Consider the following 144,179-nt stretch of genomic DNA (forward strand, 5'->3'; position numbering starts at 1 on the left):
AGGGAAAAGCACATATTAAGTGTTTCTTCTTGGGAGTTCCCTGGTGGTCTAGTGGCTAGGATTCTGATCTTTCACTGCCATGACCCAATTTCAATACCTGGTCAGGGAACTGAGATCATGAAAAGCACAAAGTGTAGACCAAAAAAACCCCCAAAACCAACAGTAACAAAAAATCAATTTCTTCTCATCAGTAGAAATAATCATCTGTAACTATGTGGTGATGGACGTTAACTACACTTGTGGTAATCATTTTGTAATGTATGCAAATAACAAATATTATGTTCTACACCTGAAACTAATGTATGTCAGTTATACCTCAATTAAAAAAAAAAAAAAAACAGAAAAGGAGGTTCTTGGGTATTCATGCTGTAGCTTGGAAATAGATGAGAACATTTTCTCATTTCCCTTGTTTCTTGTGGCTCTTTCGCCCTTCAGAAGTCCACTAACAGACCACTATGTAAACCAGGTGAAGCAAGTCACCAAAACGTCAGGTTTTCTTTCCCTGTGAGCTTCCTTTGCCTGTGTGACAGAGCAGAGGCCTGGGCTTCCCAAGCCCTGGCCAGACCTGACTGTGAGCCCAGCCTCCGGCCTTAGGCTCCCAGCCCTGCTTTCTAGACCCTTCACCTCAGCCCCAACCAGGTCTGCAGCCCAGGTCCATCACAACCCTCACACAGAGTTTCTGCAGCAAAGGTAATGAAAAACCTTTCCTGATTTTTCCTCCTATCAATGCTTCTTTGATACAACTTAAGGTTTTCTATGGTCTCAGGTATTCACCTCTTGATCCCATGACCTAGAAATAAGTCATCACTGCTGCTGCTGCTGCTGCTGCTAAGTCGCTTTAGTCGTGGCCGACTCTGTGCGGCCCCGCAGATGGAAGCCCACCAGGCTCCCCCGTCCCTGGGATTCTCCAGGCAAGAACACTGGAGTGGGTTGCCATTTCCTTCTCCAATGCGTGAAAGTGAAAAGTGAAAGTGAGGTCGCTCAGTCATGTCCGACTCTCAGCGACCCCATGGACTGCAGCCTACCAGGCTCCACCGTCCATGGGATTTTCCAGGCAAGAGTACTGGAGTGGGGTGCCATTGCCTTCTCTGAAATCATCACTAGAGGAAATGAAAAAGTACTTCAGATTAACACAGGTCCAAATCTACCCTGAATTGACAGCTACCCCACCATCACCAGACAAATTCCACAAAACCCACTTGTTCCTAAATTGTACGAAATGCAAAAGTACTTCAGATTAACACAGGTCCAAATCTACCCTGCATTGAGAGCTACCCCACCATCACCAAACAAATTCCACAAAACCCACTTGTTCCTAAATTGTACCACAAAAAGTGGTTTAAAAAAATCCTTAGATTAGAAATTCCTCAAGAGAATATTCACTTATGCCTTTGATAGTTTCATAACATTGAATCTGTGTGATATCTTCAAGGCATATTTTGACTATATATTAAAATTCTCATTTTTTACCCTTTTTCGGTCACTGGAGTTTTGTCCGTAATTGTTCATTTTTGGTTTTGTTTTTATTGACAAGTTTAGGGCTGCCGCTCCCTGCCTTGCATTACCACATGCTGAAAAACAACAGCAGGACATGGACTTGAAGCTTTCAACCCCATTCATCTGAGTGCAACTAAGCATGCTAGTTACTCCTATAGTGTGTTCTCTGAACCAATTACTCCCTTGTACCAATGCTCAAATAGTCACAAAATCACGCATTTTACCTCAGAGATTATGCTTGGTTTTGAATATTTGAAATAGTACAATTGAACCCTCTTATAACCCAGCTCCTCAGTGCATTAAGTACTTTAAGGTCATATTGAGTCCCAATATGAACTCAGAAGATAGAAGTATTGCTTTCAGGAGGGCTAACTTCCTCCCTAATGGATATTTGTGTGAGGAGGACCTGAACTTTATTGGAAGAGACTGTATCTATATATATATATATTCAGATAGATAAGTTACCACAGGTGTAGGAAAAGTGGCTCTATTGTTTTTCCTTTGGGAACTATGTTCTCACTGCTAAAGGGCTATTTCCATAAGCTTGAATTTGCTGATCCCATTTACTATCCCTTAGGGGCTTCCCTAGTGGCTCAGCTGGTAAAGAATCCGCCTGCAATGCAGGAGACCTGGGTTCGATCCCTGGGTTGGGAAGATCCCCTAGAGAAGGGAACGGCTACCCAGTCCAGTATTCTGGCCTGGAGAATTCTATGGACTGTATAGGCCACGGGGTGTCAAAGAGTCAGACAGGACTGAGTGACTGTCACTTTCACTTTCAGAGTCCGGAAAGTTCCAGTCTTATTTTCCAATCATGGAAATCGCCATAAGCACAAATCAACATGAGAATGTCCAGGACAAAAGTGTCCATGCCCGGAAGCAGGTTTTAGGATGGCTGATCTGAGAAATTTTTTTCAGGTCTACTCACGTGCACCCTGACTGCAGTCTCATCCATGTGCCTTGCAGGCTCCTTCCTTAGAGAATGAAATCAAAGTGTTCAGTGTTTGGAGATGTGGATGAAATTAAATATATGGATGTTATTTCCTGCTTGATTTTAAAATTTCCAGGAGAGTGCCAGAAAAACATCTACTTCTGCTTCATTGACTTTGCCAAAGCCTTTGACTGTGTGGATCACAATAAACTGTGGAAAATTCTGAAAGAGATAGGAATACCAGACCACCTGACCTGCCTCTTGAGAAACCTGTATGCAGGTCAGGAAGCAACAGTTAGAACTGGACGTGGAACAACAGACTGGTTCTAAATAGGAAAAGGAGTAGGTCAAGGCTGTATATTGTCACCCTGCTTATTTAACTTATATGCAGAGGACATCATGAGAAACGCTGGGCTGGAGGAAGCACCAGCTGGAATCAAGATTGCCGGGAGAAATATCAATAACCTCAGAAATGCAGATGACAGCACCCTTATGGCAGAAAGCGAAGAAGAACTAAAGAGCCTCTTGAAGAAAGTGAAAGAGAAGAGTGAAAAAGTTGGCTTAAAGCTCAGCATTCAGAAAACTAAGATCATCCGGTCCCATCACTTCATGGCAGATAGATGGGGAAACAGTGAAAACAGTGGCTGACTTTATTTTTCTGGGCTCCAAAATCACTGCAGATGGTGACTGCAGCCATGAAATTAAAAGACGCTTACTCCTTGGAAGGAAAGTTATGACCAACCTAAATAGCGTATTAAAAAGCAGAGACATTACTTTGCCAACAAAGGTCCGTCTAGTCAAGGCTATGGTTTTCCAGTGGTCATGGATGGATGTGAGAGCTGGACTATAAAGAAAGCTGAGCGCCGAAGAATTGATGCTTTGGAACTGTGGTGTTGGAGAAGACTCTTGAGAGTCCCTTGGACTGCAAGGAGATCCAACCAGTGCATCCTAAATGAGATCAGTCCTGGGTGTTCATTGGAAGGACTGATGTTGAAGCTGAAACTCCAATACTTTGGCGACCTGATGCGAAGAGCTGACTCATTGGAAAAGACCCTGATGCTGGGAAAGATTGAGGGCAGGAGAAGAAGGGGACGACAGGGGATGAGATGGTTGGATGGCATCATCGACTCGATGGACATGGGTTTGGGTGGATGTAGGGAGTTGGTGATGGAGAGGGAGGCCTGGCGTGCTGCAGTTCATGGGGTCGCAAAGAGTTGGACACAGCTGAGCGACTGAACTGAACTGATCCCCTTCATGCCCCCTACCCTAGTACACATTTCTGCAATACACAGCTCTAGGCTTGCTTTAGGGGGTGGTATTCCCTCCTGTACAAAATGTTATTGTGGCATCAAAAAAAATCAGTAATCAAGACAAAAATATTTTAATGCAGTATTTAACAAATATCAAAATTAGTGCAAAAATAGCACATGATGAAAATATATTAAAATTTAAACATAGGTAATTGTGACCCTGCACTTGCTCCACTGTACCTCATGCCCAGTTCCAACAAAACACTATTAACAAACCAGATCAGTGGCCAAAGTTTCCCTACTTGATGGATTTAAATACGGCAGGATGCCCAGCAGGTACCGCCTCCACCACAGAGTCCTGAGGGAGGTGTCCCTGTTAGCCTTGGGCCATCCAGGTGGATTTTGGCTCTGAAGAGGGACTGCAGAAGAGAACCAGAGGAACCCAGAGCCAACCGAGCCCCCTGGAGAACTAGGAAGCTCCAGGGTTAGCCGTGTACTTGGGAACCAAGTGACGTATCTGGTGCCCTGGAAAAGGCTCTCCATCCATGGGCTCAAAGGGTGAATGTGATGCGGTGGAGGGGCCTCTGCAGGTTCCTGTGTTTCCCCCCCCCCACCCCCTCATCTCTGGGCCCCTAGGCGGTCAGCTCCAGCTGCTGCTGCTGCTTCCGCCTGGGCTCCTGGCCGCCTCCTCGTCCTCCCCCAGCCCCACTTCAGACCGCACTTAGCCCTCTTCTCCTCCTACTACCATCGCTGAGACCACGGGAGGCTTCATATCTGGAAAAGGAGAAAGGCCGAGAGAGAGGCTATAGGGAGACGGAGGGCCGTGACTGTGCAGCAGCTGAGTCCGGCCCACCAGCCTCTCCCAGGGAAAGGGCGTTTCCTGGGCTTCGCCAAAGCACCTGACCCGGCCCGGGCTCTGACCATGCGGTTCTTCGCCATCTTCCAGGCTGCAATAGCATCACCCAGGCTGCGCCCCCCCACCCCACCTGCCCCCAGCGGAGGCTCCAGTCTTGAGTGCTGTGAATGAATCGGCCTCTGTGCCAGGATCTGTGCAGATGTCCCAGTCTGGGATAGATCAGAGGCAAACCGCCGGGTCCGTGCCTCTTTTGGGCACCTGGTCCGGGTTAAAGCTTGTGTTGCTGGTCCAATGTGTACCTGCTCCTGCTTAGGTGTCCTCCCTCCTCGACCCCCCTCCCTCCCTCGACCCTGCTACCTCCCGCCCTGCCCCTTGACCAAGGTAGGTGGGACCCTCTGGGGGCACTTGAGGCCAGGGCATGGCCATAAGCTGGAGGCCTGCCAACTTGGGGTGGGGAGGGGCAGGGAAACGAGCCCTCACTGGCCCCTGGAGCCAGAGCCCTGGAGAAACGTTAGGAGAACATCTCTCCAGGGATGCAGGCTCCTAGCCCACAGTTCCTCCAGAGCGAGAGATGCAAAGATGGGGCTGGAAAAACCCACAGCCCAGTGGTCCGCCTTGTCCTGTGGGCTCTGAGTATGTCTCCACCCTCCACCCCTCTCCACCACGCCAACTCTGTAACTAATGGATGGGGCTCTGGTTCTGTTTCATTCACCCGCAAACTCCATGAATGGGGCTAGTGATTCAAATGCAATGATTAGCTAGGGGGCTGCTTGCTCTGGCCCTCGGGGGCTCTATCTGCAGGGCACACAGTGTGCTCAGAAGCCGGCTGTACGAAACCCAACCCGCCCCAGGCGAAAGCAACAAGTACTACAGATTTGCGCTAACCCACGTCAGAGTGCAGGCGGAGACCCCGGCCAGTGCTTGGTGCTCTCCTGAAAGCTTACGGTGAAAGTGGACCTTCCTTCAGGGCCCTTCCTTCAACTTTGCAGGTAACTGTGGAGCTCTGCATACAGGGCTGGACTCAGCTCCCCACCGCTGGCTGCAGGCACCCTACAACACTTGCGCCTGTGTTCTAGATCAGGAAGACTTTGTTTCCATCTTCCCCATTGCTGCCCTTCTCTCCTGCACTTCTGTTCCTTCCTTCCCCTCCCCCTCCACCCCTCACCAACCCACCCTTTCCCTCCCCTCCCTCTCTGTCTCTCCTCTAACTTCCTGAATTCTGTTTCTGCAGTGAGAAGAGCCAAATGAAAGCCAGGCCAGGCTGAGGGTTTTATGCTTGTTCAAGACATGTTTACAGGTGTCTTGGGGCATGGGAATATCCTGAATATTAAGAATAGCTTCTAACCATGAGTCCCATGCTTGACATCGTACTTGATTTATCCTGTTTCTTCATCATAATCATCATCCCCCTTTTAAAAGAAATCAAACCAGAGTGTAATTGTTCAGTGTCACTCACCGACAGGCTCTGTGCTGCCCTGAACCACTCACTGCATTTTCACACGTGGCCCCTCTTCTGCCACTGGGTTGGAATAGAGAAGGAGGAGCAGGGAGACAGAGGTGGGGCTGCTCTATTAGCCAACCTGCCTTTGAGGGGCACGGGCATTTGAACAGACAGCTACTTAGGTACCTTTATCCTGGAGGACATTAATCATTTTTATCATTAATTAATTGTGTTGATAAATTCTTTAAACCTTTCTTTCTCTCTTTTATTCCCACGCCCCATGGCATGTGGGATTTTGGTTTCCGCCACCAGGGATTGAACCGGTGTCCCCTGCAGTGGAAGCACAGAGTCTTAACAACTGGACTGCCAAGGAAGTCCCTCAAGAATCTCATTCTTAATGACACTTTAATGCAGGTGTGGAAAAGAGGAGGTGACATGTGTGTGCCCATCACTAATGTGCTCTTTGGAAGCTTGTATTTAGGAGGAGTAGTTCCTTACATCGTGGGCAGTAACACTTTGGCATTGAAGATTTCCAATAAAACTTTACAGATGACCACATCACACTGCTTTATATTCACCACTTCAGTCACTTTCTCTTTATTCATTTATTCATGAGGGTCTGTGAGAAGGAAGATGTTTATCCTCTGATGATTCCCAATGAGGACAGGATGGTTTCCTATGAAAATGACATCTGTCCTGCGCGTTTTTGTACCTGTGAGCATCAGTAAGCCTATGTTGGCTCTGGTATACAGGCCCTGTGCTGGGCGGTGTGGGAATGTCACAAGACGCGACCCAGCCATTGTGCTGTGGGTTCTCAGCGTCTCCAGAGTCAGATCAGCGCCCACCAGAGAAAGAAGCCACTGATTACAGAGGCGCGTTGCAGAGCCCCACCATCTCCTCGCTCTGTGACCCTGGGCAAGTTGGCTGACCTCTCTCTGTGCCTCAACTGTCAGGTCTATAGAATGGATCTAATGATGGCACCTGCCTTTCGGTATTGTGAGGTGTAAATGGAGTAAAAAAGATAAGACCCGTGGTGAGCACTCAACCAGCATCAGCTGATGCTGGAGTCAAGGGATGAAGAGTGTGGTCAGTCTGTATCCTCGTCCACACTGACACTGAAGATGTCAGGTGAGGAGTTATTGGCAAGAACAGAAGAATTTATATGTTGAAACCACATAGAACAGTGTCTGGCACAGTAGATAAGGGCTTGATCCATGTGAGTTATTGGTGTTATTTGTATTGCTATTGCTATTATTTATATTGTTACTTTCATGTTATTGATGAAATCTGCTTCTATTTCAGAGACTCTTACCTAAGTCATTAGCTGGGCATGAGAGCTGAACCTGGAAAGAGGGGATGGTTAGGAATCCAATAGAGTACAGAGTTCAAGCAGAAAAGACGTGCGCCAAGGGCCTAGGCTAGGAGCATGCAGGTATGTCCAGGAGACGGAGGAATGTCAGGGATCCATAGACAGTGCATGTTGGAAGGGAATCTGGGGCATCATAGGACATTATTTTGAAAGGGAGGAAATCAAGATGTGGCAAAAACTGTGCAAAACTGTTTTTATTCAGTATGTAAGGGGGAACTAGGCTTCTGAGGTGACTCCATGGTAAAGAATCGGCCTGCCAAGCAGGAGCCATGGGTCCGAACCCTGGGTTGGGAAGATCCCCTAGAGAAGGAAATGGCAACCCATTCTAGTCTTCTTGCCTGGAGAATCCCATGAACAGAGGAGCCTGGCAGGCTATGGTCCACGGGAATGCAAAGAGTCAGACATGACTGAGCAACTGAACAACAGGGTGGAACCAGGAGCTATTTCCAGCAAACAAGTTACATAAGCCCATTAATATTTTGAGAAAGTAACACAGGCTGCAGGAAGTAGGAAAGGAGAGATGGAGAAGCTACAGTTAGGCATCAAGTATGAGTTTGTGGTTAAAGTAAGCCAGATGAGGGCCTGGGGATGGGAATGGGAAAAGGGAAGAATCAGAGAACTCAGGGATTTGGAGATAATTTCGCGGAAGAGTGTTGAATGGCTCTGAAGTTTTGAGCAAGATGACCGGAGGGTGGTGATGTCATTATGCAGTTTGTTGTGAGGCACTGCAACCATCTTGAATCCACATCTTCCAAGGTCCACGCTGTCACTGTCATTTCCATCCAGTGGGAAAGAAGCCAAGGGGCTTAATCATAGCTCAAAGAACTGTTAACCGAAATGTATCACTTCCAATCCACGGCATAGATTAGATACATAGGACATATGAAATAAATAGTATTTAATGAAGTACTATTTATGGAAAACAATGAGATTTTCAGAAAATCAGTTAAGTATAATTGTCCATGAGAAAATCATTAGAGCCTGACTTCGAGCAGAGGCAGTACAAATATGAAAAAAAGGATCCATTAATGAAATATTGCATGTTTGTTTTTTTTTCCCCAGAAGTCACAGGTGTCTCTGAAATTTTGAAACTGAATGATTGATACAGATGGCCAAAAAGCACATGAAGAGATGCTCAACATCACTATCAGAGAAATGCAAATCACAGCTACAATGAGGTATCACCTTAACAACAGTCAGAATGGCCATCATCAAAAAGTCTACAAACAATAAATGGTAGAGAGGGTGTGAAGAAAAGGGACCCCTCCCTCCTTTCTACACTGTTGGTGGGAATGTAAATTGATAAGACCACTATGGAGAACAGTATGGAGATTCCACAAGAAACTACAAATATAACTACCATATGCATATATATACATACATACATATATATATATACATAAACATTATATACATACATATATATATATATATATATATATATATCTCGAATCTAGAAAGATGGTACTGGTACTGATGAACCTATTTGCAGGGCAGCAATGGAGATGCAGAAATAAAGAACAGGCTTGTGGGCACAGAAGGGGAAAGAGGGTGGGACAAATTGAGAGGGTAGCATAGAAATATACATTACGATATGTAAAATAGATAATCAGTGGGAATTTGCTGTGTGACACAGGGAGTTTAAACCCGGTGCTTTGTGACAACCTAGAAGGGTGGTATGGAGTGGGAGGCAAGAGGGAGGTTCAACAGGGAGAGGACATATGTATACCTATGGCTGATACATGTTGATGTATGCCAGAAACCAACACAATACTGTAAAGCAATTATCCTTCAATTAAAAATGAATAACTTTTTTTAAAAAGTTCAATACAAGATGCTTGAAACATGGCAAAAATTCTGATTTGAAAGAGAAAAAAAAGAACTACCATATGATCCAGTAATTCCACCCCTGGGCATATATCCAGAGAAAATGTAATTCAAATATACATGCACCCAAATGTTCACTGATACGTTATTTACAATAGCCAGGACATGGAGACATTGACCAAGGAATGGATGCTCAGCCATAAAAAAGAATGAAATAATGCCATTTGCATCACCATGGATGGACCTAGAGATTGTCATAGTGAGTGAAGTAAGTCAGAGAAAGACAAATATATGATTTCACTCATATGTGGAATCTAATTTTAAAATGATACAAATCAAAGTGAATGACTGAGATACTGTTATCAAAAACAGACAAAAGTCAGAAGTAAGAGTTGATTTATGGAGGATATTAATATAATATGATGTTGAATTGAGTGTTCATAAGGTATCTAAATGAAGTTTACCTCAAGGAGATCTGATTTTTATAAAGTTCACGTTTATTTTCTTTTATCAGTAAAAATGATTCAAAGAGAGGTTTTTTCCTTCTCATCCATCCTAGGTTCTTTATGAATTAATTCATAGCACAAACATAAACTTTATGTCTTATTCTTATAACAATGATAGAGCTATACCATGAACTGCATTTTTGTATAAATGTCTTCATGGAAGAATTTCCTTTTTGCTCTTCCCATTAAATAAGCAAATGGAATTTTTTTACCTGATTCTCTGTAGAAATTCTTGTATCTGAGTCTCCAAATCTTTGTTGCTGAGAAAGACAGGAATCAGGTCAGACCCCTGATTGATTGATTGACTGAATGACTGATTTAGGTGTAATGGGTACTGCAGACCCCAGGATGCTGCCTAACACAGTAACACAGGTTGCACAAAAAAGAACAGGGAGGAAACAGGCTCTGCTGTAACTCTGAGAGTTAATTTGATTCCTCTTTCTAAATTTGTGGACAATTAGAATCCTAAAATTCTGGACCTTGCTAACAAATTTGTTCAGTTCAGTTCAGTCTCTCAGTCGTATCCAACTCTTTGTGACCCCATGGACTACAGCACGCCAGGCCTCCCTGTCCATCACCAACTCCCGGAGTCCACCTAAACCCATGTCCATCGAGTTGGTGATGCCATCCAACCATCTCATCCTCTGTCGTCCCCTTCTCCTCCTGCCTTCAATCTTTCCCAGCATCAGGGTCTTTTCCAATGAGTCAGCTCTTCGCATCAGGTGGCCAAAATATTGGAGTTTCAGCTTCAGCATCAGTCCTTCCAAGGTATAGTCAGGACTGATTTCCTTTAGGATGGACTGGTTGGATCTCCTTGCAGTCCAAGGGATTCTCAAGAGTCTTCTCCAACACCACAGTTCAAAAGCATCAATTCTTTCTTTATAGTCCAACTCTCACATCCATACATGACTACGCTGGAAAAGCCATAGCTTTGACTAGACAGACCTTTGTTGGCAAAGTAATGTCTCTGCTTTTTAATATGCTGTCTAGTTTGGTCATAACTTTTCTTCCAAGGAGCAAGCATCTTTAAATTTCATGGCTGCAATCACCATCTGCAGTGATTTTGGAGCCCAAGAAAATAGTCTCTCACTGTTTCTATCGTTTCCCCATCTATTTCCCATGAAGTGATGGGACCAGATGTTATGATCTTAATTTTCTGAATGTTGAGGTTTAAGCCAACTTTTTCACTCTCCCCTTTCACTTTCATCAAGAGGCTCTTTATTTGTTCTTCACTTTCTGCCACAAGGGTGGTGTCATCTGCATGTCTGAGGTTAACCGCTGATTATTCTGCATTTATCTGCCTGAGTGGCAGTCTCTACATTCAACCTGTTTCTGTTTGTTCCTCTACTATCTGACAGAATTGTTCTCTGACTACTGGATTGAGCTGCTCACATTAAATAAGACATTTATTATAGAAATTTTGAAACATAAACTAAGAATAATTAACATCATATATCCATCAACCAACTTCAACATTTATCAATATTAGACCAATCTTTCTCATTGCTTCATTTACCCTCCTCTTTATTAATTTTTCTGGATGCTCAAGGGAAATCTCAGACATATCATTTCACCCATAAATACTTTAGTATATATTTCTGATTGATACACAAATAAATACATGTGTGTATGTATTATTATTAAGCATTATTACATCTACTACCCTCAGCAATAAGTCCTTAATACTTATTTCATACTGGACTTTTTTTTATTTCTTTGACTGTTTCAAAGATGTCTTTTTATAGTTGGTTTGAATCAGGATCCAAACATAGGCAACATAATACATTTAAGTGTTGAATCTTTATCTAGTCTCTTTTCTTCTGTAACAATTCCCTACCCCCTACTCGGACTTTATACTTTTGTGACTGAGAAAGAAGGACAAATTCCTAAGTATGGTACTGCCAAGCATTTACTTCTCTTTTTGGAACTTTCTGGAATCAGCCTCTTTCTTGCCAAGCCATCTAGTAGCTAAAAAGCTAAACAACACTTCTTGTTTAGTTGGATTCTACACATTGTCTCTCTGTAGTTAGCCCTGTTCAACTATCAACTATTAGTATTGGGAGACAATCTCTCCTCACCCTAGAAGTATTCATTTGCCTTCAGGTATTTTTTTTCCAACCCAAATGATTTCTTATAGATACTCTCTTAGACAAGGATAAATGTTACTTGAATATCCTGTTTATGACCCTATTTTAAGAACTTGAATTAACTACATTGGATATAAAAAATGAAAACATTGTATCACTGAAGAAATACCAATATTAAAAACAAAGAGGATTTTATCAACAGAGACAGGAAAGAAAAGAATTATAATATAAGAGTATCACAAATATTTATCAGATTTGGAACTAGTCCATGAGATCTGATTTATTCTGTGAATGTTTGTTTCTCCTACCAAAACACTTTCTGGTAGACTCAAGCAGGTTACATATTAGTATTCTAAATTATGTCACTGCATATGATGCTGAGTTCTCCAGATTCACATCTGTCTAACACAGCCCTCAACTTTTAAGTTTGGATCCTTACTGGTACCAAGCTATTGCTTTTTTCCCCCTATTTCTGTGAAAGAAAGTATATACCTTCATTTGTTTCTTGTCACCCTTACAAGCTCTGGTGATGATATAAGAGGATATTAGCGAAGTGTTTTAAATGCTTTGAAAGATGGGATCTATGCAATTGTAACAAACTCAAGGGGAAAAAAATGTTATACCTTGTTGGGAGCCGTTCTGGATCTACTGCCGGATGACAAAGTCATGGCACCACTCAAGAAGAAACTGCAAAGCGGTTTCTCTCCAGAATCGGAACCTTCACTCCTTCCTGTTTCTATGCCTTTGTTGTGGCTAGCTGTGTTTCTTTCCTTGTTGGCAGGATTTAAAGGGGCTTCTGTAGTGATTTCACGAGAGTTTACGGAAAAGAAAAATGATCCTCTGTCCCAAAGAAATATTCCCAAAATGATTAAACCTACTGAGGCCCCTGGCTGATGGGTCCCTAACACTCAGCCAGGGAGTAAGGCCACGTTCATTTAAAAAACAAGCCCTAAGCCTATTGTGATTTGGCCTCATGAGGAGATTATTATTGATGACTGAAAACTTGGATCATGTATTAAGAAAAATTACAGAAACTAATCCAATTGCCTTTTCTCATAAAGATTGGGACGCTAGAGATATTTGTGCCCCCCCAGAACCTGAACACAGACAAAAGGAAATATGTGAGTCATATTGCAGGTGGTTTCAGGGTAGACTGTAAAAGATTTGTTTTTGCCACAAATAGTCTTGTGATATGTGGGTAGATTGTAAACAGACCCCCACAGACAATGGCTGTACTGTGAGAGATTCTTGACCTTAGACCCCGCTATAGTGCTAATTCCCTGAAGCAAGACACTGTGTTTGCTGAAGTAGATAGAACAATATGACTTATGACATCATGGATCATGTTTTTAGTAAAATAAGAATAGGTTTTGGGGTAAAAATGTAACCGAAATGTAACAAAAGACCAGGAAAGAACATTTACATCTTAGAATCAAGAGATAAATCATCTGAATAGGAAAATATTGCAAAAGAATCATTACAAAGGTTACTGACCTAAAACATGTGCTATATAAGTAGAAACTTAGAGCAATAAAGAATCTTCATCTCTGAACCTTCAAAAGACTCTGTGTCTTTCTTTCTTTCCTTTCTTTCTTTTCGCCGACGCCGTTCATCCCTTGGGTACCCCTGGACCAGCTGGAGCAGGACTCCGGCAATACCTAATTCCAAGTACAATTAATATAATGATCAAGCAAAATTGTGTAATGTCTACATTCTAGGAAATGTAAGAATCTCTAGTCAGTGATGTTACAGTGAATTTCAAGAGCACCTAGAGGGCAGTGTCCTATTTCTGTGTGTCTAGAAGAACACTGATATTTCTAGGTGAAATATTAACTACTAAATCAAATCATACCTTGAGCAGTGAAGATTGTATATATAAAAGAAAAGAGGACTTCTATTTTTAGATGGAAAGTTTTAAATTAGGGTTCAGAAACTATTTATATCTTTGAAATATAACTCATTTTTATCGGACAAGTTTTCAGTGTCACTTGAATTCATTACCAGGTATAGAATATTAACAAAATAGCAACTTAAATCAGAGAGAAAGGCCTATAAATTCAAGGAAGCCTAATCGAATTAATGGATGAATATGCTATATTTCATAAATACTAACTCAAAAAGAACTACAATGACCAAGAGCAGAAAAAGAAGATCAATTTGGAATTCACATTTTTTAATAAATGATAATCTATCCTTTGAGCCCAGTTATCTTTCCGACAATATCTAGATGTGGAAATAGTAATTTTTCCCTGCAGATATTATAAAAAACATATTAAATACTAAGATAATTAAGATACTCTGAACTTTGTTTCAGATTCAATGGGCTCAGAAGAAGGGTTCCATTACTTACTACTGGAATAGAGGTACTAACAGTATTCACTTTGAGAAACAGAGATTTTTTTTTCTCCTTTTAACTTCACAGGAAGAAAAGCAACCATATGAGTTATGCCACGCCTGAAGTGTTTCCCCATTTACAAGACTCTCCCCTGTGGGAAGTGCACATCCTGGAAGCAGCATGCATGTGGGATGCCTTTACACTTCAACACCGGATTAAAAATGGAGACAAATATTCAGTCAAGTTTCTTTTCTTCTATTTTTTTTTTCCAGTGGAAAACTCTGTGCCTTCTAAGATTCTTTCTAAAATCCTTTAGTAAGAGTGAGTTCGTCCACTCTTGCCACTATTATTCAACATAGTCTTGGAAGTCCTAGGCATGGCAATCAGTGATTTAAAAAAAAAGGAAGAAAGGATCCAAATTGGAAAAGGAGTAAAACTGTCACTGTTTGCATATGACATGATACTATACATGGAAAATCCTAAAGATGCTACCAGAAAAATACAGAGTTCATCAATGAATTTGGTAAAGCTGCAGGACACAAAATTAACACACAGAAATCTCTTGCATTCCTATACACTGACAATGAAAGATCAGAAAGAGAAATTAAGGAAACAGTTCCATTTACTATTGCATCAAAAAGAATAAAATACCTAGGAATTAACCTATCAACGGAGGTGAAAGATCTGTACTCAGGAAACTATAAGATACTGATGACAGAAATCAAGGATGACACAAAAAGATGTGTCAATCCATGTTCTTGGATTGGAAGAATTAATATCAGCAAAATTACTATATTACCCAAAGCAATCTACAGATTCAATGCAATACCTATCAAATTACCAATGGCATTTTTCACATAATCGGAAGAAAAAACTTCACAGTTTATATGAAAATATGAGAGACTCCGAACAGCAAAAGCAACCTTGAGAAAGAAAAATGGAGCTGGAGGAATCAGGCTCCCTGACTTCGGACTGTACTACAAAGTTACAGTAATCAAAGGAGTATGGTACTGACAAAAAACCTCAGAAATATAGATAAATGGAACAGGATAGAAAGCCCAGAGATAAACCTATGCACCTATCACCTAATCTATGACAAAGGAGGCAAAATGTACAATGGAAAAAAGACAGTTTCTGCAAAAATTTGGAAAAGTGGACAGTAGCATGTAAATGAATGAAATTAGAACACCCCCTAACACTATCCACAAAAATAAACTCAAAATGAATTAAAGACCTAAATGTAAAGCCAAATACTACAAAATGCTTAGAGGAACACTCTTTGACACAAATCTCATCAAGATCTTTTCTGACCCATCTTCTAGAGTAATGAAAATAAAAATAAATGAGATCTAATTAAACTTGAAAGCTTTCGCACAACAAAGGAAATCATAGCAGATAACCCACATAATGGGAGAAAATACTTTCAAATGAAGCAATCGACAAGGAATTAATCTCTAAAATACACAAACAGCTCATTCTACTCAATATAAGAAAAAGAAACAACTCAATCAAAAAATGAGTGGCAGACCTAAATAGACATTTCTCCAAAGATGACATCAGTTCAGTTCAGTCGCTTAGTTGTGTCCGACTCTTTGCGACCCCATGAATTGCAGCATGCCAGGCCTCTCTGTCCATCACCAACTCCCGGAGTCTACCCAAACCCACAGATGGCCAAAAAGCCCAGGAAAAGATGCTCAACATCACTAATTATTAGAGAAATACAAAACAAATCTACAATGAGGTATCACCTCACACCAGTCAGAATGGCCATATTACTTATATGTGGGATCTAAAAATAAGGTAGAAATGAATTCATTTACAAAACAAAAGCAGACTCACAGATATAGAAAACAAACTTATGGCTACCAGGGGGCACGCATAAGAGAGATAAATTGGGAGACTGGGATTGACATATACACACTACTAGAAATAAAATAGATAACTAATAAGGGCTTACTGTATAGCACAGGGAACTCTACTCAATACTCTGTAATGGCGTATATGGGAAAATAATCCAAAAATTGAGTAGTATATGTACATGTATAACTGATTCACTTTGTTATATACTTGAAACTAATACAACATTGTAAATCAACTACACTCCAACAAAAATTTTAAAAGTTTTCCTCTTTATAGAGGAAAAGAAAAAGAAGTCATCTACTGAAACACCCCAGCCATGATAATCATCCAGTGAATATCTGTCAAGCTGAATCCACTTGAACAGAGAGCAAAGACTATCTCTGGGACTTTGTCAAAGGGTAACGATTAATAGCTGAATCTCAAGGGAACATTTGAGGCACAGGGAAAAGAAATGAGTATAGAGTATTCATATCTGAGGGAGTTAATTCTTAGGTAGGTTGATAAGAAGTCCCGGAGGAGGAAGAGGAGAAATGGACAACCATTTTTTCCCTACATTCCTTAATATTTTTCCTACATTCTTAGTCACATAAAAAGTTTTTTTCTTTAAGCCCAGAGTTAATGATTACACAACAAAACAACTCATCTTGCTCAAGGATATGTTTTTCCTTCAACTCTGTACCAATGATTATATAACAACAATGTATCTTGCTTGAGGATGATTTCTCCTTCTGACTAATCTTGTTATCTTAAGATATAAGTTGTGGGAGTGGGTTTGGTAATATCTTTCTATTGTTAGTTCTAATGCTGTTATCTTCAAATGTTAATTGTGGAAATGGGTCTTGTAAGACTTTACAACCTTGAAACATTCTTTTGATTTACTGTAATAACCAATTCAAAAAGTATATAGCTCCCTTGCTAAGACTAGTGAGGGGGCTGAAAGGTTGTTGCTGAACCACAAAAGACTCCGGGATTCTTGGCCTCTGGAGGAGAATAATTCAATCTGGGGCCAGAGACAAGGCTTGATTGCTCAGAGCTTTTGTGTAATAGACTTTATTAAAATATAAAAGGGATAGAGAAAGCTCCTGACATTGACATCAGAAAGGGGCAGAAAGAGTACCCCCTCACTAGTGTTAGGAAGGGAGTTATATACTTTTAAATTAGTTATTACACTGAATCAATGAATCAAAAGAATGTCTGGAGGTTGTAAAGATCTTACTAGACACACTCCCATAATTTACATTATAAGATAACAGGATTAGCCAGAAGGTTTTCAGGAAGGAGAAACTGTCCTCAAGCAGGATACATTGTTGTTAGATAATCCTTAGTACAGAGTTTAAACTGAGTTGTTTGTTGTGTAATCATCAGTTCCAGGCTTAAAGATAAAAACTAATGGAAAATAGGGTTCTTAAAAAAAAAATTCATGATCTTGATTTAATTTCTTGCTACAAAATGAGAGAAGTAAAATGATATTGAGAAACTATGGTGGTGGGTCTTCACTAAGGAATCCCTTCTACATGCACAGTGGGAATATTTAACTCATTCTTATTATTTTTGTTCATTATTTTGTCTTATTTAAATGATACAAAAGTTTTATGTGACTAAGACTAAGGAATGTAGAGGAAAAAAAAGTTTGTCCTTTCCTCCTCCTTGAGAATTCCAGACCCCTCTCTCCTTGGGGACCCCTGGACTTCTTATCAACCTGCCTAGGAATTGACTCTCTCAGGGCATGCTCCGTCCCCCTTCTGATGTCTATGTCAGAAACTATCCCTGTCCTTTTTCACTGTAATAAAACTTCTGCCACACAAAAGCTCTGAGTAATCAAGCCTGGTCCCTGATTTCAAAGCTAAATCTTCTTCGGAGATCACGAATCTGACATCATTCACTGTAAGCTATCATATCCATTTCTGGATATTTGCAATAAACTAGACGTGAGGAAACAGGCAATGTTGTGTGAAAACTCCCCAGAGATAGGCCTCTACTTCCACAAGTACAAAATTCCATCTTGTTATGGAGCTGATAATTCATTTTAGAAACCCATGAAGGTTAAATGGACATCTAGAATTCTTTACAAAAATTGTTTTCATGTATCTAGGTAGCTTGTAAATATAATTTTTGTGCTCTCACCTGAAGGAAGAAACTCTTCCAAATTGAGCTCTCTTTCAGGCATTGTTTGCTCTCGTGCTGGCTCTTGAGGATTGTCTTGGAGTATGTTTCTCTCTTCGAGGCAGCATGTTCTGGTGGAAAGAGCATGAATCAACTTGTCATTCATTCTTGTGTCATACACAGCCTTAGTCTTCTGGCCTCAGTCTTCCCATCTCTAAAATGTGAAGAACAATATCTACCCATCAGGACTGTTGTGACAGTTAACAAAAAATAACATCCATGAATATGTAATGCTAGATATATCTGAGGCCCTCAGAAAATGTAACCTGACCTTTAATCAAGACCTAAGTTATTAACCAGATGCTTTATAGACCTTTCAGAGCAGTGCTGTCCAAGACAACTTTCTGTTGTGATGGAAATAAAATGCATTGTCCAGTATGGTAGCCACCAACCACACGTGGATATTCAACACTTGAAATAGGTTCTTCTACAACCAAAGAACTGAATTTTTATGTTTAATTCATCTTAATTAGACACATGTGGCTAGTGCTACTGCAATTGTCTAATACAGGTCTAGAGAATATGTCCTTGCTTTTGTTATCTAAACAATGACTACCTTAATAATGATAGAACTTCTGGATAGATAAAACCAGGGCTATTCCATGAAGATGGATGAACGAAATACTCGAAACTGAGGAGACTATGAAAAATTTCAGTTGTGGCCCTCTAGGCAGATATGTACTCTTTCTCCACAGGAGGCTGAAACTGGCTAAACAGGCCACCTTGATCTTGTTAGAGCCATAATTCATTCCCTACAACCAAGGTGGTTGTTTGGAGGAACTGGAATACCTGAGTAGTTCATTGCAGATTCAAAACTAAATATATTGATGAACCAACTTTGGCCTACTGAATATAAACCCACCATTTCAAAAAATGAAAAATACTTAACAAATTTTAGTAATAATGAGCTAAAACAAGCCATTTGAGTTGGTGCCTTGCTCACTGAGGCGATTTCTTGAAGTTAAATTGATGGGTGACATTTAGTTTATATTGTGAAGAAAATAATAACAGGAGCAATTTTTGAACTTAATTGCTAATAAAGTGAACAAATAATGGCTTATAAATGTTAACATGTGATTCTGCAGTGTTTAATGTATAATACCTAAAAGAAGTTAATTTTCAGAAATTCACATTTAATAATATTACTGATTAATAGTGTTGTACTTATAAATGCTGAAAATTATTCCTCTGTATTTCAGTGGTGTAGTTATTACAGTAATATCAGTTATACTTGTAATTGTCACAAGTATAGGGAAAAGAAGGCACCATATTTTATATAATTAACAGAGAGGAATTATTTACTAGGGTTTGTGGAATTTATCACAAGCCTTTGTTAATACATGTTAAACTTAAAATTTTGTATTGGAGTATACTTCATTGGCAAATACATCTTTAAATTTTGATGTGTTTAAATGGTTAATTCTAAATGTATTAATAGAAGATTAAAAATTAAAATAGATTATCAATGAAAAGAGAAAATGTACCTATTGATAATACTTTTGATGATATTTTCAATGTAGAAATGCATTACAATTTCAGTCTGAATTTGGCAATAAGGAGTTCATGATCTGAGCCACAGTCAGCTCCCGGTCTTGTTTTTGCTGACTGTATAGAGCTTCTCCAACTTTGGCTGCAAAGAATATAATCATCTCACACGCTAGTAAAGTAATGCTTAAAATTCTCCAAGCCAGGCTTCAGCAGTACGTGAACCGTGAACTTCCAGATGTACAAGCTGGTTTGAGAAAAGGCAGAGGAACCAGAGATCAAATTGCCAACATCCGCTGGATCATTGAAAAAGCAAGAGAGTTCCAGAAAATTTCGGCTCTATTGACTATGCCAGAGCCTTTGACTGTGTGGATCACAATAAACTGTGGAAAATTCTGAAAGAGATGGGCATGCCAGACCACCTGACCTGCCTCTTGAGAAACCTGTATGCAGGTCAGGAAGCAACACTTAGAACTGGACGTGGGACAACAGACTGGTTCCAAATAGGAAAAGGAGTACGTCAAGGCTTTATATTGTCACCCTGCTTATTTAACTTATATGCAGAGGACATCATGAGAAACGCTGGGCTGGAAGAAGCACAAGCTGGAATCAAGACTGCCGGGAGAAATATCAATAACCTCAGATATGCAGATGACACCACCCTTACGGCAGAAAGTGAAGAAGAACTAAAGAGCCTCTTGATGAAAGTGAAAGAGGAGAGTGAAAAAGTTGGCTTAAAGCTCAACATTCAGAAAACTAAGATCATGGTATCCGGTTCCATCACTTCGTGGCAGATAGATGGGGCAACAGTGGAAACAGTGGCTGACTTTATTTTTCTGGGCTCCAAGATCACTGCAGATGGTGATTGCAGCCATGAAATTAAAAGACGCTTACTCCTTGGAAGGAAAGTTATGACCAACCTGGACAGCATATTAAAAAGCAGAGACATTACTTTGCCAACAAAAGTCCATCTAGTCAAGGCTATGGTTTTTCCATTGGTCATGTATGGATGTAAGAGTTGGACTATAAAGAAAGCTGAGCGCTGAAGAATTGATGCTTTTGAACTGTGGGGTTGGAGAAGACTCGTGAGAATCCCTTGGACTGCAAGGAGATCCAACCAGTCCATCCTAAAGGAAATCAGTCCTGGGTGTTCATTGGAAGGACTGATGTTGAAGCTGAAGCTCCAATACTTTGGCCACCTGATGCGAAGAGCTGACTCATTGGAAAAGACCCTGATGCTGGGGAAGATTGAGGGAAGGAGGAGAAGGGGACGACGGAGGATGAGATGGCTGGATGGCATCATTGACTCGATGGACATGGGTTTGGGTGGACGTAGGGAGTTGGTGATGGACAGGGAGGCCTGGTGTGCTGCGGTTCATGGGGTCGCAAAGAGTCAGACACGACTGAGCGACTAAACTGAACTGAACTGAACTGAATGCGTTACAAAAACAAAAATAAGAAATCTACTTTCAGAACAAAGAGTTGGTCTTCATTTGAGCACTTGTTTTCCTTATTAGAGCCATTGTCCCAATTTATTAATTTTTCCTATCTGATACTAACCACCACTGGAAGAATCTCACATTCTTACTTCTAATACCCTCTATGATCAGTATATAATTTGGTCTAATTATTCAACGCTAGTCTATGTGTTGCTGTGAAGGTACATTTGGAGATGTCTTATCAGCTACAATCAGCTGACTTTCTATAAAGATTAGCCTCAATAATCTGGGTGGGCCTCATGTAATCAGAATAAAGGCTTTAAATGCAAAATTTAGGTTTCTCAGAGGAAGAGGAAATTCTGCCTGTTAAACGAACTGTCACTTCAACTAGTGCCCATGAGTTCCAGCCTTCCTGACTTGCTCCTGTTGTTGGTGTCGTTTAGTCGCTCAGTCTGACTCTTTGCAACTCCATAGCCTGCAGCATGCCAGGATCCCCTGTCCTCCACTATCTCCTGGAGCTTGCTCAAACTCACGTCCATTGAGTCAGTGATGCCATCCAACCATCTCATCCTCTGTCGTCTCCTTCTCCTCCTGCCTTCAGTCTTTCCCAGCATCAGAGTCTTTCCCAATGAGTCGGCTCTTTGCATCAGGTGGCCAAAGTACTGGGCTATGGATTTTTAAATTTGCCTAGGCATCCCCCGGGGCTTCCCTGGCAGCTCAGTGGTAAAGAACCCCCCTGAAATGCAAGAGACACAGATCTTCCCAACCCCCTGAAATGTGGGTTTGGCGATCCCCTGGAGAAGGGAATGGCTACCCACTCCAGTATTCTTGCCTGGGAAATCCCATGGACAGAGAAACTCAGCAGGCTATGGTCCATGAAGTTACAAAGAGTCGGCCATGACTGAGTGACTAAATAACAACAACGAGGCATCCCTCACAACCGTGTAAACTGATCCTGCTGGTCCTGTTTCTCTGGTTAAAGCCTGACTGATACACCTGCCATGCTCAGTCACTACCAGGGAGCTGCCCAGGGAGACTGTGACCTTGGCATGAACGCCATGCATAATTCCCAAGTGGTAACAACTGGAGGCTGTCAGCCAACTATATTCTTTTTAGCAGCTTCTCCTTTGAAAGATCTGAGCAGCCAGTGCTCGTGGTTGCCACATACTTGTACAATGATCACCTAGAAAGCAAAGTGCTAAATCCAGGGAATTCATTGCAGGACTTATTTGAACTCCTTATAAAGCTCCATTCTCCTTCCTCTTCAGAATCACTACTGTTCCTTGTTCAGACTATTCCTTTCAAATCACTTAATGACAGATCCTGATTTCATCATCTTTATACTATTTATCTTTTAATTTAGGATCCCCTGGAAGCTGACCCAGAGACAAGTAGTTTGTTTGGGAGATGGTAACCAGCAGCAAGGTGAGAACATAAGATTTAGATGGAAGGAAAGTAAAAATTTTAAAAGGTAGTTTTTCAAGCTACTTATCATGATGTGTAAAAGAAGTTTAGTCACCTGGAGAACTCAGGGAGACTGTTCAGGGCAACACCTCAGAGTTATCTTACAAAAGAGGTTATGGAAATGGAGTATTTATCCAGCAGTTCCCAGAAGCTGTGCTCAATGCTGCTTACAGGGTGGGTGGGTGATTATCAGTACTTATTACAGAGCAGGCTTTGGGGCCACAGTGAGCCCTCAAAGTCACAGGTTCCTGGCAGTTGGAAACTTGCCAATATGCACTGAAATGTCACATGTTAAAGGGATACAGGTGGGACACCATGACCATGTGCTACATATCACCCACCCATGGCACAGAGTAGATGCTAAAGTTTGTTTACTGACTGACTGAATGACTATGTAGACCTGGACAAAAACTTTCATATGTGTTTCGAGGTTTGAGGTCCCATACAGAATGGAAATTAACGCCTTCTTTGTCAGTCTGACTTTCAAGCTGAATGATGCCTGCAGACATGGGATTCTTAGCTATGCATCTATGCATCTTCCGAGGAATACTAGTTCGCAGTTTACTCTCAAATTTGCCTTACTTTAAAATTTGCTAACTTAAAGAAAATCTACACTGTTCAGAAAAGTTGTGCCTTTCTGACTCTAAATTTCTGGAATATTTCAAAGAATGTGAAATAAAACTTGCATCATTTTATGACAGTCATAAACTTTTTTAAAAAAAAAGTTGTATTCTACCAAAGATCATAGCAAGTACAAGCTATTTCAGGACATGACTGTGAGAAAATGGCAGACAAAAATACACAGTTTTGGTAATTTCTTCCATAGATTTTTCACAAGAAAGAATAAGTGATACCTAGACCAACTCTTTAATAATTTAAAACTGCAGGGTTCTTTCAGTGCACATTCACACTACCTTGTCATCATGCTGACAGAATCTGCTAAACAAGCACAGCTTAAGAGGATTTCACATTACTGAGAGAAAAGGGCAACCCGTAATATAAAGCATTAAACTGCAAGGAAAGCTGGCCTGTTGGTAATATTTAAAATTGATTTGTGTTGCTTGAGGTCCTAGAGGCAATAGGGAAACTTTACAGCACTCAGCTACAAAATAAACCCTTTATCTTGCTGCCCTGTGTATTTCCTTCCCTATGATCCACAGAAATTTTCTGAATAGGAAAATTCTCCATATTTTCACAGCACATAGAGATCTTAGAAGAGTGCATCAAGTGTTCAAAAATATTTTCTGATATTATTAGTACTGCCAATTGATTGGATGCATTTTCAACCTTACAAAATTAGTAGGAGTGATCCTAGGATTGTGTTCATGGTGGAGGAAGTAACATGGCAGTGAATATCTACTTAGTTCCTGAAAGCAGATTGTGTGTATTAAGACAATTACCATACATGAAGCAACTATGGGTGCCTCTGATTTCTAAACAAATACATATATTTCCTTTAGCAATGACTTTCAACATATGCTAGAAAAGAAACACTTTGATTTTGAATAAACTGTCACATGTGCTATGTTCTGTTTTCATCTTAGTTGCATTTTTAGTTATATAAATGGCCATATCATCTTTCCTTAAATGGGGAGAAGGATACAAGACTATCTCGTCCATTACAACCACACCCACAAAGAGTAAAGAGCATAAACAAAGAACTTCTGACCAATAAGAACTCTCTCCACTGCCCTTTTTCTTCAAGTCTCAGTGGCTGAATCAGACTCACAATGGCCCTATCCAATTTCTTTAAACAAGCTGGTGTATTCACATAACCTGTGCTCTGATGGTTAAGAACGGAGGTTTTAGATGCAAGCGGATTGTAGTTCAAACCCTAGTTCTACCAAGATTATCACCTGAGTGACCATGAACACATAATTCAAGTACTCTTAGTTTCTTAATTTGCAAAATGCAAATAATATCATTACAGAAACATTAGCAGGGTTGCTGTGGGGATAAAGTGAGATAATCACATTAATGTCTGCTTATCTTAAACTTCAAAACTGTTAACTGATTAAAATTTTAAAACCTTACATTTTTTATATTGTCTCCAATGACATGTATATACCATGCTTAGAAAAAATAATCCTTGTATTTTTAAGTATCTAACTTGGAAACTTGGGAATGATGAGATTCCTTTCCAAGGAAAACAGAATTGAGACAACTCTTCAAGAAGAAAAGGGTGAAAGTCATCTTCCTTTACTTAACAACAAACAGTCAAGTTAATTTCCTCTAAGAAAACTTAGATAAAAAAGAATCAAACACCATCTATGATTCCACATACCCTGGCTGGATTTCATATTGAGTTCTTAAATATTTACTATTAATTTTAGAAATTTGTAGGGACAATCTGCCAATAGTCTCAACTATTCATTTAGTGATAGCTTAGCTGTATCACTGTAAAAATATAATTCCCTTACTATGTCAATTGTGGTGAGATATTTAATTTATTATTCACCTGAAAGAAAAAATTACACACCTACTAGACAAAAAGTCTCATGAAACTCTGAAATTAAATCTCAGCTGCAAACAGGTCAGTTTAATCCTATCTCCATAAGATATTATCTTCAAGTGTTTCATAAATAAGTTTCTATCTTAAAAAGGATGTATATATTTAGTATATGATTATTCAGATGAGAAAGAAGAAAATGTCTACCAAATGTGAAAAGACAATCTTGACTTCAAACCAGGGAGTCTCAGACTGTACCACAGTTAACTTCCACCAGTAACCATGACTCACTGCAGCATTTATGTTACTTGGCAGGGACCGAGAGGAGGGGGGGGGTTGCAAGGCTCCCTGGGGAGGGTATAACAGAATGCCTACGGAGGTAGAGATTAAAATATTTCACTAGGGTTTTCTGGCATGATCTCCTGGGAGGTTGGGTTTGGGCATCACTGTCAAACTCTTCAAATTGTTTTAAATAATTTTCAATTCTGTAACACTGATTTAGATGTTCATGTTTTACATTTATACTTTACGTCATGAGATTTGCTCACATCTCTAGTTCTGAGTATTTTTTGTTGTTGCTGTTTCACTATGATCTAAGAGATGGCACATTTCTCTACAATGCTGCAGGAATTAAGCAATACATAATCGACCACTGAGATCAATCTTAGTGTTTAGTGTTTGTGGTGGGTGACCATTTATATACTCCAAATACTCCCCAATCGACTTAGGAAATTAAATAAAGAAAATGGAATTCTTCTAACCAGGGGCTTGTGTAGCTCAATGAGGCTATGAGCCATGCCGTGCAGGACCACCCAAGATGAATGGGTCACGGTGAGGAGTTCCGATAAACATGGTCCACAGGAGGAGGAAATGGCAACACACTCCAGTACTCTTGGCACGAGAATCCATGAACAGTATTAAAAGGCAAAAAGATACGACACCAAAAGTTGAGCCCCCCAGGTCGGAAGGTGTCCAATATGCTACTGGGGAAGAGTAGAGGGCAATTACTGAGAGCTACGGAAAGAATGAAGAGGATGGGTCAAAGCAGAAACTACGTTCAGTTGTGGATGTGTCTGGTGGTGAAAGTAAAATCTGATGCTATAAAGAAAAATACTGCTTAGGAACCTGGAATATGAGGTCCACAAATCAAGGTAAGTTGGACATAGTCAATCAGGAGATGGCAAGAGTGAACATTGACATCTTAGGAATCAGTGAACTAAAATGGACGGGAATGGGCAAATGTAATTCATATAAACATTATATCTACTACTGTGGGCAAGAACCCCTTAGAAGAAACAGAGTGCCCTCATAAGCAACAGAAGAGTCCAAAATGCAGTGCTTGGGTGCAGAATGATCTCTGTTTGTTTCCAAGGCAAACCATTCAACATCACAGTAATCCAAATCTATGTCTCAACCACTAATGCCAAAGAAGCTAAAGTTGAAGGGTTCTATGAAGACCAACAATGCCTTCTAGAAATAACAGCAAAAAAAGATGTCCTTTCATCATAGGGGATTGGAATGCAAAAATAGGAAGTCAAGAGATACATGGAGTAACAGGCAAGTTTGGCCTTGGAGTACAAAATGAAGCAGGGCAAAAGCTAACAGAGTTTTATCAAGAGAACACACTGGTCACAGCAAACACTCTTTTCCAACAATCCAAGAGATGACTCTACACATGGACATCACCAGATGGTCAATGCCAAATCAGATTGACTGCATTCTTTGCAGCTAAAGATGGAGAAGCTCTATACAGTCACCGAAAACAAGATCGGGAGCTGACTGGGGCTCTGATCATCAGCTCCTTTTTGCAAAATTCAGGCTTAAATCGAAGAAAATAGGGAAAATCACTAAGTCATTCAGGTATGACCTAAATCAAATCCATTATGATTACACAGTGGAGGTGACAATTAGATTCAAGGGATGAGATCTGGTAGACAGAGTGCCTGAAGAATGATGGATGGAGGTTCGTGGCATTGTACAAGAGGCAGTGACCGTAACAACCCCAAAGAAAGAGCAAGGCAAGAAGGCAAAGTGGTTGTCTGAGGAGGCTTTACAAATAGCTGAGAAAAGAAGAGAAATGAAAGGCAAAGGTGAAAGGGAAAGATATACCCAACTGAATGCAGAGTTCCAGAGAAAAGCAAGGAGAGATAAGAAGGCCTTTGGAAACAAACAGTGAAAAGAAATAGAGGAAAACAATTGAACGGGAAAGACTAGAGATCTCTTCAAGAAAACTGGAGATATCAAGGGAACATTTCATGCAAGGATGGGCACGATGAAGGACAGAAATGGTAAGGACCTAAGAAAAAGCAGAACATATTAAGAAGAAGTGGCAAGAATACACAGAAGAGCTATACAAGAGAGGTCTTATAGCCAAAGCAATGTTGAGAAAGAAGAATGGAGCTGGAGGAATCAACCTTCGTGACTTCAGACTATACTACAAAGCTACAGTCATCAAGAGAGCATGGTACTGGCACAAAAAACAGAAATATAGACCAATGGAACAAGATAGAAAGCCCAGAGATAAACCCATGCACCTATGGGTACCTCACTTTTGACAAAGGAGGCAAGAATATGCAACGGGGCAAAGATAAGTGCTGCTGGGAAAACTGGACAGTGACATGTAAAAGAATGAAATTAGAACATTTCTTAACACCACACACAAAGATAAACTCAAAATGGATTAAAGACGCAACTGTAAGACCAGGAATTACAAAACTCTTACAGGAATACATACGCAGAACACTCTGACATAAAACACAGCAAGATCCTCTATGACCCACCTCCTAGAGTCATGGAAATAAAAACAAAAATAAACAAGTGGGACCTAATTAAACTTAAAAGGTTTTGCACAACAAAGGAAACAAGGTGGAAAGACACCCTCAGAATGGGAGAAAATAATAGCAAATGAAACGAATGACAAAGGATTAATTTCAAAAATAAACAAGCAGCTCCTACAAATCAACACCAGAAAACCAAACGACCCAATCAAAAAGTGGGAAAAAGACTTAAACAGACATTTCTCCAAAGCCAACATACAGATGGCTAATAAACACATGAAAAGATGTTCAACATCCCTCATTATTAGAGAAATGCAAATTAAGTCACAATGAATTATCACCTCACACCAGTCAGAATGGCCATCATCAAAAAATCTACTAACAATAAATGCTGGAGAGGATGTGGAGAAAAGGGGACCCTCTTGTACTGTTGGTGGGTATGTAAACTGACACAGCCACTATGGAAGACAGTACGGAGATTCCTTAAAAAACTAGGAATAAAACCACCATATGACTCAGCAATCCCACTACCAGGCATGTACCCTGAGGAGACCAAGACTGAAAAAGACATATGTACCCCAATGTTCACTGAAGCACTATTTACAACAGTTAGGACATGGAAGCAACCTAGATGTCCATTGACAGACGAATGGATAAAGAAGCTCTGGTACATATATACAATGGTATATTACTCAGCCATAAAAAGGAACATATTTGAGTCAGTCTTAATGAGGTGGATGAATCTAGAGCCTATTACACAGAGTGAAGTAAGTCAGAAAGAGAAAATATTGAATATTAATGTATACATATGAAATCTAGAAAGACAATACTGATGAACCTATTTTCAGGGCAGTAATGGAGACACAGACATAGAGAACAGACTTATGGACACTGGGGGAAGGGGAGGGGAGGAGAAGGTGGTATGTATGGAGAGAGTAACATGGGAACATACATTACCATATGTCAAACAGATAGCCAATGGGAATTTGCTATATGACTCAGGGGACTCAAACTGGGGCTCTGTAACAACCTAGAGGGTTGGGATGGGGAAGGATGTGGGAGGGAGGTTCGAGAGGGTGGGGACATAGGTAAAACTATGGCTTATTCATGCTGATGTTTGGCAGAAACCAACAGAATACTGTAAAGCAATTATTCTTCAATTAAAAATAAATTTAACTAAAAAACAGATAAGAAGACTTGGGGGAATAAAAAGAGCAGGGTGATTGGTAGCGTAGATATCTGGCTTTCTCTGATTGGTCCTAAATTGGAAGTGGGGCAAAAATTAGGGAAGCTGTTAGGTATTGGACATTTGGGGCCTATTTTTACTGAAGTGATTGTTTGGCTTCTTAGGTTGTTATCAAAGCTAACACTCTGTCTTCCTGCAAGTCTGACTTACAGAAGGCTGCCTTCCTGGGCTGTTTATTGTTGATAAGACAGTTGATTTCTTTGGCAAGTTCTTGCAGATTGTGGGTCAGAGTTCCATTTTTACACAAGGTCTATGGTCCACATATTCAGTCTCTCAGCACCTATAAATGAGAATATCACACTGTAGCAGGTTATACATGAAAATTGTTAAGAGAGAGTAAATCTTAACAGTTCTCATTGAAAGGAAAAATTTTGTATTTATGAGATGATAACTAAAGTTAACTAAGTTGTGTGTAAGCATTTCAAAATATATTTAAGTCAAACCACTATGTTATATACTTTAAAATTATACAGTGCTGTATGTCAGTTATAGCTCACTAAAACTGGGAGAAAAACATAGTCATAATAAAGAAGGTTCTAACAATGGTTAAAAAAAAAAGAAAGAAAAAGTCTGAGTATATACAATGGAATACAATTCATCCATTAAAAACATAAGGAAATCCTGCCATTTGCAAAAATACAGATGAACCTTGAGGGCACTCTGCTGAGTGAAACAAATCAGACAGAGAAAGACAAATATTCTATGATCTCACTTATATGTAGAATCTAAAACAAAAACAAAAATCCCTCATAGAAACAGAAATTTCTGCTGGCTGCCAGGGGTTAGGAGGAGAGAGGGTAGGGGAGACGGTGGGAGAATTGGGTGAAGAAGGTCAAATGGTACAAATTTCCAGTTATAATCTTGAGATGTAATGCACAGCATGGTAAATATAGCTAATAATACTGTATTGTATATTTGAAAGTTTTTAAGGGAGTGGATCTTCAAGTTCTCAACACAGGAAACAACTTTATAACTGTGTGAGGTGATGGATGTTTGCTAAATTTATTGTGATAGTCATCTCATAATTTACATATATATAAAATCATTATGTTGTACACTTGAAACTTATACAATGTTATATGTCAATTACATCTCAACACAACTGAAAAAAGAAAGAAAAAATAAGGAAATTGGAATTTTAGAAAAGTGTGACTACCAATGATTGACTTTTGAGTGGTAAAACACTCTTACATTCCTGGAATAAACCTGAATGTTTGTCATAGATTGTCCTTCTTATAAATTACTGGATCAATTTACTAACTTTTTTTTTTTTTAGAATTTCTGCTTCTATTCATATGGGAGCTTGGCCTGTAATTTTTCTTTCTTGTAATATCCTTGTCATGCTATGATAGCCCTGTGAAGCTGTTCTAATAAAATGAGTTGGAAAGTGTTCTTTTTCTACTGTCTAAAAGATTTTAAGACTGGTGTTATAAATGTTTGGAGGAAACGTCAATAAAACCTTCTGTGCCTTTCTAATATAGGCTTTTAAAGCTACAGAACTTTCTTCTAAGTACAGTTATTCTTGCCATTCAATTCAAAATATGTTGTAATTGCCAAAAAAAGAGAAAGGTCTTAATGACCTGGATAACCACCGTGGTGTGGTCATTCACCTAGAGCCAGACATCCTGGAGTGTGAAGTCAAGTGGGCCTTAGGAAACATTATTACAAACAAAGCTACTAGAGGTGACAGAATTCCAGCTGAGCTATTTAACATCCTAAAAGATGATGCTGTTAAAGTGCTGCATTCAATATGCTAGCAAATTAGGAAAATTCAGCAGTGGCCACAGGAGTGGAAAAAGTCAGTTTTCATTCTAATCCCAAAGAACAGATATGCCAAAGAATGATCAAACTACAGTACAATTGCACTCATTTCACATGCTAGCAAGGTTATGCTCAAATCCTTCAAGCTAGGCTTCAGAAGTATGTCAACCAAGAATTTCCAGATGGATAAGTTGGGTTTAGAAAAGGCAGAGGAACAAGAGATCAACATTTGTTGTATCATAGAAAAAGCAAGGGCAATTCAGAAAAACATCTACTTCTGCTCCATTGACTAGCTAAAGTCTTTGACTGTGTGGATCACAACAAACTGAAAAATTCTTAAACGGATGAGAATACCAGACCACCTGGCCTGCCTCCTGAGAAATTTGTATGCAGGTCAGGAAGCAACGGTTAGAACTGGACATGGAACAACAGACTGGTTCCAAATCGGGAAAGGAGTACGTCAAGGCTGTATAATGTCACCCTGCTTATTTAACTTATATTTAGAGTACATCATGAGAAACGCTGAGCTGGATGAAGCACAAGCTGGAGTCAAGATTATAGAAATATCAATAACCTCATACATGCAGATGACACCATCCTTATGGCAGAAAGTGAAGAACAACTAAAGAGCCTCTTGATGAAACTGAAAGAGGAGAGTGGAAAAGTTGGCTTAAAACTCAACATTCAGAAAACTAAGATCATGGCATCTGTTCCCATCACTTCATGGCAAATTGATGGGGAAACAATGGAAACAGTGAGAGACTTTATTTTGGGGGGGGCTCCAAAATCACTGCAGATGGTGACTGCAGCCATGAAATTAAAAGACGCTTGCTCCTTGGACGAAAAGCTATGACCAACCTAGATAGCATATTAAAAAGCAGAGACATTACTTTGCCAACAAACGTCCGTCGTGTCAAAGCTATGGTTTTCCCAGTAGTCATGTATGGATGGAGAGTTGGGCCATAAAGAAAGCTGAGTGCCGAAGAATTGATGCTTTTGAACTGTGGTGTTGGAGAAGACTCTTGAGAGTCTCTTGGACTGCACGGAGATCCAACCAGTCCATCCTAAAGGAAATCAGTCCTGACTATTCCTTGGAAGGACTGATGCTGAAGCTGAAATTCCAATACTTTGGCCACCTGATGTGAAGAACTGACTCGTTGGAAAAGACCCTGATGCTGGGAAAGATTGAGGGCAGGAGGAGAATGGGACGATACAGGATGAGATGATTGGATGGCATCACCAACTCAATGGACATGAGTTTGAGTAAACTCCAGGAGTTGGTGATGGACAGCATGGTCTGGTGTGCTGCAGTCCATGGGGTTGCAAAGAGTCGGACACGAGTGAGCAACTGAACTGAACTGAACTAGCAACTGAACAACAAGAACAACAAATTCCTCTAACACAAGTAATAATAATGATTAACATTTACATGGCAGTTTTAGCGTGCAAGGTATTCTACTATGTGAGTTACATGTATTAAACCATTACTTTAGCTGAAGAATGCATACGATATCTATCCTCATTTTACGTGTTTGTAGATAGTGGCAATAGAGAACATGTAACTTGCCCAGGGTTGTAATAACTAAAATTAGCAATATATAATAATAATAAAGCTAACTATATCAATAAAACAATATCAATGGCTACCACTTACTGAATTTTTATACAAAAATTCAATGTTCAATTTTACATTTAATTATAATACAGCTCTAAAAAAGATCTTATTACTTTTCCTTTCCAGAAAGTAAACAAGTTCAAAGGAAAAAAATTACATTTTCTTGAGGTCTCACAGCTAATTTACTGTCACAATTGAAATTAAAATATACATCCTTACTCTTGTATTTCTGAAAGTTAAGAGAGTAAACCCTAAGAGTTCTCATTCTAAGGAAAAGATTTTTTTTTCTGTTTCTTTAACTTTGAGCGAATGACTGTTCACTATACTGTGGTAATCGTTTCATGATGTATATGTCAGATCATTATGCTGCACAGAAATGTACAGTGCTGTATGTCAATCATATCTCAATAAAACTGGAAGAAAAATAAATTAAAAAATAAAATGCACATCTTTCTGACTCTAAGGCTTGTGCTCTTTCAATTAGGCAACAGTATTTTAACAGATAATAGCAGGACGGGTAGTAACATATTGGCATAATCTATTCTGCGGCTTGAGTAACCAAAATCAAATCTTTTTCTGGAATCAGATTTCAAAACACTAGTACAGGGAATGCGAGGTCTGTGAATGAAAAGTGGGACATCTCAAGAAATCCTCCTACTCTGCATTCTGTAGCCATCAAAAGAAAAACAAAATCCACATTTTTGCCAGCGATGGTTAGCAGCACTTTATGGCCCACTTCATACATATTTAAGTAGGAAGGGATTTTTAAAATGAAGTACTTCATAAGTTTCGGATTTATTCTCCTGCTTATCTTTTTAGATTTCTCATTTATTTTTTTCTGACATGAATTGGATGCCCTTTACATACTTCTTCAAAATCATTTTTAGTATATATTTTCAATGTAATGCTAACTAACTGCCATTTCTTGTAGCCCTGAACCGGGAGTCAGGAGGCATATATTCTATTCATCGATCACTGTTGACTACATGACACCAAATCCTCCAAATGACAAGTAAATAATTGTTTTTAAAGTGTGCTAATATTTTATCCACACTATAACATTTATCTCGTTATGTGGGAAATGCTCACCAATTGACAGAGGTTTTCTTTTTTATCTCGTTGACAACATGTAAGCTGTCATTTAAGATGGTGAAAGACTAATTTCCATGTATTTAATCAGCAACAAACAGGTATGAAATTCACACTCAGAATACTTTTAAGAGTTCTGGTACTAAGATTCCATATAGGAGAAAAATGGAGAATGGTTTAGTGCAGTAATTCTAAACACAGACCCACATATTATCAAGTAAGAAATGTATGCTTTGAACAGGGTATAACATTTAGTGCTAAAAATAATAAAATATAAGTAAAATTGCCTTAAGTTTTAACTTTCATTCTATGTTGGCATGCACACATTTCCATGGGGTCGCAAAGAGTCAGACACAACTGAGGGACTGAACTGAACTGATTTCAACTGTTAAAATATTCAATAATTATTCAATAACTCAGCATGTTGCTAGAAGAGAGGGACAAAAAATGACTGAGAAATTTTCAATTTATCAATGAGATTTACTTAATAATTTCACTACAAATTGTTTGTAAAATGCCTAACCCCAGTCTTGTTACAAGTAACCCCTTCATGCCCTAACCCACAACTGTGCTCTAAATTCTGATTTTATCTACTTCCCCCAGAAAGTGTGACAAAATATCTCTTTTTTGAAGGAAGTGTGGCTTTGGCCTTTCAATGAATATCTCATTCATAACAAGTAATCCATCTCCTTTCCTACCTCACTCAGTTAAAATAAATCCAGATAAACTATATATGCAGTTTTATTGCTTGTATTAATAACACATTGGCAAAGTTTAAAACTGTAAAATACAGACTTGTCAATATTTATCAATTGTAGTTTCAAATTTTTGTATAGAATTGTATAGGGAAGAAATGTTTCTCAGAGTTCAAAATAAAAACGCTAAGGTGTCTTAAGTAGCTGCTTTTAAGAGGGGCATATATCTTGTTAAAACAAACAACTAAAAACAAAAATAAAAAAACTTACATAGGAAATGTGTCTGAAGACAAAGGAAACAAAGGCAAAAACAAACAAATGGGACCTAATTAAAAGCTTCTGCACAGCAAAAGAAACCATCAACAAAACAAAAAGGCAACCTACTGAATGGGAGAAAGTATTTGCAAATGATATGACTGATAAAGGGTTAATATCCAAAATATATAACAGCTCGTACAACTCAGTATCAAAAACAAAAACAAAAACCCTGATTTTAAAAAATAGGCAGGGCAGGAGACCTGAATAGACATTTTTATAAAGATGCACAGATGGCCAACAGACACAAGAAAAGATTTTCAACACTGCCAATATCCAGAGAAACGCAAATCAAAACTACACTGAGATATATCACTTTACACCTGTCAGAATGACTACCATCAAAAAGAACATATATAACAAATGTTGGTGAGGACATGGAGAAAAGGGAACCCCCTACATTGTTGGAAAACTGTTGCAGCCGCTATGGAAAACAGTACAGAAATTCTCAAGAAACTAAAATTAGATCATAGGATCCAGCAATTCCACTCCTGGGTATTTATCAAGAAAAAGAAAACACTCATGCTAAAAACACTTACATTACTGTTGATGGCAGCATTACTTAGGATGGTCAAGATATGAAAGGAATCTAAGTGTCAAACAGATGAATGGATAAAGAAGATGTGGTTTATATATTTACAATGAAACATGAGCCATAAAATAGAATGAAACTTGCCATTTGTAATGACAAGGATGAACCTGGAGGGTATTGCTGCTGCTGCTGCTGCTAAGTCACATCAGTCGTGTCCGACTCTGTGCGACCCCATAGACGGCAGCCCACCAGGCTCCCCCATCCCTGGGATTCTCCAGGCAAGAACACTGGAGTGGGTTGCCATTTCCTTCTCGAATGCGTGAAAGCGAAAAGTGAAAGGGAAGTTGCTCAGTCCTGTCCGACTCTTCGCGACCCCATGGACTGCAGCCCAGCAGGCTCCTCCGTCCATGGGATTTTCCAGGCAAGAGTACTGGAGTGGGTCGCCAGTGCCTTCTCTGCTGGAGGGTATTATGCTCAGTTAAATAGGTCAGGCAGAGGAAGACAAACACTGTATGTTATTACTTTTATGTGGAATCTAAAAAATGAAACAAATGAATGAATATAACAAAAGAGAAACAGACTTACAGATACAGGGAACAAACTAGTGGCTACCGGAGGGGAGATGAAACGGGGGAGGAGCAAGATAGGCATACGGAATGAAGAGGTACAAACTACTATGTATAAAATAAATAAGCTACAAGGATCTACTGTACAGCAAGACATTGTATAGCCAATATTTTAAAATAACTAAGTGGAGAATAATCTATAAAAATATTAAATCACTACGTTGCATACCTCAAAACTAATACAATATTGTAAATTAACTATACTTCAGTAAAAACAAATTTTCTTAAAAAGGAAATGTGCCTTCAGACAAAGAGCTAGATGATCACTCTTTGTAAGTGACACTGATTAGCTACATTTCCTTATAAACATCTACAAATAAGCTTGAAACAGAATGGGTGATGGAAAAGAGGCCAAAAAGGTCATTTGGCCAAGTTGACAGGAGAGAGTTCAAAGAAGACTAGACAATACCAGATTGGAAAACAATTTGCCTATTTCAGAGGGGAAATTTCTTCCCAATAGGAAATATTCAGACTTAATTTTGTTACATTCTGCCAAGTTCCTCTCCAGAAAGCCTTTACCAATTTAGATTCCTTTACCAGTTTAGATTCATTTCTCCTCATTCTTGGAAAACTTTTTATATGATCAGCTTCTAATTTTATGCATCTGATTATTGTTGAGTAGTATCTCCTTTTTATATTTGCATTTTGGGGGAACTTCCCTGGTGGTCCAGTGGCTAAGACTCCGTGCTCCCAATGTAGGGGGCCCGGGTTCAATGCCTGGTCAGGGAACTAGGTCCCATGTGTTGCAACTGAAAGACCCTGTGTGCCACAACTAAGACCTGGCACAACCAAATAAATAAATAAACAGATTCAGTTCAGTCGCTCAGTCGAGTCCCACTCTTTGGGACCTCAGGGACAGCAGCACACCAGGCTTCCCTGTCCATCACCAACTCCCGGAGCTTCTTCAAACTCATGTCCATAGAGTTGGTGATGCCATTCAACCATCTCATCTCAATAAGTAGATTAAAAATAATAAATTAGCTTTTTTATTGATTGATAGTGATGATGAGCATATTTTCATGTACAAAATATCTATCCTTTCTCCATTTTCCTGTTGATATCCAGGGATTCACTATTTATTTACAATGTGATAAGCATTGTAAATAGCTTCACATTGATACATATCTATATATATGACATTCTTGAGATAACTCTTTAGTTTTTAGATAATTAAAGCAATGTTAACATAATCATGAGTGCTTTATTTTTATCTTATTTAAGAAGTCTTCTGCATTCCCCCAGATAAAAAGAGCTCTCAGTTTCTTCTGTTTGTTCGAGAAGTTAACATTTAGCTCCTATATCCATCTAGAGTGCTTCATATTTGCATTTTTATTTTAAAAATTTCTGGGTATATACTGGTAGACATTTTTGAAACTTTAAAGAAAAAATTCCAATCTTAGGGTTCTGAGTTTACAAATGCTCAGAAAACTTATTTACTTTTTTTTTCAAATACTGTCACATTTGGATTTTTTGTCATTTTATTTAATTCGATTTGCATTACTTTTCTTTTCTCCTTTGCTTTTAATTTCAGCTTTATACAATTATTCACAGGTCCCTTCTTATGTAGTGTCTCTGTCCCATTGTTTCTGTGGCATCTTCTGAGTTGCACTTGAGAGGCACAGACACAAGTTAGTCTGCTATGTTGTCAGAAAAAAGATGTAGCATAACCCCTATCCCCCACCGCTCTTTAGAGCTGAAATACTCCTTTACCTAGTGGCTGGGAGTATAGGCTCTTACAGTACACAACTAGGTTCCTCCCTCCCTGGGAACTGTCAGAGGCCAAAAGGTTGGGACATGACCTCCAGGCCATGTCCCAGTCAAAGACAGCCTAGTAGTACGTGTTAAATATTAACAAACTTCATGTATTAATGTTATCAAAACTTAATTTTCCAGCAAGATATCTTTCCCTTTTAAGGAATTTTTGGACAGAGTAAAAATATTTAATATACCGTACTTTAAAATATTATTTGACACATTCAAAAGAAGATGTGTGTGTGTTTGTAAGCTATAAATCATAATTATATAATGAATACTTACGAACTTAAAACCTAAACCCAAAGTGAAAACATGATGGGGAAGTATAACCTAAAAAAAAAAAAGAAAAAAGAAAAACTCCTGCCAATCTAGCAAACCTCTCCAACAACGATAGAAGACAAAGAAAACAGTTTTATTATTTAATAAACATGAAACCAGAATGTGATGTGCATCACAGGCAATCCACTAAAGACGCTGCACAAATAGAAAGAAACCTCCCACTTCTCTATAGCCAAGTAGATACAACCTGTTACACTTACGTTCTCAAGAGAAAAGAACACCAGTCTGCAGGTAAAACGACTTGACAGCAACATTTCTCACACATGGTTCATCCTAAAATTCACTTGGTAGTTGGGCTGACCATCTGTCTTAGCTAATTGGCTTTATCCAAAAGAAAAATAAATTTCTCCTATCTTTATTACAGAAGTTAATTTTTCAGCAAGGCTTGTGCTGAGGTTAGGCTCCTAGTCTCCCACAGAAAATGCGAGAAAGGGCCGCTCTCTTCTTTGAATGGTTACATTTCAAACATATGGCTCCCACGTCTTAAGAGAAAAAGATTCCTGGGCTGTGAGGCTATGTAGAGGCTTACTTCGGTTTTAAAAAGATTTATGGAGATCTCAAATAAACAGAGAAAGAATTTACAAGTTTTGCTTTTTTAAAAAAATTGTTCTGAAAGGTTTCTTTCCCTTTTTGTACCAGGGAAAATTATTATTTCTTTTCTGATTAGCATTTGTCCAAACGAACATATGATATCTATCAGCACTATGGATGGTGGAGCCTGGTAGGCTACAGTCCATGGGGTCGCTGAGAGTCGGACACGGCTGAGCGACTTCACTTTCACTTTTCACTTTCACGCACTGGAGAAGGAAATGGCAACCCACTCCAGTGTTCTTGCCTGGAGAATCCCAGGGATGGGGGAGCCTGGTGGGCTGCCGTCTATGGGGTCGCACAGAGTCGGCCACGACTAAAGCGACTTAGCAGCAGCAGCAGCAGCAGCATGTACCATCATTGTTTTACATCCTTGCCAACAACTGATGTAGCCAGACTTCTTAATTTCCACAAATACAGCAGGTAGAAAAAGGTGTCTAGCATCTTTATCAGATATTTCTTATGAACCACTTCAAAGTCTCAACTTCACCATCTCCTGTTCCAGTTGCAGCATAACCAGCGAAGCCTTCTAGAATTTTCAAGCAGGCACAGAATAACAGCAATCGGTCTCATGCCTTTGCTAAGCCTGGGGATTCTGAACTGAGGCCAAGATGTGGGATGCTATGAAACTCTGCTCTACAGCCACACATATGTCTCATGGGATGAACTCCGACTAGGGAATATGAGAAATGGAGTACATTTTTCTACTCCCTTCATTCCTCTCCTCTAAGTTAGACTGACGTGAGTCATAATTAAACACCTTCTCAGAAGACAATCCTATAGGATACTCAGTCACACTGAGCTGCAACCAGGTCATTAACACACCCTCATCTTGGCTCTCTCTCCCTCCTTCATTATGCTCATCCCTCACTCCTGCTCCTTGGGGTTGTGTTCTCTTATAAGAAGCTTTCTGGGGAATCCAGTTGAGATACGGTCTGAATTTTCAATTTGCTGATTACATAGTATGTACTGGTCGTAAGTGTAAAATGCCTGTTCCTGTGTTTTATTTTTATTGAGGAAAAGGAAGATGTTTGTTGTTTTCTCGTGCATTTGTAGGATTTGTTTACAGATTCCAAAGACTAATGACTAGTACACTATGCGTTACGGTTTCCTCTTTCTGTTTGCTGTTTGTATTTATGAACACCTTCATCTTTTCATTGAAGTAAACTCAATTTTGATTTGGTTGAGTTGAACAAATTTATTTGCATTTATCTTAGTACATTATTTATTGGTCCAAGGTCAGAAATACATAACTCTATTTTCTTCTGAATATTTTCAAGCTTTGTTTTTTTTTCACATTTACATCTTTAACAAATATTTTATAAGATTTTTCCTATAAATCTCATTATTGTAATTATAAAGAGTATATTTTATTATTTTTGCCTTTTCATACTCTTCATGGGGTTCTTGAGGCAAGAATACTAAAATGGTTTGCCTACTAAGTGAACAATGCAAAAAAATAGAGAAAAATAATAGAATAGGAAAGCCTAGGGATCTCTTCAAGAAAATAGGAGATACCAAGGGAACATTTCATGCAAAGATGAGCACAGAAAAAGACAGAAAAGGCAAGGACCTAACAGAAGCAGAAGATATTAAGAAGAGGTGGCAAGAATACGTAGAAGAACTGTACCAAAGGGGTCTTAATGACCCAGATAACCACGACGGTGTGATCACTCACCTAGAGCCAGACATCCTGGAGTGTGAAGACAAGTGGGCCTTAGGAAGCATCACTATGCACAAAGCTAGTGGAGGTGATGGAATTCCAGCTGAGCTATTTCAAATCCTAAAAGATCATGCTGTGAAAGCACTGCACTTAATACTACAGCAAATTTGGAAAACTCAGCAGTGGCCACAGGACTGGAAAAGGTCAGTTTTCATCCCAATCCCAAAGAAAGACAATGCCAAAGAATGTTCAAACTACTGCACAATTGCACTCATCTCACATGCTAGCAAGGTAATGCTCAAAATCCTTCAAGCTAGGCTTCAATAGTACATGAACCAAGACTTCCAGATGTTCAAGCTGGATTTAGAAAAGACAGAGGAACCAGAGACCAAATTGCCAACATCCACTGGAACACAGAAAAAGCTAGAGAGTTCCAGAAAAACATCTACTTCTGCTTCATTGACTATGCTAAAGCCTTTGACTGTATAGATCACAACAAACTGTGGGAAATTCTTCAAGAGATAGGAATACCAGACCACCTTACCTGTCTCCTGAGAAACCTGTATGCAGGTCAAGAAGCAATAGTTAGAACCAGACATGGAACAACGGACTGGTTTGATGTTGGGAAAGGAGTACATCAAGGCTGTATATTGTCACCCTGCTAATTTAACTTTTCTAAAGAGCACATTATGAGAAATTCCAGGCTGGATGAATCACAAGTTGGAATCAAGATTGCCTGGAGAAATATCAACCACCTCAGATATGCAAATCACATCACTCTAATGGCAGAAAGTGAAGAAGAACTAATGAGCTTCTTGATGAGGATGAAAGGGGAGAGTGTAAAAGCTGGCTTAAAACTCAACATTCTAAAAACTAAGATCATGACATCTGGTCCCATCACTTCATGGTAAATAGATGTGGAAAAAGTGGGAAAAGTACAGATTTTATTTTCTTGCTCTCCAAAAATAACTGTCTGAGTGCTAAATGGCTTTCTTGAATGTTATGAAAAAAGGCTTCTGATTGTTTTCATTACAAGAGAGGTTTGCTCATTTTTTTTTTTTTTTTTTGGTTGTTTCTGTTTGTCAGGTGGAGAAGGTTCATTTATATTCCTAGTTTACTGGGTACCTATCAAAGGGTGCTGAATTTAACTACATTTTTCTACATTATGAAGTAAAAACATTGCTTTTCTCCTTTCACCTCCTATTGTAGAGAATGCTTTTTACATATATTTTAATGTTAAGCTACCACTGCAATCCTGCAATATACTCATTTTGGTTATACTGTATTATAATGAATTTACCTCAACACAATGTGTGCTATGCTAAGACAATTCAGTTCAGTTCAGACACTCAGTTGTGTCCAACTCTTTGCAACCCCATGGACTGTAGCACACCAGGCATCCCTGTCCATCACCAACTCCCCGAGCTTGCTCAAACTCATGTCCATTGAGTTGGTGATGCCATCCAACCATCTCATCCTCTGTCGTCCCCTCTTCCTCCTGCCTTCAATCTTTCCTAGCATCAGGGTCTTTTCTAATGAGTCAGTTCTTCGCATCAGGTGGCCAGAGTATTGATGAGTTTCAGCATCAGTTCTTCCAATGAATATTCAGGACTGATTTCCTTTAGGATGGACTGGTTGGATCGCCTTGCAGTCCAAGAGACTCTCAAGAGTCTTCTCCAACACCACAGTTCAAAAGCATCAATTCTTCGGTGCTCAGCTTTCTTTACAGCCCAACTCTCCCATCTGTACATGACTACTGGAAAAACCATAGCTTTGACAAGACGGACCTTTGTTGGCAAAGTAATGTCTCTGCTTTTTAATATGCTATCTAGGTTGCTGCTGCTGCTAAGTCGCTTCAGTCGCGTCTGACTCTGTGTGACCCCATAGACGGCAGCCCACCAAGCTCCCCCGTCCCTGGGATTCTCCAGGCAAGAACACTGGAATGGGTTGCCGTTTCCTTCTCCAATGCATGAAAGTGAAAAGTGAAAGTGAAGTCGCTCAGTCAAGTCCGACTCTTAGCGACCCCATGGACTGCAGCCTACCAGGCTCCTCCATCCATGGGATTTTCCAGGCAAGAGTACTGGAGTGGGGTGCCATTGCCTTCTCCGGCTATCTAGGTTGGTCATAGCTTTTCTTCCAAGGAGTAAGCATCTTTCAATTTCATGGCTGCAGTCACCATCTGCAGTGATTTTGGAGCCCCCCCAAAATAAAGTCTCTCACTGTTTCCATTGTTTCCCCATCTATTTGCCATGAAGTGATGGCACCGGACAATGATCTTCGTTTTTTGAATGTTGAGTTTTAAGCCCGCTTTTACACTCTCCTCTTTCACTTTTATCCAGAGGTTCCTTAGTTCCTTTTCACTTTCTGCCATAAGGGTGGTGCCATCTGCATTACTTGTTACTGATATTTCTCCTGGAAATCTTGATTACAGCTTGTGCTTCATCCAGCTCGGCATTTCACATGATGTACTCGAAATACAAGTTAAATAAGCAGTGTGACAATATACAGCCTTGACGTACTCCTTTCCCAATTTGGAACCAGTTCATTGTTTCATAGCTGGTACTAACTGTTGCTTCTTGACCTGCATACAGATTTCTCGGGAGGCAGGTCAGGTGGTCTGGTATTCCCATCTCTTGAAGAATTTTCCACAGTCGGTTGTGAGCCACACATTCAAAGGCTTTAGCGTAGTCAATGAAGCAGAAGTTGTTTTTTCTGGAATTCTCTCGCTTTTATTATGATCCAAAGGATGTTGGCAATTTGATCTCTGGTTCCTCTGCCTTTTCTATATCCAGCTTGCACATCTGGAAGTTCTCAGTTCCCGTACTGTTGAAGCCTTGCTTGGAGAATTGTGAGCATTACTCTGCTAGAGTGTGAGATGAGTGCAACTGTGCAGTAGTTTGAACATTGTTTGGTATTGCCTTTCTTTGGGACTGCAATGAAAACTGACCTTTTCCAGTCCTGTGGCCACTGCTGAGTTCTCCAAATTTGCTGGCTTATTGATTGCAACACTTTCACAGCATCATCTTTTAGGATTTGAAGTACATCAACTGGAATTCCAACACCTCCAGTAGCTTTATTCATAGTGATGCTTCCTAAGGCCCACTTGTCTTCACACTCCAGGAGGTCTGGTTCTAGGTGAGTGATCACAGCATCGTGGTTATCTGGGTCATGAAGATCTTTTTTGTATAGTTCTTCTGTGTATTCTTGCCACGTCTTCTTAATAACTTCTGCTTCTGTTAGATCCATACCGTTTCTGTCCTTTATTGTGCTCATTTTTGCATGAAATGTTCCCTTGGTATCTCCAATTTTCTTGAAGTGATCTCTAGTCTTTCCCAGCCTATTGTTTTCCTCTATTTCTTTGCATTGATCACTTAGGAAGGCTTTCTTATCTCTCCTTGCTATTCTTTGGAACTCTGAATTCAGATATGTATATCTTTGCTTTTCTCTTTTGCCTTTCTTTCACTTCTCTTCTCTTCTCAGCTATTTGTAAGGCCTCTTCAGACAACCATTTTGCCTCAAAAAACCATTTTGCCTCAGACAACCATTTTAAGCAGCCAAGTTGCTTCTGTTGTGTCTGACTCTGCAACCCCATGGGCTATAGCCCGCCAGGCTCCTCTGTCCATGGGATTCTCCAGGCAAGACTACTGGAGTGGGTTGCCATGCCCTCCTCCAGGGGATCTTTCCAACCCAGGGATCGAACCCAGGTTTCCCACATTGAAGGCAGATCATTTACCCAGGGTTTGAACCCGCATCTCTTATGTTTCCTGCATTGGCAGCCATATTCTTTACCATTAGTGCCACTATGGTTTTCTAATACTTTGGGGTTTTTCCATCTGCATTCATTCAAGAGCCTTCCTAAATGAATTTTGATGAGGATTAAATTAAGTCAGTAAATTATTTTATAAAGAACTCATTGCAATAATCTATCTTTCCCTTGAGCAACAAGGTTTTTTGTTTCTTTTTTCTTTCCAGTCTATCAGCAAAATTTTACTCCTGTTATTCAAAAGTTTCTTTTTGCCGTGAAAACAATTCTTTGGCATAGCATTTATTTTTGTGGTTATTGATGCTGCTGTTCCTGTTCTGATAATGTTTGATTTCGTATCTGCTACTTTGTGCTTAGTCACTCAGTCATGTATGACTCTTTGTGACTCCATGGACTGTAGCCTGCCAGGCTCCTCCATCCGTGGGGATTCTCCAGGCAAGAATACTGGAGTGGGTTGCCATGCCCTCCTCCAGGGGATCTTTCCAACCCAGGGATCGAACCCAGGTTTCCCGCATTGAAGGCAGATCATTTACCATCTGAGCCACCAGGGAAGCCCAAGAATACTGGAGTAGGTAGCCTATCCCTTCTCCTGGGGAACTTCCCCACCCAGAAATTGAACCAGTGTCTCCTGCATTGCAGGCGGATTCTTTACCAGCTGAGCTACCAGGGAAGCCAAAGGGAGTCTTTTTTCCTTTTTACAATTTTACAGATTATTAAAAGTAAAGTGGAAATCTATTGATTTATTCAAACCCATTGCTAGCATTTCCTCTTGATTAGATTGTATTTCTAGGTGCAAAACTATCATCTGCAAATGATAATGATGTACTGTTTTTGTCAAACATCATATACTTTAATTTTGTGTTTTATGTCTGCCAGAAATTATATTGACTTTGTTTATTCTTATTTTTCACAATGACCTGAAAGTTTTGCATTTGATCACACTAGTTGTTACATTTATGATTGCTTAATAATATACTTGAATATATATTGCGTATTATCAAAGCCAAAAATGAATGATTTCTCTGGGATTAGGCCTTTGTAAAGCAAAAACTGCCCTATTCTTTTACTTCTGTTTCTTATCCTATTCACTTTTTGCTATCTATTGATATAATGTGCAATTTGAAACTATATTCTTGTTATCATCAGAATTAGTTCTGAAATTTGCCTTCAGCCTATTTGCTTAAAAGCTTAATGTGACAACACAGGATGAATAGAGCATTGTGTAGCCAAAGTATTTAGTAATAGGCTTAGGTGAACCCCACAACCAAATTGGAAGAACAAACAAGGCACCAATGAGGTGACTCCCATTGAAGTAAATAAGGCTGCTGACTAGACAGATGACATCTTAAACATAAAAATAATAATCATGTTAAGGAAAGTCAATTGTAGCATTCCAAAGAAAAAAACATTCCTGGAACTAAAAGAGAATAACAATTTGCCTCTTCATTTTAAAATTCAGTAGATAAACTGAAGATGACGATGGCCATTCTTGAGAAGCTACCATTAACCTGAAAGATTAGAGGGTCAAAGCACAGTACGAAATATGAATACATATGATTTTCTGAAAAACTAAAAGGAATAGAGGAACGATGTCAATAAAAATGTCCTTGGTATGAAAAAATATGTTTGCAGATCCAAGGGGCTCACAAATATTATAGAGAATTGGTGGAAAATGACATGCATTTAGGTAGAAGTCTTAAGATCAATGTGAGCAAATTAAAATCTACAAATTTCTAGAAAAAAAAGACAGGTTACTGAATAGGAAAAAGGAAAAGATTATCCATCAGAATTCTCTTATGCAGTCTGGAAACTTCAGACAGGGAAATATAGTATGTGCAGAATGTTGAGGAAAAAACATTACCACAACTCAAAAAAATTACACTGAGCCTGATGTAAATTCACTTCTCAGGGTGAGCAACGGACATTTGCAGTTACAAAAATTATGGAACATATTACCCATTTACCTTATCTCAAAAAACTACTAGAGAGACTATTCTAGCTAAACAACAAGTAAATCAATACAGAACCTTCAAAAGAGGGAGTGTCACAATAAACTGTGGAAAATTCTGAAAGAGATGGGAATACCAGACCATCTGACCTGTCTCTTGAGAAACCTGTATGCAGGTCACGAAGCAACAGGTAGCACTGGACATGGAACAACAGACTGGTTCCAAATAGGAAAAGGAGTACGACAAGGCTGTATATTGTCACCCTGCTTATTTAACTTATATGCAGAGGACATCATGAGAAACGCTGGGCTGGAAGAAACACAAGCTGGAATCAAGATTGCCGGGAGAAATATCAATAACCTCAGATATGCAGATGACACCACCCTTATGGCAGAAAGTGAAGAAGAACTAAAGAGCCTCTTGATGAAAGTGAAAGAGGAGAGTGAAAAAGTTGGCTTAAAGCTCAACGTTCAGAAAAGTAAGATCATGGCATCTGGTCCCATCACTTCATGGGAAATAGATGGGGAAACAGTGGAAACAGTGTCAGACTTTATTTTGGGGGGCTCCAAAATCACTGCAGATGGTGATTGCAGCCATGAAATTAAAAGACGCTTACTCCTTGGAAGGAAGGTTATGGCCAACCTAGATAGCATATTTAAAAGCAGAGACATTACTTTGCCAACAAAAGTCTGTCTAGTCAAGGCTATGGTTTTTCCAGTGGTCATGTATGGATGTGAGAGTTGGACGGTGAAGAAAGCTGAGCACCACAGAATTGATGCTTTTGAACTGTGGTGTTGGAGAAGACTCTTGAGAGTCCCTTGGACTGCAAGGAGATCCAATCAGTCCATCCTAAAGGAGATCAGTCCTGGGTGTTCACTGGAAGGAATGATGTTGAAGCTGAAACTCCAATACTTTGGCCACCTCATGTGAAGAGTTGACTCATTGGAAAAGACCCTAATGCTGGGTAGGATTGGGAGCAGGAGGAGAAGGGGACGACAGAGGGTGAGATGGTTGGAAGGCATCACTGACTCAATGGACATGGGTTTGGGTAAACTCCGGGAGTTGGTGATGGACAGGGAGGCCTGGCGTGCTGCGATTCATGGGGTTGCAAAGAGTCGGACACGACTGAGTGACTGAACTGAACTGAAGCAAAGAGTAAAAATGTATGATCTAGCCATTTTTATATCTGATTGTATTGTGATATTGGGAATGAAGCTTTGAAATATGAATATTAACTAATGAGACTAAGGGATAATGATTCTTGCAAGAGAGAAATGCTGCAAAGAAAAGACTAATCCTAGTTCAGTACTTTTGATACATAACTATCTCATTAAAACCTTGGAGTAAGTGGAACAAGAAAGGAGTGAAGTAAAGACATTCTGAGCCAGTTGTGGGAACATGCAGCAGTAAGAAAGTACAAATACTCAAAATATTTCATCTTACTGGAGGAGGAGGTAAAGTCAAGAAGCATGGTCAGCATTTTCTTTTGGTTAGAGATAGACAAGTATTTGACTCAGTGCAAGAGGCAGGAAAATAATACTAGTAGAATGATAAGAGCCAATGTAACATAAAATTACCAAAGGAAAGGAACAGAATTAATGATAATGCAGCAAATCCAGCACAAGTTAGGAAAAGAATACAGAAATGAAATTATTTGTAAACATAAAGTGAGATGAAAGGAACAAATCTAAGAACATGAATTGTTAAAATACAAGTACATAGGGTAAATTTCCCTATTTAAAGGGAAACTTGAAGGCTGGAGAGAAAAGGTCCTAGGTATATGATTTCCTAAAGGAAATCAACCTTGCATATTTACCGGAAGGACTGACGCTGAAGCTCCAATACTTTGGCCACCTGATGCTGAGAGTCGACTCATTGGAAAAGACCCTAATGCTAGGGAAGATTGAGGGCAGGAGAAGGAGGAGACAGAGGATGAGGTGGTTGAGTGGCATCACCCACTCATTTGACATGAGTTTGAGCAAGCTCCGGGAGATAGTGAAGGACAGGGGAGCCTGGCGTGTCTGCAGTCCATGGGGTTGTAAACAGTTGGACACGATTGAGTGACCGAACAACAATATATGTTATGCTGGACTTAATTTCCTGTTTCACTGCTCTGCCTCTAAACATAAAATCATTTTTTGCCTTATTAATCTTATTCTTCACATTTCTGTAGCATGTTCTTGAATAACACCTTTTCCAGAAAAACTTTATATTATTTGAAGTTAAAATAATAAATCATATGGTTTTATTAATTTCAATATTAATTTTGATATATTTATATCTTAAGTAAGAAGAATGCACATATTTGCTACATGGAGACTCACATACAGGAACTTAGTATTTTTTTTCAGTTTACCTCAATTTTTTTTTAATCTTTCAGTAGAATTTTAGGTTTTAATATAGATCTTGTACTTTTCTTGGCAAATTTATTTCTTGATATATGATGCTATAGTTCACTATGTTTTAAATTTTTTATTGTGTTAAAGTACATTAGAAATAAAACTTACTATCTTATCCATTTTTCAAGTGTACAGTTCAACAGTATTAAGTACACTGAGCCATTACCACCAATGGATTGTAAACATAACAAACGATGGATTCCTACTGAAAATTAAACTTTACAGTGGTATTTTCGAAATGATCTTTTTGTTATGGATCAAAGTTAATGATTTTATATCAATTTAATAACCAGCAGCCATGTTTAATTTTCTAATTTTTCAAGCATTCTACATTTGTTTCTCATAAATGTTCTAAGTACATAATGAAGACATATGACGTCTCTTGTCTTCTCTTCTCCAGACTATTGGGAAAGGCAGTCTCCTGCATGCAGTCTTTCTACCTCCACTCAGCCACATGGGGATGGGCCTTGGGCCTGGAACACTTCCTTACCAAGAGATAAACTGGGCACAGGCTGCGTGAACCGTATCACCGTGTGTGGGAATATCTTTCCTTGTTTCAGATTTAACGAGCACTCTTTTGTTTCTACTGAAAGTGTGTGCGTCACCGGGCACCCGACCAAGCCCACTGTTACCTCTGTCCTCTGAAGAGAGTAGAGAAGGTTCCTTCCGCTGGAGCACCAGAGAGGTGCACACAAGTGAAGTGTCCTGTATCTGGTCACCGGGAGGAACTCACTGGCCGTGGAGGACTGACGCTCACCACTGAAGTTTATTTTGCTATCACTTCTCTAAGTAAGTGAAATTGTCATTCCATCCAGTGCTTGACTGTGCTGTTTCTCTTGGCAACTCTGATACCGATATGCAATGGGCAGAAGTGTTTAGAGATTTCCCCTAAAATTGCTAACTGATACATGATGGTCTACACCTTTGGGATTGATAACTAGTGCATGGTTCTCTGTCCAACGTAGATTTCTCTTGCTTTTCTTTTTTTCCAACTGGCTGCATTTGCAGTGGTGATGACAGTAAGCATTGTCCCTTTGATCTGAGAACAATGGAAAAAATCTAGGATTTCAAACAAGGTTATTGCCTTTGTTCCTTCTCTCTGCATTTCTTCTTTAGATATTCCAATTATTTATAGATTAGTGCTTTATACTCCAATTTTCACATCAATCCTTTTTTTTCCCATCTTTCATTTTTCTGACCTCTTTTCAGGAGAACATTTATATACATTATTCTCTACATCAATTTTGTGTATTGCCAATCCTAATTTGTACCTTGTATTGTGAGTTTTAATTTTACACTTTCCTTTGTAGTTTCCTCACCGACACTGAATACGTTTATTATTTCAGTTTCTCAGAGTATTATTTTAATGTACTATCTTTTCATCTTAGTCCATTCTTAATACTCTGGATTCCCTTTCGATGGAGAGTAATGCCAGGTGGTATAACTTGGGATTTCTTAAAAATGCACAATCTGTGGCCACCACATAGAACTACTAAAATTAGGATCTATTCTTAAAAGATCTCCAGCTCATTAATATGTAACTTTCAAGTTTAAGAAGTATCACCCTCCTATTTTATCCATTTGTTGTTTAGTCACTAAGTCATGTCCAATTCTTTGTGACCACATGGACTCTCCACCAGCCCACCAGGCTCCTCTGTCCATGGGATTTCCTAGGCAAGAATACTGGAGTGGGTTGCCATTTCCTTCTCCAGGGGATGATCCCAGGCCAGGGATCAAACCCACGTCTCCGGAATCTCCTGCATTGGCAGGAGGGTTCTTTACTGCTGAGCCACCTGGGATACCTATTTTATCCATAGCACATATCATTTTCAGATATATTTGTGTTTATGTTTATTTTAATTGAAGTACAGTTGATTTACAATATCTTTGTTTTAGGTATACAACAGAGTGATTCAATATTTTTGTGGATTATTTTCCATTTAAGGTTATTATAAAATATTGGTTATATTCCTCGTGCTGTACGATATACACTTATAGCTTATTTACTTCACACATAGCAGTTTGTACCTCTTAATTCCCTAACCCTATCTTGTCCCCACCTTACCTCTCCACACTGGTAACCATTAATTTATTCTCTATATCTGTAAGTCTGTTGGGTTTTTTTTTTTTTTAGCTATATTCACACATTTTTAAAATTCCACATAAAAAATACAGTATTTTTCTTTCTGACTTATTTGATTAAGCATAATATCCTCCAGGTTCATCAGTGTTGTTGCAAATGGCAAAATTTCATTCTTACGGCTGAGTAATATCTCACTGTATGTGTACATACCACATCTTCTTTAACCATTCATTTGATAAAGGGAATTTAGGTAGCTTCCCTGTCTTGGCTGTCATAAATAATGCTGCTATAAATGGTGGGGTGTATGTATCTTTTAAAATTAGTGTACAGTGACCATTTAACAATTTTAAAAATTAAAGAAAGGTCATCATTACTGATATCATGATGATTAAAAGAATAATAAAGAATACTACAAGCAACTCTATGCCTACAAATTTGATTAAATAGCTAAAATGGACCAATAGCTTGAAAGACACAAACTAACAAATCTTACACAAGGAAAATTATCTGAGAAGGCCTATATCTATTAAAACTAAATCAATAGTTAATAACCTTCTAAAATAGAAAACACCAGACCCAGATGATTTTACTGATGAATTCTACCAAACTTCTAAGAAATTATATCAATTTCCCACAATCTTTTCCATGAAACAGAAGCAGCAGGAATGTTTCCTAACTCATTCCATGAGGCCCACATTATCCCTTACCACAACTAGATAAAGATGTTTTAAAAATAAACTATAGACCAACATTTCTCATGAATATAGATGCAATATCTTCCACAAAATAGTAGAAAATCTAACCCAAAAATGTACAGAAAGAGTTATAAACCACAAGCAAGTGGAATTTATTCCAGTTATGCAATGCTTGCTGCCATAGGAATCCAGAACTGACAAACAATCTAACTGTATTACAAATGTATGAAAAAAGTACAATGAAGAGAATAAGGCAAAAGGTGGTGATGTAAGTACCTCTGGAAATAGGCCTAATACGTAAGACTGAGGCAAAAGAAACTGTACATAAGTGTAGTACTCTAGTTGATAACAATGTTTCCCATGGGGGTTAAAGTTGACCATCCTGATACAGCTATACACATATACTGGAACTGAACAACTAAGTAAATGAATCGTAGATAGTGAGAGCCAGATTTTAATAATTGATAGATCAATCAGAGTGCAATGGGAAATTACAGAGAGGAAAGAGAAAAGCTAGTATGGTTCATGTAGTAATGAGAGTTGGAGACATCAATGTGAGCTCATGGTAAGTTTAGATATGTGTGTATATATGGGTTAATATATTAAAACACATGTATATTCCCTTGCTTTGTCAGCTGAGAGGCCTAAACAATGACACTCCAGGAGCAATAAGTTTTCCCAGTGTTGGGATCCTGGTTTCTAAACCTTTTCTTCCAAGAAAAGGAACTGGGGCTCCTTGGGGAAATGGCTAGTTCCAGGACTGTGGCAGGGAATATGCAAGATGAGCCTGGAACATTTTGCAATGCTAGAATCTATGAGGGTATGTCAAAGGGATACAGGATCCAACTGAGAGACCTCCCAATGGACAAAAATGGAAAAATTTGAGTAACAAAATAAAGAGGTGTCACATCATAACGCCAAATAGAAAAGAAACACTCATGAGCTCACACATTTATAAATAAATGATTAATAATTAAATGGGGGAAGTAGATAAATTGCCCAAGAAGAATTTCAAATAACTTATGTAGATATTTTTCCCCCAAGGAGATAGAACTTAACTACCCACCCCTTAGGTGTGGGATGGGCATAATGGGTTGTTTCCAAAAATTTAGTGCATTTCATGGAAAGAGGAGGAAAAGAGTAATTACCCAGTGCAGAAAACATAACAAACACTAACTAGTGCAATCAAGGTTAACATCAACAGTGATAAGGCATGATGATACAAAGAAAATGGCATCTTTATGGACTTCCTCCTCCAAACACATTACTCAAGTCTAATTGTGAGAAATGCATCACACAAATCCTGATCGAGTGAAATGCTACAAAATATCTGACCAGTAATCTTCCAACTGTTGAGGTGATTAAAACATTAGGACTGTCTGATCAACTATCACAGCCAAGGAGAGCCTAAAAAGACATGATGACGAAATGTAACATGGTACCCTACAACAAGAGCAACAAAAAAATCCAAACAGACCAAAAAACAGTATTGTGTGAAAATCTGAAAGATTATGGATTTTAGTTAATAATAATGTATCAACACTGGTTAATTAGTTGTAACAAATACACAATACTAATGTCACCTAAGATATAATGTAATAGGAGAGACTAGATGTACGGTATACGGGAAATCTGCAATTTTTATTAAATCTAAAACTGTTATAAAACAAAAAGTTTATTTTTAAAAAGCAGTGGGGAGCTGTTTCCATGTGCAGGTAAACCCTGACTTGATCCTTTCAGGATCATGAAGTTGTGTAGTCCCCGCTTCCACATAAACTCTCTGCTCATTTTGAGTTTAATAAGAAATTGAAGAGGTGAAGGCCTGTTCTAGGAGGCTCAGTGAGTAAACAGGATTATAAGGATCTCCTTTAGGGACCTGAAGTGTGCTCTGCTTTTAACCCAGGCCTGCTCAGCCAAGCCTTCCCTCTGGACTCTCCATCTCACCTCAGTCTTCCTCTTCAAGAACAACTCAAATGTAAATGCAATTATTAGCTTGGTATTTTACTTGCATACAACCAGGAATAATGCACACATTCATTTCATCTATGAAAGGCAGAAACAGGATTTAAACACTAAAAAGAGGAAAGAAGAGTAAACTACCAGCTTTTGAAATAGCAAATTCTGTTTTCTTATTCTTGAGCCATTTGCTGGTTTCCTGGCAGCCACCACTAGTTGGGGTATCCTGCCCTTGGGCAACTAGGTGGGTTATCAAAGGAAGCAGTTAGGTTGTTTGTTGCTCTGGAAAACCTTTGGAGTTTAACTATGTGGTACACGTGACAGGCTGCTTCTGCACTATGTCTTTCAGTGTCCTTTTTAGCATTTCCATCTTAGTGATTCCAAACCTTCATCTTTTCCCTCACAAAAGTTCTCTCCCTTCCCTGCCTCAGTACAACTTTATGTATCCTCTCTCTCAAACACGAAACCCCACTTCCTTCTTAAGATGCTGTAATCATCTTACGCTTTTGCTGACATCCTGAAGTATTTCTGTATGCTTCCTTTACGTCCTCTCAAACTTTTGGTAAAAAGGTTTCCCTCTTATTGAAATGCACGCTATTGTTTACTATCTGTGTTACTAAAAACCTAACCTGTAAGTCTAGAATTAGCTCTGCCCACATCCCCTTCATTATCATGGGAGTCCCCTCTACTTAGTTTCAATATCAATTCTGTGTGTGAAAACACTAGCGTTGCTGTACGGCACGGGGAGCTCAGCTTGGTGCTCCGTGTTGACCAAGCGGGGTGGGGTGGGGAGTAAGGATGAGAGGGAGACTCAGGAGGGAGGGGACGAAAAGTGGAAAGTGTTAAGTCATTCAGTTGTGTCTTACTCTTTGTGATCCCATGGACCAGGCTCCTCTGTGTGAGGGATTCTCCAGGCAAGAATACTGGAGTGGGTTGCCATTTCCTTCTCTGGGGGATCTTTCCAACCCAGAGATCAAACCCAGGCCTCCTGCATTGCAGGTGGATTCTTCACCATCGGGGCCACCAGGGAAACCCAGGGAAAGGATATATGTATACTTATAGCTGATTCACATTGAATGGCAGAAACCAACACAACATTGTAAAGCAATTATCTTCCAATTAAAAAAAAATACTAGCACTGTATCACGTTTACAGTCTGGGAGCATAATTTCAGGAGTCAGCATTTATTCTTTTATACCTTGAGATCCTGGTTTCACTTAATTAATTACAGGTAGATTTTTCTATCTTTTCAGAGCAAGCTGAACTAATGATTTCTCTTTGCAATATAATTTACAGTTGTTTGTATGCTTTCTAATGATCCTCTGCCCTCTTCTCCAAGGAGGGAGGGAAAGCTGTGTGTGTGACTGTGTGTGCACACACTTGTGGGAGTTTATTCTTGTTTTTTAATTTACAATGACTGCTTCCAGTCAGGGCTTTTGATTCTTACTGGAGTCTTCATTTCTCATTTCTGTTTTGAATTTTTCAAAAGTGCTTTTCTACTCTTAAATGTTATACTTCTGACTTTCTAGATATCTTTTTTTTTTTTTTGCTAAAGTAAAAAGTCACTACAATTTATACTCTGATTTTTTTAGGCTTTTCCAAATTTCACAAAATGAAATAAGCAGTGTAAATGTGTTGTCATTTTCAAAAATTTAGTATCAATTCTGCAAGAGGGAACTTGTTAGAAATTTTAAGTCCCAAGTTTAACAAAGTTCAAAAGCAACACAAGGATGGAAATAGTCTGTAGTATGTGCTTTCCAATATGGTATCCACTGTCCACACATAGCTATCGAGCCCGTGAAATGTAGCTAGTGCAACTGGGAAGTTGGAGTTTTAATTTTATTTAGTTTTAATTAATTTAAATATGAGTGGCTACCATTGTAGCTCTAAGGCCGGCAGATACTCTTTTGTACCTTCACTGGGTGCTTTATTACATTTTATTACAGCATGACTTAGTTCCTTCATCCAAAAAATAAATTGAAAACATTAAAAAAAAACAACTATGTGGATTAAAGTTTGTTGATATTATATGGTTGATTGCCTCCCAAAGACAGGATGCATCAATGCAGACAGAATGACTTTTCTTCCAAAATAACTGAACTACACTGATGTCTGTCATAAAAGATAACACAGTTTACTACTTGTATTAGTTTACTATTGTTTCTGGAACAAACACCAAAAATTTAGTGGGATGAAACAACACAGATTTACTTTCTACAGTTTTGAAAGTCAGAAGTCTGAAATGAGTTTTCCTGCGTTAAAATCAAAGTGTCAGTGGGCCTGCACACCTTCTAGAAACTCTAGGGGAAAACTTTCTTGACTTGTGGCCCCTTCCTCCATCTTCAAAACCAGCAGTATATTTCTGACTACACTGTCTGACTCTGTTTCACCTGTTTCATCTGCAGTGTAGTTTTGACTAAACTGTCTGACTCTGTTTCACCTGCCTCCCTTTGTAAAGACATACAGATGGCTAACAAACACATGAAAAGATGCTCAACATCACTCATTATGAGAGACATGCAAATCAAAACCACAATGAGGTACCATTTCACGCCCGTCAGAATGGCTGCTATCCAAAAGTCTACAAGCAATAAATGCTGGAGAGGGTGTGGAGAAAAAGGAACCCTCTTACACTGTTGGTGGGAATGCAAACTAGTACAGCCACTATGGAGAACAATGAGGAGATTCCTCAAAAAACTGGAAATAGAACTGCCATATGACCCAGCAATCCCACTGCTGGGCATACACACTGAGGAAACCAGACTTGAAAGAGCTACGTGTACCCCAATGTTCATCACAGCACTGTTTATAATAGCCAGGACAGGGAAGCAGCCTAGATGCCCATCAGCAGACGAATGGATGAGGAAGCTGTGGTACATATACATAATGGAATATTACTCAGCCATTAAAAAAATACATTAGAATCAGTTCTAATGAGGTGGATGAAACTGAAGCCTATTATACAGAGTGAAGTAAGCCAGAAAGAAAAACACCAATACAGTATACTAACACATATATATGGAATTTAGTAAATCGGTAAAGATAACTCTGTATGGGAGACAGCAAAAGAGACACAGATATATAGAACAGTATTATGGACTCTATGGGAGAGGGTGAGGGCGGGATGATATGGGAGAATGCCACTGAAGCATGTAAATTATCATATGTGAAACGAATCGCCAGTCCAGGTTCGATGCATGATACAGGGTGCTCGGGGCTGGTGCACTGGGATGACCCAGAGGGATGGGATGGGGAGGGAAGTGGGAGGGGGGTTCTGGAAGGGGAACACATGTACCCCCATGGTGGATTCATGTCAATGTATGGCAAAACAAATACAATATTGTAAAGTTAAAAAATAGATAAATAAACCAATTAAAAAAAAAGAATACTTTTGGTGAGATTGAGCCACATGATAACCTCAAGATTCTTAATCCCATTTTCAAAGTCTTTTGTTTTTTTTTTTGCCATTTAAGGTACCAGATTCACAGGCACCAGGTATTAAGGTATCTTTGGGGGACCACTATTCTGTCGGTCACACGAGTATAATAAACATATTGCCTAAGAATTGAATGATAATGACTTCTGAGGTGTGAATTTTGAAAAGTGGTTCTTTCTAGGGTTGCCCATGACTGAAATTTATCCTGTGGTGGGCATGACCCAGTTACCCTGGTCTATCATCTTAACAACCACATCCAGGTATGGTCACTAGGTATCTGCAGGGACATTCAAAGACTTCCCTCATAGCAGGAAAACCCAGGTCCTGAGAATAGTAAATGTAGTTTAGATATACGTACGCTATGGATGGATGTAGATAGCATCTCCTCATTATTCATTTCTGAGCTTAGGTATCTCTTCCTTCCATGATCTTCCTGATCATGGCCCAGGATTGAGTTAGATGCCAAATGTATCTGCAGCACCCCTGCATTTACCCTACTTTAATGCATTTTATTCCATATCGTAACTGATCATTTACCTGAACTTTGTAAGAAAACCTATATCCTCTCCTAAAGTAGTTTTTCCCCCCTGTTCTCTATATATCAGTAAATGTAACTTTTAGTGCCTGGTCACTTCAAGTCAGAGGCCTGAAAGGTTCTGAGGCCTCTCTCTGCTCACCACTACTTGTCATACATCATTAGGTACAACCAATACTATCTTCTCTATGTCTCTGAAACTCATCTACTTCTTTCCAATGCCATTTCTGTATAAAGTTAACAATTCTGATAATTATTGCAACAGCCTCTAACTAGTCTCCTCTTGCCTCCCTCATGTGATCTTCCAACAGAAGAAATAGGATCCTAATCTCAGCCCCATCACGGCCCCTACCTTCCCCAAATTCAATTGTTCCCCTTTCCTTTTATGGCAAAAAAAAAAAAAAATCATTAAAAGGTTTATAAGGCCTTGTTTTGCTAAGCCCTCCATCCTAGACTCCTGATTTGTTTTCACTATGACAGTTGAAAATATAACGTAATGACTGCAGAGTGCAAGGCTCTAGAATTAGAATTCTGGTTCATCTTAGTGCAAGTCTGGTGATTTGACAAGTTCCTTCCTTCTGTGATTCACTTATACCATGTGTTACATTAGGATAATAATAGACTCTACTTAGTTGGCTCATGAGAACACATAAAAAGGCCTCACTATACATTCTCATGTACTTTTAAATGCTCAATTAATTACGTTGTAATTATTAGTACTATTATTCTTAGTTACAGGTGTCTCAGTTTGTATTCCTCCAAAATTTGAGCTTCAAATAAGGGTTCCAGTGTAAATAGTTTATTTGGGATGTGATCCCACCCAATAACCACCTGGAGAGCAGAGAAGTCAAATAGGGAAGGACACCACTAAAAAATGATGTTAACAAGCAGGTCATCATTATAGGGAAGTAAACTTCACCTCACTGTGAACATGCCTTATGGGCACTTTACCCAAGGAATAGGAAGCCAGGTCTTAACCTCCAACTTGCATTTCCTCTTTTTTCAGGTCTGTTTCCAAGAACATCAACAACCAAACACTTCTGGCCCGTTTCACTCACAGATCAAACATGCTCTGCTAGTCCAACAAAGCCTTCAGGCCAGAGTTCTAGACACTTGAAACAGGCAAGACATGCACATGATCTGGCAGTCAGGGCATATGTAGCAGATAGCATCTGCTCAAACAGGTCAGAGAACTGAGGCTCAATGAGGCAAATGACTTATCCAAGATCATTACTACAAAGTATTTGAGTCAGGATTTGAAGCCATGGACATTTAACTCCAGAATACTTGAAGTTTTCACTAAATGATGGTAGTTATCAGGTTAGCGGTAGAGACTAGAGAGAAGTAAGGCTAAATATGAGGCAATCAGTCAAAGAAGCTGGGGAGAAATGAAGACAGCGAGCCAGGCTGGTCATTATAGTTCAATAATCGGCCACTGTCGGGAGCAGATATTCAAGAAATATCCTTATCTACCAGCTTCCCATTTGGTACGTGTTTGCCAGGGGGAGCATTACATTAGAGTATATTTTGGTATGAATTACATCATGCATCATAAAATACATATTATATTAAGATTACGATTTGATTATGACAGTATGATTTTGGAATCTACTTTCTTACACTTAACTGCTTTTCATATTCTAACTATTTAAGATGTTAGATTAATGCTCAGACTTGATTCTGAATCTTGTGTATCTAATCAAATACATATCCTTTGGAAAAATCATTTGATCTACTAATTCCTTAATTTAATTTTCCATAAATGGTTCTCATATAAATATGTACCTTATATAGAAGACGTAATAACTAATATGAGGATTCATTGAAAGTGACTAGTATATGGCAGAAAGCAACACAATATTGTAAAGTAATTATTCTTCAATTAAAAATAAATGAATTAAAAAAATCGAAACAAAAAAGTGATTAGTATAAGGAATTTGAAAAACAGACTTAATAAACATCAAAAACGTAAAGAGCAGATCTAAAGTGAGAAAACATGGCAAACATGAACAACAGGACAATGCAGAGCAAACATGCAACATTCCCAATAGCGAAGAAAAGACCATAAATAAATTCTAATAGAGTAGAGGATATATATGCCGAAATAAAGGGAGACTTAAGTCTGTATTTTAAAATAATCAGCATGTTTTCGTGTTCCAGGAATAATTAACAGAGATCAAAATAAAACTATACTCTGTAAAAATGTTCACAACTGACGGATAAGGGACAAATTCTGAGAGCATACTTTCAGAAAAGCAATGGGAAATGTCAGGCTCACCCTTGAATTATGTCTATTTCATCAAAGACAAGAAAGACTGTAGATGAGAAATCCACAGGATTCAGACGGGGCTCCTGGATAAAAAGAGAATCCCTTCCATTCCCCAGGGCTGGAGCTCATCTTGCCCTGTCTCCTTACTTTGCGGGTGAGCCACCACCTGGGCCTGACCTGAGAATTCTGAAAAGCAGAGAATATTTAACAAGACGAAAGAGCTGGAGGGCTTTCCTGGTGGCTCAGACAGTAAAGAATCCACCTGCAATATGGGAGACCTGGGTTTGATCCTTGGAAGATCCCCTGGAGGAGGGCATGGCAACCCACTCCAGTATTCTTGCCTGGAGAATCCCCATGGCCAGAGGAGCCTGGCGGGCTAGATAGAGTCCATGGGGTTGCAAAGAGTCAGACATGACTGAGCGACTAAGTTCAGCACAAAGAGCTGGAGAGGAAAGAGCCTCGTGGGACACCCCAGTCAGTTGGGCATGTGACAGGCCTGTTTCTAGGACTGTGGGAAGAGAGCAGCCATCAAGCACATCTGGCCCCTGGAAATGACCTGGAAAAGGAGGGAACAACAGAAGGCCTTGGGAGGCATGGGGCCAACAAGCCTGGGTTGGGACCATTGAGGGTCCCACTTGCCAATGACCACTGAGTGGCCTCAGGCAGCCGTTGTACCTCCCTGGGCCATGGTTTCGTCTTCCCAATATTCCCACTGCTTCCACAGTATAATGTTTCCAAATTCCTGACCAATATCATAGAATTAGGAAATAGAGGCAAGATGTATGCCATTGCTCAAGGTTATGGCTAAGAAGTAAAGTGCCTGGCTGCAAACCCAGGCTCTGCTCCCCACCTGTCATCCTCCTACCCAGGCTAAAAGGCCCAGCTCCTGCCCTGACTCAGCCCCTCAGGACAGAGGACAGATTTACTCTCAGGTGGTTTCCCTAAATTAATCCTTAACACAACACCTTCTCCCTACTCCTCCCAATCACCTCGAGAGCTCCCTGAGGGCAGAACAATGTACTGTTTCCTCACTCAACCCACCACTGAGCCCTCAGTGGAATGGCTCTGTATTGATTAGCTCAGTTCAGTTCAGTCGCTCAGTCGTGTCCGACTCTTTGCGACCCCATGAACCGCAGCACGCCAGGCCTCCCTCTCAATCACCAACTCCCGGAGTCCACCCAAACCCATGTCCATCGAGTCGGTGATACCATCCAACCATCTCATCCTCTGTCGTCCCCTTCTCCTCCTGCCCTCAATCTTTCCCAGCATCAGGGTCTTTTCCAATGAGTCAGCTCTTCGCATCAGGTGGCCAAAGTATTGGAGTTTCAGCTTCAACATCAGTCCTTCCAATGAACACCCAGGACTGATGCAACTATTTCCTTGAAAAATAATTAAAACCAAGTGGGCAATGGTAGCCTCAACTGTTAGGTTGGCAAGTGATGCCTTGGTTATTTCTGGAATAATTAATGACTGTGCTTGTCTAATCTTACTAGAGGTGTTAGGAGCAGGAAAAGGTGGGAAGTTACTGTATCTGTCCCATGAGGGACGTGGAGGGTTATTTTTATAAATTGGGCCTCAGAATCCCAGAGCGTTTGCTGAGACACCCCCTTCTTCCCTGCTGGGCAGCTTCAAGATGGCAGACAGTTCTGGTTAACCTCCCCCTGAGGAGACAACTCTGAACACATTTTCCTCATACTCAGGCCCACACATCTCCACATACAAGCACTTTTGACTGTCCTTGACAGCCAAACCCATGGGGTAAAAAAGACAAGAAAGATTGTATTATAGGACTTCCCAGGTGGCTCAGTGGTAAAGAATCTGCCTGCCAGTGCAGGAGTCACAGGAGATACCAGTTCCATTCCTGGGTCAGGACAATCCCCTGGAGAAGGAAACGGAAACCCACTCCAGTATTCTTGCCTGGAGAATCTCATGGACAGAGGAGCCTGGCAGGCTACAGTCCATGGGGTCACACAGAGTTGGACACGACTTAGCAACTGAGCATAGCACAAGGCTGTATTAGTTTCGATAATTTTCCCTGCAAATTACAGGAGTCATGACTTAACAAGTTATAAACAATAAATAATATATATAAAATGATAGAAAGTCCATAGATAAGTTAGCTCATTCATTAATTCACTCATCTCATCGAAGACCCACATAATTTCAAATCTTCTTTGCTATTGTCAATGTTGGCTTGATTATTGGTTTACATGCAAAATGGCTGGCTGTCAGTGGATATACAGACAAGATGATATTCAGAAGAATAAAATGCTCTTATTGGCATTCTATCTTAGGAGGAAAAATATCTTCCCCAGGAGTCTCCAGTAAATTCCATTTATGAATTTTTAGAATTGATTCCCATGCTGAGTTCTGAACCAATCCCCAGTAATAGCAGTACGATCATTATAGATGAATATGGAGCTCAGGATAGGCTCAACATCCCCTCAGCCATTTGGCTAGGAGGAAAGAGAAAGGAAGGATGAGATAAATGATCAGTATCAGGGTCAGAGAAGAGATAGCAATGGATACTAGGAAGGCAACTCACAGTGTGCACTGCAAAGGCAATGCAGTAAAAAAGGAGCAGATTCTAAGTAAATTCGAAGGGAAAATGCTGTGACCCAGAAACTCGATACTTAGGCAACTTTCCATTCATATGTAATATTTTCTAAAGTTTTCAAGTAGGCAAGGACTCAGAAGATCCAACAACAAAGACAATCCTTAGAAACTTGGTGAATTCAAAAGTCAGCCCAACTGAATTACTGAAATACATAAGTACTGATGATGAGTCCTGAATTCAGTTAAAAATAATGAAATTCAAATTACTATTTTACTTATTGTAAAATCATATTCCATATTAAAACTCCTAAAGAGAAGTTACAAAATTGAACTAAAATAAACTGAAAAATTCCAGAATGTACTATAGTTGACAAGAGAAAATGAAGTATAAGAATACCAGGAGGCGGGGCTAAGATGGCGGAGGAATAGGACGGGGAGACCACTCTCTCGTCCACAAATTTATCGAAAGAACATCCGAACGCTGACCAAACTTCACAAAACTACTTCTGAAGGCTGGCTGAGGACGTCATGCTTCCACAAAAACAGCGCATTATCTTCAAAAGAGGTAGGAGAAATTATAAAAGATAAAAAGAGAGACAAAAGAGTTAGGGACGGAGACCCGTCCCGGGGAGGGAGTCGTAAAAGAGGAGGAATTTCCAAGCACCAGGAAACCCTCTCACCGGCGGGTGTGGGGGAGGATTTCTTATCTCGGAGGGCAACGTAACTGGGAGGAAAAAATAAATAAAATCCACAGATTACGGTGCCTAAAGCAACTCCCAGCAAAGAACCCCAGACGCTCGCATCATCCGCCACCAGCAAGTGGGGGCTGAACGGAGAGGAGCCGGCTGCACTGCCTAGGGTAAGGACCGGGCCCGAGTGCCCCGAGGGCAATCTGAGGGAGCTAACGTGAGATAGTAACCTAAACTGTGGGACAGCCAGAGAGAGAGAACTATCCCGCAAAAAGCCGAACTCTAAGGCACTGCCGGCCCGCTCACAGAACAAAGGACTGAGCGATACCAGAGGAGAGCTAGCCGGCTGCGGACCGCCCCATCCCCCACCGGACACAGCGGGCAGGCGGGGCCCGCCAGAGCCGGAAAGGGGCAAACTCGGCTCCAGAGAGGGCACCCCCTACCAAACTGCAAACAGGCTCCCAGTTTCTAAGCAAAGACTGCCTGAGATCCCGGAGGGTCGACAGCCGCCGGGAGGGTCGCAGCCAGAGACCAGCTCCCCAGAACCGACACAAAGCACACCGGAGCCGGGCACGCCCGTAAACCGAGGCGGGGACCAGGGAGGTGATAAGCCGCACCGCCCCAACAGGGGAGAGCGCGCTCGCCAAACTCCTGGCCGCCTGAGCAGCTCCGACCGGGAACGGCACAAGCCGCGGGCGAAACCGAGTCTGCGCCTTTGTGGAGTAACCGGGAGCCTGAACCTGAGCGGCTTAGACCTGGGAAGTGCACGCAGCTCAGGGCCCGCTCCCCGGCCGAGTAACCTGAAGCCTGAGCAGGGTAGACGGGGAAAGCACACACGCCGTGAGCGGGGGCGAACCCAGTGCGGCCGAGACACTGCGAGCTTACCACACACACGCCAGATTTGCAGTGTTCCTTCCTCCCCACAGCACGATTGAACAAGCGAACCTAAAGAGATCACCTCCACCGCTTTGTTGCAGGGCGGAAATTAGATACTGAAGAGATCTCCAAACAGAAGCCAAATAAACAGAGGGAAGCGCTTTGGAAGGGACAGGCCAACAGATTAAAATCCCTGTAGTTAATACCGACTGCATTGAAAAGGACCTATAGATCTTGAAAAGTATCAGCAGGAATAAGGATCTATCGGAAACTGAGCAGATCCCACACTGCTCACAACAGCTCCAGAGAAAGTCCGAGATATATATATTTTTTACTATTATTATTATTTTTTATTTTTTTTAATTAAAAAAAATTTTTTTTCTCTTCTTTCCTTTTTCTTCAAGTCCTCTATTACACCTTTAACTTTCATTTTCATAACCCACTATTAACTTGCAAAAAAAAAACCCTATTTTTGAAGCAAACTACATACATATATCTTATACCTTCTGTGTTTTCTTTTTTAATGTTTTTTTTCCTGTTTTACTTTTTTTTTACTGTTTCTTTTTTTACTGTTTTACTGTTTTTTTTTCTTTTTACACTGTTTCCTTTTTTCTTTTTTTTTATATTGTAAGTTTTATAAGAGTCTAACCTCTACTCTAGATTTTTAATCTTTGTTTTACATATTTGATATCAATTTTGTACATTTAAGAACCCAATCTTTAGGACCCATTTTTACTCAGGAGTGTGATCACTGGCCTGATCACTCTCTCCTCCTATTGATGCTCTTTCTTCTCCCCCAGGGAACCTCTATCTCCCACCCTCCTCCTTCTCTTCTCAACCCAATTCTGTGAATCTCTGAGGGTGTTCTGGGTACCGGAGAACACTTCAGGAACAGGATACTGCCCAGATCTCTCTCTCCCCTCTTGATTCCTCCCTTTCTACTCATGCTCACCTCTATTACCTTCCTCCCCCCTCTCTATGTATCTCTGTGAACCACTCTGAGGGTTCCAAACTGTGGAAAGCACAGAGGGAAGTGCTTACTGGCTAGATTGCTCTCTCCACATTTGAATTCCCCTCTTCCCCTCCTGGTCACCTCAACCCCCCCCCCCACCTCATCTCTCCATGTAACTCAGTGAACCTTTCTGGGTATCCCTCACTGTGGAGAATCTTTTCACCATTAACCTAAAAGTTTTATTATTGAGGCTGTATGGAAGGAGAAGTCTTGAGGCTACTGCAAGAATAAGACTGAAAGCCAGGGGAAACATTAATTAATAAGAGACTATCCAATAGCCTCCATAAATACACTGAAACCAAGCTCCACCCAAGAGCCAATAAGTTCCAGAGCAAGACATACCACGCAAATTCTCCAGCAACGCAGGAACATAGACCTGAGCATCAATATACAGGCTGCCCAGAGGCACACCAAATCCATAGACATCTCAAAAATTAATACTGGTCACTCCATTGCACTCTAGAGAGCAGAAATCCAGCTCCACCCACCAGAACACCGACACAAGCTCCCCCAACCAGGAAGCCTTGACAAGCCACCTGTCCAACCCCAACCGCAGTGAGGAACCTCCACAATAAAGAGGAACTTCATACTACCAGAATACAGAAGGGCCATGCCTAACACAGCAATCTAAACAAGATGAAAAGGCAGAGAAATACTCAGCAAGTAAAGGAAAATGAGAAATGCCCACAAAGCCAAACAAAAGAGGAGGAGATAGGGAATCTATCTGAAAAAGAATTTAGAATAATGATAATAAAAATGATCCAAAATCTTGAAAGCAAAATGGAGTTACAGATAAATAGCCTGGAGACAAAGATTGAGAAGATGCAAGAAATGTTTATCAAGGACTTAGAAGAAATAAAAAGGAGTCAATATAGAATGAATAATGAAATAAAGGAGATAAAAGACACTCTGGAGGGAACCAACAGTAGAATAACGGAGGCAGAAGATAGGATAAGTGAGGTAGAAGATAGAATGATGGAAATAAACGAAGCAGAGAGGAAAAAAGAAAAAAGAATCAAAAGAAATGAGGAAAACCTCCGGGACCTCTGGGACAATATGAAACGCCCCAACATTCGAATCATAGGAGTCCCAGAAGAAGAAGATAAAAGGAAAGGCCATGAAAAAATACTCGAGGAGATAATAGTTGAAAATTTCCCTAAAATGAGGAAAGAAATAGTCACAGAAGTCCAAGAAACCCAGAGAGTTCCAAACAGGATAAACCCAAGGCGAAACACCCCAAGACACATATTAATCAAATTAACAAAGATCAAACACAAAGAACAAATATTAAAAGCAGCAAGGGAAAAACAACAAATAACACACAAGGGGATCCCCATAAGGATAACAGCTGATCTCTCAATAGAAACCCTTCAGGCTAGAAGGGAATGGCAGGACATACTTAAAGTAATGAAAGAGAATAATCTACAACCCAGATTACTGTACCCAGCAAGGATCTCATTCAGATATGAAGGAGAATTCAAAAGCTTTACAGACAAGCAAGAGCTGAGGGAATTCAGCACCACCAAACCAGCTCTCCAGCAAATGCTAAAGGATCTTCTCTAAACAGGAAACACAGAAAGGATGTTTCAACACAAACTCAAAACAACAAAGTAAATGGCAACGGGATCATACTTATCAATAATTACCTTAAATGTAAATGGGTTGAATGCCCCAACCAAAAGACAAAGGCTTGCTGAATGGATACAAAAACAAGACCCCATATATGCTGTCTACAAGAGACCCACCTCAAAACTAGGGACACACACAGGCTGAAAGTGAAGGGATGGAAAAACATATTTCATGCAAACGGAGACCAAAAGAAAGCAGGAGTCGCAATACTCATTTCAGATAAAATAGACTTTAAAATAAAGGATGTGAAAAGGGACAAAGAAGGACACTACATAAAGATCAAAGGATCAATCCAAGAAGAAGACGTAACAATCATAAATATATATGCACCCAACATAGGAGCACCACAATATATAAGGCAAATACTAACAAGTATGAAAGGGGAAATTAACAATAACAAAATAATAGTGGGAGACTTTAATACTCCACTCACGCATATGGATAGATCAACTAAACAGAAAATTAACAAGGAAACACAAACTTTAAATGATACAATAGACAAATTAGATTTAATTGATATTTACAGGACTTTCCACCCCAAAACAATCAATTTTACCTTTTTCTCAAGTGCACATGGAACTTTCTCCAGGATAGATCACATCCTGGGCCATAAATCTAGCCTTGGTAAATTCAAAAAAATTGAAATCATCCCAGCCATCTTCTCTGACCACAATGCAGTAAGATTAGACCTCAATTACAGGAAAAAAACTATTAAAAATTCCAACATATGGAGGCTAAACAACACGCTTCTGAATAACCAACAAATCACAGAAGAAATCAAAAAAGAAATAAAATTATGCATAGAAACGAATGAAAATGAAAACACAACAACCAAAAACCTATGGGACACTGTAAAAGCAATACTAAGGGGAAGGTTCATAGCAATACAGGCGTACCTCAAGAAACAAGAAAAAAAATCAAATAAATCAACTAACTTTACACCTAAAGCAACTAGAGAAGGAAGAAATGAAAAACCCCAGGGTCAGTAGAAGGAAAGAAATCTTAAAAATTAGGGCAGAAATAAATGCAAAAGAAACAAAAGAGACCATAGCAAAAATCAACAAAACTAAAAGCTGGTTTTTCGAGAAGATAAACAAAATTGACAAGCCATTAGCCAGACTCATCAAGAAACAAAGGGAGAAGAATCAGATCAACAAAATTAGAAATGAAAATGGAGAGATCACAACAGACTCCACAGAAATACAAAGGATCATAAGAGACTACTACCAACAGCTATATGCCAATAAGATGGACAACTTGGAAGAAATGGACAAATTCTTAGAAAAGTATAACTTTCCAAAACTGAACCAGGAAGAAATAAAAGATCTTAACAGACCCATCACAAGCACGGAAATCGAAACTGTAATCAGAAATCTTCCAGCAAACAAAAGCCCAGGACCAGACGGCTTCACAGCGGAATTCTACCAAAAATTTAGAGAAGAGCTAACACCTATCCTACTCAAACTCTTCCAGAAAATTGCAGAAGATGGTAAACTTCCAAACTCATTCTATGAGGCCACCATCACCCTAATTCCAAAACCAGACAAAGATGTCACAAAAAAGGAAAACTACAGGCCAATATCACTGATGAACATAGATGCAAAAATCCTTAATAAAATTCTAGCAAACAGAATCCAACATCATATTAAAAAGATCATACATCATGACCAAGTGGGCTTTATCCCAGGAATGCAAGGTTTTTTTAACATCTGCAAATCAATCAATGTAATACACCACATTAACAAATTGAAAGAAAAAAACCATATGGTTATCTCAATAGATGCAGAAAAAGCCTTTGACAAAATTCAGCATCCATTTATGATAAAAACCCTCCAGAAAGCAGGAATAGAAGGAACATATCTCAACATAATAAAAGCTATATATGACAAACCCACAGCAAACATTATCCTCAATGGTGAAAAATTGAAAGCATTTCCCCTAAAGTCAGGAACAAGGCAAGGATGCCCACTTTCACCACTACTGTTCAACATAGTTTTGGAAGTTTTGGCCACAGCAATCAGAGAAGAAAAAGAAATAACAGGAATCCAGATTGCAAAAGAAGAAGTAAAACTCTCACTGTTTGCAGATGACATGATCCTCTACATAGAAAACCCTAAAGACTCTACTAGAAAATTACTAGAGTTGATCAATGAATATAGTAAAGTTGCAGGATATAAAATTAACACACAGAAATCCCTTGCATTCCTATACTCCAATAATGAGAAAACAGAAAGAGAAATTAAGGAAACAATACCATTCACCATTGCAACAAAAAGAATAAAATACTTAGGAATATATCTACCTAAAGAAACAAAAGACTTATATATAGAAAACTATAAAACACTGATGAAAGAAATCAAAGAGGACACAAACAGATGGAGAAATAGACCGTGTTCATGGATTGGAAGAATTAATATAGTGAAAATGAGTATACTACCCAAAGCAATCTATAGATTCAATGCAATCCCCATCAAGCTACCAATGGTATTTTTCACAGAACTAGAACAAATCATCTCACAATTTGTATGGAAATATAAGAAACCTCGAATAGCCAAAGCAATCTTGAGGAAGAAGAATGGAACTGGAGGAATCAACCTGCCTGACTTCAGGCTCTACTACAAAGCCACAGTCATCAAGACAGTATGGTACTGGCACAAAGACAGAAATATAGATCAATGGAACAAAATAGAAAGCCCAGAGATAAACCCACGCACATATGGACACCTTATCTTCGACAAAGGAGGCAAGAATATACAATGGAGAAAAGACAATCTCTTTAACAAGTGGTGCTGGGAAAACTGGTCAACCACTTGTAAAAGAATGAAACTAGAACACTTCCTAACACCGTACACAAAAATAAACTCAAAATGGATTAAAGATCTAAACGTAAGACCAGAAACTATCAAACTCCTAGAGGAAAACATAGGCAAAACACTCTCCGACATAAATCACAGCAGGATCCTCCATGTCCCACCTCCCAGAATATTGGAAATAAAAGCAAAAATAAACAAATGGGACCTAATTAAAATTAAAAGCTTTTGCACAACAAAGGAAACTATAAGCAAGGTGAAAAGACAGCCTTCAGAATGGGAGAAAATAATAGCAAATGAAGCAACAGACAAACAATTAATCTCAAAAATATACAAGCAACTTCTGCAGCTGAATTCCAGAAAAATAAACGACCCAATCAAAAAATGGCCAAAGAACTAAACAGACATTTCTCCAAAGAAGACATACAGATGGCTAACAAACACATGAAAAGATGCTCAACATCACTCATTATTAGAGAAATGCAAATCAAAACCACAATGAGGTATCATTTCACACCAGTCAGAATGGCTGCTATCCAAAAGTCTACAAGCAATAAATGCTGGAGAGGGTGTGGAGAAAAGGGAACCCTCTTACACTGTTGGTGGGAATGCAAACTAGTACAGCCACTATGGAGAACAGTGTGGAGATTCCTTAAAAAACTGGGAATAGAACTGCCATATGACCCAGCAATCCCACTGCTGGGCATATACACCGAGGAAACCAGAATTGAAAGAGACGCGTGTACCCCAGTGTTCATCGCAGCACTGTTTACAATAGCCAGGACATGGAAGCAACCTAGATGTCCATCAGCAGACGAATGGATAAGGAAGCTGTGGTACATATACACAATGGAATATTACTCAGCCATTAAAATAAATACATTTGAATCGGTTCTACTGAGATGGATGAAACTGGAGCCCATTATACGGAGTGAAGTAAGCCAGAAAGACAAACAACAATACAGTATACTAATGCATATATATGGAATTTGAAAGATGGTAACGATAACCCTATATGTGAGACAGAATAAGAGACACAGATGCATAGAACAATTTTATGGACTCTGAGGGAGAAGGTGAGGGTGGGACGTTCTGGGAGAATAGCATTGAAACATGTATATTATCATATGTGAAACAGAACACCATTCCATGTTCGATGCATGAGACAAGGGCTCAGGGCCGGGGCAATGGGATGACCCAGAGGGATGGGATGGGGAGGGAGGTGGGTGGGGGGTCCAGGAAGGGGAACACATGTAAACCCATGGCTGATTCATGTCAATGTATGGCAAAAACTATTACAATATTGTAAAGTAATTAGCCCCCAACTAAAATAAATAAATAAATTTATAAAAAAAAAAAGAAAAAAAAAGAATACCAATTATATTTACTAACATCTCAAAGGAAAATAAAATATTTTCTGAAATTAATAGTATAATATAAACAAAAACAAGTAACATAACTTACAAATTATTTGAGGATAAAAATAAAGCAAAATAGACCATTAAGCTAAAAAAGAAAGTAAACATATTAAAAGGGGGAAAAAAAACCCAGAAAAACACAGAAATAGGAGCACATAAAAGAATTCAGCTTGATATTTTTTCACAAGAAAAATAACAAAGTTTATTATATTTTCTCCTCTGTAAAAGAATAGGCTTGGATAAGGCTTGTAAGCACTTAATCCAAAACCCTTAGGGCCTGATGTGGTGTGGAATTATTTCTGGAATTTAGAAGACAGTGTAAGGCTTATACTCTTCACGGCACTGTTCCCAATCACTTCCCTAAATAATGCTAATTAGCTTATATAGGAAACCTTTGCATTCTGCTCTAGGCAAAATATGGGGCTTCCCTCTTGGCTCAGTGGTAAAGAATCCTCCTGCCAATGCAGGAGAGGTGGGTTCGATCCCTGGGTCAGAAAGAGCCCGTGGAGAAGGGCATGGCAGCCCTGGCAACCCACTCTAGTATTCTTGCCCGGAGAATTCCATGGACAGAGGAGCTTGGCAGGCTACAATCCATGGGGCTGCAAAGAGTTGGACAGGATTTAGAGACAGAGCACACACACTATGTAAAATGTATTTCAAAGTTTCAGAGTCATCTCAATATTATATTAGCAGAACACATCAAGCTGGCATTTCAGGAGTGTACGTATTCTGTTAATATAATCAACTGCCTAAGTAGTTTAAAGCAAGTAATAAAAAGAATCATGAAGAAATTAAAAATCTCATCATGGCTCTTAAGATAAAAAAAGGAAAGAAAGGAAGGTTCTTGATAATCTCATCACTGAAGAAAGAAACCAATCGTGACAGAGTATTTTCTTCAAACTAATAATTAAAAATCAAGTGACAAAACAAGAAAAATTTCCATTCAAATCAGTTCCTCCAATAAAAGAATGCTCAATTCTACTGTTATTTAATATTGTTAAGGATTTGAGCCAGCGACTTCCCTGGTGGTCCAGTGACTAAGACTCTGTGCTCCTAACGAAGGGAGCCTGGGTACCATCCCTGGTCAGGGAACTAGATCCCACATTCTGCAACTCAGAACTGGAGCAGCCAATAAGTAAATAAAAATTTTTAAAAGAGAATGTGAGCCATTTTAATAATGTAAACTCAAAAAATAAGATAACGTGATCAAAGAACACAAGATAATTTAATGAAAAACAATTTCTAGAGAATTTGGTAAAACAGCATACTAAAATATAATGAGATATAAAAAAGATATAAAAAATGGCATAATATATATAAATAGATAAATCTAAGTAAGTTGTAAATAAATTAGACAAACTGTATTTAAAAAACTATTTAAGGCCAGCACTATCCTGATTTCAAAGTCAGATAAACATACTACAGGAAAACAAAACTATGGATCAATATCACTTATGAATATTGATGCAAAAATCATCCACAGGAAACTAGCAAGCCAAAGCTAAGAGCACATTAAAAGAGTTATACACTATGGCCAAGTGGAATTCATTCGTATAATTGCAAGAAGGTTTCAACATATGAAAAGCAACCAACATAATCCATCAGATACACAGAATTAAGGAAAATCACATGATCATCTCCATTGATGCAAAAAGAGATTTGACAAAATATAATATCCTTTCACAATAAAAACAACTAGGGATAAATAATATCTACTTGAAAAAAATAAAGGGTGCACATATGATAAACCCACAACTTTTCCTCTAAGATCAGGAACTGGACAAGGATGCCTCCTCTTACCAACTATATCCAACAACAACATGTTCACAGTTATAGCTGGAGTAATTAGGCAAGGAAAAGAATAAAAGTCACTGAAATAGGGAAGGAAGATGTAAAATTCTGTTTGCAGACAATATCTTATATGTAGAAAACCCTAAAGATTACACACACACATAAAACAGATAACTTATAAGAACCTACTGTGTAGCACGGGGAACTCCACTCAATATTCTGTGATGACCTGTACAGCAGAAATTAACACAACACTGTAAATCAACTATACTCCAATAAAACTTTTTTAAAAAAGATTACACACACATCCTTGTTAGAATAACAAATTTGGCCATGTTGCTGGATAAAAAGTCAACATACAAAATTCCTGTTTTTTGCATTTCTATGCATGCTGTACGTGCTAAGTTGCTTCAGTCATGTCTGACTCTTTGCAATACTACAGACTGTAGTCTGCCAGGCTCCTCTGTCCATGGGGTTTCCCAGGCAAGAATCCTGGAGTGGGTTGCCATGCCATTTCCTCCTCCAGGGGATCTTCCTGATTCAGGGATTGAACCTGTGTCTCTTATGTCTCCTGCATGGGAGGCAGGTTCTTTACCACTAGCACCACCTGGCAAGCCTTTCTATACACTAACAATAAAAAATTCAAGACTGGAATTAAGAAAATAACTATTTTTAATTGCACCAAGAAATAAAAAGTATTCAAGAATAAACTTAAAGAAAAGGTGAAGGACTTGTATACTGAAAACTGTAAAACACTGCTGAAAGAGAGTAAAGACACAAAAATAGATGTGAACCCATCTTGTGTTCATGGAATGGAAGACTTAGTAACATTAAGATGTCAAATTACTCAAAGTGATTACTCAGAGTAATCACAGATTTAATGCAATCTTTATCAGTTATCTCAATGACATTTTTTCCTGTGAAAATAGGAAGATCCACCCTAAAATTCATATCTGGGGAAGGGAATGGCAACCCACTCCAGTATTCTTGCCTGGAGAATTCCATGGACAGAGGAGCCTTGCAGGCTACAGTCTATGGGGTCGCAAAGAGTCGGACACGACTGAGTGACAAACACACAAAATTCATATGGCATCTCAAGGGACCACAAATAACCAAAACAATCTTGAAAAAGAAGAACAAAGTTGGTAGTTTCACACTTTCTGATTTCAAAACTTACCACAAAGCTACAGTTATCATTATGGACTCATGGAGTGGTTAAAAAACAAAACAAAACTGCAAATCATGAATCTCCTAAAGGACTAATACCTAGGATATTTAAAGAACTCTTTATAAGTCAACAAAAATCCAACAACCCGATTGAAAAATGAAAAAAGGACCTGAATAGACATTTTTCATCAAAATGCATACAGACACTAATAGACACTTGAAAAGACGCTCAGCATCAGTAATTATTAGGAAAATGCAAATCAACACCACAGTGCGATACCACTTTCCATACATTAGGACGGTTATTACCAAAAGCAGAAAATAAACATTGAGGATGACGTAGAGAAAATGCAACCTCTATGCATTGCTGTTGGGAATATTTTGTCGCTGGTATGGAAAACAGTATGGTGATCCCTCAAAAAGTTAAATATAGAATTACCATATGATTCAGAAATTCTGTTACCAAACAGGTTCGTTCTCCCCTTCCACTTGAAAGTGAAAGTGAAGTCGCTCAGTCGTGTCTGACTCTTTGCGACCCCATGGACTGTAGCCTATGGGATTTTCCAGGCAAGAGTACTGGAACGGGTTGCCATTTGCTTCTCCAGGGGATCTTCCCGACCCAGGGATCGAATCCTGGTCTTCCGCATTACACGTAGATGCTTTACCATCCGAGCCATGAGGGAAGCAAGTACACAGGCCATCTCAATCTTCCAGTTTATTTTTGTATCTCCATTGTGTGAATTGCCTGCCTGGAAAGTTTACTTGTTGACTTAGTTTTAGTATTTTCTACATAGAAAATTTACTCTGATCAGGGCATCATCATTTAATAATATTATTTAAAAATGTAGCCATGACTTTCATTGTCAATCTTCTACATTTCTACTCAGTAATCCCACTGGAAGTGCCAATGGTCCAAGGTCTGATTATGGGAAGTTGTTCTTGGCTGGGCAAGAGGGGTTCTGGGGGGCATATAGGATGCTGGCTATGACCCTGGCAGGTGGTTTGCGGTAGGGATGAGAATACGTGGGAGTGTTTGGCACTGCAGCATAGGGGGACATCTTTGCGCCCCTGCAGAGACAGCAGGAGTCAGGAAGCATAATCATGCTAATGAGCAGAAGGTTGATACCACTGCTGTCAGCATGTAACAAGGGAAGAATGGGTTAGGTCTAGACCAGCGCTTTTCCAACAACTTATCAATCCAGAAACATTAGGCGGCAACAAAAGCAGACTTGGAAGTCTTCCTCATTCTGGAGAGGTTTAACCTTATTTCATTCCTTTTAGAAAAGTTCGGTGTTTAATCATTCTAAGTTAGGGAAGTCTTGCTCTTAAACTTGAAAAAAAAAAAAAAAACTTGAATAAAAATCCTTTAGCAACTGCTGAAAAAAAAAAAAAAAAACCTACAGAGAAAATAAGATCTCCACAGAAGGAAATCAACCCTGAATATTCATTGGAAGGACTGATGCTGAAGCTGAAGCTCCAGTACTTTGGTGACCTGATGCGAAGAGCTGACTCACTGGAAAACACCATGATGCTAGGAAAGACTGAAGGCAGGAGGAGAAGGGGATGACAGAGGACAAGATGGTTGGATGGCATCACTGACTCAATGGACATGAATTTGAGCAAGCTCTGGGAGATACTGAAGGATAGGGAAGCCATAGGGTCGCAGAGTCAAACACGACTTAGTGACTAAAGAACACAGAAGTACGAGTTTGAAAACACAAAAGTTCTAAACGAAAGGGGAATATCTTTGATGATAAACAACTGTTTACTTACTGTATCAGGTGGCCTCACTGATTTTGCTTGTAAATGTGTCATATCTAGGGTAACTTGAATATGTGTTTATTTTTTCCTATTTGTGGAAGCTATCTCTATATACATGATTTCAGGTAATAACAGAATTGAATTTTGTCTGGGCTGCATATCTTTGCAATTTTTTATTCAATATGTTTCATTTTCAAGTCAAGTCATGAAATGTGGAGGTACCTGGTAGTCCATTCCTGTTAATAAGTCTGGGGTGAAAGCTCTGTCCAAAGCCTAAAACAAGCTGGTCAGCACATGAGCTTTTGTTTTCCACTGTAAGAGGCTGAGGTATTGGATCTGTTCTCCAGTGTTTGTGTTCCTATGTGTATGTAAATATTACATATTTTCCATGATATCAAATATGTATTCCTGTGGTTAGTGTGGACCAGAGGATTAAAACCACAAATAGTTGTGATCTTTGAAATGGCAAATTGTTTTAAAATGAGGAAGGTTAATTAAAACTTATGGAGGGCTGGTAAATTAGAAAGTCATTTTGTACACTTCTGTCCATTGAATACATACTGAATGAGTGTCTAAAAGGAGGTCAGCTACTTTTCTTTGTTGCCATTCTCAGTCTTCATTTATTCCCTCAAAAATGGAGACTAAGAGGACAATTAGATTTGCACAAGAACATGACAGGCAGGAAAATGAGGATCAGGGTTGTGGGGAAAAGCAGACAGACAGACAAAGCACTGTACTCTGTAAGAAGAAGAGCAGAGAGCTACCACTTCCAGTTACCCACTGGCTTCCTAAGTGTTCACTTTCTCAGAGACCTTACATGGGAGTTACACTTTGGAAGGAAGGAGGAGATGATGGGACGTTACATTAATAGTTGGCTCTTCCATATGTTACCATGTGAGACTCTATTTTCACAGGCCCCCAAATGATCTCCTATCTCCTATGACACATGTACCCTAAACTGTTAACTTGACAGACTAAGCAAACTGATCGAAATTCTACCAAAATCCTTTCCCTGGTTACAAAATTTAATCGAAGTGGGAGTTTAGTTGGTGGGGGGAGGTGTTTCTTTCAAGAAAATCTGGGTTTACTGCTTAAGAGCTTCCCATATAAGGTGAATCTTCATTTCTAAGGATGAAATTCTAGTGAAATAAAAGGAGTGCACATTACTGACGGTTTCACACAGAGGTCAGTATTGGTCACTGTCCACAGTTTTATTTACAAATGCAAGATTTCCCACAAAAATTCTCTGGATCATCGTAGTCTACTGTTGGTATTTACTTTCTGGGCTTATTATTTGGGGAGGTCGATAAATGATTAACTGCAGCTTATTTTGTTTTAGCCAGAGCGTTAGCTAGACTGCATTTCTCACTTTGTCCTCTCAGCAGTTGTGTGGATTATGGAGATGAGCTGTGGCTCTAGTGGAAAATGCATCATTTATATATGTCAGTTGGACGGCATCACGTGCCTGCTCTGGACTTTTTCTCAGAGGCTGGGAGATTTATGACCGTCATAAAGCCTTTTTTTTCCCTCCGTAGATCATGCTAGTAGAATACTCATACCTTTTCTGGACTTTACCCTTTCAGAGACCAGCCAGGCTCAGAAAGAACAAGATGGCGTTTTGGTAGTTTTTACCAAAGTGAGAAAATGACTCCATTCTCCCCAAACTTCCCTCTCTTGGCTAACATACTAATTACTGAACATACATAGAGAGATCTAGCAGATTATTTTTCCTTTCCAACACTTCTTGTTTGGAAAAAAAGCATATATTTATTTTTACAAAAATCTTTTTAGAGCAAAAGGTATAAATTACTTAACTTGGCAGAGGAAAACTCCATGGATTTAGTGTAAAAATGCACATAACACAGGGCTGTTTCCACTAACGCTTCCCCAATTCTCAGAAATACATACGTGTTTTCATTTGTTCCATCCAATGATTGTTTACCATTGGTATCATCTAACCAGAAAATAATTTTCATAATCAGAGACCACTTCTGAAGCAGTTGTATATGTAGTTGAAAGCAAAGCAGACCACAGTCAAAGCTCCAGTTCATGAAGTAGCTGCTTAGAAAAGGGAGGTCCACGCTTGATCTCCCCTCTCAGCTTAGCCTGCCTCAGTCCCTCCTCAGTCCCTCTTCAGCAATGCAGTGGGGAATGGAACCTTCTTCCTACTTTGAAAAATAGCACCAATTAGCAAAAAGAAAAGCACCGACAACAATGATACAAAACATACCTAATAGAAGACAAAGTGTGGTGATAGCAGGATGATGAGACTATCTAAGAAAATGGACATAGGCTTCAAAGAGCTAGGGTTTTGAGAAATATATTTCCCTTCTGGCTGAGACCTCTCCTATCAGTAAGAAAAGAGAAAACCAGCAAATTCAAAGTATTAAAAACACAGGTAATGAAAATTATGTTATATATCAAGTTTTCTCAAAAAAATAAACAAATAAAAGACCAAAATAAAGGTAGTGGAGCATATAGAATCAGAAAACAGTAATACAGGACTTCCTTGGTGGTCCAGTGGTTGAGAATCTGCCTGCCAATGCAGAGGACATGGGTTCAATCCCTGGTCCAGAAAGATTCCACATGCGATGAGGCAACTAAGCCCATGCTGCAACTACTGAAGCCTGTGCACCCTAGAGCCCATGCTCCATAACAAGAGAAGCCACTGCAATGAGAAGCCCACCCACCACAACTGAAGAGCAGCCCCGGCTTCCCAGAGCCTTTGTGAAGCGATGAAGACCCAGCACAGCCAAAAAATTTAATAAATAAAAATTTAAAAAACAACATAGTTTTAGATGGTAATATATGTAAACACACTGAGTCACTGTTGTATTAACAGAGGCACTTATTATATCTATGAAAGTGAAAGTGAAAGTTGCTCAGTCGTGTCCAACTCTTTGCCACCCCATGGACTATACAATCCATGGAATTCTCCAGGCCAGAATACTGGAGTGGGTAGCCTTTCCCTTCTCCAGGGGATCTTCCCAACCCAGGGATCGAACCCAGGTCTCCCGCATTGCGGGTGGATTCTTTACCAGCCGAGCCACAAGGGAAGCCCAAGAACACTGGAGTGGGTAGCCTTTCCCTTCTCCAGGGGATCTTCCCAACCCAGGAATCAAACCGGGGTCTCCTGCATTGCAGGTGGATTCTTTACCAACTGAGCTATGAGGGAAGTCCTCTATTATATCTATACATTTACACAATCTTTATCTAGATCTAGATATACACAAATACATACACAGCATATACAAGAGCAAAGACAAACGTCAGAAGGCAAAACTTGTTTTTGAATGAATGAATCATCCTTGAGCAACTACTCCTGTATCTTTCATTTTCATTTGTCCTCTCTTGCAGCATCATCCTAGATTAAAAAGGGAATCTCTTTCTCTACCAATTTTCCTCTTTTTTAAATATTTTCTTCATTTATTTTCCCCTTTTTGGCATCAAATCTTGAAATTTGTAAAAATGGGGTTTCTTTACATTTCCACAGTCACTTCCGGAGAAGGCAATGGCAGCCCACTCCAGTACTCTTGCCTGGACAATCCCATGGACGGAGGAGCCTGGTGGGCTGCAGTCCATGGGGTCGCGAAGAGTCAGACACGACTGAGCGACTTCACTTCCACTTTTGACTTCCACGCATTGGAGAAGGAAATGGCAACCCACTCCAGTGTTCTTGCCTGGAGAATCCCAGGGACGGCGGAGCCTGGTGGGCTGCCGTCTATGGGGTCGCACCGAGTCAGACACGACTGAAGCGACTTAGCAGCAGCAGCAGCAGCACAGTCACTTCATAAGCACGCATTAAAGGCTTACTGTGTGACATGGAAATATGACTATAAAAGGTTTAGATTGAATATGTTGTGACTCCAGGAAAAGGAAAAGCAAATAAAAACAAAGAAAAAGTCTTGGCATGACTTCTTTCTTGGTGACTTTTTATTTATTAATGTCTGAGCATTTAATTCATCAAAGATTTATGATACTGAGTCTTGTTCTCCCTTGGGAGGACCAAAGTTTATTTGGGTGTCACTGAATTATATTCAATAAAAGGTTATGTGATTATCTAAGTTATGTAATAGAGAGACCACTTATTACCCTGACAGCATGTGAAAAAGAACCTAAATTCATAGATTTAGGGAGTATTCAAGATAGAAAGATCATAGAAATGTTTGAACTCCTCAGTCATACAGATGGAGAAGTTGAAATACAGAGAAAAATGTAGCCAGGATCCTACCCTAGGTGTTACTGATTATACTGGTTTAGTAATATGGATCTAGGTATTTTTAAATGAGTTGTTTTCTTTTTTAGCAAATTAAGCAGCTTACATTGAATGTCTACAGGCTCAGACGATAAAGAACCTGCCTACAATGTAGGAGACCCGGGTTCGATCCCTGGGTTAGGAGGATCTCCTGCAGGAGGGAAACCCACTCCAGTAGTCTTGCCTCGAGAATCCCAATGGACAGAGGAGCCTGGCAGGCTACAGCCCATGGGGTCACAGAGTCGGACATGACTGAGCGACTAACACTTTCACATGCAATAAAACTAACAGTCCATCTTTATTAAACATTTATATATTTTTGGTGCTGCTAATCCTTTAGCTATTTCAGAAGTTCTTTATATATACAGCTAAGAGAATTTTTCAAATATCTTATTTTGAATTAATTTTTTAATAATATTTTTATAAGGAACTTGAGAAGCCTTCTGCACATCCTTGTGTGCCCTAACTGAAACAAGAAGGCCCCAATTTGAGTTTTTCACTTTATACCATAATGCAACTGATCTATCCTCAGGAAAATTAGTCTTCCACTTAAATATCTATCTTTGACAGGAAAGGAAGCTTAGAGATGTGTGAAAATATATATATATACTTTTACAACTGTAACAATCTCCCATCAGAAAGTGCCAAAATACCTGCAAAGAAAACTCTTGTCAAAATCAATTTTATATGAAGGTTGATTTAATGAGTAGTTTTTATGGGGCGCAGAAATCTCTGGCATCTTCTCTCTTTGTTGCCAACCAGTTTCATTAATCATGAAGCAGCTAGATTTCACGACCAACGACTTGTCCTTTAGGACTGATTTCCAGGACTTCAGCAGACCTTACCTCCAAAAATTCTTTCAGCAACACAGAATCACTTTCTGTAAGAATATAGGGTCTCGAACTTAAAATCCTGTAGGTTGAAACAGGCATTCTAATTAATAGGAGTTGGGGATGGGATACATTTTGTATTATCTAATATTAACTAGAACAAAATGTCACCTTCCTATCATTCTAGCACAAAGTTCACACTAAATCCTTATTACCTGCTCAGGAGTAGAAGGGGATTAGCAATGAGGTGACCTTAATCACAAAAGACTGGGCAGATCTACAAAAGCCTCCTAAATTCAGAACAAGTGGCAGTCCAAAATACATTATTATAATCTCCTCAGGCCACATGGTTGATTTTCAATTTTGTCAAGGAACGCTATCTTGTGGTAATTCCAGTAGTTCCTGTGGTGCTGTTACTTCTTAGATCGTCAACGTTTACTTTCTGAATTCTAACTTTCACAAAATTCTTTCATTTTTCTGACTCTCTCTGGAATCAGAAAGGGCATTCATAGTCAAAGAAGAATTGAATGGGAGATTCTGTTTTCTTAAGGATTCAGAAATATATCATCTTGCTCAGTCCTGGGCCAGCTTAAAGCAAATATTTTATAATAGATCTTTTTAGAAATTTTAATTGGTGAATGCTAACATTTCAAAGTTGATATAAAATAGAGCTGTAGATCCACTGAAGAGACTATGTTTGAAATTTTAAACATATCTGTCCCCATTCTCACAAACACAAAGATTTAAAGGCAGGATGATATGGCAGAATGGCAATGAAGCATGTAAATTATCATATGTGAAACGAATCACCTGTCCAGGTTCGATGCATGATACAGGGCGCTCGGGGCTGGTGCACCGGGATGACCCGGAGGGATGGGATGGGGAGGGAGGTGGGAGGGGGGTTCTGGAAGGGGAGCACATGTACACCCATGGTGGATTCATGTCGATGTATGGCAAAACAAATACAATATTGTATACCATAGTGTTGGCCACATGGTGCATCCACAAAATATTAATTGGTAACTTATATTGAACACATATCACAGTGTCCAGCTAGACTTAAATGTCTGTTTTTCAATCCAACCACAAATGTTCAATGATTACTGCTATAGATTGAATGTCTGTGTGCCCCCCAAAATTGTATATTCAAAACCTAACCCTCAATAAACAAAGTTATAAAAAAAATCTTCTGAGGGATTTCAGTTCCTGGTGCTATGATGGGTTAGATACCCTAAACAACTCTTGAAAGCAAAAAAAAAAAACAAAAAACACAAAACTGAATGAAATACACGAACGTAATTAAATGTATACCCAAGTTGGCAAGAAAAAAACATTTCAACTTCAAAACAAAGTGGAAGACCAGTGTTGACATAAGTTTTTGAGGTAAGGGTAACTGCAAAAGCAAAGTGAATCTGAGCTTTTTTTTTCTGTTACCTGATCAGGATTATAAGACAGGAGGAAAAGCTGTGGTCTGCCTTTGCCAGAGAGTCTGAAAAGAGGGCTACCTCCTCCTTGTGACGTTAATTGAGAAATAAGCCTGTCACACAGAAGAGGATGGCAACACAGCAGCAAGGAAATTACCTATCCTGACATGAGTGCTGAAAGTATCTATGGTAGGGACTTCCCTGGCAATCCAGTGGCTAAGACTCCACACTCCCATTGCAGGGGGCCCAGGTTTGATCCCTAGTCAGGGAACTAGATCCCACATGCTGAACTAAGAATCCCATGCCACAACTGAGAGTTTCCAAGTTGTAACTAAAAGATCCCACGTGCCACAACTAAGAGCTGGAGCAGCCAAATAAATACAGATATCTTTTAAATCTATGGTAAACACTAAAGGATTATATATAATAATTTATAGTCAAAACAAATTAAATTGAGCAAATAATCATAATACATAAATATGGACAAATGTATTCAATTTTTAAAAGGGCTTCCCAGGTGGCGCTAGTGGTAAAGAACCCTCCTGCCAATGCAGGAGACTTAAGAGATGTTGGTTCGATCCCTGGGTTGGGAAGATCCCTTGGAGGATGGCATGGCAACTCACTCCAGTATTCTTGCCTGGAGAATCCCATGGACAGAGAAGCCTGGTGGGCTGCAGTCCATAGTGTTGCAAAGAGTCAGACATGACTGAAGCAACCTAGCATGCACGCATGCATGCACTCATTCAATTAAAAGTAAAAGAAATTCAGTCCTGAGTTCACTATATCTAGCAATATGTTTTTATAAAAGGGACCCTCAAAACATCAGGACACATAATTCTGTAACTATACATGGTGATGGATGTTAACTAGACTTACTGTGGTGATCATTTTCTAGTATATACAAATATCAAGTCATTAAGTTGTACGCTTGAAACTAATGTAACGCTGTATGCCAAGTATATTTCAATTTAAGACAAACCAAAAAAACCCTAAAACATTAAGATATAGAAGTTTGAAAATCAAAGAGTGGAATCATATATTCCAGGCAAATGCTAACAACAACAAAAAAAAGTTGGTATAGATAAACTAATAACAAACAAAATAGACTTGACAACACACAATAAAGTATGTATTACTTGAAATAAAGAGGATCTGGTCATATGATAAAAATTTCAATTCACCAGAAGACATGCAAACTTTAGATTTGTGTGTATAATACGCACAAGTATTAAAACAACTACACCAAAAAATTACAGAAATAAAAGGAGAAATACACATATACATTGACATAGTGGAAGATTTTAAAACACTCCTCTCAATAATATATAGATCAAGGGTATCAAGATCAATCAGTAAAAATAAAAGAGACGAACAAGCTTTATCTGTGATACATGGGATACTAAACCAAAAATTTTATTCTCATTTCTCTTCAAGAACACATGAAATACTTAGGGAAACTGATCATGTATTACGTTATAAAGCAAGTCTCACCAAAGTTCAAGGAAATGCTATAACACAGATAATATTCTTTGACTATAATGCACTTACATTTTGAATTAATAAAAATAATGTTAAATATCCATATCCCTGGAGATTCAAAAAACAAACTTTCAAATAACCTATGGATAAAAAGAAAATAATGAATATTAAAAAATACTCAACACACGTGTGAATGTTATACCTCAAGAAAGCTGTTCAATATAGTTAAGATCTAAATACATACTTAAATTATCTTTAGATCTCAATCCTTTTAATCAGAATCCTAATAGTGATTCTCATGGTAATGTACAAACTGATTCTACCATGCTTATGTAAAAGCAAAGGACAATAGTCTGAAGAAGAACAGAACCGAGATTTGGCCCAACTGGATAGCAGGACATTAAAAGCAGTGTTAATTAAGGCATATAGATTTGGTACTGTGATATATATGCTTCCCTGGTGGCTCAGAGGGTAAACCGTCTGCCTGCAATATCTGCCTGCAATACGAGAGACCCAGGTTTGATCCCTGGCTCTGTGATATACAACCTGATTCAAAGACTGGAAAATGCAGAAATTGGGCAACAGTGGATCATTCAACAAGGCACTGAGACAACTTGTAATCTACAAGGAAAAGCAAGTTAGATCCCTACCCTTATATACTATAAACGTTGAGTTGGATTAAATCATTATAAACATCGAAAATTAAAACTTTTAGAGGACAGTATAGATTATGAACCCTGGGTAGAGAAGAATTTCTTAAACAGGACTAAAAATGTATAGCCGTAAGAAAAAACATTGTAATCTGAAAATTAAGAACATTTGATCAACAAGAGACACTGGAGGAGAAATGAAAATTCAGGCTACATACTTGGAGAAGTCATTTCCAATTTGTATAACTGATAAACGAATAGCTATCTACTTAACTATCACTATCAAAAGACAGATAAACAATAAGAAAAAACAAAATAGACCCTCCAAAGCCTCACGAACAATAGTTCTCAGAAGAAGGAAATCTCACAGAGATCAAGAAAATCAAATAAAAGCTGCTCAGACTTTTTAAGAATAAAGAAAAGTCTGAGAAATTAAGTGACATTAAGAATGGATGACAATAGGAATTATACACTGCTGATCGGATGGCACAATCATACAAACATTTTGAAAAATGACATGGCATTATCAAGCAATTGTGACAGTGCAGATAATGATGACACAACTGACCAACTCCTACGTATATACTCTATAAATTCTTACCTTTCTGCTCCAGGGGACAAACACAAGAAAGTCCACAGCCCAGTAGCCACATTTACTCTGGGAGTTGGATGGGATCAGTTTGGACATCATCACTTGGCCCCCTTGCCTTCCAGCCAAGGGGAGGCTCTAGCAGACTCTGAGAGGTTTGTAGGAGGGTGAGGTCTGTGCATTTGTTCCAGAATCACCTCCCTGCGAGGTCATCCTCGCATCCATACTTTCTCTGTGTCTATTGTACCTTCTCCAGGTTTCTGTAACTGCTTTCTCTCCCTTCAGATCTCCAGGGTTGGGAGGAGCTATCCACTACTGCACTATCCATTGTTGGTTTGCTGAAACCCTATCACACTTTTGAAAAATAGCCCCTTAATTAAACTCTATCAATGTGCTAAGTTTGAGTTAGCCATCTGATTCCTGTGTGGATTGTTACTAATACAAACTCAATGAAACACTGTTAATAAAATGAAAATATAATTTGCATTACATTTATATAATTGCATTTATATAATTACATTTGTATAATTTAGATTGTTTAAGTATAATCGAGTAATAAAATGTATGAATTATAGGTGTATGAATTAATATGGTTAGATCTCCATAACTTTACTGAGCTAATAAAAAAGACAGAAAGGGCCTAAGTATAATTTCATTTATGAAAAGGTATAAAAACAGAACCAAACATATATATTTACAAATACATTCACATATCATAAACCTATACATTTAGGCAAAGAAATAAATTGTGTTCTTATCTGGAGGACAACTACAGGAATAGGAGAAGAAAAGTGGGCATCTAACGTTTTGCTCTAGACTTTTGCTATCTACAGTGCCAATGTAGACATTCCATTATAGAACTGTTGTTGCTGTTATCAGCATTTAGAAGGACATATTACATGGTTTAAAATGGTGATCCTTAGATCTCCAGTTTCCCTTATTATCTGTACCCTGCAATTGGGCTTCACTATGCATACCTTCCTACTGTGAGCTCAAGTTTAATAGGTATAGGGCATCTGCATTTCGAAGAAGAAGGGTTATAAGTCCTCAGGCCAAGAGGAATATTTGAGTTCCCCCAACAAAATGAAAAACTGTGAGAGACTAGAAGGAAATGAGTCCCACAAGAGATGGAAATAGAATTCTGTTACACATGCTATTGTTTCCTCTTACGGCCTTCCCACTCATTAAAATTGCAGCTGATGATAGTTTTTTATTTAATTGAAGCGACAGGAAAGTAGAACTATTCCAAGCCAATAAAATAGTCTTTGATCTGGGTGAACATCTAAATAGTAAAATGGAATGACAATTTTGAAGCATGGGTTCAAAATCTGCCTACTCGAGGCATCAGCCTACTCATTTTCTCTCTACTTCCTCTTGAGTAGAGTCTTTCAGGGATTTAAATAGATGTGGGGGGAAAAAAAGCTAATGAACAACATTTCAAATCCTTTTCAAATTGGTCTGAGAATTTGAACCATGAGGTTCAGATGAAAGGAGTCCTTGTTAGAGGAGGGAGATTGGGTATAGGAGGACAAAACAGTCCTAGAAAGGAAAATGCATTCTTACCACTAAGGGATCTCCTGTGTTTCTCTTATACTTTGTAGGGGAGGAGAAATAATTTTCCTTCTTCTAGGTTCTTGGCTGAGACCCCATGTAATAAAAAGACAGACTAACAGGAGAAAAGCAAACAGAAGTTTAATAACATGTATGCCTCCTATATGGGTTTCCCTGGTGGCTCGGTGGTCAAGAATCTGCTTGCCAATGCAGGAGACATGGGTTCTATCCCTGGGTCAGGAAGATCCCCTGGAGAAGGAAATGGCAACCCACCCCAGTAATCTTGCCTGGGAAATCCCATGGACAGAGGAGCCTGGCGGGCTACAGCCCATGGGGTCACAAAGGAGTCAGACACGACTTAGCAATTAAACAACAACAGTATCTCCTATATACACAGGAGAGACCCAAGAAAACTGAGTAACTGCAGGAAACCATCCAAGCTTCCACATTAAGTACCATCTCCAGCTAAAAACAAAAGATGTTGGGAGCAGGGAGCTAGTTATGAGAGGTTTCCCAGAAAAACACAGTAAACAAGAGTAAGCTTGCTTTGCATATCTAAATTGTTGTCTTCTCTACTGCTATATATAAAATAGACAAGGACCTATTGCATAGCACGGGGAACTATTCTCCATACTTTGTAATAACCTATAAGGGAAAATATCTGAAAAGAAATATATATATATATATATATATATACACACACGTGTGTGTGTACACACACACACAACCGAATCACTGTATTGTACACCTAAAATTAAATCAACTATACTTCAACAAAAATAAATTACAAAAATAAATAAATAAATTAGTGCCTTCTCCATTGATAAGAGTTTCTAGAGATTTCATCATCCCTTCTTCTTGGTACAGAGAGGGAGATACCTTACAGATGAGGTTTTAAATGTTTAAACATAAATGTTTTTTTAACAAAAGGCTAACTTTTACTGGGTTGTCAGAGTTTCTCTGGTGTCTGCAGATTCTTAAAAATAATCAGCCTAAAATAATCCTTATGCCAAAGAGGCATATTTTGGTGTGGCAAATTTCACTCCCCTTCAGTGTCTCATTAAGTCAATTCTCAAAGAGCGGGGAGTTCATTCTTTCATGACTGCTCCCATCAAGTTCTTTTAGTAAAGAATATTTGTTGGTTGATGACATGATAAACTCAAATGGCAATTTCTGTTGACACTAGGATAGTTACATAACAGATTTACTGAGAGGTTATTTGGGGACGACTCATACATTTTATTATTAACTTAAACCAAAAGGTAGTCAATGGAATTCCAATATAGTATTGCTGGGGAAAAAAACACAAAACACCTGTAAAGGATTTTCACACGATTGAACCATTCACTCATTCATTAAATCCATTTTGAGTGACAAACACTATTTTAAATATTGGAGGTACAAATACGAATAAGACACAATTTATTCATGTTGCTTGGGAAAATCATCTGAGAAAAACATTCAGACTCCAACAAGTTGCAAAATTACACCAGTTATTCAAGTAGTTAGCACATACAAGGGCTTATATAGTCTGAACGAAATAACTGATTATTTTCTACACATCTCATATGCTAAACAGAGTGTGAATCACTGTCATACTGCTACAAAAATATGTCAAGGTCAGTGTCTTCATATTAGAAGTTATTTGCATTTTGTGACACTAGAGCTTGTTCTCATGAAACATATTAAGAAACAAAATCAACAGATGCCATGAAAATCTCTCAACTCCGCCACCCTCCTCACTTACCATCCCGAACCCACGCAACTGAGTAATTCTTTTCTCATCCACTTGCATTCAGTATTCCAAACCTAGAAAAGCCCCAGAAGTGATCCTCTGACTTTGGATGAGAAACACAGGCGTTTCCTAAACACTTTGCCCTCTGTTCCTAGTATCTTCCCTCTCTTTTACCAGTTTCTAATTAAGTATGCAGTGTTGCAGACCCCCCAGTGAGCTGATCCATTAAAAGACATTGTGTTGTTAAATATTTCATTGTTATGAGCTCACACTTAAATCTAAAGAGCAATCTGTGAGAGAAGGAAGTATTCAAAGATTTTATAGCCCATAAAACAACAAGGAAATAACTTTTAAAGGGAACTACCACATCAAGGAGGCACTGCCTTTTCGCATTTCTCTCTTTCCTACTGATTCCCCCCTCTTCCCTGTTTTTCTTTACAAAACCACAATACATCAGATCTGAACTACAGAAAAGTATACCCTCTGAGCCACAAGTCAACCAAGGGCATAGGATGGTTAAAGACCCAGGATCTTCCTGCCCACTTTGGTAACTCCTCCTTTGTGCTGTGCTTAGTCGCTCAGTCATGTCCAACTCTTTGCAACCCCATGGTCTGTAGCCCACCAGGTTCCTCTGTCCAAGGGGATTCTCCAGACGAGAATACTGGAGTGGGTTGCCATGCCCTCCTCCAAGGGTTCTTCCCAACCCAGAGATTGAACCCAGGTCTCCTGCATTGCAGGTGGATTCTTTACTGTCTGAGCCACCAGGGAAGCCCAAGGATACTGGAGTGGGTAGCCTATCCTTTCTCCAGGGGATCTTCCCGACCCAGGAATCGAACCGGGGTCTCCTGCATTGCAGGCAGGTTCTTTACCAGCTGAGCTACCAGGGAAGCCCAACTCCTCCTTTAAGAAGGCTCATTTCCACATCCGTGATCAGCACTGTACCACCACCACTAAGAGGACTTCCTTCCGTTCTGCTTCCACTCACAGCAATTAGCAAGTAATCTCACTGGCATTACAAAATGATTTTCTCACACAATGTAGGGGCACTGGAAAACTAAAGGAAGCAAGAGGAACGCACCAGCAGAAAGCCAGGAACAAAGGAAAACCACTTTGAAATACCAGGAGAGCCAGGACTCCTGGACTTGTATGAAAATGGTGCTGGGAGGGTGAGAGATGTCAATTTTGCCATCTTTACTTCTGGCTCTGCTGCTTGCCCTAAAGCATCTTTTCTCCCCTACTGAGTTTCACTGACAACAACACCCTTCCCTCGGGGTCCTAAAGATGTTTGTTGCAGCTGTGCTGGCAACGAAATGATTTCCTGTCATATCACTTCCAGGGTGAATGTACTAAGTTGAATCTTTGTCTCTTTCGACACAAATAGTTGAGCTCCGTGTGTACCGAGAGAATAGGCATTAAGGAAATGGAATCAGTTGAGCTACCACTAATTTAACACTGAACAATGACATAAATAAATAAATAAACCTTACTGCCGGAAAGGACAAAAAGAATCTCTTGTTAATTCTGTACCTCTTTTATTTTAAACTGTCATTTGAGAGATGAAAGTTTTAATTTCTGATAATAATGTGACTGACTGATTAGCGAAATCAAGTCACCAAGGCAGAATGATATACTATTCATACAAGAATAAATTTCTTACTCTAACCACATAGCTAAATTCTTAAAGCTTCTCCATAATATTGGTTTCATAATAGGCATATTAACCTACGCTTAAATACACCCAAAGGGAGAACACTCGTTTCTTGGGCAACCAAAGCATTTTGGAAGTTTTAAGAATTAGAAAATTTTTTTACTGTTCACCTGAAAGTTATGTCTCTATATGTTCCATTTCTTCATTCCCTTTGACCCTTTGGAGCCAAAGAGAACAAGCCTTATTTTGCTTCCACATGACTCACATATTTTAACCATGCTTTCAACAACTTTACTTAGCCCCTGCCCCACCCCTCAGGCAGTTTTTCTCGCTAGAGGTATTATGTTTTTTTTCATCTCCTTTTCTCTCTGCAAAGAGCTACATATTCTCCAACCGAGGCTTCCCAGCTACCGAATATTAATCCATTAGTACAGGTGTCTACCATACCTCAACTGTTGGCTGGTTTCCTTCATTTATTTTCATAATGATGATGATTTTGTCAGACAATTTTGACCACATGGTTCCACTGGCCACTTGTGCAAATACATCTATAAGATAAAAATGTTGGCCACTGAATTGCCGGATCAAAGCATTTGTGTACTATTCAGGGAAAACTTCTGTATTCTTTTGCCAGTCTCTTATCTACCAGTTCTATCTGTCCAATTTTGCTTCCACAAGACAATTTGTAAGCTCTTTGAAAACGGAGTATGTGTGCCTGCATGCTAAGTCGCTTCTGTTGTGTCTGATTCTTTGCGACACTATGGACTGTAGCCCATAAGGCTCCTCTGTCCATGGGATTCTCCAGGCAATAATACTGGAGTAGGTTGCCACGCCCTCCTTCAGGGGATCTTCCTGACCCAGGGATAGAATCCACACCTCTTATGTCTCCTGCATTGGCAGGTCACCTGGGAAGCCCAGAAACAGAGCATGCCGTAGAGGAAATCAGTGCTCAGAATGTCATGAACTGTGCATGAAACGGGCTTCTTGTGATTTTGACAAGGTATCTAAGGCAACGTGTATTAATTTATAAAAAGGAGGGTCATTCCCTAAATGGGAAAGAAATGCAAACAAGAGGGGATATATGTAAACGTATAGCCATTTCACTTTGCTGTACAGCAGAAATTAACACAACATTGTAAATCAACTATACTGCAATAAAATTTTTTTTAAAAAAGAGTCATTCTATCACTGGCATTCTTTCTGCCCTCCCTTCATGGCACTTCCATAACTTGTACTTATGTTCATTACATATTCATTATCTTGAAGTTTATAAATGATCTTCACATATATTTTCAAGGTTTTATGCTGTCTCTTTTCTATCAATATGGCTTTTCAAAAACCCTTTTAAAATGTAGAACTAATGTAGAACCAAAGAACTAGTGAAAAGAAGGGAAGCAAAAAGCAAAGGAGAAAAGGAAAGATATACCCATTTGAATGCCGAGTTCCAAAGAATAGCAAGGAGAGATAAAAAAGCCTTCCTCAGCGATCAGTGCAAAGAAATAGAGGAAAACAATAGAATGGGAAAGACTAGAGATCTCTTCAAGAAAATTAGAGATACCAAGGGAACATTTCATGCAAAGATGGGCTCGATAAAGGACAGAAATGGTATGGACCTAACAGAAGCAGAAGATATTAAGAAGAGGTGGCAAGAATACACAGAAGAACGGTACAGAAAAGACCTGCATGACCCAGATGATCACGATGGTGTGATCACTCACCTAGAGCCAGACATCCTGGAATGTGAAGTCAAGCGGGCCTTAGGAAGCATCACTACCAACAAAGCTAGTGGAGGTGATGGAATTTCAGTTGAGCTATTTCAAATCCTGAAAGATGATGCCGTGAAAGTGCTGCACTCAATATGCCGGCAAATTTGGGAAACTCAGCAACGGCCACAGGACTGGAAAAGGTCAGTTTTCATTCCAATCCCAAAGAAAGGCAATGCCAAAGAATGCTCAAACTACCACACAATTGTACTCACCTCACGCGCTAGTAAAGTAATGCTTAAAATTCTGCAAGACAGGCTTCAGCAATACGTGAACCGTGAACTTCCAGATGTTCAAGCTGCGTTTAGAAAAAGCAGAGGAACCAGAGATCAAATCGCCGACATCCACTGGATCATCGAAAAAGCTAGAGGGTTCCAGAAAAACATCTATTTCTGCTTTATTGACTATGCCAAAGCCTTTGACTGTGTGGATCACAATAAACTGTGGAAAATTCTTAAAGAGATGGGAACACCAGACCACCTGACCTGCCTCTTAAGAAAGCTGTATGCAGGTCAGGAAGCAACAGGTAGAACTGGACATGGAACAACAGGCTGGTTCCAAATAGGAAAAGGAGTACGTCAAGGCTGTATATTGTCACCCTGCTTCTTTAACTTATATGCAGAGTACATCATGACAAACACTGGGCAGGAAGAAGCACAAGCTGGAATCAAGATTGCCGGGAGAAATATCAGTAACCTCAGATATGCAGATGACACCACCCTTATGGCAGAAAGTGAAGAGGAACTAAAAAGCCTCTTGATGAAAGTGAAAGAAGAGAGTGAAAAAGTTGGCTTAAAGCTCAGCATTCAGAAACTAAGATCATGGCATCTGGTCCCATCACTTCATGGGAAGTAGATGGGGAAACAGTGGAAACAGTGTCAGACTTTATTTTGGGGGGCTCCAAAATCACTGCAGATGGTGATTGTAGCCAGGAAATTAAAAGATGCTTACTCCTTGGAAGGAAAGTTATGACCAACCTAGACAGCATACTAAAAAGCAGAGACATTGCTTTGCCAACAAAGGTCTGTCTAGTCAAGGCTATGGTTTTTCCAGTGGTCATGTACGGATGTGAGAGTTGGACGGTGAAGAAAGCTGAGCGCCGAAGAATTGATGCTTTGGAACTGTGGTGTTGGAGAATACTCTTGAGAGTCCCTTGGACTGCAGGGAGATCCAACCAGTCCATCCTAAAGGAGATCAGTCCTGGGTGTTCATTGGAAGGGCTGATGTTGAAGCTGAAACTCCAATACTTTGGCCACCTGATGCGAAGAGCTGACTCATTGGAAAAGACCCTGATGCTGGGAAGGATTGGGAGCAGGAGGAGAAGGGGACGACAGAGGATGAGATGGATGGATGGCATCACCGACTCGATGGACATGGGTTTGGGTAACCTCCGGGGGTTGGTGATGGACAGGGAGGCCTGGTGTGCTGCGATTCACGGGGTCGTAAAGAGTCGGACACGACTGAGCGACTGAACTGAACTGAACTGAACTGAAACAGGTATTGATATTGATATTTTGTTGATTGATGTTGTTTAGTCAATAAGTGGTGTCTAACTCTTTTGCGACTCCATGGACTACAGCCCGCCAGGCTCCTCTGTCCGTGGGATTTCCCAAGCAAGAATACCGGACCGGGTTGCCATTTCCTTCTCCAGAGGATCTTCTCCACCCAGGGATTGAACCCGTGTCTCCTGCATTGGCAGATGGGTTCTTCACCACTGCCTCAACAGAGAAGCCCATTGTTATTTTACAGATGATAAAATCAAGATTCTTACTCTGTGAATGTGATTGGCTTGACTAACATACTATTGCTGAGTCTCCCAGCCTGAACTTAAATCCAAGTTTCCTGGTTAAAAAGACCATGCTCTCCCCATTAACATCTTGCCACCTCAAGGGTCCTGCAAATACTTTCTGGCTCTGAAATGCTAAAACTTAGATTCCCTGTAAGAGGAGTGCCTCAAATTATGCAGTCGGTTGCCTTCTCAGAGTGAGGAGTCAAGCAAGATAAAGTAATTAATCAACCAGAGTGTGAACGCTAAGAATTCAATAGATCTCAAATAGTTGTGGGATCCAGACCAGTGCTATTGCATCATGGGAGCTATGTGTTCACCACGGTATCTGCCTTAGCAATCCTGTAAGTAAGAAATGTAACCTCCAGCCCATTAAAACATTGCTAGTGAAGAAGAAATTCATAGGGCCTGGACTCCATCTTAGGCCTGTTCGTGCTGATCATGTTCGGCTACCTCTCTAATGGACTCTGAACTCTGTGCTCAGTGCCTGTGGAAACGACAATAGAAGGATAAGAACCCCTCCAGACAGGGGAACCTTAAAGATTGTATCCAGGTTACTCACCGCCTAAGAGAAAACATACACTAATCACCCCTGTCTCTGGACAGGCCGTAAATTTTTCTGTACCTATCGGAGTGTAACCTCAGGCTTATTGATTATTGGCCAATTGTTTAACTGTTTGAACACATAACACCTAAATGATGAGATTATTGTGATTATATTTACCCTTCCTTTGTTTATGTAAGTCTCAAAAAATTTGGGGTGGTGAGTTCGGACACGTACACATGGGGTATAAAAGATTTTCACAAATGCTGGTCGGGGTCCTTGGCTAAAAAGAGACTCTGCCTTGGGCCCGCCGGTGTAATAAACTGCACTCCATTACCTGCGTTGTCCTTCCGAGTGAGTTTGTTTCCCAAAATGCGTGGCTATAACACTAGCATGGCCATATACATTCGAATGCGTTCCAATAAATATCTGGTGTTTTTTCACTTTTGCCAAGTCCCATGGTGTCCCACCAAGAGAAACTGACACAGAACATAAACTGAGATTTGGCAAAAAGCATAACAGATAACCACTCAATGGCAAAGTTCTTTTTCCATGGCAAATTTTCTGAGTCATCCAAGAACTGGAACTCCTGGAAATTCCTTTTCAGTAGGACACCAAAGCAATTCTCTTGCCTCCAAGCTCTTGATAACTTAATGCAGTATAGAGTTTTTTGGAGGAAAAGCTTGGTTTCTAAATTCTCACTTATCCTGTGTTTTCTGCTGTGAAGCTCTGAGTGGATATATAACACTTTACTGGGGCTACAGTGCTCTTCTGAGGAGCCAGAGACCTTCAGAAACTCCCAGGTTTCACCATAAAGAGGATTACAATAGATTTATTGTACACAGGAACTGAGTTATGAAGTGTTTTCTGTTAGGCATCGTTTTAACAGAGAATCTTTCTTGAAAATTTGGTGTTGGCAGAAAAGAACACTCTTGCCTGAATGAACAAATTATTCTTTTGAGCAGAGATTTTCCCATAAACTCAGTCTTCCTTGAAGAGTTATCGATTTACTTCTTGGCTTATGAATCACTAGTAAGACTAAAAGAATCAAAAAGGAAATTAAAAATATACTTCAAAGTGAGCAAAGAGCTGAATCTTTATATTTTTTATCCTCTTTGACATGACTGTGGTTAGAGAAAGCCCAGGGGTAGCTATGTAGCCATTATTTGAATAATACAGTTCTTGATGTAATCAGACTCCACTCAAAAAATAACCATTATTAATTAAAAGGTTAAATGTGGGTGAAATCTTGTAGGCATTGGTGCCCATTATATTTCTGGGATCTTATTATATTAAGTTTTATTCATCATCAAATCAGGAAATAGATGTGTTCACTAGAATGGCCATGCTTGCGTGCAGCCCAGAACAGTTTTCACAAACCTCAAATAATGAAGAAAAAGACAAGTTCTCATACCACCTATCTAGAAAGCTTCAAGAACTGATTTTCTTTCTTTTTAAACACAATGGAAAACACACACTGGTTATTCTGTTTCTTGAATACTGCATGCCCCTTCCAGATTCAGAAGTTTTACATAGGCTTTTTCCTGTGCCTGGAAGGTTTTGGTTTTTTTTTTTTAACTTTTTATTTTGTATTGGAGTACAGCCCATTAACAAACAATGTTGTGACAGTTTCAGCAGACAATGAAAGGATTCAGCCATTGATACACATCATATTCATTCTCCCCCAAACTCCCCTCCCATGCAGGCTGCCACAAAACATTGAGCAGAGTTCCCCGTGCTGTACAGTAGGTCCTTGTTGATTATCCATTTTAAATTCAGCAGTGTGTACATGCCCTTCCCAAACACCCTAACTATTCCTTCCCACCCCATCCTTCCTGCCCACCCTCCTGTCCCCCTTCCTGTGCCTAGAAGGTTTCTGCCCAACTCTTTCTTGTCCTCGGGTCTTAACTTAAATGGCAAATATTTAGAGAGAGTCTTTCTCTGACTCAGTGAGTGTTGTCCTACACATGCACCCCATTATTCTTTTTTCCCCTATATTACTTACAATTTTTCAATATATTCTATTTGTTTACTTGTTTAACTTGTGTGGCTCTCTTTGGAATATAAGATCGATAAAGCTACTGTATCTCAAGTGTAGTTTGAATGACCAGGACACCAGTGAAGTGTAAGCTTCAGAAGTACTTGCTTGAGCTATATTCATAAATGTATCCTATTTTTATTTTCTTCAAGAGGGTTCCCAAACATAAGCATTAGGCCCCACAAATCTGGATTTGCTTTGCCCACTGTAGCAGACACACTCTAAGGTTATCCTCAGTGGGTCATGCCCTTGTATAATGCCTTCCTCTGAAGTGTGAGTAGAACTTATGACTTGAACTAGCCACTAGTATATGGCAAAGGTGAAGGAACAGGCACTCTTGTGATGGAGCTCCATGGTACAAGACTCTGTCTTTACACTGGAATGGCGGATTCTCCTGTTGGCCTTGAAGAAGTAAGTTTCCATATTTTGAGAGGGCCTATGAAGGCAGCCTTCTAGGAGATAACTACAGGCCTCAGTTAACAGCCATCCAGAAAATGGTGTCCTCAGCCCCACAACCACTATAAACTGAATTCTACCCACAACCACAAGGGCAGAGAAGAGGATGCTAGGTTTCAGAAGGGAAGACAGCTTTGACTTTAGCTTTGTGAAACCCTGAGCAGAGGATCCAGCTAATCTGTGCCCAAACTCCTGATCCATGGAAACTGTGAGATTAAAAATTAGAGGCTGTTTTAAGCTGCTAACTATGTGGTCATTTGTTATACAGTAATAATAACTAATACAATCACCAGTGTCTGGTGTAGTGCCTACCACACGCTAAGAACTCAAATATATTTAATGAGACATGGATTATATTCAGGCTTCAGAGCTTATCTAAAGAAGGGATCAACTGAATTGGAACACTCTAACTTAAAACATTTCCTTAATTATAGTATCTTGTTTCAGTTTGTCTCATTAAACTAAAAATATTCTTAGTTTTGCTTTTTATCCATCTAGAAGACTTAAGTCCAGTTACATTTATCATAGTACTGTAGTTTAATGTCCATAATTCTATTTTGTGGGTTTTCTTTTTTCGTTTTCTGTTACCTGGTTATCCCTTATTTATTTTCACTTTCAATTACTGAACTACATCCTACTTATGTTTAACCCTTATATGGTTTGCAAGATAAAATAGTAGATTCAAATAATAAGGTAAAAAGACTAGGAAAGGAAAGTTATTTGTACCCGGTCAATGGAAAAATATTCAATCTCTGAATTAAAATACAGCCAGATACAGGCACACAGGAAATACCATTCTTGCTCAAGTTGTTCCCTATTCCCAAAATGACCTCACCTACCCTCTCCGCTTGGCTTATTTTTCAATTCTCACAATAACAGTCTCCCTAAAGTTACACCTACCCCTCTTCTCATCTCGTGAGTTAGGTATTTCTAAAATGTACTGCTTTACTTCTCTGTAAACATCTCCATCAAGTCACTCTCCCCAGGCATTCTTCTTTCTGTTTACCTGCCTACCCTCACAGAGAGACTATGAGCAACCTGAGAAGCAGGAGGGAAGAGTATATTCCATTTCTATACCTTAAGCACTGAGCAGAATGCCTGGCAGCTTGGAGGGCTCACTATGTATTTGATGACTGGAGAGAGAAGTAAATGAACTAGAACTAGACTTCAGTAAAAAGTACAAAGGGCAGAAAAGGCTATAAGGAATGTAAGGTTTGATCTGAAACCAACAAATAAACTGACCTGACTTAGTGGAGAGGAAGCAGTCTGAGACAGGCACAGGCAGGGATGAGGAAGGAAAAAATGGGTGGAGCTGTGAGATTATGCTGGCCAGAGGGAGATTTCACAGGAATGGGGATACTTAAGGCCTTAAATAGCAAATAGAGCAGTTGGTTTTTGATGCACTAGGCAAAAAGGGGTGCTAGTGCTATTATACTCCGGAGGCCAAGGGAGGTTGTAAAGTTTTCACTGAAGTTGCTGAGTCCTGATGTTCCTGTGGATTTTTCCTGTGAGCGTCATGCTGTGATTTCTTTCTGGTCTCGTTCTGTGTGACATAATTAATATGGCTCCTTTGGACACAACTGTTAGGGACATTAAATAAAATTATTATGATCCTACTGACTGTGTGACTGTTGTGCAAGCATTTAAAGCCAGAGAAAAACTTTGGTAATTGAAAAATCTTATAAGACATAAGTTTGAAACCACTCTTTATGCAATGCATAAAGATGCAGTCAGCCCTCTGTGTTCTGCAGGTTCTGCATCCATGGATTCAACCAACCCCAGATCAAAATAATTTTTTTTTTTTTTTTTAGATTTCAGAAAGTTTCAAAGAGCAAAACGCAAATTTGTGGCACACTAGCAACTATTTACATAACATTTACATTGTATTAGACATTGTAAGTAGTCTAGAGATGAGTTAGAGTTTACAGCAGGATACAGAACCGACTCATTGGAAAAGACCCTGATGCTGGGAAAAACTGAAGGCGGGAGGAGAAGGGGATGAAGAGGATGAGATGGTTGGATGGCGTTACTGACTCAATGGACATGAGTTTGAGTAGGCTCCGGGAGTTGGTGATGGACAGGGAGGCCTGGCGTGCTGCAGTCCATGGGGTCGCAAAGAGTTGGACATGACTGAGCGACCTGAACTGAACTGAACTGACACATAGGTTATATGCAAGCACTACACCATTTTACATCAGGAACTTAAGTATCTGAGAATTTCAGTATCCACCTGGGTCCTGGAACTAATCCCTCATGGATATCAAGGGTCGGCTGTGCTAAGTGAGAAAATCAAGGTACTGTTGTTATTAATGTCAAATAGTACCTATTTAAGTGGAGAGGCAACTATTTTTGGATAACAAAATATGATGCACTGCAGAAAAAATACTCTCACTTTCAAAGAAGTTTTTTTTTCTTATAAGATACTAGTGAAAACTTAAGTTATCAAATCAAATATATAAGAGAAAAGGCTCTTTAAAACTCCTGTTATACACTTTCCATGTAGGCAGCAACCTTGTACTTAGCTGTTAGTTTCCTTATAATCATGACTTAGATAAGTGAGGCTTCTAATCATATCTTCTGAATGAGGTTCTCATCTTTACGCAACAGATAAAGTTGATTACATTCTACTGAAAATGGTTAAATTTTGATCAAATATGCCTGCCTTCATCACTTAATTCCCTACCAAATGAAATCAATATTGAAAAGTTTTTCAACATGCTTTTTCTTGTGCCTTTTATGTCAAAGTTTGAGGCCATATTAAAGTTATCAAGTACTTATCCCCAAGTGCTCTATTGTAGACGCAAAATATGATCAAAGAGGACTCACAACCAGGTATGCTTAGAATCTGAAAAACATCACGAGTAGGGTTGAATTTCAGAAGTATGCTCCACAGAAAGTTCATTTTTTAATATAAATTACCTTAAATCCTTTTTTTTTTTTTTTCTTACGAGAGCAGAAACTATGGCAAAGAGAACAGAATACAGAGATGTAATGACTTTGACATCTTGGAAAGGAAACGGCATTGATGAATTTAACCCTAAGGCAAGCAGGGTATCCTTCCTTATGTATTTCATTCCTCCAACAATTAAAGCTATTCATGGGCTACTCTGATGCAAGATTAAAGTGACATCAAAACTTCTGCAGATAGACTTTCACCCAAAGGAGACCTAAGCAATACCAGTGCAATTCCCATGGAGTCTTAGAACACATCTTTGCCCAAGCACACCTCTATTCAAGACAGTCAGCCAGGGCTTTGTAGCTGTAGAAATTGCAAGCCAGGCTAAAACATGATAGTCCCCAAGTTTCCCGGTGTTTCAGTATCTATTGCTATGAAACAAATCAATCAGTTGCTTAAAAAAACAGCAATGAATCATTTCTTACAGTTTTCTAGGCGAGGAATTCCGGCAGGGCTTGGCTGCAGTCACTTTCTCAGCTCCATTTGACGGGTGGTTGAGCTAGTCTGGGAGATACAGAAAGGCTTCATTCACAGGGCTGGTTCTCTCTATCTTCATATGCTGTCTCATATTTCGGTTTTCTGGTCTAAGCTTCTTTACATCATGTAGTCTAGCTCCTTGTAAAGAGAAAACAGTAGATGCCTCGTCAAAGTTAGGCCTGGAACTTACCCGGTGTCACACCTGCCAAATCCTATTGGTCAGAGTATCACAAAGCCAGCTCAGATTCAGGAGGAGAGGACCCCAGCTCTTGATGGTATGCATACAAGAAAGAAGTGATCGTGGTCAACTTTGAAAACAAATTGAACACTGCATCTCTACGTCGGTTACTCAGAGTCCCAGACTGGCCTTCCTCCTGTTCCCAGAGGAGCTCGCTGACTTTTGCACGTCTTCCGGCAATGTGGTATAAACAAGTAGAGAGCAATGTGCAACAGATCTAGAGTTTCATTGTGGTTCCATCTCTTCTGAGTTAAGTAGCAGCATAATAAACGCCCATCTGAACATTGTTTTCAAAATCTATGAAATTGGGATAATGCTATTACCTTGGATAGTTATAAGAATTAGAGACAAATATAAAGAGACTGGCATATATCAGGTGCTTATAAATGTTTGTTGTTGTTGTTGTTGTTGTTAGATGATTGATGGGCTATGAATAGCTCTCTAGCATACTTCTACCTAGAATCCTTATTCTTAAGAAGGGGAACCGAAAGACAATTGTGAAGCTCTTCTGAGACATGTCAAATCATGGAAACACTCTGGCCTTCAAATATCAGAAGCCTCTTAAATGGGAGGAAATCTGAAAGAATTAAGGATAAGCCACACACTCAGAATTTTAGTTCAACCCTGAAAGTTGTGGGGAATGCTGATCTTCACCCCTCTTCAACAAAGGAATCAGATAAGATCCTGAAAGATGTATTCAGGATACTACACACCTTCTATCAATGCTTTGACTACATAGCTTGAATAAATAATAGTAAGTACATAAAGTAGGCTCTCCATGTTGAAATTATATGGCATAATGTACAATAAATATACATGTTTATTCATATCTATTACATATATATGCAAATATGTATACCTATGCTAAAAGAGATGCACTCTGCTAAGCTTCCCAAAGACAATGATTTATTATTTTTGTTATATGAAAGAAAGGGCATTCTATACATAGCACATACTCAATGAGAACCAGCTTCATGGACATGCTACTTCTGCAGTTGAAAGGGGGACCATGCTTAGAAATCCCCATGCTTACTTAAATGCTCTGCTGTCACCATCTTGAAATCCTTAGTAATTTCTGAACAAGGGGCCCTTCATTTTCATTTTTCCCTGGGCCTGGAAAATTACTTAGCTGATCCTCACTTCAATATACTGTTAACTATGAATTCATATAATCCTGATGAGAAATTTTTAATAGATTTATTTATATACACTTATGAGTAAACCGATACATGCATAAAGTATTCAATAGACACAATGTATTTTGCATCCTATAGACAAAATGTCATTCAGCCATTCAACAAATAACTACTGAGGGCAGATTTATACCTATATTAAGGATATATTACTTCATTTTTTATTACTATATCGTTTTACATATTTTTTTCTCAGGAAGAGAGAACGATCAAGAAGTTGGGTGATTCCTGAGACAAATGTTCCAACAGATGTTACTTGAAAGCTCCTCATTAACTATTCGGTAGAGGACCAGTGACGTGTAGATGCTTTTTCCCTAAGTATCAACCCAGAGGTATCGCTCATGGCCCGTTCAGTTCTCCATGTACTCAGTCAAGAGTAGTACCTTTACCGCCAGAAAAATAATTTTCATTATGTAGAATATAGTGATCCAACTGCCAAAGGCAATCTTCATGACAAAATATTATTTATTTTACAAATAAAATTAAGTATAATATTAATAACAGTATGATAAACTTTAGGAATGATGAAATTCTCTTATTGTTTCTGTACGTGGTTTCAGAATTCCTTTGGTTAATGAACAAGAGTAATTCCTTTCTGTAGAAACATTTTGATATAAAATATCGGGTGGTTTTCAGAAATTTTCATATTTTGAAACTTAAAACTTAAAAAGATAAAATATAAGTTGTCAAGTTAAGCAACCTAATAAAGGCCATGATAGTGAGGGAGGCCTCATAGTTTCCAGTGGCTTTCAAAATCAAACTAGTAAATCAAATTTCATTGTGTCCTCATAGAAATATCATGATAACTCAGTCTCCATCATAGAAATGGGATTGGCAAGCGTTTGGTTCTAACTAGTGATAGCCCTTGTAAGAAAATTGCCAATCTTTAGCATATTCAAAAGTCCCAAGACTTTATTAAGCTCAATCAACAAATCTGCAGTTTGAATTCTATTTTTGCACCTCCCTGACAAAGCTCTAATTAAAAATACAATAATTTTTACTGTCTCACTGAGGCAGTGGATTACATTTTACACCTTCTTGTTTCTAAATATTAATATGGTAGTCCAATCATCTAGAGAGTCCTCTCCACCTTTTACAAATGTTGACAAAGAATTTCAGAAAAACTAAGAATAAGCAAAATATCTGTATATATGTGAGAGAGCTTTGATTACATAGGCCTGTGGTGCAATATGCCCTCAAGTTTTTGCATTGTCTTAAAGATTTGCTGACCTTAAAACACTTTTAGCTACTATGCTATTTTCTTTGTGAAACAAGAGGAAAATAGTCTGTGTTCTGGGGATCCATAATAAAAACTCGATGGCAGATTCCATTCTGATTAAGGTATGGATGATAGATTAGGCTATTGTTAAAGTAGTCACTCCCCACCTTCTCCGCACTGACCTGGATGAGAAAAGTATGTATCTATGATCCACTGATGCTGGGGTTGGCCATGACTTGATTTTGCCAACAGGATGTTAGTGGACATGACAAACTGAGACTGGAAATGCGCTTATATGATTGTGGCCTACAACTTGTTCTCATACATACATATTGTATCACTGCCATGAGAAGAGGCTACAAAGTAGCCCCTGGAGCAAAGACAGTGAGAGACACATGTAGCCGACTTGGATCCTAGCTTCAGTTTGGATCCAAGCCCAAACAAACTCAGCCAAATTCACAAAATTTCAGCCAACTTGCATAAGCATGAGGGAGAAATAAACACTTGCTGCATGCATTGAATTTGGGCTTTTTAAAAATACAACACAATTGTGACAACAGCCAACTGATTCAACAAACCATTCAAAGAAGTAAACAAGTGTAGCTCTTCCAGGGCAAAATCTGGTTCCGTATCGACTCAGGCAAGGTACATTAGATTCATTGCTAGAATTGTTAAACTGAGACTTTAAACAACATGCAATTACTTGAAATGACATTCCCTGCAAAAATTATTTATGCAAAATGACTAAGCATTCTTTTTAAGATACATATAAATTTCAATTTTCTTGTACCATCAACAATATGTTCATCCTAACATTCAACAAATATGTTAAAATGTCTATTACAAGTTATCAAAGCATCATTTAGACCCCTAACCAGGTATGCACAAGGACTGGTCAACAGTCAATAAACACAGGAAAGAAGATCCATCTAGGAACTTTCTGACACATTCTCCTCATCACCTTTATCTCATGGTGTCTTGAGTTGGTTACTATAGTCTTTACCACTGACTTGGCTAATTCTAGCAGTTTTACTACTATTACTGTTCACTACATTTCTCTACCTCTTTTTTTACTACTTTCTTTTTCTTTCCTTTCTTTTTTTCACACCATTTTAAACAAAGTGTCACCAAGAAGAAAATTCTCCCAGAACAGCTATCTTTCTAATTTAGAGCAATTGGTTCCTGGGAATAGAAGGAAAGAGTGGTAAAATATTCAAATATTGAAGTATTGAGTGGTAAAATATTCAAATACCGAAGGGCTTCCCTGGTGGCTCAGATGGTAAAGAATCCACCTGCAATACGGGAGACCTGGGTTCGAGTCCTGGGTTGGGACGATCCCCTGGAGAAGGGAAAGGCCTGGAGAATTCCATGGAGAGAGGAGTCTAGCAGGCTACAGCCCATGGGGTCACGAACAGTCAGACACAACTGAGCGACTTTCACTTTCATGCTCTGTGAAGTGTATTTTTTTTTTATACAATTCAAACAAATCACTTAGCTTAACCGTGCCTCAGTTTCCTTTCTCATCCATGCTCTGGGAAAAAGAACCATATATAACCACACTTTTTAGCATTGAAATGAGCAAATGTTGTGTCTGAAAACACTGAAGTAATATGTCATTTTTTTCTTTATTTAAAAGCAGCTTTCAGCCATATAAATTCTCTTCTTACAAAAAACCTGCCGTTCACTACTTCAATAATATATCTCTTTAAAGAGTCTTCTGCTAAGTATTTCCTCTTTACAAAACCCAAATAAAAATTTTACATGGAAGAACTTTTTTTTCTAAATTTCTGTTGTAACACGGCTATTATGCATTGGAGAAGGAAATGGCAACCCACTCCGGTGTTCTTGCCTGGAGAATCCCAGGGACGGCGGAGCCTGGTGGGCTGCTGTCTATGGGGTCGCACAGAGTCGGACACGACTGACGCGACTCAGCAGCATTATGTATATACTTGATCATGCGTTTATTGCTACACAGTGGTGCAAATGGTTCGGAATACACTGTGTCAAAGAACAGATTGCTATTGTGATTGACATGTCTACACCGGGGTTATAAGTGTTTCGTAAAATATGTATGTTGTTTTGCTTTATTTGGTTTTGTTCTGTTTTATTTCTTCATAGTGTTTTTGTTTGATGTTGATGTGTCTAGTTCAGCTATGGCTCGGTCATTGCTACATGACTTCTAATTGGCATGGAAGTATAAAAGGGAAGAGTTGGTTAAAACCATTGTTGAGATTTTCACATGTTATCTCTGTATTAATATACTTCTCTTTATGTATTTTATTATCTATATATCCTACACTTCACTGCCATGAATATCTCAGAGACTTCTTATTGTTTAGTGAATCCTCCACACCTTTAAAAGTGTCAAATCATAGAAACTGAGTTAAAAAAAAAACTATCCAGTCACTAAGATAAAACCCATATTTAAAGACCTAGATTAAAACTAAAGTTTAATAGGGATTACTTATTTTTTACTTAAAAGCCCAGTGTCCTCTACACATAACTTCCTTAAAAGGACAATAAATGTACATATGTCTCAATAACCATCACAATATTAAATGTAGATGCAATGGAACATGAAGTTTAATAATTCTGGAGAGTTTCTTAAGTTTTGAAAAAACATGACTCTAAGCCATGAAGAAGTTAATTCCTTCAAAGCTTATTGATTCATTCTGAAAAAATAAATTTTTAAATATCTTAGTCATCCTAAGGCTCAGCTGGTGTCTTAGATTATACATAATACAACCGCAACAGACCCATCAACTATGTATCACTGAAAATAGAACACAATTGTAATGTAAATATCAAATATCACACATTAATCACAATATGCTTTGCCATCAGTTTCACATTTATATATAAGTACAATGCACATAATCATTTTCTTTTAAATAAATTTTAGGTGCATTAAAAATGTATTATGCTTGCAGATATTGGCATTTTTAAAAGCTGTTCAAACTGAAATCAAATTAGAAAAAAAAGTTAACATTCATTTTAATAGGAACACAGATGACCCAGTCTAGGAAAAGCCAATAATGAGTTGCTCTATTTTATACATTTAATGTAAATCTAATGTGTTGTCCTTCACATAGCAACATGATGCCATCATCAATAGAACATGTGCTTTATGCTATTTTTCAAATGGTGATAATGAGTTTTTTCCGAAGCAAATACAGTACTGAATTTCATCAAATTCTATAGATGCCATAACTAGAGTAATTGAGTGTATATTAATAGATTTAACTCTTTATGTTGTTGCTGTTGTTCAGTCATTAAGTCGTGTCAGACTCTTTGCGACCCCATGGACTGGAGCCAGCCCAGGCTTTTCTATCCATGGGATTTCCCAGACAAGAATATTGGAGTGGGTTGCCATTTCCTTCTGCAGGTGATCTTCCTGACCCAGGGATCGGACTCACGTCTTCCATATCTTCTGCATTACCAGGTGGATTCTTTACCACTGAGCCACCAGGGAAGCCCTTAACTCTTTATAGGACATATTTATTTCTTTATTCATTACTTTCATATGCTTGTAGCTTAACAAGATTTTGGGTGGATTAATTTGTTCATCAACATTGAATAAGAAATGACTATCTCTGCTGATTAAAAGTAAAAATGTTTATTGGATATTCATAGGAATTGCAAGCTGTGGCACCAAATTATTGTTTATAATATATATATATATATATATATATATATACACACACACACATATATATGCATGCAATAGAATTATGGGTGATTAAATAGCTTTCTATATGTTCTAAGTGTTCTACAAAGAGTATGCTTCTCTATCCATTTTTAAAATGTTGATACTTTTTATTTCACTCTGTACTCTCTTCCTTGTCAATTCCATTCATGTTCAATGCTTCCATTTTCAAATGCCTCCTCATGACTTCAGATACACATCTCAAGCCCAGATCTCTTCTCTAGTATTCAGCTTCATATATATTTCTGCTTATCTGACATCTTCACTTGAATATTTACCAAAAGTGCTTCAAACACAACCCTCTTTAAATTGAACACACAAGCAAAACTCCAAATTACACCCATTCTTATGACTCCCACTCGTGGTAAATTGTACACTCACAGAATTCCCAATCTCAGTAGACACTGCAGTCATGAATGCAGTTGCCCAGGCCCTGGATGTAAGCGGGTATTTTTGACACCATGTTCTCCTACACCAGCCATGTGCCAACAAGCACATGAGTCCTGCAAATTGTACCTACACACAGCTTTCTAATCTATCCAAATGTCTCCATCTCTGATGTCACAACCCTGGAATACTGTTCAAGTATCTGGAATTCTTTTTCCTATGTGGTTTTTGTTCGTTTGTCTTGCTTTGCTTCCCCTTTTTTTTTTAAATATACTGCAGCCACAGTGATCATTACAAAATGCATATCTGGGCAGGTCATTTGCCTGCTTTAAAACTTTTAGTGGTTCTATTTTGCATCTAAGAAGAAACCCCGAACTCTTTCACTACACTCTCCCCATTGACTTTCACACTCAAGCTAATGTGCTCTTCCTTCCAGTCCACCAACTTTATTTTTTAATCAGACATTTGTATAGTTCCCTTAAGGAACAGTCTTCAAACCTCACCTTATGCTTGTCAATCTAACTCACATCCATCCTTTTTCCTACGTTAAGATACTAATTCTTCAGGACAGCCTTCGCAAACTTACTGAATCAGAGAGTATCACACTATTTTATCTATCTGTCCTTTCCACGCATAATGTTTAATAGTTAGTAATAAATGTATATACGTGTCTGTCTCTCCTACCAGATGGTAAGTTCTATGAAGGTAGGGTCTGCCCACATTTTGCTCATCATTTTATCCTCAGCTCCCAGCACACTGCATGGTTGAATTCCTTATCAATAAATTACTGTTGGATTAAGGATTATAATGTCTTGCATTCAGAAAAACATTAAAGTGGGAACAAAATACATGAAGTCAAGTTGGTATTCAAAGTGCATAGAATAAGAACATGTTCACTTGCTCTAAGAATACATAAATCTGACCTTGAGACTCTACTTTTGACGTGAGTAAAAAAGACATCTAATTGTCCACCAGATTAAAAATAACATGGTTTCTCTTAAAAAGAGCTAAATTAAGAGCATATTTCCTAAAGGTCTTCAACTGAATGTTTAAGATAATTTTATCATGAATAATGTCCTCTCATTAAGTGTTCCTATAATAAATATCATGTTAATTTTTTCTTTATAATGACTTTAATACTAATTTATAGTTGAGACCAATGTTTAACTATTATTTTGCTTATCAAAATTATAAGTGATAGTATAGACAAAAAAAAAAAAAGAAAAGGTTAAAACAGAAAGTAATGAACAGGGTTGAATGCAATAATAAAACTGTATAAAGTTGTTTATCTACTGTCAAGGAAACTTTGCCACTTCTGACCAGGAAAAAAAAAAAAAAAAACCTCCTCTGACACCTTTCTTCTCTATCTCTTTTTCAGTCTAAGCCTTTGGTATCTTCATGACTTTGGTCAAGTTCCTGGTTTAGTAAATAAAAACTAATGGATGAAAGAAAGCTTCTTACAATATTGTAAAGTAATTAGCCCCCAACTAAAATAAATAAATTTATAAAAAAAAAAAAAAAAGAAAGCTTCTTAATCTTATGAGCCTCACTTTCTTTGCCGGTACGATCCAATAAGTATGATCCAATAAGTGAAACCCATGCCACAGGTGAAGTAAGATAATAGACACAGCACACTTCCTTGAATATAATAGGTCCTCAACAAATACATAGTTATTACTATTTTTACTTTAAAATATTTGTCCTCCCTCCTTACTCTTTCTCTTCATATCTCTGTGACTCAATAACAAACAGATATTTTAGAGAATGGGGTGGGGAAACCTGTGTGTCCCATTCCATCATTCAGCCATACTTTAGATTGAAAACAGTCTAGGACACTAGGATAATAAAATTTTCCCAGTCACAATTGCTTCTTTCTTGGAGCACTTCTCACTATTTTATAGTAGTTGATAACTTGTCTTCCCATGATTTCTTATCTGCCCCATGAGTGCACATACATATACTGAGAGAGTTTGTGCTAACATTCCACTAAGAGTGAAAATAATAAGAAAACAAATGAGCAACAAACCAAAACCTCCCAACTGATCAGATTTTAAAAGCATCAAATACTCCAGTATTTGATACTTGCTAGCAGTCATCAGGCACAATTGTTTCCAAAAAAAAGTAAAAAGCAAAAACAGGACCCGTAGCATTAGAGACTTTAAAACCTTTCATTCTAAATTTCGTATAGTATATGCAACTTGGGTTGGAGAAGGAAATGGCAACCCACTCCAGTGTTCTTGCCTGGAGAATCCCAGGGATGGTGGAGCCTGGTGGGCTGCCGTCTATGGGGTCGCACAGAGTCAGACACGACTGAAGCGACAGCAGCAGCAGCAGCAGCGTTACCTTAGAAACAACCAAAAATGTCACCTACTCAAGAAGTAGATATTCATTAAAAATCTAAATATTTAAATTACTAACAAGTGAATTGAGAAGTTGGAAAAATTATTTTTAATAAATTGAGAGCATATTAGCATATCTATTCAAAAAATCAGATAAGTTTGCATTGACCACATTAATGGAGTTCTAATATGAAGTTCATTAGGACAGCCCTATATTGAATAAATTGTGAACCCAGAGGAAAGAGTGCCACAATTTGTTTTTATGTCTACATGTGTATAAACTAAAGTAGTAATAACACTTAAACTACTTGCCATAATCCATGTTAGAATTTATAAAGAAAACAATAAAACTCAATTAGCATAATGATTGGATAGCTATATAGAAAGAATACAGAAACTATACCCCTTCAAGTAATGCTGACTTTGAATAAATCATAGGAATATTTTCTATGTCTTCCAAAATCATAACTATCTGTAAGCACAAATACTATATCATGTGACAAACTCTAGGGCCTGAACACTGATTACCCCCATGCTGCTTGGTAATAGTTATCAATAGCAGATGAATTATTCAACCAGTTGTTAACTGGTTTAGTTCTCAAGCAAGATTTTTTTGCTATTTAAAATTACAAAAAACATAAAACAATTTTAGGCTAAAAAGTGTTCTGATATTGATTAGACAAAGAGAGATTTAGCTTTCTTTATCTATCAGTCTATCTATCTAGGCAGTAAAATAGGGCCATTGAAGGCTCAAATCAAAAAAAAAAAGAAAGAAAAGAGAGGATAACAGAAGGTTCTACCTATACATATATTTCAGGTAATAGTCTTGAGAAAGAATGGTAGAATTAGAGAATTACAACTCAGCAGCTTCTAGTGGATTAATGGATGACAGTGATGATCCTCAATGATTGACAACATCACCACAATGGAAACTACAGATGGTATGGATCTCCAAACAGAATTTCAGTGTCACCTCTGGAATGGCTTTGCCAACAAAGAGTATCGGAATTCACTATATTATCAGACAGAGAAGAGAAAGCATTTGATCAAGTGTAGGAGTAAAAAAAAATCTTTGATAAAAGTTCAACACCAGTTCATGGTAATAACTTTTAGAAAACTTACATTAGAATGGAATTTCCATATTGTTAAATCAACAGCAAGCATATATAAGTGTGAAACTTTAGAAACATTTCCAATAAAGTCCAGAAGAGGGCATGGAGGTATGGTACCAACTCTACTGTTCAAACCTGGACTGGACTGCATAGCCAGTATACAGCCATACACAGCAATACCAAAACAAAATTATGAATAATGAAAAAAGGTAATATGATTCTCTAATTAAAAACTCCAAGGAAATTGGCTGCCAAATATTCAAATTTATAAGAAACTTCAAAAGCTGGTGCAGAAGATCACTATACCAAAAGGAAGATTTTTTTTTTTAAAGGCTGTACCTCGTAGCATGTGGATCTTAGATCCCCTACAGGGACTGAATCCATGCCCCTGCATTAGGAGCTCGGAGTCTTATCCACTGGACCCCCAGGGAAGTCCCAAAAGGAGGACTTTTATCACAAAATAAGTAACTAGGATATATAATGGTAAATACATCATTCAAAACAGCAGTGCTATTCAAAAGATACCTCAAAAGAAAACTAACAACAATGCACACGATGTTTATGGAAGTAAATGTAAAAAAAAACTACTGATAGACTTAGCTAAAAGAAGTCTCAAATAGAGCAATATATATTATGTTTACTCGTGGTGAGTAGAATATTGTACAGTAGTCAATTCTCCTTAAATTATTTACAGACTTATGCCTTACCTGATTGGTCTGGCACCCTATCAGATTAGTAGCTCACTTACAAAGCATCAAGGTAAGAAACCGAGTGAGGACTGAAGGGAGAGCCCACTCCAAAGTAAGAGTCCACAAAGAGTACCCCCCCCCACTACACTATCAGTCTTGGGAGGCCCTAGGCATGGTTGCTAGGCTCCGGCTACCCCTTACTTCCTACTGGGGGTTCCGAGGGAAATGAGAACCCTGATCTGTGGCCAGCTGACTTAGCTCAGCAGAGAAAGAAGTCCCAGGCCCTGTCAGGAGTCAGGTAAGACTCCCCCATGTGAGTTTTGCACGATTTCTCCACCTGCCAGAACAGATAGGGAGGCCCTTCCAGAACCGGTCCCTCCCACCCCACCCCCAAGGCTAGCAAGCCCAGTTGGGCGTTACCGGAAGTGCTCTCCCTGCCTTCCGCGCGGCAGCTCCGGAGCTTGAGGCTTCTGTTGGAGAGGTGTGGCCTCGCATCTACCCAAGGAGAAGTTCCGGGATTGGACAGGTATCCAGGTGAACAGTCTTTGTTAGAAGTGAAGGGACACACTCCTGCCAGAACTGAGGTGGTCCCGTAGAGCCCCTCCCTATCCTAACTTGCGCCATCCCGACCCTCAACCCCCGAGCGGCTCAGAAGTGACTGTTAGGCCCAACACCCCGCCACGTCAGCCAGGAGAATTTGTGGGATGGGAAGCCTTGGTCTGAAGGGGCAGCCTCAAGTCAGCAGAGGGAGTCGTAAAAGGACTGGTCAGGAGTCAAGTTTAGTATTCTGCGTTAGAATTAAGGTGACAAGCCCCTGATGAACAGAGGAGGCCCACAGAGTTCCGTCGGCCTCTGTCTTGTGGGTTCCTAAAACGGTACCCTTAAGGGGATCAACAAAGGCAGTTTTTCTTGGCGCCAAGATAGAAGAATCTCCCTACGGAGGCTATACACGCCTTCTTTTCCTCTGTCTTCTAGGGTGAGCTCTTCATCAACCTCGGCAGCTTGAGCAGCTGCCTGCGTTCTCTGACCAGTCATCATGCCTCGGGGCCAAAAGAGTAAGCTCCGTGCCCGTGAGAAACGCCACCAGGCCCGTGCTGAGACTGAGGGCCTAGGGGTTGCTCAGGCCACTGGGGCAGCAGCAGCAGCAGCAGCAGGAAAGCCCCCTTCCTCTGTCTTTGGGGACAGACCTGAGAATCTGCCTGCTCCTGGGACACCCAGCACTCCTGAGGCACCTGAGGGAGCCACCGGTGCTACTGCAGCTGGTTCAGGCACCAACTCAGCTGAAAACATCAATAGCCCAAAGGTGGAAAGCGCAAGCTCCCCCAAGGGCACTAAGAGCTCACTCAGTGAGATTTTAAATAAGAAAGTGGTTTTGTTGGTGCACTTCCTGCTGCAGAAGTATCAAAAGAAAGAGCCAATTAGAAAGGCAGACATGCTGAAGTTTGTTATCAAACAGTACAAGAATCATTTCAATGAGATCCTCAGGAGAGCTTCTGATCACATGGAGCTGGCTTTTGGTGTTGATTTGAAGGAAGTGGATCCTACCAGGCACTGCTACACCCTTGTCAACAAACTAGACCTCTCCTATGATTCACCTCTGAATGAAGATGAGCACATGCTAAAGACCGGCATCCTGATGATTGTGCTTGGTGTGATCTTCATGAGAGGCAGCTGCGCTCCTGAAGAGGCGATCTGGGAAATGCTGAATCTGATGGGTGTATATGCTGAAAGGAAGCACTTCCTCTATGGGGATCCCAAGAAGGTCCTCACAGAAGATATGGTGCAGCTCAAGTACCTGGAGTACCGCCAGGTGGCCAACAGTGAGCCTCCACGCTATGAGTTCCTGTGGGGCCCTAGAGCCTATGCTGAAACCAGCAAAATGAAAGTCCTGGAGTTTTTAGCCAAGGCTCACGATACCGTCCCAACTGCCTTCCCATCCTCGTATGAAGAGGCTTTGAGAGATGAGGAAGAGAGAGCCCAAGCCAGAGCTGCAGCCAGGGCTCGTACTGCTGCCCTGGCCAGTGCCCGCTCCAGAGCCATAGCCAGCAGCTCCTCCCAGGCTAAGTGAAATTTGAAAAGGTGCGTCAGCGTTCTAACAGTGGAGGGCCAGGGTGGGACTGGAGAAGTGTATACCATCCTGGAGTTCCTGTTATATATTGCTAACTTGAAATTTTACCTTTCTCTCTCTTTTTTTTCTTTTTTAGGTTGCAAAAGAGCAGTAACATTCTAAGCTGTGGATGACCAGGGTGGGTCCACAGGGAAAACTATAATATCATCTTTGTGTTTCTGTTCTATATGGTAAACTTAGAGTTTAATCTTTTCTCTTTTCTTTTTCTTTCCATTTTTTCCTCCCTCTTTCTCTCCCTTCTTTTCTTTCTTTCCTGTTGTTATATTTCAAATGTTTTCTTTTAAAGAAGATATACATTTCAGAATCTAAACTTATTAGTAATTTTGGTTATGTATTAGATTTAATTTAATAGATTTAAGATAAGAGTTTTATTATTTTGCAACATAAAGCGGGAAACCTTTAGTATATATTGAACTAGAACAGTACAACATGACCTGGTAATAGGCACTTCTTTGGAAATGTGAAAAAATTCAACAGTAAAGTTACTGGGATGAAAACATACAGGGAGGAAAAAGCTTAAAAAATGTGCAGTTCTTGGTTTCCCTTATTCATTTTGATCTGTTAGTCTATAAAAATAAAAGATACAGACCTGGCTTTGCTTAGCTTATTAACGAACATAAGAGAAATAAAATGTTTATAAACTGGAACTCATGCTGTCTGGCTCATTCATTCCCCAAATATTAATTGAGCATCTGCTCTTTGAAAACTGCTGTGTTAGAAATGGTGAAACTAGGATACCAAACACCCCTGCCTTTAGAATGTTACAGTTAAGGAGCAGTAATTATGTACAGAACATGGTGAAATACTCTTTAAGACTTAAAGGAGTAAGGAGGTAAGGGGACAAATATGGGGTTGGGAGAAGTGGGAGGGGGAGGGTGTTTGGCTGAAAACAATAGAGTGCAAGTTCCCTGGGGAATAGTAGTTTGGGGTTTGGGGAAAATACAAGTCTCAGTGGGCTATCCTGTTCATTTCAGCTGGGTGGTAGGCTAGATGAGGCTGTGGGACTGATGAACATAAGCCAGGTATACAAAGGGCGTTTTCTCAGCGCTGGAGGACAAAACCCTGGAATGCAAACCTGCTTGTAAGAGTTACTTTAGTATCAATATACCAGAGGAAAAGCTGCTCCTCGGGCAGAAATGGAAGGTGTCTGGTGCTCTTGTTCAGGTACAGCTGAACACAGAGCACAACCTAGCTGTTTTATGCACAGCATCTCCAAGGAATTTCTGAGAAATAAAGGGGATACCCCCTTGAGGTGGAATGCTGAGAACAGCTCCTAAGGCATTAGAAAGGGATTTTAATTAGGTTATCTTGGGTGTAATTTTGCAAACTCTAAGGGAGGGCTCCATGTCTGGTGGTGAAGAAATGAATGAAAATACAGGCAATTTGGATGGAAAGGCACCCAGGGGGAAGTTGTTGGTCCTTGACACAACTTCTAGGACCTTGGAGTTGCATCCAACTGGGATAGACAACCACACACACAAATTAAGTAATCCTCAAATGGGGGAATTTATTTTGCTTTTCTTGCTAAGCAGAACTGTGGGATCATTAAGTGGAAAGCTGCATATTTGGTGATACCATCCAAATTAATATAACAAAAATCTTTGCAGAGGGGAGGGTGGTACCATCTGCAGTAAAAAAAAAAAAAAATCATATACCTGCCATTCATTAAAGACGTTACTCAGTCAAGTGCTTCATATCTATTACATATATTCCAACAGGACTACAAGGTAGGGCTTATCAGACATTGCAGATGAAGAACTTGTAGTTTTCTCAAGCTCACATAGCTGATAAGTGAAACAGCTGGGACTAGACCCCTGGTCCAAATTTTTCTAGAGCCCACACTTGTCCACTCCTCCAGCCCGAGGCAGACCTGTCTCTTCATTTTCTGTTATTCTCACTACTCCAAGATGTATCACGTACGATTAAAAAACAAGACACTCTATTCAAAGTACAAAAAGCAATTCTGATGAAGGGAAGTGAATATGAGAATGAAGCACAGTTTGGGGCTTGTCTGTGGGCTTCATTTGCTGAGGATCCCCTTGTCACTAACTAGCCCCAGGGATCTGTGATAGCTGACTCTGCTCACATACGGGCACAAGTCCTGTTCCCGCACCTCCATGCATTATAGCTTGTTTCCCCCAGGTCTTCCCCAGTGTGCCCTCTTGCCCAAATCGAACCTCATGCACTGACCAGCTCTTCACTGTGACCTCTGGAGCTGCATCCTGCTCCCTGTGACACAAGCAGTCCAGAGTCACCTGCCCTCCCTTGATTAGAGCATTCCAGCTCTCTGTACGTGAAGGTCCCATCCCTGCCAGTGGAACCACTGATTGTGAAGGCTAGATACCTGGTTACCACAGCCCCACTCCAAGCCCACAAGTCTCAAAGTCCGTTTCAAATGAGCTGGTGATCACAGTCTTATTTCTTACAGAAGACTGGTTCTTGGTACCAGTCTGAAGGTACATGGGGGATTTTGTAAATGACCCAGATATTGTCGGTAGGATTCTGCAGGGATGTGTTATTTGAGACTGGCCACCGCTCCAGTATTCTTGCCTGGAGAATTCTATGGACAGAGGAGCCTCGTGGGCTACAGTCCATGGGGTCACAAAGAGTCAGACACCACTGACTAACACTAACACTGAATACATAATACCAATGAGCGAGCTTACAAAAGCCTTCCTTATAAGTTGAAGATGAGAAAAGACCATGGAAATCACTCTCTAGTGAACATCTACTGAGGCTGAACTCCTCAGAACCACAGTCCTTCTAGGAGAGGAAAATGATTTCTTGGCACACATGCTGCCTTTGAACGATAAAGATCAAAAGAATTCACCATCCTTCATACACCTCTTATCTCAGTTCATGCCCCAGAGAAAAATCCTAGTTTTCCTTTGCGCCTAATGTCACCTGTAAATGTGTTCTACACGTTCATTCCACTCCACTTGTACTTGGGAAGACTCGTGTGACTACACAGACACTGAAATATGACAGAAACAGTGTGTGTCACCCTCCAGGCCAAGGTATTTGAAAGCAAGTATGCCACCTCCATGCTTTCTGTTCCATTCAGCAGCAAGCATGGAGACTGCTCGTTGAGAAGTGGAAGCACTGATGGGGGCAGCCTGATCCCTGGGTTGTATGACAGTGGAGGCCCCTGTCTACCATCGGACTTCATATGTACAGGAATAAACTGTTGCTTTAAGCCATTGTGGGTCTACAGGTTTTGTCTGTTTTGTCAGTTACTTTATCTGATTAATGCATACCTACTATTTTGGTAGTTAGATGTATTTAAATATTATAATTACAAAGGTAATAAATAGTACATGTATTTTTCTTGCAAAATATTCTAACAATACAAATATATTACAGTCTCCCCCTTCCCTCAAAATCCAGCCCCCTCCTCAGAGGCAACCACAATTAACAACGTGAAAGTGAAAGTTGCTCAGTCATGTCTGACTCTTTGCGACCCCATGCAAGTGGATTCTTTACCAGCTAAGCCACAAGGGAAGCCCAACAACCTGATGTGTGTCACTTTAAAGCTAATCTGAGGCTTTCTCATGTGTAGATGCACTATAAAAATATATTGAGGATTTCCCTGGTGGTACAGTGGATGAGAGTCCACCTGCCAATGCAGGGGACATGGGTTCCATCCCAGGAATCTTCCAGGAAGATCCCACACGCTGCAGAGCAACTAAGCCCATGCACCACAACTACTTAGCCCATGCTCTAGAGCCTGTGACCTGCAACTACCGAGCCCATGCACCTGGAGTCTGTGCTCTGCAACAAGAGAAGCCACCACAGTGAGAAGCCTGAGCACCACAACTGGAGAGTAGCCCCCACTCACTGCAATGAGAGAAAGCCCACACACAGCAACAAAGACCCAGTGCAGCCAAAAATAAATAAATAAATAAATTTTAGGAATGTTTATTGAATTTAACATACATGATCAACAACGTACATATTGTTCTGCCTCTTGACCCTGTCACTTAACGAAATGAATGCAGGATATTTCGATGACAGCACACATAGATCCACCACACTCTTTTAACTACTCTCTAGGGTTATTTTTCGTTAAAAAAACAAATGTTTATTGAGATACAGTTGATGAAAAACTGCAATTTTAAAATGTACAATTGGATGAGGTTGGACATTTGCATACACCTGTGAGGGCTTCCCTGGTAGCTCAGCTGGTAAAGAATCCACCTGCAATGCAGGAGATCCGGTTCAATTCCTGAGGCAGGAAGATCCCCTGGAGAAGGGATAGGCTAACCACTCCAGTATTCTTGGGCCTCCCTGGTGGCAGAGATGGTAAAGAATCCGCCTGCAATGAGGGAATCCTGGGTTCGATCCCTGGATTGGGTAGATCTCCTGGAGGAGGGCTCGGCAACCCACTCCAGTATTCTTGCCTGGAGAATCCCCACGGACAGAGGAGCCTGGCGGGCTATAGTCTATGGGGTTGCAAAGAGTCGGACATGACTGAGCGACTAAGCACAGCACAGCACATACACCTGTGAAATCATCACCACAATCATTGTAACAGACATATCCATCACCTCCAAAAGTGTCCTCATGTCCCTTTGGTTTTTTCTTTCAGAGTGAAAACACCTGACATGAGATCTATGCTCTTTGAAACTTTTTCAGTATTGTTACCTATGGGCACTATGTTGTACAGCAGATCTCTAGAACTAATTCACTTTGCATATCTGAACCAGTATAGCAACTGAAAGAAAAAAAAAGTGTTAGTTGCTTAGTTATGTCTGACTTTTTGCGATGCCATGGACTATAGCCTGCCAGGTTCCTCTGTCCATGGGATTTCCCAGGCAAGAATACTGGAGTGGGTTGCCATTCCCTTCTCCGGGGGATCTTCCCAACCCAGGAATCAAATCCATGTCTCCTGCATTGCAGGCAGATTCTTTACTGTCTGAGCCACTAGGGAAGCTCATTGAGCAACTCCTCATTTCCCCCTCACCCCAGCCCCTGGTAACTACAGTTAATTCTCTGCTTCTATGAGTTTGATGATTTTAGGTACCTCCCTTAAGCAGAACCATGCAGTATTTGTCCTTCTGTGACTGGCTTATTTCACTTAGCATAATGTCCTTCAAGTCCATCATATTGTTGCAAATGGCAGGATTTCCTCTTTTTTTTTTTTTAGATTTTTTTTTTGGATTTCCTCTTTTAAGACTGAATAATAGTCAATTGTGTATGTGAGTGTATGTATGTGTATGAATCACATTTTCTTTCTTCATTTACCTTTGATGGACATTGGGATTGTTTCCATATCTTTGCTGAATAGTGCTATAAGGAACATGAATGCAGACATCTTTTCAAGATCCTGATTTCCATTCTTTTGAATACATATCTAGAAATGAGATTGCTGGATTATATGGTAGTTCTACATTTAACTTTTTAAAGAAACTTTCATACTGTTTTCTATAGTGGCTGCACCATTTTACATGTCCACCAACAGCATACAGGGCTTCCCTGATGGCTCAGCAGGTAAAGAATCCTCTTGCAATGCAGGAGACATAGGAGATGTGGGTTCGATCCCTGGGTGGGGAAAGATACCCTGAAGGAGGAAATGGCAACCTACTCCAGTATTCTTGCCTGGGAAACCCCATGAACAGAGGAATCTAGTGGGCTATAGTCCATGGGGTCCCAAGAGTTGGACATGACTACGCAAGCACGCAGTGCAGAAACAATACACAAAAGTTCAATTTCTCAACATCCTAGCTAACACTTAATTATCCTTTTAAAAAATTATAACCATCCTAACTGGTGTGAAGTATTATCTCATTGTGGCTTTGACTTTCATTTTCTTGATAATTAGTGATACTGAACATCTTTTTTTTTTTTTGATGTCAAAAAGTGGTATTTTTACTTTTATTTTTTTATCTGCCTTTTTTTAAATTAGTTTATTTATCTATTTTTTTAACTTTGAAATATTGTATTTGTTTTGCCATACATTGACATGAATCCACCATGGGTGTACATGTGTTCCCCTTCCAGAATCCCCCTCCCACCTCCCTCCCCATCCCATCCCTCCAGGTCATCCCGGTGCACCAGCCCCGAGCGCCCTGTATCATGCATCGAACCTGGACTGGCGATTCGTTTCACATATGATAATTTACATGCTTCAATGCCATTCTCCCATATCATCCCGCCCTCGCCCTCTCCCATAGAGTCCATAATACTGTTCTATTTATCTGTGTCTCTTGAACATCGTTTCATACCTTTTGGCCATTTGAAGGGAAGATCATCAGGAAGAATATGATAGGAGCAATCAAGGTGTTGCAAGTCTTCATTATGCACAGATGTTAATCACACATCATGGGAACTCCAGTCATCATGTTCCAATCTTCACTCCAAGAAAAAGACAGGTAAGGATTATCTTACTTCTGTTTGTGTGATAATAAACTATTCTCCTCTTGATGGACATTAAAAACTGTTTGAGATTTGTTGCTATGAGTAATAGGACTGAAATCAGTATCTTTGAACATGAAATCTTAGACAGATATGCATACTTTCTCTCAAGAAAGACATAGTAACATGCAAACTTGATTAAACTGGGCAGAGTGTGAAGACTTAAAATTGTTACAAATATTGCTGAACTTCTGTTCCAAAAATGCCATACCAATTTATAGTCTCTCAGATTCATGTGTGTGAATGCTTTACATTCTCATAGGCATTTTATTTCATCAGTCTTTTAAATTTTGGCCAAATTTTGGGATGAAAGATACTGTCTCATTGTTATTTTAGTTCCTTATTTTCAAAAAGATTGAGTATAAAATTGAACTCTGACCCATATGGAGCTGGACTTCGGCATTAATGTCTTGAATGCCAGGATTCTCCTAGGCGTATTTCACATTCTGAAATATCAACACGATATGCTGCTGCTGCTGCTAAGTCACTTCAGTCGTGTCCGACTCTGTGCGACCGCATAGACGGCAGCCCACCAGGCTCCACCGTCCCTGGGATTCTCCAGGCAAGAACACTGGAGTGGGTTGGCATTTCCTTCTCCAATGCATGAAAGGGAAAAGTGAAGGTGAAGTCGCTCAGTCGAGTCCGACTCTTAGCGACCCCATGGACTGCAGCCCACCAGGCTCCTCCGTCCGTGGGGTTTTCCAGGCAAGAGTACTGGAGTGGGGTGCCATTGCCTTCTCCGAGTGAAGATGTGAGATCAGAGCAGTTGCCAGAGGTCATGAGAGGCCACATGAAAAACCTCACCCAGAGAGCCCATGGCAGGCTGGCAGGCAGCATTCTGGATTTAGAGTTTAGCAGAAGGGAGAGAAGGGACTATGAGGGGAAAAGGTGGAAAATCTGGGCAGAGGGTTCAAGATCACGTCTGTTAATAAGCTTGAGAAATCTCTGAATTACCACCAGCAGCTGGAAGTTGAGAAGTCTATGGGCATATCTACTGGATGAAAGGCGTAGAGAGGCATGCCAAATATCTCACGTACCTTTGAATTCTCTGTGCCTACCATCAGGCAGAGTATAGGGAGCCTTTCTGTGTCACCCAGTGATTCTAGATGCTGGGAGAGCTACCTCTCTTGGTTATTCTGGTGGTTCGCTGCATCCTTGCTAGTATTCCTGGCTGGGAGCTGTGCTCCTGGCTGCTGGAGACTGGTATTTTCACCCTGTGTACAGGCCCTCCTCCACTGAATTTGGGGCAGTATGAGTGGGAAGGCTTGGGAAGTGGTGACAGTTGAGACAGAATGCAAATACCAGTAAGTAGTGGAAGGGGACCTAAAACTGCAGAGAAGGAGAAACTGGCGGGAGATGTCCCAAGGCTAACTACCTCAATGACTGCATATAAAGAGCTGAGTGTGGATATGTCTGGAAAAAATAATTTAGATGACATCTCCAGCTTCAGACTGTCCCACATGGCTCCTGAATTCTTTTTTTTTTTCCAATTCTTTTCAGTTCTATTTCTTCTCAATAACTGTGTAAAATAGTTATACCTATTTCTTGATTTAACAACTGTGATGGGGTGATTTAAATGTTCAGAACAGATTTTAATTTTATACATAAAAATTTCATTCAAATGAATTTTTATATATAAAAATTCTTTTATACATAAAAATTTTATACATAAAAATTTCATTGAAGTGAATTGGATTCATTCAAATCCTAATACACCAAATATTGGCAAAAATCATGAACAATAAACAGTAAACATAAATGCAAATGAATGATAAACATAGGAATATGTTAAACATGAAAAAATAATGTTATTTTTTCACCTATCAAAGCAAAATTAGAAACCTAATTGTAACTACATTATGTATATTGTCACCCTGCTTATTTAACTTATATGCAGAGTACATCATGAGAAACGCTGGGCTGGAAGAAACACAAGCTGGAATCAAGATTGCCAGGAGAGATATCAATAACCTCAGATATGCAGATGACACCACACTTATGGCAGAAAGTGAAGAAGAATTAAAGAGCCTCTTGATGAAAGTGAAAGAGGAGAGTGAAAAAGTTGGCTTAAAGCTCAACGTTCAGAAAACTAAGATCATGGCATCTGGTCCCATCACTTCATGGGAAATAGATGGGGAAACAGTGGAAACAGTGTCAGACTTTATTTTGGGGGGCTCCAAAATCACTGCTGATGGTGATTGCAGCCATGAAATTAAAAGACGCTTACTCCCTGGAAGGAAGGTTATGACCAACCTAGATAGCATATTTAAAAGCAGAGACATTACTTTGCCAACAAAGGTCCGTCTAGTCAAGGCTATGGTTTTTCCAGTGGTCATGTATGGATGTGAGAGTTGGACGATGAAGAAAGCTGAGCGCCAAAGAATTGATGCTTTGGAACTGTGGTGTTGGAGAAGACTCTTGAGAGTCCCTTGGACTGCAGGGAGATCCAACCAGTCCATCCTAAAGGAGATCAGTCCTGGGTGTTCATTGGAAGGACTGATGTTGAAGCTGAAACTCCAATACTTTGGCCACCTCATGCGAAGAGTTGACTCACTTGAAAAGACCCTAATGCTGCAAAGGATTGGGGGCAGGAGGAGAAGGGGACGACAGAGGATGAGATGGCTGGATGGCATCACTAACTCGATGGACATGGGTTTGGGTAAACTCTGGGAGTTGGTGATGGACAGGGAGGCCTGGCGTGCTGCGATTCATGGGGTCGCAAAGAGTCGTACACGACTGAGCGACTGAACTGAACTGAACTGAACTACATTATAGTATTCCCATGTATCCAAATAACTGTTTGTTGGTGGGTTGTTTTTTTTTTTGTATCTTTGGCTAGTTTTGATATCCAGGTGATGGTGGCCTCACAGGATAAGTTTGGGAGTGTTCCTTCCTCTGCAATTTTTTGGAATAGTTTCAGAAGGATAGGTGTTAACATTTCCCTAAATGTTTGATAGAATTTGCCTGGGAAGCCATCTGCATGTGAACTATTGTCTGTTAGAATTTTTTAAATCACAGTTTCAATGTTAGTATTTATGATTGGTCTGTTCATATTTCCTGCTTCTTTCTTGGGAGACTGTACTTTTCTAAGAAATTGTCTATTTCTTCCAGGTTTTCCATTTTATTGGCATACAGTTGCTTATAGGAGTCTCGTATGTTCCTTTGTATTTATGTGATTTCCGTTTTAATTTCTTCTTTTTCACTTCTAATTTTATTAATTTGAGTCCTCTCCCTTGTTTGTTCTTCATGAGTCTGACTGAAAGTTATCAATTTTGTTTATATCTTAGAAGAATCAGCTTTTAGGTTCATTGTTTTCTTCATCCTATATCATTTATTTCTGCCCTGATCTTTATGATTCCTTTCTTCTACTAACTTTAGATTTCGTTTGTTCTTCTCTAGTTGTTTTAGGTATAAGGTTAGGCTGTTTGAGATTTTTATTGTTTCCTGAGGTAAGATTGTATTGCTATAAACTCCCCTCTTAGAGCTTCTGTGTTCCATAGGTTTTGGATCTGTGTTTTCATTTTAATTTGTCTCTAGGTAATTTCTGATTTCCTCTTTGATTTCTTCAGTGATCTATGGGTTACTTAGCAAAATATTGTTTAGCCTCCATATGCTCGTGTTTTTTTTTAGCTTTTTTCCTTGTAGTTGATTTCTAATCTCGTAGCATTCTGGTTGGAATATATAGGCATATATACATACACACACATATACATTCTTATATAGTCATACTCATACTACACAAAAAAGCTGAAGCTCCAATACTTTGACCACCTGGTGCAAAGAGCTGACTCATTGAAATAGAGCCTGATGCTAGGAAAGACTGAGGGCAAGAGGAGAAGGGGATGGCAGAGGATGAGATGGTTAGATGGTATCACTGACTCGATGGACATGAGTTTGAGCAAACTCTGGGAGATAGGGAAGGACTGGGAAGTCTAGCGTGCTGCAGTCTATGGGGTGGTAAAGAGTTGTACGTGACTTAGTGACTGAACAACAATAACAACACTTATACTAACAAATACACACAATTGGTAGTTGTTTCTGTGTGAGTACCCATGCAGTGACTTAACCCAGAAGGTGACTTTGTTTGTATAGTTCCTTTTGCTCAATTATAAAATGAATGCCCATTACAAAGGCAAATACACTGAAAAAAGTCAATAAAGAATAAAGGGACCACATCCTTGTGATCTTCTGAAAAGCTTCTGAATACATGGAGCTGGTTTTTTACCTTACGTTGAAGGAAGTAGAAGCTACCAAGCACTTCTATGGCCTTGTCAGCAAACTGGATGTCACTAATGTTGGGAGTCTGAATGGTGGCAGGAGCTGCCCAAGAGAGTCTTCTGATGACTCTCCTTGGTACACTTTCATGAAAGGTAACTGCCCTACTAAGGAGGAGATCAAGGAATTCTTGAATATAATGGGGGTGAGACAGAGAAAACACTTCATCATTAAGAGCCCAGAAAGCCTATCACTCAAGATTTATGCAGGAAAAGTAACTGGAGTGCCAGCAGGTGCCAACAGTGATCCTCCATAGTATGAATTCCTATGGGGTCCAAGAGGCCATGTAGAAACCAGCAAGATGAACATCCTGGAGGTTTGGGCAAGGTCACTTACACTATCCACAGTTCCCTCCCACACCAATATGAGGAAGCTTGTAGAAATGAGGAAAAGAGAACCTGACCAAGTTGTAGTGAGAGTAAGCACTACTGACACTGACAGCACATGTTCCAGGGTCATGTCCAGTTTCTTCTCCTACCCACAATGAGCCTGTGCTGGTTTCTTTAATTTGTGGTTGAAGAGAGCAGTAAATGTTCCAACTAATGGAGAATTGGTACTGGGCTAGAGGAAGCAACGTTTATCATTTTGTCTTCCTGTTTTATGTGGTACCTTGTAGATTTCCCTTCCTTCCTTCCTTCTTCCTTCTTTTTTTAAAAATAAATTTTTCATTCTTTCTTAATTTCTTTTCTTCTTTCTAAATAATTCCTAAATGTGTCTTGCCAGGAGCCAGCACACGAGATCCCACCCATGACAAGGTCATGAGGAGAAGACCTGACAAGCAAGGCAACTCAGGCCTCAGGGATTTCGGTAAGCTGCCTCGGTGCTCACCTGAAAGATGATATCTTTCTGATGCTTGCTATAATAGACTGCTCCCTAATTTCTGTGACTTAGGCAGCAGGTCTTCCCTGATCCTTTCCTAACCAGGTCAGTTTAAAACTCTAATCGACATGCCCCCCGAACAGCAGCGCTCTATAAGATTATCCATAAAAGAGAGTATTTTAATCTAAACTCCTCTTGTTAACATCTTAGTTTGCTTGATAAATGTGCCTGTGCCTTTAGAGCTAATGTGCATGACTGCTCCTCAACAATAAACAGCATTGAGAGCCTGTATGCACAAAAGGTCCCAATGGGCACAGAACCCTTCGAGGGGAAAAAAGCCTATTGGAAAACATAAGAAGTATTACTCTATAAAACTGTTCTTCGGTATATATTCACTTGCTATGTTTTTGCTATTAACGTCCTGAGCCTATATAATAAAGGTATAATAGTTAGAGACTTATATAAATAAAGGTTTAGCCTTAATACAAAAAAAATAAAATAATAAGACAGTTGTTAATTTAGCTGGTGATTTTTGTTAAAGAACTGACTTTTGTGCTACATTGTTTCAGCTTGCTGTACCATGACCTTATGGGACGCATTCTTTTCTGTTAAGCTCAAGGCAAAAGATAGATTACAAAAAACAGGTTTCACTTTAAACCTTTGAGTTAATGAATCCTTTCTTTGTCATAATCCACTGTGCCTGTATTCTTTAAAAAACAAGTAGTTTGGCTAATCAACCCTTATCACTAAAGAGTCATAAAGATGTTAGCAGGCCTCCAGGCCAGAAGATAATGTAAACAACTTAAGACCTTTGTAAATAAGATATATACAAAAATATCCTGGGTTTGATAAGGGTCAAAAACTGCCCACCCGTTAAGCTGATTTGGCATGACTCTGCAACTCAAGATATAAAAGCTCCCTTTGAAAAATAAAGCTCAGACGCAGACGCTGATTCACACCTGCCTAGTCTCGCTGTGTCTTCTCTTCTCTTCACCGACGCCGTCCATCCTGAGGGAGCCCCTGGACCAGCTGGAGCAGGACTCCGGCAGTGTCTTTTAACAGAAGATTTAAATAGCTTCAGAATATAAGCTGATTAATCAAATCTTTGGTTACATACTTAACTCTGTGTATCAGGTTTAAGAGCATAGGAGCTATGTATTTTGGAAAACAAATTGGGAAATTCTTATCTTATTTTGTGCTATAAGGCAGAATATTATGTGACTGAGTAGCTAATTTCTTTGGAAATATAAAAGAACTCAGTAGTAAAACTGTTGGGCTTAAGAAATAGGTAATGTGAAAGATGGTAGACTCATGGCCTTCCTAATACTTTCAGTCCATCATTTTGTGAAATTAAAAGATCTGTACATGAATTACTTAATCAGAGAAAGTAGGAGAAATTAAAACAAATTAGATAGCACTTCATTGGCTCATTTATTCTCTAAATATTAACTGACCACGTGCTCTGTGGAAGACACCTTGATATTCTTGGGGATGTTACCGATTGTGTGTCTAGGAGCAGTTAGAAGTTAAAATGTATCACGCTGGCACAATTTAAAAGGAGTAAAGGGATGGGAGCCCAAGTAAGAGCAGTTAGGTATAAAAGCCCTGAGGCAAATCAATTTGGACATTTGGGAAACTGCAGCTTTTCAGCGTAAAGTAAGTTTTAAGCTTAGCTATATGGTGGATGAGGTAAGGCTATGGGGGACCCTCAGATGGTATGTCTCAAAGTTGAGAGACTAAAGCCTAAAGTATAAAATGGCCCTTAGCAGTTACTCTTGAATCCTAGATAAATTAGAAAGAAACTCTCCACTGGGAGAGACAAGGTAGGTGTTACTAGTCCCAGTGCATTTGATCACAGTTTCAGTTCAGTCGCTCAGTCGTGTCCGACTCTTTGCGACCCCGTGAATCACAGCACGCCAGGCCTCCCTGTCCATCACCAACTCCCGGAGTTTACTCAAACTCACGTCCATCGAGTCGGTGATGCCATCCAGCCATCTCATCCTCTGTCATCCTCTTCTCCTCCTGCCCCCAATCCTTCCCAGCATCAGGGTCTTTTCCAATGAGTCAGCTCGTCGCATGAGGTGACAAAAGTATTGGAGTTTCAGCTTCAACATCAGTCCTTCCAATGAATACCCAGGACTGATCTCCTTTAGGATGGACTGGCTGGATCTCCTTGCAGTCCAAGGGACTCTCAAGAGTCTTCTCCAACACCACAGTTGAAAAGCATCAATTCTTCGGTGCTGAGCTTTCCACAGTCCAACTCTCACATCCATACATGACTTCTGGAAAAACCATAGCCTTGACTAGACGGACCTTTGTTGACAAAGTAATGTCTCTGCTTTTTAATATGATTGGTCATAACTTTCCTTCCAAGGATTAAGCGTCTTTTAATTTCATGGCTGCAATCACCATATGCAGTGATTTTGGAGCCCCCCAAAATAAAGTCTGACACCGTTTCCACTGTTTCCCCGTCTATTTCCCATGAAGTGATGGGACCAGATGCCATGATCTTAGTTTTCTGAATGTTGAGCTTGAAGCCAACTTTTTCACTCTCCTCTCTCACTTTCATCAAGAGGCCTTTTAGTTCCTCTTCACTTTCTGCCATAAGGGTGGTGTCATCTGCATTTCTGAGGTTATTGGTATTTCTCCCGGCAATCTTGATTCCAGCTTGTGCTTCCTCCAGCCCAGTGTCTCTCATGATGTCCTCTGCCTATAAGTTAAGGAAGCAGGGTGACAACATACAGCCTTGACGGACTCCTTTTCCTATTTGGAACCAGTCTGTTGTTCCATATCCAGTTCTAACTGTTGCTTCCTGACCTGCATACAGGTTTCTCAAGAGGCAGGTCAGGTGGTCTGGTATTCCCATCTCTTTCAGAATTTTCCACAGTTTATTGTGATCACAGTTTACAAAGTAGCTATTTTACATTCTCAACCACAAACTCATGCTATCTTCCATAAAAAGGAAGGATGACTCAGAGGGTAGAAAGGAGAACTCACAAGACCGAGGTGATAACCAGAGTTTTTCCTAGGCTTTAAAATCAAATCAAGAAACTGAAACATTTGTCCATTGCTGTTGCCCAGTGACTCTTATACTTCCCATTTGCTTGTTTCTAAACAAGAATGTCTATAGATTCTTACTGCTATCTCTCCATTGTATATTGGATTTGTTAGAACAGATGTCTTGTCTCTTTATCTTATATATCCACAAATGGAGATTTATTTTGCCCAACTGGTATGCTTAATGAACTCTCACCCAAGAGTCTCATTATCTGCAGTTGGACCTGGCTTAGATGATGAGACTTGGATTTTAGGTCAATTGTGTAATGAGGCAAAACTTTGGGGGATCTTGGGAGAGGGTGAATGAATTTTGTATAAGGTAGGGGCAGGAAATATTGAAGCCTGGAGAGTAAACTGTGGCAGGCAGAACCTCATGGGGCCCCCATGATCGCCAGTTCCTGGTGATCATGCCTTTGTATATTGGTTTTAGGTGGGGCCTCTGACTTGCTTCTAATTAATATATTATGAAAAAGGTGATGAGATGTCACCCCTATGATGGCATTACATTATATGTGTTACAGAAATAATTAGAAAAACAAACCATCCTGCTGATTCAAAAATTCCTCTCCACATATTATGCATAAAATAAAAAAAAGTAGATTATTAAGGAAAGATCTTTCTTGAAAAAATTATTACCAAGGTACAAAGGGAATTTTGAAACAGGGGGAGGGGAACTATTGCAAAAGAGAAAAGCTGTAACCATAAGATCTCCAAGAATCTCAAGTATTAGGCAAAAAGGGCTTTTCTTTTCTAAATGGGAGTAAACAACACTAGAAAGAACTGGGTGTGGGGAAAGGGGATGAAGTGGGTAGCGTGACCGGATATTGAATCAGAGAATGTTTTACCCTGAGGCCTGCCTATTCTCAAGACAGGTTGTCTGCTAGCTCTGGTGAGAGGAGGCCAAAATTCAGGAGCCTGGAAGAAAAAGAGAAGCTTAACCCAAGTTTAGCTAACAAGCATTTTGTTTCAACTGATCACTTGTGAAACAAAAAGTGGTTTTTCTGAGTATCTGTATCTGACCTTGTCATAGGTAAACAAAGGAACATCTATGAGTCTTATTTAAATTATATGGGGAAGAACGGTTCTTTCAGGTAAGCTATTTCCTGAAACACAAAGCAGGAGGACCTTTTAACCTTCACTGTTTTCCAGAATCACAGGGCTCAGGTAAAATATTATCATATAGGAAAGAAAATAATTTTAAAATTAAATAAGCATAAATTGGGATATGATGTGCATCACAAGCAAGCAACTAAAGAAATAGCAAAGTCAACAAGAAATCTCACCCTTTTATATAGCCCAGCAGATACAACCCATTTCATTCACGTTCTCGAGATAAAAGATAGCTAGACCTCAAGAAAGAGGACTTGATATCACTGTTGGTGCTTTGCTAAGTCTCTTCCGTCACGTCTGACTCAAACCTAGATTTTTTTTAATATGCTAGACAGCATATTAAAAAGCAGAGACATCACTTTGCCGACAAAAGTCAGTATAGTCAAAGCTATGGTTTTTCCAGTAGTCATGTATGGATGTGAGAGTTGAACCAAGGAAGGCTGAGTGCTGAAGAATTGATGCTTTCAAATTGGGGTGCTGCAGAAGACTCTTGAGAGTCCCTTGGACTCCAAGGAGATGAAACCAGTCAGTTCTAAAGGAAATCAGTTCTGAATATTCACTGGAAGAACTGATGCTGAAGCTGAAGCTCCAATACTTTGGCTGACTCATTGTAAAAGACCCGGATGCAGGGAAAGATTGAAGGCAAAAGAAGAGAACGGCAGAGGATGAGATAGTTGGATGGCATCACCAACTTAATGGACATGAGTTTGCGCAAACGCTGGGAGATAGTGAAGGACAGGGAAGCCTGGTGTGCTGCAGTCCATAGGGTCACAAAGAGTCGGACATGACCTAGCGACTGAACAACAATCACCATGTGTCAGACAATTCTTCCTAAATGCATGTGGTAAGTGGGGTGGTACACTGTGTTAGCCTTTATCCAAAGGAAAACATTCATGGGTGGAAAAATTGGCAAGAATATTGAAAAGAGAATGGTTTTCTATTTACAAGTTTTCTAAAGTAAATGCTCTAAAAAGAGAAAGTCTCATTCCTTTTGGGGAGCACCAAAATAATTAATTACTTTTTATTTTTTTATTTATATTTTTCCTTCCAGTACCCTCCCTTTGTTGCTACAAAATAGTAACACTACCGTTTTAAATTTTATTTCCACTGCCATTTTTACCTTTCACTGGGCAAATTAAAACCATCTAAATAACCAATAAATCTATGGTAAATTACAAAAGCAATGAAAATATAAAAATAAAGTAGGATGGATTGAAAAATTCAGCACATTATTTGCCTAGAGGGGAAAACCTTTAAATATGTCACACTAAAGGAGAATGGTTAAAGCAAATTCTTGGTTAGCAACGTACAAAAGTTCTCCATCATACATTAATTTTAAAAACTGTTGTGATACTTTATTGCTCAAGCTTCCAAATGATTAACTATTTGAGTAGTTGAGTAGTGCTTTGTAAAACAGTACCCATTCTAAGCCTAAGCTTAACTCCAGAGTCTCATCATCTAAAATTTTAATTAGGAGTTTCTCTTGCAAGGGCCAATAAATCTCTGAGTTTCCCTTAATAACATAAGTAAAATAATATTTATATTATCACTTAGAACTCTTAAATAAGTGCTCCATCTCACCACATAGTTCTTCCCAGATATGAAACACAAAGACATTTGGCCATAATCTAGTAACAAGATTTTATTACCAGGCACCTGTTGAAAGGTAGAATTTGAATTTCCAGTGTTTAATGGGTTGTTGTTGTTCAGGTGCTAAGTCGTGTCCAGTTATTTTTGACCCCACGGACTGCATGCAGCACACCAGGCTTCCCTGTCCTTCACTATCTCCCAGAGTTTGCTCAAACTCGTGACCGGTGATGCCATCTGACCATCTCATCCTATGTCATTCTCTTCTTATTTTGCCTTCAATCTTTCCCAGCATCAGGGTCTTTCCCAATGAGTCGGCTCTTCCCATCAGGTGGCCAAAGTATCGGGGCTTCAGCTTCAGCCTCAGTCCTTCCAATGAATATTCAGGACTGATTTCCTTTAGGATTGACTGGTTTGATCTCCTTGCAATCCAAGGGACTCTCAGGAGTCTTATCCAACACCACAGTTCAAAAGCATCAATTCTTCGGCGCTCAGCCTTCTTTATGGTCCACCTCTCACATCCATACATGACTGCTGGAAAAACCATAGCTTTGACTAGACAGACCTTTGTTGACAAAGTGATGTTTCTGCTTTTTAGTACACTGTCTAGATTTATCATAACTTTCCTTCAAAGGAGCAAGTTATTTTAATTTCATGGCTGCAGTCAACATCTGAAGTGATTTTGGAGCCCACAAAAATAAAGTCTGTCACTGCTTCCATTGTTTCCCCAACTATTTGCCATGAAGTGATGGGACCGGATGCCGTGATCTTAGTTTTCTGAATGCTGAGGTTTGAGCCAACTTTTCCCACTCCCCTCTTCACCTTCATGAATAATCTGTTTGGTTTTCTTTGCTTTCTGCCATTAGATTGGCATCATCTACATGTCTGAGGTTGTTGATATTTCTCTCAGCAATCTTGATTCCAGCTTATTATTCATCCAGCACAACATTTTGCATGATACACTCTGCATAAGTTAAGTAAGCAGGGTTACAATATAGAGCCTTGATATACTCCTTTCCCGGTTTTGAACCAGTCTGTCTGGTTCTAACTGTTGCTTCTTGACCCACATACAGGTTTCTCAGGAAGTAGGTAAAGTGGTCCGGTATTTCCATGTCTTTAAGAATTTTCCACGGTTTGTTGTGATCCGCACAGTCAAAGGCTTTAGCGTAGTCAATGAAGCAGAAATAGGTATGTTTCTGGAATTTCCTTGCTTTCTCTATGATCCAACGGATGTTGGCAACTTGATCTCTGGTTCCTCTGCCTTTTCTAAATCTAGCTTGTACATCTGGAAGTTCTTGGTTCATGTACTGCTGAAGTTTTGCTGAAGGGATTTTGAACATTCCTTTACTAGCATGTGAAATGAATGCAATTGTAAGGTAGTTTGAACATTCTTTAGCATTGCCTTTCTTTGGGACTGGAATGAAAACTGACCTTTTCCAGTCCCATGGCCATGATGAGTTTTCCAAATTAGCTGACATATTGAGTGCAGCAGTCTAACACCATCATCTTTTGGGATTTTAAAAATAGCTCAGCTGGAATTCCATCACCTGCACTTGCTTTGTTCCTAGTAATGCTTCCTAATGCCCACGTGATCCCTCTCTCCAGGATGTCTGACTTTAGGTGAGTGACCACATCATCGTGGTTATCCAAGTCATTAAGATCTTTTTAGTATGGTTCTTCTGTGTATTCTTGCCAACTCTTCTTAATCTCTTCTGCTTCTATTAGATCCTTGCCCTTTCTGTCCTTTCTTGTGCTCATCTTTCCATGAAATATTCCCTTGGGATCTCTAATTTTCTTGAAGAGATCTCTATAAGTCTTTTCCATTCTATTGTTTTCCTCTATTTTTTTCTTTTGCATTATTCACTTAGGAAGGCTTTCTTATCTCTCTTTGCTGTTCTCTGGCACTCTGCATTCAGTTGGGTATATCTTTCCCTTTTTTCCTTTTCCTTTTGCTTCTCTTCTTTTCTCAGCTATTTTTAAAGCCTCCTCAGAGAACCATTTTGCCTCCTTGCATTTTTTTTTCTTGGGGATGGTTTTGATCACTGCCTCCTGTATAATGTTACACACCTCGGTCCATATTTCTTCAGGCACTCTGTCTACCAGATCTAAACCCTTGAATCTATTGGTCACCTCCACTGTATAACTGACTTCCCTCATGGCTCAGCCCATAAGGAGTCTGCCTGCAATGCAGGAGGCCTGGGTTTGATACCTGGGTTGGGAAGATCACCTGCAGAAGGAAATGGCAACCCATTTTAATATTCTTGCCTCGAAAATCCCATGGACAGAGGAGCCTGGCGGGCTACAGTTCTGGGGTCGCAAAGAGTCAGAGATGACTGAGCAACTTCACTTCACTGTATAATTACAAGGGATATGATTTAAGTCATACCTGAATGGCTTAGTAGTTTCCTCTACTTTCTTCAATTTAAGCCCTGAATTTTGCAATAAGAAGCTCATGATCTGAGCCACAGTCAGCTCCAGGTCTTGTTTTTGCTGACTGTGTAGAGCTTCTCCATCTTTGGCTGCAAAGAATATAATCAATCTAACTTTAGTATTGACCATCTAATGATGTCTATGTGTAGTCATCTCTTGTGTTGTTGGATGAGGGTGTTTGCTATGACCAGTGTGTTCTCTTGGCAAAACTCTGTTAGGCTTTGTCCTGCTTCATTTTGTACTCCATGCCCAACTTGCCTGTTACTCTAGGTATCTCTTGACTTCCTATTTCTGCATCCCAGTCCCCTATGATGAAAAGGACATCCTTTTTTTTTTTTTTTTTTTTTTTTGCTATTAGTTCTAGAAGGTATTGTCCATCTTCATAGAACCCTGTGACTTAGTTGTTGGGGCACAGACTTGGATTACTGTGATGTTGAATGGTTGGCCTTAGAAATGAACCAAGATCATTCTTTTGTTTTGGAGATTATACCCAAGTATTGCATTTCAGACTCTTTTGTTGAGTATGAGGGCTATTACATTTCTTCTAAGGGATTCTTGCCCACATTAGTAGATATAATGGTCATCTGAATTAAATTCACCCATTCCAGTCCATTTTAGTTCACTGATTTCTAAAATATCGGTGCTCACTCTTGCCATCTCCTGCTTGACTATGTCTAGTTTACCTTGATTCATGGACCTAATACTTCACGTTCCTATGCAGTATTGTTCTTTATTCCATTGGACTTTACTTTCACCACCAAACACATCCACAGCGGAGCACGGTTTCAGCCTTGCCCATCCTCGTCATTCTTTCTGGAGCTATTTCTCTACTCTTCCCCAATAACATATTGGACACCTATGAACCATGGGGCTCATATTCCGATGTCATATCTTTTTGCCTTTTCATATTATTGAGAAATAGCAATAACCTCAGATATGCAGATGATACCACCCTTATGGCAGAAAGCAAAGAAGAACAAATGAGCCTCTTGATGAAAGTGAAAGAGAAGAGTGAAAAAGTTGGCTTAAAGCTCAACATTCAGAAAACTAAGATCATGGCATCTGGTCCCATCCCTTCATGGCAAATAGGTAGGGAAACAGTGACAGACTTTATTTTGGGGGGGGGGCTCCAAAATCACTGCTGATGGTGAATGCAGCCATGAAATCAAAAGATTTAGAAAGGCACAGGAACCAGAGGTCAAACTGCCAACATCTGTTGAATCATAGAGAAAGCAAGGGGATTACAGGAAAACATCTGTTTATGCTTCATTGACCATGCTAAAGCCTTTGACTGTGTGGATCACAACAAACTGTGGAAAATTCTTAAAGAGATGGGAATACCAGACTATCTTACCTGCCTCCTGAGAAATCTGTATGCAGGTCAAGAAGCAACAGTTAGAAATTTACATGGAAAAATGGACTGGTTCAAAATTGGGAAAGGAGTACCTCAAGGCTGTATATTGTCACCTTGCTTATTTAATGTATATGCAGAGTACATCATACGAAATGTCAGGGTGGATGAAGCACAAGATGGAATCAAGATTGCCGGGAGAAATATCAACAGTCTCAGATATTCAGATGATACCACTCTAAAGGCAGAAAGTGAAGAGCAACTAAAGAGCCTCCTGATGAAGGTGAAGAGGAGAGCAAAAAGGCTGGCTTAAAAGTCAACATTCAAAAGACCAAGATTATGGCATCTGGTCCCATCACTTCATGGCAAACATAGGGAGGAAAGTGGAAACAGTAACAGATTTTATTTTCTTGGTCTCCCAAATCACTGGGGACAGTGACTGCAGCCATGAAATTAAAAGATGCTTGCTCCTTGGAAGAAAAGCTACGATAAACCTAGACAGCTCATTAAAAAGCAAAGACTTCACTTTGCCAGCAAGGTCTGTATAGTTAAAGCTATGGTTTTTCCTGCAGTATGTATGGATATGAGACGTGGACCATAAAGAAGGCTGAGCACTGAAGAATTTATCCTTTTGAACTGTAGTGTTGGAGAAGACTCTTGAGAGTCCCTTGGACTGCAAGGAGATCAAACCAGTCAATTCTAAAGGAAATCAGTCTTGAATATACATTGGAAGGACTGATGCTGAAGCTGAAGCTCCAATCCTTTGGCCACCTGATGTGAAGAGCTGACTCGCTGGAAAAGACCCTTATGTTGGGAAACACTGAGGGCAGGAGGAGAAGGGGGACAACAGAGGATGAGATGGTTGGATGGCATCACTGACTCAATGGACATGAGTTTGAGCAAAGCCTGGGAGGTAGTGAAGGGCAGGAAGCCTGGCGTGCTGCAGTCCATGGGGTTGCAAAGAGTTGGACATGACTTGGCAACTGAGCAACTACAACAACATATGATAAGATGCCAACAATAACATCTGACCCAATGGGAGAAAGCAATGTGTCATCAGAAAAAAGCTGTTGGAAAACCTGAATAAGCATATGCAGAAGAATGAGGTTCATGCCCTATGTTATACTGGTGAAAAAAAGGAACTGAAAATAGTGTAAAAACTTAAATTTAAAATCTGAAACTGTAAAACTCCTAGAAGAAAACTAGGAAAAGCTCCTTGACATTGGTCTTGGCAGTGATTTCCTGGATATGACAGCAAAAGCACAAGCAACAAAAGCAAAAATAAGTGAGTCTGCTATGTTTGAAGGGCAAATTTTATAGCTCTATCAGCAAAGTTCTTACTACCTTTAGAAACTTCGTCCTTCTGCCCTGAGTTCTACCCTGAATTACTGCTATCCGAGTAGACAGTTGTAAAGCCTCTAACAAACTAGCTATCACTTTTCCAAAAGAAAATTTTTTTTTTTTTCTCATCAAAGTAAAAATTCCCCATTTCTCCAAATTTACACTGTGGCATGGCAGAACCAACCTGGAGGAGGGCATGGCAACACACTCCAGTATTCTTGCCTGGAAAATCCCATGGACAGAGGAGCCTAGTGGGCTACAGTCCATGGATTCAAAAAGAGTCAGACACAACTGAGCAACTGAACACACACATGGCAGAACCAAATATTTATTAGTAGTATATGTATCCATTTTAAGTCTAGGACCAAGAATTGCAGCTCTAGGAACTATTAACTTATTTGCTTCTGCAGACCTAACTCCGGACAAAACATCCAAGATTTCATGTCACTGCTGCAGAGGAAGCCTTACATGACCCAGCAGTAAACATTATCAGATTTGCATTTTAAACAGAAATATCAAATAAATTATGCCAGGTTTCAAAATTTAGACTCCGAAGCTTAGTGGGAGAGAGAAGCTGTAGCCAATTTCAATTATTCGAAAGCCTCTTCAGACTCTAGGGACAAACCCCAGAGGATCTAGAGAACAACCATGTAGTTGTTCTGCCAGAAGTTACGACTGTCCTATAAAAAACTAGAATCTCCTGTCCCCAGTATCCTACTAGTTCCCAAATCATCTAAGATATTTTTCTGTAGTTGGAGATTTTATCTGCAAAATTGGCTGGCTCCTCACTCATAACACTTTGCCACTTTCCTCTGACAACAGATGCCCTAACTGTTTTCCCTCAGTTTGTCAATATTGCACTTTGCCTAAGGAGGCCTTATGGCCCTGTGAAGAGAGGAATTTTAACAAAGTGTCATCTCTGCATTGGTCTTTAGTTTCTGAGTGGGCCAGCAAATCCATAAAGGGAAAAGTGAGAATTCAAGAGTGCTAAGGATTGGGCTTTGGGCGACAACTGAACCTTGAAGAATAGGGAGAAGAAAAGTCAGCAAACCAGACAGACAAGGAGCAGCTGGAGAGATAGGATAAAATCCCAAAGAGAGCAGCTCACGGAAACCAAGAGAGGAGAGAAGTTCAAGAAAGAGAAAGCAGCCAACTGTGGAGAGACATACCCAGAAATAAAGGAGACTGCGACCTGGATGTGCTGTTGGGTAAATCCCCACTGAACTAAAAAAGTGTTTTGTAAGGCAAGAGTCCTCTTCAAGGGATTGGAGAGAAAATGAGAGGAAGAAAAATAAGTTGGCACTAAAAGTAGAGTACAGTTTAAAAGAGTTTGACATAAAAAAGAAAGAAAGGAGGCTTCCCTGGTGGTTCAGAGGTTAAGAATCTGCCTTGCAGGGCTCCCACATGGCTCAGTGGTAAAGAATCTGCCTGCCAGTGCAGGAGACACAGGTTGGATCCCTGGTACAGGAAGTTCCCACATGCCATGGAGCAGATAATCTCGTGTGCCACAACTATTGAGCTTGTGCTCGAAATCCTAGGAAGCACAACTGCTGAGCCCACAAGCTGCAACTATTGAAGTGCAAACACCCTAGAGCCCGTGCTCACAGCAAGAGAAGCCACTGCAATGAGAAGCCCATGCAGTACAACTAGAGAGTAGCCCCCACTCACCACAACCAGAGAAAGCTCACACGTAGCAACAAAGACCCCGCACAGTCAAAAATTAATAAAAATAAATATTTTTTTAAAAGAAAGCAAGGGTGGGATTGCTCTGATGGTCCTACGGCTAAGACTCTGTACTCTCACTACACGGGACTTGGGTTCAATCCCTGGTCAGGGAGCTAAGATCCCACATGCCACAACAAAGACCCAGTACAGCCAAATAAAGAAATAAAATATTAAAAAAGAAATAATTAACAATTAACACTAAAAAGAGAAAGCAAGGGTAATCGAGACTTAGTTAATTGTCATGTACAAATCTTTTTTTTTTTTTTTGACAAATCAAAAATTATTTGTCAGCCACAGTAATCAAACCACCATGGTATTGGTACAAAAACAGACATATAGATCAAAGGGAACAGAATAGAGACCCCAAAATAAACTCACGCTCCTACTGTCAATTAATCCATGACAAAAGAGGCAAAACTATACGATGGATAAGACAGTCTCTTCAGCAAGTGGTGCTGGGAAAACTGGATGCTACACATAAAAGAGTGAAATTAGCTCATTTCTTCACACCATACACAAAAATAAACTCAAAATGGTTTAAAAACTTAAATGTAAAACAAGACACTGTTCAACTCCTAGAAAAAACATAGGTGAGACATTCTGTGACATAAATCATAGTAACATTTTCTTAGATCAATAACCCAAGGCAAAAGATATACCAATCGAAGCAAAAGTAAACAAATGGGACCTAATCAAACTGAAAAGCTTATTATGCACAGCAAAGGAAACCATCAACAAAACTAAAAGAAAACCTACTGAATAGGAGAAAATATTTTCAAAGGATGCAACTGACAAGGGGTTTATATCGCAACTATAGAGAATTGCCTGGCAGTACAGCGGTTATCATTCCTCACTCACTGCTGAGGCGCGAGTTCTTTTTTTTTTTTAATTTTTATTTTATATTGTAGTATAGTTGATTAACAATTTTGTGATGGTTTCAGGTGAACAGCTGAAGGGCCTGAGCCATACATACACATGTGTACATTCGCCCCCAAATTGCCCTCCCATCCAGGCTGCCACATAACATTCAGCAGCATCCACTCTTTTTTAAGATTCTTTCCCCAATACAGAGTTCTGAGTTCCTTTGGTACACAGTAGGTCCTTATTAGTTATCTATTTTATATATATTAGAGTGTGTATGTCAACCTAAATCTCCCGAGAAAGACGATTTTTAACCTACACATTAACAGACAAACAAAAAACACTGGATGCTGAAACAACACACCCAGCAACCCAAGCCAAAAGAGAAGCAAAAGCAAACTGGCCAACACAATCCCTGGTCCCGTTCTCAGTCCATAGATTCTTGCTTTCTTTCTTAAGATCACCTGTTACCTATACATCAGATCCATGATAATAATAATAATAAAACTAACCTTTATTTCTCGCTATCCACAGGGCCATTTAGGGCTGCCCAGGTAGCTCAGCGGTAAAGAAGCTGCCTGCCAGTGCTGGAGACAGAACAGACACGGGTCCCATCCCCGGGCCGGAAAGATCCCCTGAGGTAGGAAATGGCAACCCACTGCAGTATTCTTGCCTGGAAAATTCCGTGCTCCGAGAAGCCTGGCGGGGTACAGTCCATGCACTCGCCAAGAGTCCCCTAACCCTAACCCTAACCCTAGGACACGACTCAGCGACTGAGCACACAGGCATAGGCGAACTCACTGCGGGGCAAAGGAGGTCCAGAGTCTGTTTCTTAGAAAGGCGGGGGCTGGCGGTGGCGGCCTTGACTCTCCCGCGCCCTCTGCCGGGGACTTGGCTCCACGCTGACTCTCCGCACCTGCGCCTTCGCTACAAGCTTCTCGCCCTTCGTGCGGTGATGTGAGACTGCTAGCTGACAAGGGGGTGAGCTGGAGATTACGGGGGGCTGCAGTGGGGACGTGTGGAGTCTGAGAAGTGAGGTGCAGACTGAGGGCGGTGTGGGAGTCTGTGGGGCGGAGAGCGATGTGCAGCCTGCGGGATGCAGGGTCACCAAGATCTACTTTCCGCTATGCGAGTGTGGTCCTGGCACCACCGGGGACGTCTCCCGCGCCCCGCAGCCCTGTGCTCTGCTTAGGAAAATGGTAGAAAGCGGGGCGAGGGGCAGTTTCCATGGAGCCTTTCAAGCCTGCCTCCTTCCCATAAACTGCAAAACCTGTCCTTACAGGGAAAGCGCTGTGTTTTCTATTAGCCTTCAAGCAGGACCTTCTATCAGCAATCCGTATTATGAAAACTGAGGACGTTTTTCAACAATTGTAAATCCTGAAACTATGTCTTGCAGGTCCTCCGCCGGGGGCCATTTCCCTGAGTCACTGGTCTGGAATCTTCCAAACTGACTTGCTCCACACCCCACTTCTCCCCCACCCCTACTTTCCATCCCCTTAGCAAATACTTTCCTAGATGCATATTCACCTAAGAACTGTAATTCTGAGATCTCACCATTTATGTCCACTTGCTAGTTGTGTGGCAGCAGGTACGTCACTACTCTGAGATACCAGCATCAACCTCTACAGAATGGATGAATAAACCTCCTTTATTCACTCATTCCACCTGTGTCAACCGAGCACCTACTCCATTTGGGCCCTGGGCTAGGTGCTGGGAAGAACTCAGGGAGAAAGACAGATGTTTTCCTTCCTGTTATGAAATTTGCCTCCCAACTAGGGACCCAGGCAGTAAACCAATAAATACACAAACGGTGATGTGTCCATGTAAGGAACGTGGTACAAGGAGAGAGAATATACGGTTTCTGACTTGGGTTGTGAGGTCAAGGAAGGCCACTCCAGGAAGGGACACAAAAGCTTAACCTGAAGGATACCTAAGCCGGATGAAAGTTGTTGGGCAAAAATCCTGAATTCGGAAGGTTTCATATGTTCTAGGAAAGGCCCAGGAGTGGCTAGGTATCAGGAGTGAGGAGGAAAGAGGCTCCAAAGGAGTCTGGAGAAGTAACCAGGGGGCCGTTGGTGTTGTATGTTCCATGTATGTGGACAAATGTATTAATGACGTGTATCCATCATTATAGTATCAAACAGTATTTTCGCTACCTCCCAAATCCTCTGTGTTCTTCCTACTCCTCCCTCCTCCCTCCTCCTGGCAGCAACTGATCTTTTTTCTGTTTTTTGCCTGTCTCCATACTTCTGCCTTTTCCACAATGTCATATAAATGGACTCATACAGCATGTAGCCTTTTGAAACTGGCTTCTTTCACTTAGTAATAATGCATTTAAGTTTCTTCCATGTGTTTTAGTGGACTTTTTTCAGATATATTAATGTATCCAAGGGTGGAGAAGTGAAAGTCGCTGAGTCACGTCCAACTCTTTGTGACCCCATGGACTATACAGTCCATGAAATTATCCAGGCCAGAATACTGGAGTGGGTAGCCTTTTCCTTCTCCAGCGGATCCTCCCAACCCAGGGGTTGAACCCAGGTCTCCCGCATTGCAGGCGGATTCTTTACCGGCTGAGCCACAAGAGAAGCCCTGATATATCCAAAGAGCTAAAGAAAACAATGTCTATAAAAATAGGGTCTTTTTTTTTTTTTTCTGCAAGAGGGTGGGACGTTCTGAGAGAATAGCATTGAGACATGTATATTATCATATGTGAAACAGTACACCATTCCAGGTTCGATGCATGAGCCAAATGCTCAGGGCTGGGGCAATGGGATGACCCAGAGGGATGGGATGGGGAGGGAGGTGGGAGGGGGGTTCAGGATGGGGAACACATGTAAATCCGTGGCTGATTCATGTCAATGTATGACAAAAACCACTACAATATTGTAAAGTAATTAGCCCTCAACTAAAATAAATAAATTTTTAAAAAAGTAAAAAAAAATTGATTAATTAAAAAAAAAAGAAAACACTGTCTAAAATCTAAAGGAAATATTCCACTCCAACAAGAGCTTGCAAGTCATCATTCCCACCCTCACAAGAAAAAATATGAACAGATTAAAAATCAATGACTATTCTTGGCTACATCACAGAATTGAGGTCATGGGACAAATTGTAATCCCTGAACTGGAGAAAGAGGTGATTCTCAAGATTACAGATTATAGTGAACACAGATCAGCACACCTGAGGCAGAAAATGCTGAAATCTAAAAAACCGGAACTTACAAGGTAGCTTCATTGAGTTGCTGGTGTCTGAGTGTGGACTAACTTGAGAATTAAAAATTCCTAGGGACCTAATCGAAGCAACCACCACCTCCACAATCATGATGTTTACCCCTAGGATCCTCAACAGGTTTTCTTGGTCAAGATCAGAGAAAAATGGCCTCCTGTTTGACCAAGAAAAAGGGGAGAAGTAACCATTTGAAAACAAGCCAAGAGCATTCTTCGTAACAATGGCCTATGCAGCAAGGGAGAAGACTTCACCGGAGCCTTCTTGGACTTGGGGTGAGGGAAATTACCAAACTTCAAACCCCCTGGACGTTCACCCTCACAGAAGAGAAGAAAAAAGCTGAGAAGTACTTGTGAAGGTCATAGTCCAGGGGGTCAGGGACACTAAACAACTGAGCCCAAACCATCAGATTATAGAACGTGTCTCCTCAACCCAGACGTGACCAAACATCAGAAAGGGCTCATAATACAGTGGGTCACAGCTGAAAGAACGGAAGGCTCAGACTCTATTGAAGAAGCAGTTTCTATGGGAAACGAAAGACGCCAGCAGACAAACACAAAACACACGTGGAAATTGACTCCTGTGATACTACAGATGCAGACAACAGTAAACACAGCATATCTCTTGGCCAGATAAAAACAAGATGTCATACAGAGGCCTGTGTGCTTCCAAATACCTGATCATTACTGGCTTTCAACAAAAAAAATCACATAGCATGATAAAAGGAAAGAAGAAATAGTCTGAAGAGACAAAGCAAGTGTCAGAAGTGGATTCAGGTATAGCAGAAATTATCAGACTGAGAATTTGAAATAAATATGATCGATATGCTAAGGGCTCTAGTGGAAAAGGTGGGCAAACAACTTGCAAGAACAGATGGATAATGGAAACAGAGAGACAGAAACCCTTAGAAAGAATATACAGGCAATAGTAGAATCAATACCTGTAAAGAAATTAAGAATACATTTAATGGACCCATCAGATGATTGCAAAGGGCTGGGATTAGAATCAGAGAGTTTGATGACATATCAATAGAAACCCCCCCAAACTGAAATGTAAAGACAAAAAGATTAATAAAACATGGAATAGAATATCTTCCAATCATTGTGGGACAGTTACAAAAGGTACAGTGTGTATAATGGGACCGCTCAAAGCAGAAGACAGAAAAGGGACAGAGGAAATATTTGAAGTAATGAGAGCTGGGGTTTTTCTAAAATTAATGACAGGTCGACACATCTAGGAAATTCAGAGAATACCAAGCAATATAAATGTCAAAAGGAAAAAAAAAAACACCTGGGCATATCATATTCAAATTGCAGAAGACCAAACAGAGAAAATCTTGAACAAAGGAGAGAATAAAAACCCCTTACCTAGAGAGGAACACAAGCGGTCCCCACAGGGAGTCTTGCTCTATATGCCAGTCTGAGTCTTGGCCAGAGGCCTGACCGAATGGCAAGGCCATTAGCCACATCCACGGTTCAGTGAAGATACAGCAAACCTTCTTGTTGAAGTGACCCGGACAGACATCCACACTGCATGAGGCTCTGCCCATTGCAATGAGCATCCCTCGCCACACTCAGTAAGGGAAAGGGCCACCTCAGATTCGATGGCAGCTGTGCCCCATTCCTGCTTGTTAGTAGTAGTTGACCGGAGGAGCCATCAGGTGTGCTGATCAGGCCCATTTATGGTCCACGACCGGGGTCCCCAACCTCCGGGATCTAATGCCTGATGATCTAAGTGGAGTTGATGTCATGATAATAAAAACAAAGTGCACAATAAATGTAACATGCTTGAATCGTCCTGAAACCACCACGACCCCCACCCCATCCATGGAAAAATTGTCTTCCACAAAACTGGTTCCTGGTGCTAAAAAGATTGGGGATTGGTGATCCAGGAGGTCTTTGTACCTAGACCCTCACAGGGCCAGTGGAAGCAGTGGCTCTTTGGGCAACATGCCAGGGAGCCAAACACCCCCTGAGAAACTTTCAGGGAGTTGTGAGACCCCACCTGTTCTGCATTTTGCTCATTCCTGTATGTACCATTTCTATGGAAGATTCCTGAACCACCTCCACCAGGTGAGTTGAGACATCTGCTTGGATCATGCCACAGTTGGAATTTATGGTCTTAAGATTACAATAGGGGCTTCTCTGGTGGTCCGGTGGTTAAGAATCCACCTTCCAAAGCAGGGGATGCAGGTTTGATCTCTGGTCAGGGAACTAAGATCCTACATGGCTCGGAGCTACTTAGCCACTCGCACCCACAACTACAGAGCCCACGTGCCTTAATGAATTATCCCACATGAAGCAACGGAGATCCCACGTGCCACAACTAAGACCTGACATAGCCAAATAAATAAATAAATATTTTTAAAAAAATTACTTCACAGCCATGAATCATGTGCACAGTTATCAACCAAGGGCCAGTTAGAGGCTAATAACAGTGTCCTGAGCTGACCGAAGACACTGGGGCTCCCTGATTCATCTCCAGATTCACCAACAAAGGCGAAATCCAGGGCCGTCACCATGCAGACTCTAGTGGGACTCCGTGTCAGGTTCCTCATAATCTGGTCCTGGCCCCAGATTAGAGTTCCTTAGCGGGGATAGCCCATGAATTTCCCTTGAGGCCCCAGGATTGCATGAGTAGACCCAGAGATGTCTTTGGGAGAACCCTTGCCCAGATTGTCCAGAAGAGGGCACCTGAATACCATTTTTACATTATTCTTTCCGTTGGTCTGTGCTGTGCTCAGTCCCTCAGTCCGGCCCTTTGCGAGCCTGCCTGGCTCCTCTGTCCATGGGGATTCTCCAGACAAGAATACAGGAGTGGGTTGCCATGCCTTGCTCCAGGGGATCGTCCCAACCCAGGGATCAAACCCAGGCCTCCCACATTGCAGATGGATTCTTTACCGTCTGAGCCACCAGGGAAGCCCATGAATACTGGCGTGGGCAGCCTATCCCTTCTCCAGGGGATCATCCCGACCCAGAAATCGATCTTGGGTCTCCTGCACTGCAGGTGGATTTTTTACCAACTGAGCTACCAGGGAAGCCCCAACTTTTGCTACTTCTGCAATGACTATTTTTTTTCCTTCTGTGCCCAGGAAGAGGGGAGAATTGTGCTTTGGGGCCTGCTGTGGCACCAGAGATTCATAGCAGTTGATCTGACGGGCTTTGTGGGATTCAGGCAAGTGAGCAGAACTGAGGCCAGTCTCCAGCATCAGCAGTATTCATAGCTCTGGAGCATGTGTGCTCATCAGTGAGGGGCCATACAAATCCTCCTTCTGTCTTGGCTGAGGGGCATTGACCCTACTGAGGGAGAACTCAAGACACATCAGTCCTTGCGGCACTGAGAAAATTCTCCCCGCTTCTGGGAAGCAGTGGGCTCTTTTTGACTCCTCCACCTTTTTGTTCTGTCTGCCTTATTAGTGTCTTCATCATCTTCGTGGTAGCAAATGTTTCTTGAACACCTACAGCTTGCCAGGTTTTCTTCTGAGTGCTCCACGTGAATCTCTTCATCTTCTTTTCAGTTCTATGAAGTACTATTAAGATCCCGTTGTAGGGATGAGGCTCAGAAAGCTGAAACAGTCTGTTCAAAGTGACAGAGATCTGATTTGAATCCGAGTCCAGTTCCTCTTCTTGCTATAAGGCCTCGCTGCCTCTCACACTTCCTCCTCCCCACCCGCATGCGTCTCCCTCTCCAGGTCGTCTGAGCAGCATAGTCTCTGTGTGGGTCCTGGGTTTCTGTGCTGTTCTCCAGGCAGTGAGCTCAGAGATGGCACTCAGCTAAGCACTTCCCTTTCTTTGTTGGGGCTGAGACATTGTCTTAACAGGAGAAACCAGCCACTCCGTATGCAAGCACCATGGTTAAGGGCAGGCGCTCCAAGCATTGGAGATTTCCTAGACTAGTAATATTAGTAAAATAAAACTGGGTTTGGACATGGGTCATAATCTTTTCATTTTACCAATTAAGACCTTGTCACACTCCTCCTACTGCTAATATTAATAACAGAAATAATATCTAAAAAAAGCTTATAGAGAATGATTCCCATGT

General features: G+C 39.9%; 1 protein-coding gene and 1 non-coding gene across 5 annotated transcripts; one reads left to right on the plus strand and one right to left on the minus strand.

Moving 5' to 3' along the window:
- The first annotated feature begins 48,747 nt into the window (after positions 1–48,747).
- Positions 48,748–112,590, plus strand: LOC145536213 (melanoma-associated antigen B18-like). 4 transcript variants are annotated; one of them, XM_081565069.1, is made up of 3 exons: positions 48,748–48,857; positions 110,791–111,894; positions 112,020–112,590. In XM_081565069.1, the coding sequence occupies exon 2, from the start codon at positions 110,852–110,854 to the stop codon at positions 111,881–111,883; it is 1,032 nt and encodes a 343-aa protein (XP_081421195.1). In that variant the 5' UTR covers positions 48,748–48,857; positions 110,791–110,851; the 3' UTR covers positions 111,884–111,894; positions 112,020–112,590. The 4 variants fall into 4 exon arrangements, with proteins under 4 accessions (XP_081421195.1, XP_081421197.1, XP_081421196.1 ...); XM_081565071.1 differs by lacking the exon at positions 48,748–48,857 and adding an exon at positions 108,457–110,113; XM_081565070.1 differs by lacking the exon at positions 48,748–48,857 and adding an exon at positions 110,252–110,349.
- Positions 112,591–118,202: 5,612 nt separating this feature from the next.
- On the minus strand, positions 118,203–118,336 carry LOC145537281 (U8 small nucleolar RNA). Its single transcript, XR_014076305.1, has one exon. It is a non-coding gene; the product is annotated as a U8 small nucleolar RNA (small nucleolar RNA).
- Positions 118,337–144,179: the final 25,843 nt, after the last annotated feature.

The sequence above is a fragment of the Giraffa tippelskirchi genome, chromosome X (genome assembly GCF_054371585.1).
Source record: "Giraffa tippelskirchi isolate mGirTip1 chromosome X, T2T-mGirTip1v1.2.pri, whole genome shotgun sequence".
Lineage (NCBI taxonomy): Eukaryota > Metazoa > Chordata > Mammalia > Artiodactyla > Giraffidae > Giraffa > Giraffa tippelskirchi.

Excerpts from the sequence above, each read along its gene's own strand:
- LOC145536213 (XM_081565069.1), top strand. The coding sequence starts at position 110,852 with ATGCCTCGGGGCCAAAAGAGTAAGCTCCGTGCCCGTGAGAAACGCCAC.